Raw genomic sequence first — 116,426 nt, 5'->3', positions numbered from 1 at the left:
CCCCCATAGGCGCCTATGCTTGGATACTTGGTACCTATTTGCTAGAACTGTTTGGGAAGGGTTAGGAGGTGTGGCCTCGTTGGAGGAAGCGTGTCACTAGGGGTGGGCTTTGGGGATTTTTAGGCCACTTCCAGTGTTTTCTCTCTGTCTTCTACTTGAGGATCGGTATGTGAGCTTTCAGGTATTTTTACTGCCATGCTTTTGCTCCACCATCATGGACTCTAACCCTCCAAACTGTAAGCCAAACTAAATGCTTTCTAAAGTCACCGTGGCCATGGTGCTTTGTCACAGCAATGGAAGAGTGACTATATCAGCATGGTTACAAGGCACTGTGTACCAACCCAGGTCTTCACAAACAAAAAAGCACATTCATTGGGCTGGAGAGATGGCTCAGCAGCTAAGAGTACTGACTGGTCTTCCGAAGATCCTGAGTTCAAATCCCAGCAACCACATGGTGGCTCACAACCATCTGTAATGAGACCTGACTCTTGTAGAGTGTCTGAAGATAGCTACAGTGTACTTACACATAATAAATAAATAAATCTTAAAAAAAAAAAAAAAGCACATTCACGCTGCTATAGTAATTCACACCTGAATCCCAGAATTTGGAAGAAGGCAAGAAAATCGTGAGTTCAATGCCAGCCTGGACTACACAGCAAGAGTTCTGAGCCAGAGATTCCTAGCAAGATCTGTCTGAAAGGAAGACATACACATGTAGAGTCACTGGCCTATGTATAGCAGTGTATATGAGTTACATATATAAAGAAATATATATATAGTGAAGGCTGTATATGACTTGGTTGCCAGGTTGCTTACAGAAGGTAGCAGTGCCCATCTGGAATCTCAGCACTTGGCAGGCGAAGGCAGGGGCATCAAGAGTTCAAAGATGCCGGGCGGTGGTGGCACACGCCTGTAATCCCAGCACTAGGGGAGGCAGAGGCAGGTGGATTTCTGAGTTTGAGGCCAGCCTGGTCTACAGAGTGAGTTCCAGGACAGCCAGGGCTATACAGAGAAACCCTGTCTCGAAAAAACCAAATCCAAAAAACCAAAAAAAAAAAAAAAAAAAAAAAAAAAGTGTTCAAAGACTGCCAGGCAGTGGAGGCACATGCCTTTTATCTCAACATTTGGGAAGCAGAAGCAGGTGTATCTGAGTTCAAGGCCAGCCTGATCTACAGAGTAAGTTTCAGGACAGCCAGGGTTATACAGATAAACCCTGTCTCAAAAAGACAAAAAAAAAAAAAAAAAAAGAAAGAAAGAAAGAAAGAAAGAAAGAAAAAAGAAAGAAAAGAAAGAAAAAAGAAAAGAAAAGGGGAGGCTGTAGAGATGCTCAGCAGTTAAGAGCACTGACTGTTCTTCCAGAGGTCCTGAGTTCAAATCCCACATTGAACCCCATGGTGGCTCACAACCATCTGTAATGGGATTCAATGCCCTTTTCTGGTGTGTCTGAAGATAGCTACAGTATACTCATATACGTAAAATAAATAAAACTTTAAAAAGAAAAAAAGAAAAAGAGTTCAAAAGTCATCTTCTGTTACATAGTGAGGCCAGCCTGAGAACCTGTCTCAAAAACAGACAAACAAACTTAAAATGACATAGACTAAGACTCAGAGGGTTTGCATAAACAAAATGTTTGTCAGTTATCAAAGGCTGTTCTGGCCTCCTCGGGGCACAGGTTACATGGAGGGCAGGCAGTGTCTGGGAGATGTTTTGAGACAGAACCGGGTTGGGGCCAGCCTACCATACAGGCTCTCCTCTCTCCTCACTTCCTGGATAAGGATGGATGGCCAGAGGGTGGCTCCTGGCACCCAGAGTTCAGGAATCCTAGGCATGTGGTTCTGGGTCCAGAGACAGGAGGGGAGTCTCCCTCCCAGGGCCAGGCGGTAAGGTGGTACCACAATTTAGGGGTGGGGTGACTGGGGGATCACGCGAAGGCTGACCCTAAATGGCTTCTTTCCCTTAGTTCTGGAGTAGAGCCCCTGTGCAGGAGCCCTTCTGTGCCCCTCCCTGGGGTGGGCTGGGAGCAGGGAGGGGTGAAGGCATAGGTTCAGGTCTTTCCTGTTCTCCCGGCAGTCCAAGTGACCAGCCACTGGAGGCCAGAGGCTGGAGGTGGGGTGAGACAGGACCAGCCCCTAAGCCTGGTGAGGCCTGATCAAGCGCCGTGGCAGTCATGGCGCTCCCGCGGAGGCAGCCTCGCCCTCGGTCCCTGCTTCTCCTGGTACTTACGTGGCTCCCCCAGAGCCCAAGTCTAGGTGAGTGGAACTCCTTCAATGGACGCCCTTAACCAAACCTGAGGTCCTGGGGTTCTGGGAACCCATTTCACCTCCTGGACTGGGAGAAGTCGGGGAAGGGAGGGGGAGCTCCACAGAACTACCTACCCCGCTTATCTCATTCTCACCTTTGTCCTCCACAGCTATAGACCTGATCCCCTACACGCCGCAGATAACAGCCTGGGGCCTGGGAGGGAAGGTCACAGCCACTACGTTCTCCCTCGAGCAGCCCCGGTGCGTCTTTGATGAGTACGTCTCAGCTAATGACACCATCTGGCTAGTGGTGGCTTTTAGCAACGGTGCGTGCTGAGGGACTTGGGGTCTTGGGGTGAGGGCACCACGGGCTGAGAGCAAATACCCGAGGTTCTGGGTGGATGGCTATATTGACTCGTCTCTGGATGTGGGGCTCAGGGCTGTAGACTGGCCAGGGTGGGCAAAACCAGTCGTCTGGGGTCAACAGGGACTGCCTCCTCTTCCTCCTCCTTTTCTCTCTCTCTCTCTCTCTCTCTCTCTCTCTCTCTCTCTCTCTCTCTCTCTCTCTCCTCTCCCTCCCTCCCTCCCTCTCTCTCTCTCTCTCTCTCTCTCCTCTTATGAGGCAGGGTCTCCTGTAGCCCAGAAGGCCTTAAACTTCTGAGCCTGCTGCCTCTGCCTTCCAGTCTTTGGGACGGTTAGCATGCACAGCCATGCCCAGTTCATGTGGTACCGGGTATAGAGGCCAGGGTTTATGCATTGCTAGGCGATACTCTACCGCCCTGAGTGGGTTTTTGTTTTGTTTTTTGTTTTTGAGACAGGGTTTCTCTGTATAGCCCTGACTGTCCTGGAACTCATTCTGTAGACCTCAAACTCAGAAATCCGCCTGCCTCTGCCTCCCAGAGTGCTGGGATTACAGGCGTGCGCCACCGCCGCCCGGCGTTTTTTTTTTTTTTTTTCTTCTTCCACACTGAGTGTTAAATCACAGCTTGTCTTTTGAGACACTGGTCATTTTCAGACAGTGCTTCTCAACCTTCCTAATGCTGACACCCTTTAGTACAGTTCTTGGTGACTCCCCCAACCACAAAACTATTTCATTGCTACTTCATAACTGTAATTTTGCTACCACTATGAATTGCAATGTAAATATCTCATATACAACCCTGGATTATTGGAGCCCCTTCCCCAGTAGGGGGTCGTGACCCACATCTTGAGAACCGCTGCCCTAAGCTAGTCTCATTATATCACCTGGGATAATCAGGCCAAGCCCTCTGCATATCGCTTCCTGGGACGGAAACGGACCTCTGCTCTCTATTCCTTTAAAATACTCGTTTTGCATTTGTTATTTATTGTATGTAGCGGTCCTGACGCAATTCAGAGGACCGCTTGAGGGAGTCAGTTCTCTCCTTCCATCATGTGGGTCCTGGGATCAAACCCAGGTCGTCAGATTTGGCTGAAAGCGCCTTTAACCACGGAGCCATCACACCATTCAGCTTATTAATATACTTAACACAGCCACTGCCCTGGCCCCTTGCTCTTGCTCCATCTGTCCCTTTTTCCTCCAGCCTCCAGGGACTTTGAGAACCCACAGACCGCTGCTAAGATCCCGACCTTCCCACAGCTGCTGACTGACGGCTACTATATGACATTACCCCTGTCCCTGGATCAGCTGCCATGTGAGGACCTGACCGGTGGCAGTGGAGGTGTCGCTGTGCTTCGGGTGGGCAATGACTTCGGCTGTAACCAGCGACCCTATTGCAATGCTCCCCTTCCCGGCCAGGGCCCTTACAGGTGGGTTGTGAGGAGCCCCTGCTCTGGGATTGGGTGTCTTCAGGGAGGGAGGTGGGACTTCCTGGACTAAGATTCAGACCCTGCCCTCTTCTTCTGAATGATGGACAGCTATAGCTCCACCCCCTTCTTAGCTGGAGTTTCCTTTCTTTGCATAGTGAGGCTATCAAAAACACCTTTCATTAAGTTGATCATAGTGTGTCCAGTCAGCGCTCTGGGGACAGAGGTAGAAGGATCATTGAGTTCAAGGCCAGCTGCAGGTACGTAGTGAGTTTGAGACAAGCGACTGCTTAAGACCTTGTTAAAACAAAAGATCGGCTGGCTGGGGTTGTAGCTCAGTTGGAAGGTGTTTAGTCTACGCCTATGAAGCCCTCGGTTCCATCCCAGCACCATACAAACCAAGAGTAGTGTGCAGGCCTGTAATCCCAGCACTCAAGAGGTGAGACAACAGGAAACCCAGGAGTACAGGTTATACTCAGCTGCATATTGAATTCGAGGCTAGCCTGGGCTACATGAGACAATTATCTCAAAAAAAAAAAAAAACAGACAAAAAACAACCAACCAAACAACAGCAACACAACCCAGAGAGTCTTTTTTAGATGTGTTCTAACTAGTCTCAAGCAGATCTGACAGAATTCCCAATCCTTAGTGCAGATGAAGAAAGCAAGGCCTGCTGTGCTAGAATTCAAACAAGGTTCTCCTCAGTGTCCATCACGGCATGACGAGCCCAGGTGCTCTCAGAGACGCCATACCGGGAGCGCAGACTGCAGGGTGAGATCTCCCCAGGCTCCTTATCCCTGCTGGCAACAGCATCTTCCTCACAGCTGTTCTGCCCCGCCCCCTTCCCATCAGCCACTAGTGCTGGCTTCCCTCCATCGGTCAGTTCTCTTCCCAGCGCTCCCACCCCTGAGAGATAGCACAGTGCCAACCAAGTCTTCCCTCCCTGCTCTCCAGGCTCTCAGGGCTCCCAACAGGCCCTGACCACACCCTGAACCCCACCCACCTGTCTTTGCCAGGGCTCATAATTTAAAGCCCACTCTCTTCTCAAAATATCTGGCCTTACAAACTCCATAGACCTGAACTTCTATTGTTTTGCTGGTATTGAGCCCAAGAGTTTGTGCCTTCTAGGCAGGGGCTCTACCAATGAGCCATGCCCCCCCAGCCCCTCCCTGGGGGATTCTAGGCAGGGGCTCTACCACTGAACCACGCCCCCAGTTCCTCCCTGGGGGATTCTAGGCAGGTGCTCTACCACTGAGCCACGCCCCCAGCCCCTCCCTGGGGGATTCTAGGCAGGGGCTCTCCCACTGAGCCACACCCCCAGCTCCTCCCTGGGGGATTCTAGGCAGGGCCTCTCCCTCTGAGCTATATCCTCAACACTTTTACCTTTGATTTTGAGACAAGGTCTCACAAAGTCGCCAGGCAGCCACTGAACTTACAGTTCTCTTCCCACACCCTAAGGAGTACCTAGGATATCAGGCCTGTGCCGCCACGCCCACTTAAGACATCTGAGTCTCACTCTTGTCCCCATTGCTTTCCTGTCTCTTCAGTGTGAAGTTCCTTGTGATGGATGCTGGCGCCCCACCCAAGGCCGAGACGAAGTGGTCCAATCCCATTCATCTCCACCGAGGTACTGCTGGGTGACGGATCTAAGACTGACTCAACTCAGACCCGAGACTCTTGCTGAAGGGTGGGTGGGACCTGGGTCAGCCACATCACAATGGCACCAAACTTTTTTCCTTAGTACTAGGTGTTGGGTCTTATGCACATCAGGGAAGTACTGTACCACACCAATCCATCGCTGTACCCCCTCCCTGGGGGATTCTAGGCAGGGTCTCTACCACTGAGCCACACCCCCAGCCCCTCCCTGGGGGATTCTAGGCAGGGGCTCTACCACTGAGCCACGCCCCCAGCCCCTCCCTGAGGGATTCTAGGCAGGGCCTCTACCACTGAGCCACGCCCCCAGCCCCTCCCTGGGGGATTCTAGGCCCTCCCTCAGGGATTCTAGGCAGGGGCTCTACACAGAACTATAACCCCAGGCCTCTTTTTAAAACTTTACATATTGAGATAGGGGCTATGTTGACCAAGCTAACTTTGAATCTCCCCTGTAGCCCAGGATGACCTGTAATTTGAGATTCCCTGCCCCATCCTCCCAAGTAACAGATTACAGGTTTGCCTGACCTATTCCATCTTGACGGCTATCAAGCCTTGCTTGGGTGCCCAGCCCCAGCCTCATTCAGCCCCAGGTCCCCTCTACCGTGTGCAGGGAGAAGGACCCAAGCATCCCCAGAGGCCATGTTGGGGGTGGCACTTGCATCAGAGTCAGGCTACCAAGGTAATTAGGTAAGGTGACAGATGACTGTCATCCAAAGGCCTTCAATTCCAGGCTGTAGGGAGCAAGATGGTGACAAGGTGAACCCTGATGTCTGCCTGGCGTGTGAGGGCCTGTGGTAGGGGCCTGGAGGGATGGTCTAGACGGTGGGTCCAGTGTAGAAGAAGCAGCAATGGCTGGTCCAGGCGGGTGGACATGGGCAAGGCAGGGTGGCTGGCTCAGGAGGCTCTCTGGGGTCGTGGGGCAGCCAAGCCTTGGAGAACGCTGAGCTTGAATGACAAGCGACCGTCAGCCTTGGGGTGGATAGACAACCTCTGAATGGTTCCTACGTGTGCAGGAAAGGACCCCAGCTCCATTGACACGTGGCCGGGTCGTCGGAGCGGCTGCATGATCGTCATAACGTCCATCCTTTCTACCCTGGCTGGCCTTCTGCTCCTGGCCTTCCTGGCAGCCTCCACCACGCGTTTGTAAGTGATGGCGGGCGACACCCTGCCGCGCCTCTTCCCTGCCTGGATCCCTAGATCCCGAAAGCTTCTCCCGAGAGTACTGCAGTTCTGAGCCGGCTGATGCCACTCTGCCTCTGTCACCTCGGGGGCAGGAGATACTACAGTAGCTTGTCGGAAGACAGGGCTAGGATTCTTCCCCCGGGCTGGGGGGAGGGCGCTTGGGGGGGCTCTGGGGGGGACAGTTTAGGAAGTAAAGTGCTCCCTGCACAGACAAGGACCCGAGCTTGAATCCCCAGCACTCAACACAATCCAGATGTGGTTGTGTGTGTCTGACTCATGCAGCCCTCTCTAGGAGGAATCCCTAGAGTCTGTGGTCAGCCGGTCAATAACGGTTTCAGTTAGCCAGGCAGTGGTGGCACACGCCTTTAATCTCAGCTCTTGGGAGGCAGAGGCAGGCAGATTTCTGAGTTCGAGGCCAGCCTGGTCTGCAGAGTGAGTTTCAGGACAGCCAGGGCTACACAGAGAAACCCTGTCTTGAAAGACAAAAAAAAAAAAAAAAAAAAAAAAAAAAAGTTTTCAATTAAAGATCCTGTCTCAAAAAGGTAAGAAAGGGTTGGCAGGATGGCTCAGTGGGTAGTGGGTAAAGACTCTAGCCACCAAGACTGACGACCTGAGTTTGATGGCAGGGACCCACATGGTGGAAGGAGGGAACTGTCTCCTGCCCATCGTCCTATGTCCTCCCTGCACACACCGTGACAACCTCACACACAGATAATTTTTTTTCCTTAGAAGTAAGGTATAGTGACAGAGGATGACACCCAACTCAACCCCTGGTCTCCACACAGGCACGTGTGTGTGCCCCCCCACGTACACACATATACATATACACACATATACACATATACATACAGATACACACACACACGTACATGTACACACATATACATACAGATACACACACACGTACATGTACACACATACATATACACACATATACATACAAACACACACACGTACATGTACACACATATACATATACACACATATACACATATACATACAAACACACACGTACATATACACACATATACATATACACACATATACACATATACATACAAACATACACGTACATGTACACACATATACATATACACACATATACACATATACATACAAACATACACGTACATGTACACACATATACACATATACATACATACAAACACACACACACACACACACCTGTACCCATACACCTATGCACTACCTATTTCACGTACCAAATAAAAAGGAGGCCAGACCAGGCGGTAGTGGTGCACGCCTGTAATCCCAGCACTCTGGGAGGCAGAGGCAGGCGGATTTCTGAGTTCGAGGCCAGCCTGGTTTACAGAGGGAGTTCCAGGACAGCCACGGCTACACAGAGAAACCCTGTCTCGAAAAACCAAATCCAAATCCAAAAAAAAAAAAAAAAAAAAAGGAGGCCAGGTGAGGGGACAGGCTGAGGTGAGAGTATTCTGGGAAGGGACGCAGCTCTAACATGGCGGCCTCTGGTTAGGGATGTAATGTGCCTTTCCTTTCTCTTTTCTCTCCTGCAGCTCCAGCCTGTGGTGGCCTGAGGAAGCCCCTGAGCAGCTGCGGATTGGCTCCTTCATGGGAAAACGTTACCTGACTCACCACATCCCCCCCAGCGAGGCCGCCACACTGCCGGTGGGCTGCGAGCCTGGCCTGGACCCCCTGCCCAGTCTCAGCCCGTAGCCTGGTCTCTGGGGCTTGGGCCTCGGGTGAGGGGCCAGAGAGCGGGGTACACAGGTCCGGGGATGGGGGTGGGGGTCTTCTATCTGCCTGGCTGTTGTATCGTCTGCTCTGGTTCTGTCCCTCACTCTGTAAGTGCGTTTGCAGATGGTCAGGGTCAGCCTTGAGTTTACCTAACCTCCTTCATGTAAGCCTAGAAGAGGTGGCCGCTTCATCCTCACCTTAGCCAGAGTTCAGAGAACCCGGGAGTAGACAGGCGACACAAGGCTGTGATTCCCGCACTTAGGGGGGGTTGAGGTAGGAGGGTCGAGTGCTCTAGGCTAGTATGGGCTGTATAACAAGGGCCTGCCTCAAACAAATCAAAACAAAACAAAAACACACAACCCAGGAGGCAGCCTTGTTGGGCAGTTAGTAGGTTGGGCCCATCACGATGCGTAGGAGGCTCTGGCCACCTTTTGTCCGACCCAGCAACCAGAGATGGGGTGCAATTGCAGAAATACCACTGTTGTCCCCTCGCTCTTTCAGAGGATGGGTCTCACCAGTGGACCAGTTAGAGAGTGTAATTGGTAGCGATAGTTCGGCTACCTATCCCAGCCCCTGTGCACACGGAGAGATACTTCTGCGCACTTCACTGCCCGTTCAGCATCATTGATTAGGTACCGACCATAAGTACCACATAAGTACGACATAAGTACGACATAAGTACCACATGGTGTCAGACACGGCCTCGGGCAAAGCTGGTTGTGACTTTGGAGGACTCTGCCTTGCTTTGAATCGCAGACTGACACCTGTCCAGACGTGGGATCTGTTGGGGAGATGCCATGCCCTCAAACTGACCTTAGGGTCACATTCAGTGACTGTAGCGGACTCTTTGAGACCCACAATACACACAAAGATCAAAGGAAAAGAGCTCTAGGACGAAGCCAGTGGTTCCTGCCATCACCACGCGGGGGCGCCCTGCGCATGCACTCTGGTTTTCTGCTCCATTTGCATTCCTGTCCTCTCAGGAGTCAGGGAAGAATGTATTTCTGGCTCATCCGGGCCAAGCCCGCAGAGCTACCAAGTTCTCTTTAATGGCGACCTTGTGGCACATTGACTTGCCTGTCCGGACTGTTTAGCCACCCTACCCCATGTCCCACGGGGCTTGTCTGATCAAGCTCTTCCGAAGTTAATGAATGTTCCTACGGCAGGAGTGTTGCTCAGGCTAGCTCCACGACAGGAGCATGTGGTGGTTGGCGCTCTGGCGCTGCCTCTTATGGGTCCCTTGATTGCCGCCAGTTCGTGCTTTTGGGATAACAGAAGCCTGCTCACGTTTCAGGATCGAGCGGCCACAGCGACTCTCCCTCGCGCACAGGCCTCAGCCGCAGATCTTTATCAAGTCAATGAACCTCTGCCTCTGAGTCCTAGTCCCCATCATCCACGCGAACCCCCAGCATCCGGGTGACCCCTGGAGGTGTGGACAGAAGCTGCACCCAGCCAAATGCTCCAGTGGCCAGAGAAACACTGTGAGGGGCAACTTTTGGAATTGGGCCAGATGCGAGCCCAGGGCCCTGTGGACCAGGAGGGGGCTAGCCTCCCCTAGGGTTGGGCGAGAGATCCGCCCCCCTCCCCCCAGCTTGTCCCTGCACCCGGCCCTGTTTCCATGGACCGTTGGTATTTGCTGAGTTAAAAGATGAATAGCTGGCCTGTGAGATGCCATCGAGTCAGCTGATAAGGAGTTGTTCCCACGTGGGAGGAGAGAACCGGCTCTGGCAAGTTGTCTTCTGACTCTGACCTCTCCAAAAATAAGGCTCGCGTGCTCCCCACCCCACCCCGCATCCTCTGCATCCCCTCACCTGCCAATACATGATAAGTAACCGACTTTCACTTTGAAGGTGTGTGAATAAAGTCTCTCAGGGCTCAAGGATCAGCTAGACTCTGAGCCTGGCGCCTTGTGCCTTGCTGTACTTTTGCAGTCTGTGGTAGTTGCCGCCATTACCACACGGGGGCGCAAGTGTGCTTTTGCAATCTCTACAAAGTAGAGACTAGAAAGAAAATGGGAGAAGGCAGGCTAGGTTGTGCATGCAGGGTGGAGGGAGGGATAGGATGGGGGTTAGAGGGAGAGTGGCGGGGGAGAGTGGAAGCAAGGGGGGGGGGGGTGTCAGTTGAGGCCCTGAGGCTGGAGAACTACTGTGATATTTTTAAAAAGTTACTGTGGTTTTTGAGGCCACCACTCTGGAGATGGCTTGGGAAGCTGACCAATCCGGAGTGTGCAAGATCATTCTAACATATACGGTCTGAGGCTCTGCCTCAAAAACACAAAATTAAACGCACACACGCACACACACACACACACACACACACACACACGAGACTGGAGATCTTTATACACCAAAAACCAGGGAGAGTTCTAGCAGATTCCCAGAAAAGGGAGTTCTGGAGGGGACACATCCGTAAGTGCTTGTTTGTGTGTGTGTGTGTTGAGACAGGATACTGATGTGTTAGCTCACTAGGTCTTGAACTCTGCCGGGCGGTGGTGGCACACGCCTGTAATCCCAGCACTCTGGGAGGCAGAGGCAGGCGGATTTCTGAGTTCAAGGCCAGCCTGGTCTACAAAGTGAGTTCCAGGATAGCCAGGGCTATACAGAGAAACCCTGTCTCGAAAAATCCAAAAAAAAAAAAAAAAAAAAAAAAAAACCAAAAAAAAACACAAAAAACAAAAACAAAAACCTAGGTCTTGAACTCTCCATGCTCCCTCCTTAACTTCTAGAGTGACAGATATGCAGGACATGTGCCTGGGGACGTCTCCTCCCCACCCCAATAGAAATAACGCAGCCTTCTTAAAAAAAAAAAAAGGTGTTTCTTAAAAAAGATTTGTTTTGTGTGTGTGAGTGTTTTGCCTGCGTGTAGGTGCATGCATTGCTGCCCACAGAGGTCAGAAGAGGAGGTGCTTCGCTGGAACTGGGTTTACGGACAGTTGTGAGCCACTGTGTGGGTACCGGGAATTGAACCAGCGTCCTCTGCAAGAGCACTCAGTGCTCCTGACCGCTGAGCCGGCGCTGCAGTCCAGAGACTTGTTTTTAGTCATTGTTCAAGTTTCATGAAGGTGATGCTGCCAGGACTCAGACACCACAGTGGGATGACATAGAGGGATGAACTAAATACCAAAGGAAAACATGGGCCTGTCCGAGAGGCTGCAGAGATGGAGGTCCGCAGTACTGGCAGCCCGCGTCAGCCGTGAGAGCGTTGATTTAACAGCAGCCGGCGGGGTGGTACAAGGGTGTTGGTAAATTCCTAATGTCTCATGCGATAGATTCCAGTTTCAGGCCATCTGGAGGCCATTGTCGGAAGCCGCACATTGTCCACCGCCTGCCCTGGGCTATGCTGGTTGAGGTGTCAAAGAATCCGGTGGTGCCATCCACCCTGATGGGACATTTTGCCCCAGAGTTCCACACAACAAGAACACTAGACATCTTGGGATGAGTCTCTAGCACCAACCAGGTTCTAAAGAGGTGTTTGACTTTATTTGGACATAGCGGGACAATGTCTTACTATGTAGCCCTGGCTGGCCTGGAACTCACTATGTAGACCAGGCTAGCTTTCAACTCAGAGATCCCTAAATGCCCTTGCCTCTTGAATGCTGGGATTAAAGGTGTGGATCACTTAATTTTGTTCTCTTCTTGAGACAGGGTCCTGCTATGTAACCCAGGCTGGCTGCCAACCTGTGATTTTCCTGCCTCCACCTCCCAAGTGTTAGGATTACAAGTATTAGCCACCACACCCAGTGGGAAGAACTTTATCTATTTATTATTATTCTACTGTGCTGCTGGGGGCTATACTCGGGGTCCCCCTACATGCTAGGCAAATGCTCTTCCGCTGAGCCACATCCCCAGCCCTTTACTGGGGGGGGGGGGATTCTAGGCAGAGGCTCTAACCACTGAGCAACACCTTCAGTTTCTCACTGGGGGATTGATTCTAGGCAGGTACTTTACTACTGAGCTATGCCCCTAGTGCCAAGAACATTTTATTAACTGCTCCTCAGGGAACCCATATAAGGAAATGCCATGCCACCCACTGGCCCATAAACTCATGGTTCATCAGTCAAAAACAAGTTCTTTGTGAAAAAGGAAAAACATCCAGGATGGGGGTGGGGGAGGCGGGGAGGGGGCGGCGGTGACTGCACCGTGACTCATCTGTCAGCAGAGCAGAGCTGTTAGAACACAGGGTGGGAACAGACCTCAGGCAATTTCCTCCCTCCTTCTCTCCTCGCCCGAAAAGGCCCTTGCTGCTGCGTCCTGGGGAAACACATCCAGCCCCCCAGAACCTACCTGGGGAAATAGAGAACCAACTCCTAAAAGTAGTCCTCTGACCTGCACACACATGCTAGGCATGTGCACAGCCCCGCCCTCCAGCACACACATGATAAAAATGCAATAAAAGCTGTCTTAGGGACTGGAGAGAAAATACCTCAGTGGATGAGAAAACCGGCCGCTCCAAAGGACCCCGATTTGACTCCTAGCACCCGCAGAGTGACTCACATGCATCTCTAACCCCAGTTCCGGGGCCTCTGATGCCTTCTCCTGACCTCCCTCCCTAGGCACCTGGTGCACACACGGTGCGCATGCGTACATTCAGGTAAAACGCACCATTCTCATAGAATGAGATAATAAATCTAAAGCTGCTTTTGAAGACGTGTTTATATTTTTACTGCATTCTGGCATCGGGGAGGTTAAAGAGAGAGATTATTTCAAATTTTAGGTCAGCCTGGGCTGTAGAATAAAACCCCGTTGAAGGAAAGAAGAAAGAAAGAAAGAAAGAAAGAAAGAAAGAAAGAAAGAAAGAAAGAAAGAAAGAAAGAAAGAAAGAAAGAAAGAAAGAAAGAAAGAAAGAAAGAAAGAAAGAAAGAAAGAAAGAAAGGCACATGAATGTGTGCTGTAGAGGTTTAGAGGTCAGAGGTCAGACAGGGTTAGTTAGAAAAGCCAGAGCTCCTGAGCCCCATCCCCGACCCTGCACCTCCCTTCCACAGCCCCCCCACCCCGCTCGTCCCAGCCTATATGTCTCTGAGTCCTGTGGAGAGCCTTGGGAGCAAGACAGGAACCCACGCCATCTCTCTATGCCTCATTTGCTCTGCCCATCTCTCCTGGCCTCAGTTTCCCCTCTGAGAGGTGAACATTCAACCCAGAAGATGCCCGGCGCCCTTTGGTGTCTCATCCTGCACTCTTGGCCTCCCGAAACGCCATTCCTCTTGAGTGACCCAGGCCAGAGGACCCAGGAGAAAGAAAAGAATGCGTTGCCCTGACAACCAGTCTTCTGCTTGCCTCCGGTCCAATCAGGGACCGCGAGGAATGCCCATTAATCACGCCGGCCTCTCCCTTTCCCTCTCCACCCCTCTCCCCCAAGCTCCTCGATGAAAATAAAGCAAGTTCCTCAACGTATTTCACAGAGCCACGGGGCTCGGCCCCCTCAGTCCCTGTGCCTGGAACCCCGCCTGTGTCTCCATTCCTAAGCCATGGAGTCAGCGGAGGAGCCCTTGGGAGGAACGCGGAGGGGACTGTGCTCCAGACGTCTCTGACACCTTTTCCTGAGCCCCGCGCCCCGGACTAGACATGGTTGGAAGTAGCTTAGAAAGTCCAGTGCTAGGAACAGTCACCATGAGCCGCAGTGGGACCGCAAGGGAGGCACGTGACCCAGCATGGCGGACGGACGGGGCACAAAGAGGCTTCCTGGAGGTGGCACCACCCAAGCCGGAGCCGGAGCCGGGGATTTTTAGGGAGGGTTGAAGGAGGAGAGGAGGGGGTGAGGGGTCATTGCTGCTTCTGTGAGGAGCTCAGCCAGCGAGGTGTCCAGAAAGTGAGCCTGGGGTCTGAGGTCAGCTGTTAAGAGCGCCCTCTGCTCTCGCAGAGGGTCTGAGTTCCATCCCCAAACCCACATGTAGTGGCTGACAACTGTAACTCCAGCTCCGTGATAATCCGACGTCTCTGGCCTCCAAGGGCCCCTGCACATAGGCACACATAGACGCCCACAGCCCCCGACACGGACACGGACAGAGTAAAAAGCAAACAAAAATCTTCTTTTTCCCCCTGGCTGTCCCGGAACTCACTCTGTAGACCAGGCTGTCCTCGAACTCAGAAATCTGCCTGCCTCTGTCTCCCAAGTGCCGGGATTAAAGGCATGCGCCACCACTGCCCGGCTAAGATTTATTTATTTGTTTTATGTCTCTATCTCCAGACACCCCAGAAGAGGGCGTCAGATCTCATCACAGATGGTTGTGAGCCACCATGTGGTTGCTGGGAGTTGAACTCGGAGCCTCTAGAAGAGCAGTCGGTGCTCTTAACCGCTGAGCCATCTCTCCAGCTCCAACAAAAATTTGAAAACAAACAAACAAGAGTAATCTAGGTAGGCGAGAGAGCCTGGGACAAGGCCTGAAGCTACCCCAAGTATTTGGGCAAGATGTGAAATCTTCCATGTGTGGTGGGGCTGCTTAGATTAAAGAAGACTAATAGAAGAATTAATAAAAGAGGAAAGCAAGCTGGGCTTGAAGGCTCATGTTCATAATCTCAGCACTTGGGAGGCTGAGGCAAGAGTCTGAGGCTAGCCTGGGCTACAGTGGAAGCTGAATGTTGTTGTCGTGTTGTTTGTTTTAGTCCATCACCTTTTGGGGTAAAGGCATGGTTTAACAGAGAACATCTGGCTAGAATCTACAAATGAAGGGCTAGGGTGTGCTCAGAAGCACAGCTCTTACTTGGAATCCCCCAGTGAGGGGCTGGGGGTGTGGCTCAGTGGTAGAGCCCCTGTCTAGAATCCCCCAGGGAGGGGCTGGGGGCGTGGCTCAGTGGCAGAGTCCCTGAGTTCAGTCCTCAGCTTTGCAAAAAATTAATTAATTAATTAATTAATTAAGCATTTGATAAGAAGCAGAAAGACATAAGTTAAGAAGGTGGGTTGCACTGCTCCTTGGGAATCAGTGTTTCCCAGGGTGCACCCAACCTGGCTGCTCCTAGGGTGCTCCTGGGTGACCAGTCAGACTTAGGCTCCACCCTCTGTCCTCTGGCAACATTTCAGTTTCGAGCCACTCAAGTTTCAGTACAGAGGGCCCCACGACTTCAGAGAAACTTTGAATCACAGAGCCTGTTAATGGTTTGAAAATGAAATGTTCCCAACTCAGTCCGGTGACTCTGTTAGAGAAGTTGTGGGATTTGTAGGAGGTGAGACTTCACCAGAGGAAGCAGTTCCCTGGTGCAAGCTTTGAAGGGAACAACTTGGCCCTACTTCCAGTCCTCTGTAGCTCAATAGCCCAGGCTGACTTCGAACTAGAGTCAATTCTCCTGTCGCAGACTCCTGTGATTTATAGGTGTAAGTATGAGATGACAAAACAGGGCCCCGCTTTAGTGGTTTTCCAAGACAGGGTTTCTCTGTGTAGCCCTGGCTGTCCTGCGACTTGCTCTGTAGACCAGGCTGGGTCTCAGACTCACAGAGATCCACCTATCTCTGCCTCTCAAGTGCTGGGATTAAAAGCATGTGCCACTACCACATTAAATTTTTAAAGAGACTTTTTTTTTTAATGAATGTTGTGTCTGAATGTATCTGTGTGCCACATCATACCTGGTGCCTGCAGAGTCGAGCATTGGATCCCCTGGAATTAGAGATGGTTGTGAACCATCACTTGGGTGCTAGGAATTGAACCTGGATCCTCTATAAAAGCAATAAGTACTCTTAACTGGTGAGCCATCTCTAAATCATCACGCCTTAGGCTAAACTGGAATTTCCCATGTAGTCCAAGAAGGCCTCAACCTGGGAGAGATGAGATTTCAAGTCTGTGCCATCATGCCTAGATTTTTCTTTATTTATTTTGTTGTTGTTGTTGTTTTTTAAGATTTATTTATTTATTTATTGTTATATGTAAGTACACTGTAGCTGTCTTCTGACACACCAGAAGAGGGCATCTGATTTCATTACAAATGGTTGTGAGCCACCATGTGGTTGCTGGGATTTGAACTCAGGACCTTCGGAAGAGCAGTTAGTGTTCTTACCCACTGAGCCATCTCTCCAGCCCCTTGTTGTTGTTGTTTTATAGCTTTTGATTATATTTGGCACACTGGAGAGGGAACCCAAAGTTACTCTCTCATACCCATCAATGGGAGATTCTAGGCAGGGCCTCTACTACTGAGCCACGCCCCCAGCTCCTCCCTGGGGGATTCTAGGCAGGAGTTCTACCACTGAGCCACGCCCCCAGCCCCTCACTGGGGGATTCTAGGCAGGGGCTCTACCACTGAGCCACGCCCCCAGCCCTCACTAGGGAATTCTAGGCAGGGCTCTACCACTGAGCCACGCCCCCAGCCCCTCACTGTGGGTTGTAGGTGTAGATGTTTCCTGCTGAGCCTAATGAGAAAGCACTTTCTAGTTTTGGTGGTGGATGCAGGAAGCTCTCCTGGGCCTGCTCGTCATGAGAGACACACAGTACAACTGGCAGGGTTTGAACCATCTTGTAGTAGAAAGACTCAAGATCTGAGTGAGGTCAGGGAACATTGCCCACTTGACAAAGGCTTCGAGTAAGGGGCACCACATACTTGGTTATTTTTTCTCTCTGGGCCCAACAAAGCCTTTAGCTCTCTCTCTTTGGCAGGTGCGAGGCAAGCTGGGTCAACCCTTGGAGGCACACAGTTCTGCTGTGTACCTCCTGAGACTGCGGGTGTGGCGGTTGCCATGGAGCCTCGTCTTTGTTTGGTCCAGAGTTGGGCAAGTCTTGGGAGTGTAACTATTTAACTTGTATGAGGAGGTAACAAGTGGGGAGCCCCACCTACCTTATGAGTCACCCCCGGAGGTACACAGTAAGAAAGGTCAAAGGGTTAGACTATTCCCTGGGACTTGGTTTGGTAACTCCTTGGCCTCTTTGGGGATCCGGGACCCACTGTCCTCACTGGTTCTCACTGGTGCTTGGTGCTTCTGGGACCCAGAAGGGAAGGTGTCATGGAATTCTGGTCACTTCCCTGATGCTGTAAAATAAAAATGGCAGTCCCAGGCCTGAGTCAAACACACTGAACAGAGAAGTTTCCACATTATCAGTTATTGGACAAATCTATTTGCGAGATCTGAGACCCAGCACCGGGGAGAAACTGAGGGAACTAACCTAGCCTGGCCTTTGCCCTCGGTTTAGTGGAGAGAGTCAGCTACTGTGTTGGAGTCTAATCTGAAATGTCCCCCACAGGCTCATGGCTGAAGTGCGTGGTCCGAGCTGGTGGCACTATTTGGGATAGAGTGGAGGTGGGGTCTAGCTGCAGACATAGGTCACTAGAGGTGGGTCTTCAAAGGTTCTCTGTCCCGAGCCCTTTCTGCTTCCTGGTTCACCATGATGTGAACAACCTTCCTGCATCTTCCCACTGCTAGGAACTGAGGTGCTCCCACCATGCCTGGTGGGGGGAGAGAACAGACTCTAGAGTGAACCCCTTGTGCCTCCATACATGCAATGTGGGTGTGTGCATGTGGACTGTGTGTGCGAGTCTGTACACAGACACAGAGACACATACAGATACATACACAGAGACAGACACACACAGACATACACAGAGACACATACACAGACACACACAGACATGCACATAGAGACACACACAAATACACAGATACACACAGACATAGACACACAGAGACACACGCAGATAAAGACACACAGAGATACACACAGACACACACACAGAGACACATAGAGACACACACAGACACATACACAGACACACAGAGACACACAGATAAGCACACACAGAAATATACACACAGAGGCCGGGCATGGTGGCGCAGGCCTGTAATCCCAGCACTTGGGAGGCAGAGGCAGGCGGATTTCTGAGTTGGAGGCTAGCCTGGTCTACAGAGTGAGTTCCAGGACATCCAGGGCTATACAGAGAAATCCTGTCTCGAAAAAACCAAAAAAAAAAAAAAAAAAAGAAAGAAAGAAAGAAAGAAATACACACACACACACAGACACACAAACACTAAGTAAAAAAAATATGTAAAGGCCAGATACAGCAGTGCACATCTGTAATCCCAGCACTTCTAGGCTTAAATGGGGAATGGGGGAACCGAAGAAACATCCAGAAGTTCATGGTCCAGTTAGCCTGGAGTGTGACACCAAAACAGAAACAAGAAAGATCCGGGTTAACAAGGTGGGAGTTGCTGGGCGGTGGTGGCTCACACCTTTAATCCCAGCACTCTGGGAGGCAGAGGCAGGCGGATTTCTAAGTTCAAGGCCAGCCTGGTCTACAGAGTGAGTTCCAGGACAACCAGAGCTACACAGAGAAACCATGTCTCTAAAAAACCAAATAAAACAAAACAAAACAAAATAAAACAAAACAAACCCAAAAACCCAAGGTGGGAGTTAGGAGCACTACACAAATGCCTTAACACCTTAACATACACATATGCCCCCCCCACACACATTATACTTATGCACGAACAAAGGTAGATAATTAATAGACACAGAAATAAGAAAAGGGCGTCTGTTGCTTTAAGTTCTGGGGTCATCTGTTCTGCTGCTCGGCAACTGATGTTACAATGGCGTCTGCTGAGCTGCCTAGAGTGGATGCCAGCCGGGCAGTGGGCAGAAGCGGGAGATGGGAGCAGGAAAGGAAATAAATGAATTATGTGCCTTGAACCAGACGTGGAATGGAAGCCAGCAGCTCACCAAGTGCTGAGAGAGCGGGCGGGGCTGCTTCCTGGACCCGGGAGGGCGAGAGTCTCTGCTGGAGCTGTCTTCTCCTCTGCATTAGGCATGAGGCTGGCCCTGCCCCGTTCTAGAGAGGAGGGCAAGAACAGGCTTTTGCAAGGAGTGCCTTCCCCATTTTATTTTATTTTATTATTTTATTTTATTTTTGTTGTTTGTTTTGTTGCTGTTGTTTTGATTGTTTGAAAATTACTTATTTATTTTCTTTTACCTGAGTACACTGTACCTGTCTTCAGACACACCAGAAAACAGGGTGTCAGATCCCATTACAGATGGTTGTGAGCCACCAAGTGGTTGCTGGGATTTGAACTCAGGACCTCTGGAAGAGCAGTCAGTGCTCTTATCTGCTAAGCCATCTCTCCAGCCCTTGATGGTTTTTGTTTTTTGGTCCCCACTCCTTAGACACGGTTTCTCTGTGTAGCCCTGGCTACTCTGGGACTCACTTTGTAGACCAGGCTGGCCTTAAACTCACAGAGATCCACCTGCCTCTGCCTCCCAAGTGCTGGGATTAAAGGTGTGCACCACAGCCCATCTTTGTTTTTTAGACAGGGTGTACTGTAGCCCAGGCTGACTAGGAAGCTACTGTGAATTCCTGCTCATTCCCCTGCCTCCACCTGCCGAATGCCAGAATTATCCCTGTGAAGCACTCGCTGTATCTGACTTTCAGTTCTTACGACTTCTTTCAACTTCTGAGGCAGAGAGGGGGAGAGAAAGAGGGAGAGAGAGAGATTTTGTAGGTGTGTGTGATCTGTGAGTGTGTATGTGTGTGTATGAAAGTATGTATATCACAAACAAGTACACACATATATTTGTGATGCCAGGGAAGGAACTCAGAGCCACATACATGCCAGGAAAGAATTCTACCATTGAGCTACATCTAAGCCTCTGTCTGTCTGTCTGTCTGTCTGCACTTCTACTTATCATCTATCTATAACTACATATCTATCTATTAGCCTATTATCCATCATCAACCTATCATTTTGATTTGATTTGCTAGCTGTGGCAGAGTTCTCCTGTAACCCCAGCAATCAGGAAAGAGCACCAAGAGTTCAGGGTCATCCTTGGCTATATCCTGAGTTTGAAGGCAGTTTAGGGACTCTGGCTGAAGAGAGAGATAGACAAGAGAGAGAGAAAGAGACAGAGAGACAGAGAGACAGAGAGGGACAGAGAGACAGAGAGGGACAGAGAGACAGAGAGACAGAAAGACAGAGAGAGACCGAGACAGAGAGAAACAGAGAGAGAAGACAGAGAGACAAAGAGACAGAGAGAGACAGAGAGATACAGAGACAGAGACAGAGAGAATGCCAACAGTAAAGCTTTGCCGCCCAGCCTGGGTGATGTCGGAGGGACACCTTCCTTCTGTGTGCCTTGTCTAGCAGGTGAAGGGACTCCGTCCCTCACAAGGGGACTGTGAGGTGCTCTAGTGGCCAGGACCCAGGACTGCAAGGCAGGACCTTTAGTGGGGCTGACCACACCCGAACAGCCTGCTCCAGACCTGGCCCCTCCCAGCCCAGGCCCTCTTGGAGTGGGTGCAGGTGTCCTGACTTGTCTCCCTTGTCGGTCTGTTCTTTTCGGACCCATCCCTAGTGATGCTGAATCCCCCAGAGCCTATAGCCTCAGCCCCTGAACCTGTCCAACCAGTTTTAGGGGAGGAGGGGGCACCCCAAAGTAGCAGCGTCTGAGCAGCTGCACAGTTGCCGGACCTGAAGGAAGGACAGCAGCCGGACGCTCAGCCCGGCCATGGGGCTCCACCTGACACAGTCCCCTGCTGCTGACGCCCCTGTTGTCGCTGGTGACTTGTGTCCAGCCTGGGACAGGTCTGGGTGAGTGAGGTGGGGTGTGGGGCGTACCCCCACATACGGACCCTCTGTGGGATGGAGCACTTCCTTTGGTGCTTGGGTGCCTCCTGACCCTCTCACTTGGTTGTAGACTGGGTTCAAGACAGGATCTAGCCACTCCACAGCCCCTCCCCACAGGGCATCTCGCCTAAAGATTCCTTAATTTTGGATCTGGTAAGAAGGCTCAGCTGCTAATGACACTTGCTGTCAAGCCGGATGACCAGAATTGGAGCCCCAGGATATGCACACGGTGGGGAACTAACTCCTGAAAATTGTGCTCTGACCTGTGGCATACATAGGTATGTCAACACACACACACACACACACACACACACACACACACACACACACACACAGAGAGAGAGAGAGAGAGAGACAGACAGACAGACAGACAGACAGACAGACAAAGAGGTGGGGGAAATAATTAATTAAGTTATTAATGAGATGTGATGGACAATGTGAATGTGAATTTGTCTTTTTTTGGTTTTTATTTATTTATTTATCTATTTATTTATTTATTTTGGTTTTTTCCCAGACACTACCTGCTGACAACGTGAATTCTTTTTTTTTCTTTTCTTTTTTTAAATTTGTTTATTTATTATATGTGAGAACACTGTAGCTGTCTTCAGACACTCCAGAAAAGAGTGTGAGATCTCATTACAGAGAGATGAGATCGATGGTTGTAAACCACCATGTGGTTGCTGGGACTTGAACTCATGACCTTTGGAAGAGCAGTCAGTGCTCTTAACTACTGAGCCATCTCTCCAGCCCCGACAACGTGTATTCTTAATTCCCCCACTGATCTGGGCTTTGGAGACAGTCTAGTCCTCCCCTTTGGTTGAGGCTGGACAGCGTTACTCAGCCTCTCTTTCTACCCTCCCCAGAGAGCATTAACTACGCCCCCCAGCTCCTCAGCGCCACCCTGGAGGGGAGACTCACACAATCCACCTTCACGCTGGAGCAACCCCTGGGCCAATTTGAGAATGTCAACCTCTCTGACCCAGACCCCATCTGGCTGGTGGTGGCTCATAGTAATGGTGAGCGCGTGTTTGCTTTCTCTCTGTGAACCGGGCAAGCAGGGCTGGGGTGTCGAAGGGGGCGCTGGGAAGTAGGTACCTTGGCGGATGTGGCTAGGAGAGGCTGTCAGGCCTACTAGGATGGGACATGTGGTTCTGCCCACGTGCTGGCTGACCCTCAGTGCCACCCCCAGCCGCCCAGAACTTCACCGCCCCACGGAAGGTAGAAGACAAGCACGCCCCTGCCAACTTTGACCGCAATGGCTACTACCTCACGCTGAGGGCCAGCCGGGTACACTACAAGGACGGCCAGACTGACGGGCAGCTCCGCGTCCTCCGTGTTGGGAATGACAACAACTGCTCCTTGGAGTCCCAGGGCTGTAACTCTCCATTGCCAGGGCCAGGCCCCTACAGGTGAGCCGGGAAGCCAAGGGGGGCGGGGGGGGCAGTGATTGGGGTGGGGATGGGGTTGGGGGGGGGCGGGGGATACCCCCCCACTGGCACAGACAAGAGACCTGGGCAGCTACAGGGTGGTTTGTTGAGGTCAAGTGGGATGGCTGGGTTCCCTAGTCTTTCTCCTCCCTCCCTCCCTCCCTTCCTCCCTCCCTCCCTCCCTCCCTTCCTCCCTCCCTTCCTTATTTATGTTCGCAGTGCTAGGGATGGAACCTGGTCCCTGGAAAGGCTAGTACACTCCCAGCCTCTCACTGGGGGATTTGGGGCAGGTCCTTACATAGTTCTTCTTTTATATTTATTTTTATTATTTTAGATATATGGGTATTTTGCCTACATGTATGTCTGTGTACCACATGTGTGCTATCACAGGAGGTGGTGAGTCTCCATGTGGATGCTAGGAATCGAACGTGGGTCTTTTGCAATAATTCCTAGTGCTCTTAAACACTGAGCCCTCTTTCTTTCTTAAAGAAAGAAAGAAAGAAAGAAAGAAAGAAAGAAAGAGAGAGAGAAAAGGGAAATGATTTATTATATTGTTCGTTCTGCTTGTGTGTGTGTGTGTGTGTGTGTGTGTGTGCGCGCGCGTGTGTGGGTTTGGAACTAGAGTGAGTTGAGCTATCCTACATGTCTGCAATATGTCCTGTTAACTGATGAACATCTCGCCAGCTTCCTGACATCTTTTTAAAGTAGCAATCCCCCAGCTCAACGCCCATGTGCCAAGAGTGGTCCTGACCATGCAAACGGATTATCGGTACTCCAGACCAGGCATTCATAGGTGGAGACTAGGCTTGGTCTCCTGTCTTCCCTCACTAGATGTTTGTATCGAGTGATCTAACACACACACACACACACATACACACACACACACACAGAGGCTTAATGGAAGCAAAGACTAAGCCGGGGCAGTGGTGGCGCACGCCTTTAATCCCAGCACTTGGGAGGCAGAGGCAGGTGGGTTTTTGAGTTCGAGGCCAGCCTGGTCTACAGAGTGAGTTCCAGGACAGCCAGGGCTACACAGAGAAACTCTGTCTTGAAAAAAAAAAAAACAAAACCCAAACAAAAAAACCCCAACCCCCTCAAACCCCCCAAAAAAAGAAAAGAAAGAAAGAAAGAAATTATGAAAGTGAAGGCTACTGTAAAAGAATCACACAGCTTCAATAGGTCACAAAGGACAGGTCTCCAGGCACCAAAGTCTGAGGGTTTCAGGACCATGGGGAGTCCCTGCCATCAATACTCATCTCCCGCTCAGAGTGAAGTTCCTGGCTATGAGTGACAAGGGCCCCGTGGCTGAGACGATGTGGTCCAAGGAGATTTACCTGCAGCAAGGTATGGGGACGTAAGAACTCAGAAATAATGTGTGGGGGTGGGGGTGGGGGTGGGGACATCATGGGGCTGGGGACAGTAGGTCTCCCCCTATAGGTCTCCCCCTCTCAAGAAGCACAGCCTCACCCCGCTCTCTGCAAATATCCCTGCCCTAGTCTGCCCCTCATGGTTCGCAGGTGTCCCAGTTTGAGCGTCGGATGGTTGATCTGGAAGCTGCCCAAAGGCGCCCTCTTGGGTTAAATAGCTTCTTTCCTGTTTGCCTGTGCAGCCCAGACATTCCAAGAAGCTCCAGGGTCCCAGAGCAAGGGCACTGTGGTCATCATTGCCTTCCTATCAATCCTACTGGCCATCCTGCTTGCAGTCTTCCTCGTGCTGGTCCTATCTGCTTGGTGAGTGCACTGGGCTGGGGCTGCCTTGCCTCCCGACAGTAGCCTTGGTCGCTTCTTGCTGCCGCCGTTTGATGAAGTCGGTTCCCCTGAAGGCTGGGCGGGGTTGACTAAAGCCCTTCTCCCTGGTCCCCATCAAAGGCCTGGTTTCCCAGCGGTCGCCGCTTGCCCCCTCGCGGCCATAACTGGAACTGTAAGCAGGTAGTCAGAAAACACTCCCAGCAGCGAGGCGGGGCAGGTAGAGAGGTGAATTTTAGTGGAACCCACTACAGGCTTTTGCTTTGACATTTTAGGCAGAGTTGAAGTACCAGGGGCTGACACAAAACTTCCAGAAGAAAAGACACCCCACGCCTGTAGGGATTTGAAGAGGCATCTCTCTGAGGGTGGGGCAGGCATGTGGGGATGTATTGGGCCAGCAGAGGTGTCAGGCAGATGACCGGGGCTGTGTCTCACTGCTGGGAACCGGCAATGGAGTGTAATCAAGGGAGACTTGGCTATGATAACCTTTCAAACAGTGGTTCACAACGTGTGTGTCGAGGTCCCTTTGAGGGTGGATGACCCTTCCACAGGGGTTACATATCAGATAGCCTACGTATCAGATGTTTACATTAGCAAAATTACAGTTATGATGTAGCAAGGAAAATGATTTTCAGGTTGGGGTCACAATATGAGGAATTGAATTAAAGGGTCTCCGCATTAGGAAGGTTGGGAACCCCTGGTTTAGAGGATCCCTGGGTTTAGGGTGGGACAGGGCATTAAGAGGGTATTCCTGGAGCTATTAAAGTCAAAGCTGGCAGCCCTAACGAACCCGGCTCAACCACCCATCCTAGACAAGCTAATTAGGCAAACAGGTAGCGATGAGAAGCAGAGGCTGGAAAGATGGCTCAGTGGTTAGGAGCATCAGCTACACTTAGCCTGAGTTCAGTTCCCAGCACCCTTCTCTGACCACTCACAACTACCTGTAACTCCAGCGCCACAGGGATCCAATGCCTCTGGCCTCAACACCCATGTGTGCGCGCGCGCGCGCGCGCGCGCGCGCGCGCACACACACACACACACACACACATTTCAAAATAATGGAATAAAAGAAATTAAAAAAACAGTCAAAGGCAGGAAAAGGAGATATATTCAAGTGACCACGTGGGAAAGAGGAACAGAGAGACCCAACGACTCTCTAAGTCTATCTTTAGGATCCTGACAATGCCGTGACGTAAGGTTTAGGTTTAAGTGTTGCTGAGCGGTCCTGGGGGATGTGTGGCCCGGCCATCACTGACCAGCGATCGTTGGCTTCTGCTAGTCCTCTCTGGCTAGCACGAGGCTCCCGCCTTTTTTTCCCCCACCATGAGATTCCTGGGGATTTTCTTGGGATCCATGTTTACTCTCTGGAAGGCCAAGGGAGGGGCATGAGTGTCCCTGGGATGGGGGAGGCTGGGTTGGTAGGGTACTTGTTTTTTTATAAAGGCACCCCAGTACTGCTTAAAACAGATGTGCATGGCACTGCCATTGATCCCTGCACTTAAGAGGTTAGAGACAGGAGGATTGATAATTTAAGGCCATCCCCAGTCACATGAGGAGTTGAAGGGCCGTCTGGGCTAAATAAGACCCTGTCTTTAAAAAAAAAAAATGAATGTCTTCATTCTTTTCAGTACAGTTACTTACACAGGGACAGGGAAAGCCAGACATGATGTCAGAGGCCCTGAATCCCAGCACTGGAGAGGCAGAGTCAGCAGGACCCTATGAAGTTCAAGGCCAGCCTGGTCTACAAAGCAAGTCCCAAGCCAGCCAAGGTTACCCAATGAGACCTTGTCTCAAAAAACCAAAACAAACAGAAAATCTCACAAAAGGACAGAAGGGGCAGCTGATTTGTAATGTTTTTATTTTTGTGTGTTACACTTGATTTATGCATACACCACAGCATTCATGCACCGTAGCATGCATAATACACCACAGTATGCACACACCACGGCATTCATGCACTGCAGCATGCACGCACAGAATGCACACACCACGGCATTCATGCACTGCAGCATGCACGCACCACAGCGTGCATACATCATAGAATGCACACACCACAGCATTCATGCACCGCAGCATGCTTGTGGAAGTCAGAGGACAACTCTTTGGAATTGGTTCTTTCTTTTGACTATGTGGGACCCAGGGATCGAACTCAAGTCCTCAGGGTTGGTAGCAAGCACCTTCACTCACTGAACAATCTCATTGGCCCACATGTGCTCCTTGACATGCCCCCCCCCCATATAATAATAATAACAACAACAACAACAATAGTGATCACAATAACAATACTAATAACTTTAAGATTTATTTATTTATTTATATGAGTACACTGTAAGGTGTACTGATGGTTGTGGGCCATAATGTGGTTGCTGGGAGTTTTGAATTCAGGACCTCTGCTTGCTCTGGTCGGCCCTGCTTGCTCCGGCTTAAAGACTTATTTATCCTTATATCTAAGAACGCTGTTGCTGTCTTCAGACACCCCAGAAGAGGGCATCAGATTTCATTACGGATGGTTGTGAGCCACCATGTGGTAGCTGAGAATTGAACTCGGGACCTCTGGAAGAGAGCTCTTAACCGCTGAGCTATCTCTCCAGCCCAATGACTTTAAAGGATCTTATTTAACCTCTGCTGTGGTTTTCTAGAGCGTCAAACCATTGCACAAGGGATATGGAAACTGAGCTGACCGAACTGTATTCATGAAAGAGAGCTCAGTTATTCCTCTAAACTCCCGCACGCATCAGGTCGGCCCCTGGAACCCACACAGGAGCAGACACAGAGTTAGGGCCCTTCACTGACCCGGCTCTCCCCCTTTCTCTCCCGGAACCTTCCGAAGCTGCTGGAGCTCTTCCGTGTCCAGCCCAGAGGAGCAAGTGCGCATGCGACGATATCACACGCACCACATGGGCAGCCTCCGAGCCGAGCGGAGCTCCTGAGAGTTTCCGAGGGCTTTCTCCAGGGGCCAAGGTGCTGTGCCTGAGCGGGAGTGGGGGTGGCTACCCGGAAGCTTCTGGAACTCCAGGGAAAGGTTTTCAGTTCAAAGCTTGGACTACGCAGTCTTTATCAGAAATAAATGTCCCGAATGCCTTTGCGCTTTATCTCTCATATACCTGGGTTCATCTCCCTCCCTCACCTCTGACGTTCTTTTCAGTGTGTGTGTTTATTTTATGCATACACTGTCCCTGTCTTCAGACACACCAGAAGAGGGCATCAGATCCCATTACAGATGGTTGGGAGCCACCATGCAAAGGCTGGGACTTGAACTCAGCACCTCTGGAAGAGCTCTTAAGCTCTGAGCCATCTCTCCAGCTCTTGTTTTTTCTTTTAATTTAGTGCTTATATGCATACGTGTTTTGTTTGCATGTGTAGTGTGCCCGGTGTTTGAGGAAGCCAGAAGAGGGCGTCAGATTTCCTGGAACTGTGAGCTACTGTGTGGGTTCTGGGAACTGAGATTGGGTCCTCTGCAAGAGCAGCAAGTGCCCTTAACTGGTGAGCCATCTCTCCAGCCCCATCTTATTTATTGAGACAGGCTCTATCAGTGAACCTGGAGTTTACACACTCTCTCAGCTCCCTGCCTACTGAGTGCCAGGATTCCCCTGTCTCTCTAGACCTGGGTTTGCAAACACAGGCTGCTGCTCCTGGCTTTCTACCTAGGCATCAAAATCGGGTCATGATGCTTGCAAGATACCTACTGAGTCATCTCCCAAGCCCTCTGATGGACAGGGTCTCTGTTTCCACCCAGGCTGGCCTTGAACTTGATTTGACTCTTCTGCACCTGCCTCTGGAGGTGCTTGGATTATAGGCATGTGCCCCACTCACCATGCGCACCTTCTTTTGAGACAGGATCTCACCGTGTAGCCCAGGTTGGCCTGAAACTCATAATCTTCCTGCTTTGATGTCCTGCGTGCTGGCATTACATATGTGTGCCCCAGTACTTGGCCACCTGAGCAGTTCTCTTGTCCCAGTACCTCTGGGAGATGCTTTCAAAGTAAGATGTTAAGACTCAGGGTTTGTGGGCAGTGGTGGTGCACACCTTTAATCCCAGCACTTGGGAGGCAGAGGCAGGCGGATCTCTGAGTTCGAGGCCAGCCTTGTCTACAAAGTGAGCTCCAGGATAGCCAGGGCTACACAGAGAAATCCTGTCTCGAAAAAACCAAACCAAACCAAATGAAACGAGAAAACCAAAAAACTCGGGGTTTAAAGCCTGCCAAGCCACCCACGCCATATCTCTGTGTATCAAACAATGGCCTCCCTGGCCCACAGCGAGGCAGGACATGTGAAAGGAGAACACGGACCCAGGGGAGGTGTTCATACCTGTCCTGCTTGGCCAGTGTGATGCCTGGTTCTGTGTCAACCTGACACAGGCTGGAGTTACCACCGAGAAAGGAGCTTCAGTTGGGGAAATGCCTCCATGAGATCTAGCTGTGGGGCATTTTCTCAATTAGTGATCAATGGGGGAGGGCCCCTTGTGGGTGGCGCCATCCCTGGGCTGGTAGTCTTGGGTTCTATAAGAAATCAAGCTGAACAAGCCAGGGGAAGCAAGCCAGTAAGGAACATCCCTCCATGGCCTCTGCATCAGCTCCTGCTTCCTGACCTGCTTGAGTTCCAGTCCTGACTTCCTTTGGTGATGAACAGCAATGTGGAAGTGTAAGCTGAATAAACCCTTTCCTCCCCAACTTGCTTCTTGGTCGTGATGCTTGTGCAGGAATAGAAACCCTGACTAAGACAGCCAGTGTCCTAGCAAAAGACCGTGGGTGAAGATGGAGAGATGGCTCCGTCAGTGAAGAGCTTGCCATGCCAACAGGAGGACCTGAGTTTGATCCCCAGAATTTACGCAAGAGGCTGGGCATGGCAGCGCACGATCCTAATCCTAGAGCTTGGGAGATTGACACTGCAGATCTCCGGGCTCACTAGCCATCGAGTATGTGTACACTGCACGTGGAAGTGAGATACTCACTCGAGCCTTTCATCATTTTTTAAAGATTTATTTATTTATTACATGTAAGTACACTGTAGCTGTCTTCAGACACTCCAGATGAGGGAGTAAGATCTTGTTATGGATGGTTGTGAGCCACCATGTGGTTGCTGGGATTTGAACTCCAGGACCTTCAGAATAGCAGTCAGTGCTCTTAACCACTGAGCCATCTCTCCAGCCCCCTTTCATCATTTTTTGTATTTATTTTAGTGTGCGTGTGTGCGTGCGTGTGTGCACGTGTGTCTGTATGTGTACCATGTGCACAGGTACCTTTGGAGAGGCGAAGAAAGCATCAGATCCCCTGTAGCTGGTGTTATGAGCAGGGTGGGCTGCCTAGTGTGGGTTCTGGGAACCGAATGCAGGTCCTTTGCAAGAGCAGCATATACAGACAAGAAGGCATCCCTTTGTGTTTCTCAAGACTGCAGCAGCTTGCGGGCTGGTGAGATGGCTCAGCGGTTAAGAACACTGACTGCTCTCCCGAAGGTCCTGAGTTCAAATCCCAGCAACCACATGGTGGCTCACAACCATCTGTAATGAGATCTGACCCCTCTTCTGGTGTGTCTGAAGACAGCAACGGTGTACTTACATATAATAAATAAATAAATCTTAAAAAAAAAAAAAGACGTGCCGCTTGCATGAACGGGTGGTGATGAAGAGATGACTCAGTAGCTAAGAGCACTCGCTGCTCTCGAAGAGGATGGGAGTCTAGTTTCTAGCATCCTCTTAAACATCTGCCCCCCGGTTATCTGATGCTCTCTTCTGGCCTCTACAGGTGTCTGCATTCATGTACACATACACAGACACACATATGTGCAATTAAAACTAATGAAATAAAGCTGGATATGGTGGCTCATGCTTTTAATCCCAGCACATGGGAGGCAGAGGCAGGTAGATCTCAGAGTTCGAGGCCAACCTGGTCTACCTAGTGAGTGAGTTCTAGGACAGCCAGAGCTACAAAGAGAAATCTTGTCTCAAAAACCCAAACCAATGGGCTGGAGAGATGGTTCAGTGGTTAAGGGCACTGACTGCTTTTCCAGAGGTCCTGAGTTCAGTTCCCAGCAACTACATAGTGTCTCAGAGCCATCTCTAACTGGATCTGATACCCTCTTCTGGTGTGTCTGAATACAGCTACAGTGTACTCATATTTGTAAAATAAATAAATAAATCTTAAAAAAAAAAAACAAAACCAAAGCCCAAACCCAAACCAAGCCAAAACAAAACCTAATGAAATAAAAATGAAGCAGAAGATGAAGAAGAAGAAGAAGAAGAAGAAGAAGAAGAAGAAGAAGAAGAAGAAGAAGAAGAAGAAGAAGAAGAAGAAGAAGAAGAGAAGTGGTACAGCTTGAAAACTGTGCCTGGTGCAACTCACATTTCCAGACAGCAAAGCCCAGACAGGGATGGGGGATGGGGTGGGGGTGGGGGATGGGGGCGGGACACCTGTATATGAAACTGTAGCTCTCAAAACTAGTATTGACTTTTCCCAGTGCAACACAGATCCCAGCCTTTAACCCAGTTCAGGCCGCACAGGACTTGCCATCACCAGCCCTGCTCCACACCGCAGATGACCAAGACAAGACTCTGCCCTCATGATTTCCCAGACTGCCAAGAGTGGGGAAGCCTGGGACAGTGCGGTCCACGGTGGAGAGAGCCATGGTGGGAGTGAGGCGGCCTTGGTGGATGGAGCAGGCCACCTGTGCCAGGCGCCCAGACAAACGTGACATCAGGTTTCTGCCCAACGGGCAGCTTAGGGACAACGTGACCGGAGGGCAGGGTGGGTGACAGCTGTGCCACAAGGAGGACCTCACCCAGTGAGGCAGGAAGTCAGGCCAGGTATGGCTGGCTGACCCTAAGTAGTTTATGATCCCCAGCAGATAAGATAAGGCACCTTTGTAAAGGAAACTCTCAAATGACCAAATAGTAATTTGGCTGGGAGACAGGAAGCCTTAGAGAACAAACAGGATTCCACCCTGGGCTCTCCATACCCCGCCCTCCCACGTCAGATGGAATCTCACGGAGTCCAGGCTTGACTCCAGCACACTGTGTAGCTAAAGAGAACCTCGAATGGATTCTCCTGTGGCTACCTCTGATGACCTAGCGTTTTCTTTTTTATTTATATTATTTTACGTGTATTCATGTTTTGCCTGTATGTAGATGTTTGTGCAAGTCTAATCCCTTTAGAAATAAGAAGAGAGCATGGGATCTCTTGGAACTGGAGTTACAGATGGTTGGGAGGCACCATGTGGGTGCTGGGAGCCAAGCCTGGGAGTCTGCAAGAGCAGCAAGTACTCAGGCAGGGAGCCCCCTTTCCCCCTCCCTTCCTTCCTTCCTTCCTTCCTTCCTTCCTTCCTTCCTTCCTTCCTTCCCTCCCTTTTTCTGGACAGGGTTTTCTCTATATATCCCTGGCTCTCCTAGGACTCACTTTGTAGATCAGGTTGGCCTTGAACTCAGAAATCCACCTGCTTCTGCCTCCTGAGTGCTGGGACTAAAGATGTGCGCCACCACCGCCCGGCTCTGTTACTGTTTTTGGAGACTGGATTTCCCAGCATACCCTAGACTGATCTACATCCCTAGGCCCTTCACAGTCCTCTCACTCTGGGTGATCCTGGACAGCCCGCTTCCTCACTACCCATGACTCCAGGTAAAAAGCTAAGGTTGAAATTGGTTATGGCAAAACACACACACACACACACACACACACACACACACACACACACGTGTATTTGAGACCAGCTGGGGTTACAGAGATCCTGTCTCCAAAAAGGCCAGGGGAGGGGCACTAGGGCCGGGGACAGGTTGGCAGAGTGTTGTCTGTCACACGTGGAGTCCTGTGGCCCTCAAACAGCACTGGCTAATCCTGGAGTAGTGGTGCGGGCGCTTGTCTGTAATTTGAGGTCAGCCTGGGCTACATGAGACCTGTCTTAAAACCAAACAGAAGTAAAACAGAACAAGTACAATAACAACAAACAAACAAAACAGAAGGGGAAGAAAAGGGCAATGAAGCAGCCATAAACCCCCCTGCTTAGTAGATCTTAATCCCTGCCCTGAGCCAGCAGGTGGCTGCCGGTTCTGGAGAGTGTTTACAGAGAGGGGGGAGGGTGGCCTAGGGCTAGCTGGAACCCTAGGACCCCGAGAATGATGGGTGTACACAGTAGTCATGGGCCAGTGCCAGGGCTCATCTTGATGGTGGAGAAACCTCCAGAGACAGCTGGACGGATACCATCTCGTCCCGCCCTGGGCTGTCCCTAATCAGAAGCCAGACTCTTAGACACACAGTGAGACCAAAATGGTATTTTAATTGCTTAATTTGTTTGAGACAGGAAGGGTCTCATGCAGCCCAGGCTGTCTCCAACTCCTCATGTAGCTCAAGATGATATTGAACTTCTGGTTCTCTTGCCTCTTACCTCTTGAGTGCTGAGATCACAGGGGTGTGACATCACGCCTGGTTTGCTGAGATCACGGGGGTGTGATGTCACGCCTAGTTTACACACTGCTGAGGAGGGGACCCAGGCGTCCTGCTTGGTAGGCAAGCACTTTACACGCTGGGCTCCATCCCAGCCTCTGTTTGTCTCCATTTTCAATTGTATTTAGGTTTTTTTGTTTTGTTTTGTTTTAATGAGTGCTAGGGTTGCAAGCACAAACCACCACGACAGACTTTTTCAAGATTTGGCTTTTGAAGCAAAAGCCCTGATCCTCAGCTGATTCCCAATGTTGCTGCTGTTTCCCAGGTTCTTCTCAGCTGCCCCATGTCAACCCCTGAGCATAGATCTGCCCCAGCATGCACCTGCCCCCATTCTGAGGTCCTCTGGTCCTCCCATCAAATCCCGGACAGGTCCAGACCATGTGTCCCTGACCAGACAGATTGCTTCCTACCACAGAGATACCATCCCCTTCCTTGGGACCTTGCCTGGAGCTGAGTCCAGAGATGACCTCAGCCACACGAGGAGAGCCCAGTACAGTGTGGCTGGCATTGTGTGTGTGTGTGTGTGTGTGTATGTGTGCATGTGATTGAACCTAGGGCCTAATATATACCAGGCAAATATGCTATACTTGAGCCATGCCCCTAGCCTCTCACTGGGTGATTCTAGGCAGGGGCTCTACCACTGAGCCACGCCCCACGCCCCCAGCCCCTCCCTGGGAGATTCTAGGCAGGGGTTCTACCACTGAGCCACGCCCCCAGCCCCTCACTGGGGGGATTCTAGGCAGGGGGTCTACCACTGAGCCACGCCCCCAGCCCCTCCCTGGGGGATTCTAGGCAGGGGCTCTCCCACTGATCCACGCCCCCAGCCCCTCCCTGGGGGATTCTAGGCAGGGGCTCTACCACTGAGCCATGCCCTCGGCCCTCTTTTTTTTTTTTTACTTTTTATTTTGAGACACGGATCTCACTAAGTTTCCCGACTTTGCTTTGAATTGACTTTACAGGCCCGCTTGCTATCCTGCTTGGGCCTCCTGAGTCTCCAGCTGGATGCCAGCCCTACCCGGAGATGCTGATTTTAAATGGAGATTTCCAATGATGCCCAAGGAACCACGTGTTCCCTGACAGATCCTGATAATGGGTAGGTGGGAAGAGCCTGCCTTGTGGCAGCCTTCTGTTCTTGTCTGTTTTTCCGTCCGTAGGATCCCTCCCCACTTTTCCACATTGCACTGTGTCACGTCCCTATTTTTAACCCTGACCATGGGAACTAAAGACACTTCCCAAGAGGATTTTCTGAGCTGGCTTGGACCTGGCTGTTCCAATTCACTCAAATTCACATTAAAAAGGCCGGTTTCTGTCTCACTGAGTCCAGAAGGGGAAAGAAACAGAGTAAGCAGACAAAATGGGTGTTGGATCAGGAAGATAGCTCAGCAGGTAAAGGCTTTTACTGTTGGGCCCGAAGACCTGAATGTAATCCTGAGAACTACATGGTGGGAGTGGAGAATTGACTCCCTCTGACCACCACAGGCATTCCATGGCATGTATGCACACACATACACATGCATGCATATGCACACAAATGCACACAACATACATACACATATGCATGCACACACACGCACATACATGCATATGCACACAAATGCACACAACATGAACATACATACATATGCACACACATGCATTCATGCATGAAGATGCACATAAATGCACATACACAGGCACACACATACACATGCATGCATATGCACATGAATACACACATGTACATGCATGTGCACATGTTCATGCTCACACATGCACATACAAATGCAATAAAAGCTTTATTAACTGATTGTTATTTTGTGTGCACGATGCACATGTCTAAGTGTGTTTTTTACCATGATGTACATGCAGAAGTCAAAGGACACTTGGAGAACTGGTTCTCTCCTTCCACCGTGTGGGTCTGGAGACTAAACCCAGGTCACCAAGCTTCATGGATGCACCGTTACCCACCGGAAGATCTTCCTGGCTTCAGAAGTAACTTATAATCCAGTTTCTAACCAGTGGGCACAGAGAGGGTCCCTTCTGGCCCTGTCCATTCCTCCAGACACCCAATGGGCTCTTTGCAGGGGAGCCAAGTGTGTTAACTACATACCCTGCGGGGTATGTACAGCCCCGCCCACTGGCTCGCACAGGGGTGTATCTGTACCCTTTGATGTTTTTCTTAGATTTTATTGATTTGGTGTGTAATAGACACATGTGTGGAGGTCAGAGGACAACCCGTGGGAGTCAGTTCTCTCCTTCTACCCTGTGGATCCCTGGAATGAGATCATTAGGTCTGGTGGTACGTGTCTTTACCCATGGGGCTGTCTCGCCAGCCCTCACTCCCTTTTTGGCTCTGGACCTGAGGCTCTTCTAAGAATAATGGCTTCTTCAAGAAACCTGTGCGCCCAGGACATGGCGAGTGGAGACTAGGACTGGACGAGCAGTGCGAGGAAGAGGAGGAAGAGGAGGAGGAGGAGGAGGAGGAGGAGGAGGAGGAGGAGGAGTCGCTTGTCCTGGTGTTAGGGGATTGGACACTTCCTGCTCTGACCCCACAGGGTAAAGTCAAGTGGGTTGTTTCCGCCATCGGCACGCAAAGTGGCAGGGAAGGTATTTTGATAGGGAGGTCTCTCTAGACCTGAGGTCTCTCTAGACCTGGGACACACTACTGTGGGTCTCGCAGGAAGCTTGGCCCAGGCTGAGGGGCGCCATCCTTGGGAGTCCTGGGGACTTACAGGGCTACTACAGGCACTTGGTGTGCCAGAGGCAATAGTTTTCCTACTAGGGGAAGTTTGGGCTCTGAGGTCCGGAGGTCACCAGGACGGTGGCTCCTGACTCTCGTACAGCCCTCTGCTTGTACATCCGACATTATGGTCTCTGCACTCACCTCTCGCCCTGATGCAATCTCCAATCCTTCCCAACTCGTGTTGTCTTCTGTTGGTTGTCTGTGGTCTGTCCACCCCCCAGCCGCTTGTCCTCTGAGTCACAAGGACTTCTGCAGGATGGAGGGGTCGTGGGCAGAGTTGATTGAGGAAGGTAGCAGAAGACAGAAGGGGATGCTTGGGCCAACCTTGTCAGCCGGCCTTCATCATTTCAAACCCAACGGGGAAGTCCAGGCAGGCAGTGATGAGGGATTCAGCCTCGATAGTCTGGCCCTGGTCCTTCCTTGCTTCTGGCCTGAGACAGGATGGAATAGTTCACACATGAGCCCGGAAGTTCCTAGGGCAATCCTATGACTAGTACTATTTTATGAATGAAGAAGAGGTGTGGGGTTGTATGCCTGGGAATCGGAAGTAGGTGCGTGGCAGGGTGTGGACCAAGTAGGGGTGTGGGGGTGAGGGACCCATACTGAGCTATGGAGTGAAAGCCTGTCTCAAACAAAGTGCTGAAGGCTGGAGAGATGGTCTAGGTTTAAGAGTACACACTGCTATTGCAGAGGATCTGGGTCCTGTCTACACCAGCCATACTTGGTGGCTCACAACCATCTGTAATTCTAGTTTAAGGAGATCTGATGTCCTCTTTGGGCCTTTGCAGGCCCCTGAATGCATGTGTCCCACACAGGTATACACACTGGGATGGCTGAATGAGAAAGGCCCCCACAGACTCATCTGTTTGAATGCTTGGTCCTCAGTGGAAATGTTTGGGAAGGGTTAGGGGGCGTGGCCTTGTTGATGTGGGTGTGGCCTGGACTAGGTGAGGGGTGGGGTTTGCAGGTTCAAAAACCCACACCAGGCCCAGTGTCTCTCTCATCACCTGCTGACTGTGGATCAGGACGTAAAGTTCTCAGCTGCTACCCACTCCTAGGGTGGTAAAGGACTAACCCCCTAAAACCGTAGCAAGTTCCCAATTAGATTCCTCCTTTTATAAGAGCTGCCTTGGTCATGGGGACGCTTCTCAGCAACAGAGCAGTTACTACGGCACGCGCCTGCACATAATTTTAAAAATAAATTAAATTCCAAAAGAAGAGAGAGAGCTGATTCTGAACACAATGGCGCATGCCTTTAATCCCAGAACTTGAGAGACAGAGGCTAGTGGCTCTCTGTGAGTTCAAAGCCAGCCTGGTTTACACAGAGAGTTCCAGGCTACGCAGGGCTACATAGTGAGGCCCTGCATCAAATATAAAAAGCTGATGGGAGAAGGAGGAGGGAGGAGGAGGGAGGAGGAGGGAGGAGGAGGACTGTGCTGCCTCCAGGGTGCTGGGTCTCTACTGGTGTCAAGAGTATGACAGTGGATGGGCGCCCGGAGGTCTGCACGGCAAGCCTGAGTGCCTCTTTGGATCTCCAAATCAAACCGGAAGACTGTCTCCCCTTGACATGCCGGGGAGAGGGTCTGGCTGCTGGTGGAGGGCAGGACTGAAGGGGTCCTTGGTGGGAGGCTAGGATACTGGCTTTCCCACCTTCCTAGGAAAATCCCCTGCCTGGACGGTTGATCCCCAGCCTTGGGTGGTCTTGTTACTTCTCCCGACTCCACCCTCTCCTTCTACCTTGGAAGAATTAGACAGGGCGTCACCATCCTCTTTCTAGAAGGTTCGGGAGGTTAATGAGGACAAAACACTTATCGCCACTCAGGGGATGGGATTCTGGGAAAAGAGAAACCCAAATCCGGGCTGCATGCCAAGGGTGGGGTGGGGACAGCAGCCCCGTCACTCAGCCCGAGTCCACTGGGTCCCAGGGCAGTTTCTAAGAAAATTAAAGGACAGAATGGAGCGTTCGAGGAAGGGGGGAAGTAGAAGGGGGAGGGTTCTTTTATTTTCTCTAGGTACCTGCACAGCCAGGGCTGTGAGGGAAGTGTCCTAGGCAGGGCCTGGTTCCCGAGGGCTTTGTTAACTGCAACTCCTCTGCCTTGGAGTTACGCTCAGCAGCCAATGGAGAAGCCGCCTCAGAACCCGCCTAGCTCCTCAGTCAATCCACAGCTAGGCCTAAAGTTCTAAAACATTCTAAACGGTTAGTTTTTGTCAAGTTGACGCAAACCTAGGCACATCTAGGGATGGAGACTGCCAACTGAGGAATCACCTCCTCAGGTCAGTTTGGCCTGTGGGCAAGTCCCCTGGAGGCATTTTCTTACTTAAAGCTTGATGTGGGCGTGGCCGGACCACTGTGGGCGGTACCATGCTGCAGCAAGTGGCCATGGGGTATGTAAGAAAGACAGCCAGGGCAAGCAAGCCAGTAATGAGCACCCTCCATAGCTTCCTCTGCCTCAGTGCCTGCCTCCAGGTTCCTGTCTTGACTTTCTACCTCGACTTCCCCCTATGCTGGGCTGAAACCTGTGAGTCAAATAAACCCCCGTCCCTACACTGTTTTGGGTCATGGTATTGATCAAAGCAACAGGACAAGCAAACTAGAACACAACTCTGTCCTAGGTTCAATCAGAGAGGGATACCTTGTACCCACACCTCTGGCGCGGAACAACTGCCTCTAAGCACGTCTTTACTGTCCCAATTTCTGTGAGTGCCCAAAGCCCTGACATTCTCCTCAAACCGTGTGCATTCTTACCAGTGTGGCCTGCACGGAAGATGGACAGCTGCTGGGGAGGGTGGCCAGCCATTGAGCCACGCCCCAGCCCCTCCCTGGAGGATTCTAGGCAGGGGCTCTACCACTGAGCCACGCCCCCAGTCCCTCCCTGCGGGATTCTAGGCAGGAGCTCTACTACTGAGCCACACTCCCAACCCCTCCTTGGGGGGATTCTAGGCAGGGGCTCTACCACTGAGCCACGCCCCCCAGCCCCTCCCTGGGGGATTCTAGGCAGGAGTTCTACTGTTAAATGTGTATAGCTCAGCCTTCATTTTCTCTTTATTTTGAAACAAGTTCTTACTTAGCTGCCCAAACCAATGCTGAACTCATTCCCTAGTCCAAGCAATCCTTAAACTGATTATGCTTCCTTCTCTTTCTGACTTGAAGCTCAGAGAGGCTGAGTAACTTACCTAGAGTCACACAGCAAGCATGGTGGTCAGCTTTAATGCCTTGACACAGTCTATGGTGATCTGGGAAGAACATTTTAATGAGGAATTTTCTACACTGGGTTGGCCTGTAGGCATGCCTATGGCGGGGGTGGGGGGGTGGGGGGAGTCTTAATCAAGTCTGCATGGGGTGGCAAGATTCAGCCACCAGCAGCATCATTCAGGGGGTCCTTAATGGTGCAAGAGGAGAGAAGACTGTCCCCAAGTCTTCCCTGACTCGGTAGGCTGTAACCTATGAGTTGGGGATATCCCCTGGCTGGTTTTTGTCAGGGTCCTTTTTCATACAAAGTAATCGAAACAAGAACAATAGGTAGTTTAACTTTTTTGCTGACGGGATTTAAACTAAGTCTATACCCTGACCCTACATTCTTCATTGTGGACCTGCTTTAAGAATGGTATTTAATGACAATTGTCTACATGAGGTAGTTTGTGTCCAGATCACTGGGGCAGGCAGCACTGGGAACGTCCTGAGTCTGGCATGGCTAACTCGGCCTGCCCCTCCTGGCTGCTCACAGCTGGGAAGCCCAGATTGCTTGACCATCCCTTAGTCTAGAACCTACCATGGCTCCATTTGCTGCTCCTGGAGTTGGGCTGTCCTCCTACGCCACGCACGGGCAGGTTCCAATCTGGCTCCCTCACACCTTTGGGTAGAGTTATCCTTCTACCAACAATGCCCAACTCCCGGCTTTTTCTCTACCACCGTTTTCTTATCCACTGTGCTGGCTTGTCATGTCAACTTGACACAAGCCAGAGTTATGTGAAAGAAGGGACCCTCTGTTGAGGAAATACCTCCATGAAATCCAGCTCTAAGGCATTTTTTTTAAAAATTAATGATCAATGTGGGAGGGCCCAGCCCATTGTGGCTGGTGCCATCCCTGGGCTGGTGGTTCTGGGTTTTATAAGAAAACAGGCTGAGCAAGCCATGAGGAGCAAGCCAGTAAGCAGCACCCCTCCATGGCCTCTGCATCAGCTCCTGCCTTATTTGAGTTCTTGCCCTGACTTCCTTTGTTGCTGAACAGTGATGTGGAAGTGTAAGCTGAATAAACCCTTCCCTCCCCAAGTTGCTTTTGATCATGGTGTTTCATCACAGCAGTAGAGACTACAAGTCAGCTACCTTGTAGGACTTTCCTTCTTCTTTCAATATCCCCAGTCCCATTTATGGGGATCGGCCTCCTCCTCAATGGCTGCCAGTGACACCTCCCGGACACTGTAGGAAGGAAGGGAAAAGTTAGAGGTAGGCAATCTTCCCTTTGCACAGAAGCTACCCAAACCCTCACTGTCTCAGCTCCTTGTAATGGTTTGCATGCAGTGCTCCCACAATCCCCAGCGTTCGGATGCTGGATCCTCGCTCGGCTGCTCTGTTTGTGGGAAGCGTAGGCGTGTGGCCTTGGAGGAAGTGCATCACCGAGGAGCTCTGGTTTTGAGAACTTAAGGACTTAAACCATTTCGAGTTCACACTCTGCCTCCTGCTCGCAGTTTGAGCTGTAAGCTCCCAGCGGCTGCTTCAGCTGCTGCATCACCACAGCGGTCCGCCACCTACTTGCCCTCGCTCTCACTGGCCAGTCCGTCTGTCCTGCCGCTGAGTCATTCCTCTGTTTGTGTTAGAAGGAACTTCTTCGGGTTCCAACCGAGACTGAAGCCAGGGGCCCTCCAGGAGTCTTCCACACCCCCAGCACCATATTGGGACTGCTGGGACATTCAGCCCCTTGGACTGAACAACTACCAGATTCTTGGCCTGTCTGTGGCGAGACAGCCATTTGGGGGCTGCTCAGACCACAGCCTACCGATAAGACACTCCCATAAACCCCGTGCAGATGTTTTCATTCTGCCAGTTCTGTGTCTTTAGAGAACACTGATACACTCACTCAACATTGTGCTTGCCGGCCATACCTGAGGCCTTGTTTCAATCCCCAGTACTGTGTAGAACTGGCTATGGTGGTGCACAGCAGGAAATCCAGCAGTCAGAAGGCAGAGGCAGGAGAATCCAGTGTTCAAGGTCATTCTTGTCTATGTAGTAAGTGCTGGGCTAGCCTGGGCTCCAGAGACCCTTATTTCAAATTAAAACACAAAAAGCAAGCCATGCAGCTGGGCACACACCTTCCATCTCAGCATTAGGGAACAAGAGGCAGGCAGATCTCTATGGGTTGGAGGGCAGCTTGGTCTACATAATGGGCTCCAGACCAGCTGAAGCTACACAGAGAGACCCTGTCTTGAAAGCAAAACTACAAAAACAAGCAAAACTCAAGCCAATGAAACAAAAAGAACAATGTCTGAAGGCTGAAAGGTGAAAATTCATCACCTCCGATTACAAAACAAAACAAAACGAAATGAAACATTGAAATGTTTCCTGAGTGTAACATCCTGTCGGGTTTATCCATTGTTAAATTTAGCACTGCGAAATGCCTCAGGGAGCAAGAAAACAACTTGTAAGCCACATTTTTCTCACTTTGGAATAAGCTCCGAGATTCCCAGGAACCCATGAACCGCGTGAAGAAAGCCAGGCCAGCCACCAACAAGGCACCCTGCTTCAGAAGCTAAGAAAGCTGGGTGTGGTGGTCTAGCCTGCAGCACTCCAGAGGCAGAATCAGGAAGACTGGCCCATATAGCTCAGAGGCTAGCCTGCTCTATGTTATGAATTCCAGGCCTGTGGTGAGGACCCAGGAAGACCCTGCCTCAAAATCATACTTACCACCAAGCCTGAATCTAAATTTAAACCCCGAGAGAGAGACAGAGACAGAGACAGAGACAGAGACAGAGACAGAGGCAGAGGCAGAGACAGAGACAGAGGAGAGAAGGAATGTCCTCTGACCTCCACATGCGCGATGTGGCCAACATGTCCCCACACTAAATAAGCAGATCGTGAATTTTATACTCTATGATTTTGTTGATTATCTTAGCCATTAATGCGGGATCGATCACACATTGTAGCCTGAGAGATCTCTAGACTATTGTAACCCTGTTAAAAGGAAGCCCCAGCCTCATCGAACAAACCCTTTCCCCTCCCCCCTGCCTCGGCGGACCGAGTTCCACTTCCTGTTTTCTGTAAATTTAACTTTGAAAGTGGAATTGTGGGAATGTGGTGACATATGTGTGCCTGCAAGTCCAGCTGTTGGGAGGCTGAGGCAAGAGGATCGAGAGTTTAAGGCCAGCCTGGGCTACGTGAGATGAGGGAAAGAGAGAGGGGGAAAAGGGACGTGGAGGGGGAGAAGGCGACCGGAATAGACGGGAAAGAGACAAAAGGCGTGTCTAGCTCTGAGGTCACGGGTTGTATATGTGAGGGAGATCTTCCTCCGTGGTAGCAAGCAACGTGATAGGATGGGGCAAAGGGTGCAGAGAGAGCGGTCACTTCACAGTGTGGCCATGAACTTATGAATGGATTAAACTGTTCGTGCACCCAATCGGCTTCCACAGGTCCCAACTCTCAAATGCTATTAGTATAGGACTTTTAAAAAGCCCAGCTGCTTTTATCTATCTATGCTGGGTCTGTGTTCCCTAGCAGGTGCTCTACCACTGAGCCACACTGTCACATAACCGGCTTTTCATTTTTTATTTTGAGATAAGGGGTTATCCAGAGTAGCCTTAATTTCATTCTGTAGCCCAGACTGGGAATGTGCAGGGCATGCATGCAAGTGTGTGTGTGTGTGTGTGTGTGTGTGTGTGTGTGAGTGAGAGAGAGAGAGAGAGAGAGAGACAGAGAGAGAGAGAGAGACAGAGAGAGAGAGAGAGACAGAGAGATCTAAGATGTGTTGGGTAAGAGATTTCCCCAGTGGTGCCTTCATGTGGTAAGATGAGGCAAGCTGTGCAGACAGAGGGTTAAGCCTGGAGCCTGGTGTTCCCTAGGTGTCTTAGTTAGGGTTTTACTGCTGTGAACAGACACTATTTTATTTAAATTATTTCACTGGATGCTGTAGCCTGTCGGGTAACTCCCTGACTTGCCAGGAACCTGCTGCCTTCTCCACCCTGCACAGGTCTGACCCTGTCCCTGGCTTTAAAACCCCATGAGGGCTGCAGAGTGCAGCGGCATCTAGTTCTGCACGGGGAGGAAGGGTCTGTGGTCAGTGCTGACAGTGCTGTGCCTTCCCAAGACAGCTCCTGGTGTGATTTCGCTTTTATTTTTGTGTTGGTTCTGGGCCTCAATCCCACCGTCTCGAACATGCAAACAAACGCTCAGCCGCTGGCTACATCCCTGGTCTACTGTACGCGAGCTCCCCGCCACTGAGGCACGCTCTTGGCCCTTTTTTCCCTTTTTATTTTGACAGTATCTCACTACACTGCTCGGGTTGGCTTTGAACTTACAATCCTCCTTCTAAGGAGGTGGAAATAAAAGCCTATCTCACCTTTTCTTCCACCCCCACCCTTGGCTTAGCCTAGCATTTTGCAACTCTGTGTGTGTGTGTGTGTGTGTGTGTGTGCGCGCGCGCGCGCGCGCGCTTTTGTATATCCCCTTATTGATGGACACCTAGGTTACTTTCATATTTTGACTATTTCAAATGGATGTGCACGATTTCCCGTGGGATGCTGACTAGCTTCCTCTTTTGCTATTCGTACACGAAACACACCCACTTTGCCATGTTTAAAACCAGGTATGGCGGCGCACACCTGTAATTCTGACCACTTGCAAAGTGAACGGGGGACAATTAGGTCAAAGCATGCCTGCCTATAGAATGAGTTCTAGGACAGCCCGGGCTACAGGAGACCCTTTCCCCCGGAGAAGCCACCAACGCGCAGGAAGGTTGCCAACTGTCCCACAACCTCAGCAAATCACTTTTCCGTGATCTTATAAGTGACATATACAAACAATAATTCCTTGAGAGTACTTTTGGCTATTTTATTGAGAGAGAGAGAGAGAGAGAGAGAGAGAGAGAGAGAGAGAGAGAGAGAGAGAGAGAGAGAGAGATCCCCAACAGAGATTAAGAAAGTTTAGTGTTTTTGCAGAGGAGCTTGGTTTGGTTTCCAGCACCTATCCCCAGCAGCTCCAGTTTCAGGGGATCTCATGCCCCCTTCTGGCCTCTGTCGGTACTGCATGTCTGCATGTAACAAAATCTGGTGGAGTGGTACTGATGAGGCATGCTTTTAATCCAAGCATTCGGGAGGCAGAGGCAGAGGCAGAGGCAGGTGGATCTCTGTGAGTTTGAAGCCAGCTTGGTTTACAGAGTTCTAAGACAGCCAGGGCTACACAGAGAAACCTTGTCTCAAAAAAAATCTGTATGTATGTCTGTATCGCCAAAGGAATTTTTGCTTGTTTGTTTGTTTTTTGAGACAGGGTTTCTCTGTGTAGCCCTGGCTGTCCTGGAACTCACTCTGTAGACCAGGCTGGCCTCGAATTCAGAAATCCACCTGCCTCTCCTCCCAGAGTGCTGGGATTAAAGGCATGTACCATCACCGCCCAGCTCCCAATGGAATCGTATTTGGGGGTAAAGAAGAATAAACTGATGTCCCTTGTAGTAGAATTCTTGCCCAGGACATTCAAAGACCTAGGCTTGGTCACCAGTGTGGGCAGGGATGGGGGACTGGAATCCAGATCTTGGGCTAGGTGGGTGGTTCAATTGCTAAACTGCTTTGCAAGCAGAAGAATCTAAGTTCAGTTCCCAGGGGTAATGGTGTTGCACTCTGTAAAGAACCTCAGAGGTGGGCAAGAGAAAGAAAGGTGGATCCTGGAATCTCCCTGGCCAGCCGGTCTAGACTACTGGGAAGTTTCCAGCTAATGAGAGACCTTGTCTCTTACAAGGTGGGGCAGGGGAGATGGGTCAGTAGATTCCTGCCCAAGCTTGACAACCTGAGTTTGATCCTTGAGACCCATAAGGTGGAAGGAAAGAACAGATTCTCGCGGGGTGTCCTCTGACCTCCACTTGGGACCATGGCACACAAGCCACACCCTAATCAATCAACCAATAAAAAAAAATAAAAAGATTAAAAGGTAGCCAGAGCCTGGTGTTGGTGGTTCACGCCTTTTATCTCAGCACCTGGGAAGCAGAAATAGGTGGATCTTTGAGTTCGAGGTCAGCCTGGTCTGTTGAGCTCGTTCAGAAAAACCGTCTCAGAAATAAATAAATAAATAAATGGTGGACGGATCTTGAAGAATGATATCGGCGGTTGATCTCTGGCATCTACCTGCACACCTGAACATACAGAAACCACAATACAGGCACGCCCCAAACAATTCTGTTTTCCAGATTTGATGTCCTTAAACTTTTCTAGCTGCCTGGGTCTTTACATCTTTCCAGATCTGTCACAAACACGTCCAAGTTCCTCCCAGCGTGCGTTCATTCATGGATTTTCAAATCTGCTGCACGCCCAGGTCCTTCCCACCCTCGTGAGCCTCTGGGAAGCGCGGGCCCCAAGAGGGATCCTGGCTGTGGAAGAGTCTCAAGGTGCTGCTAGCCGCTACACCTCGGGGAAGGCCACGCCCTCCCTCACTCCAGGTGGCCAATGAGGGATGCTAGCCCCACAGGCCGCGCCCATTCTGGGAAGCCAGGCCGCTGATTGGTCCTGCTACGCAGGGTCTCCCCGCCCCCGCACGAGGGGCGGGGAGGGGTGAATGGAGTAGCGGAGATCCCTTGGCCTCAGCGCTCCCCTCTCTGGCCTCCGCACCCGTCTGCCTGCAGCGCCACTCGCACTGTCCCCCACCCCCACCCCCGGGAGGGGACCCAGGCGTCCGAGCCCCTCCCCGCCAGCCCTCCACGTCGCAATGGCCAAGCGCAGTTCGTTGTCCATCCGAATCGTAGAAGGGAAAAATCTGCCCGCCAAGGACATGTGAGTAGCGGGTTGGGGTAGCTACCCCAACTTTGGTGGGATTCCCCTCTTATATACTTGACCTTTGCCGGGGTCCTTAGGGCTTCCCCACAATGAAAGCAGTGGAGAGGGTGTGGCGTGTGCAGCCACGGAGGGGGGCTGGCTAGGAAAATGGGGACAGTGAGATTTGCTGTGGATGCCTGACAGGGTGGAGGGGCAAGCTAGGGGTGGAGGGCTAGAGACAAGGGAGGGGCTTCTCCACCTGAAAAAAGCAGTAAGCCGGAGTTCACAGGGCGCCAGGAGTTTTAAAGGACTGAAGCTGGCACTGGGGTGGCAGCGCAAGAACTGCCCAGGGTGTGGCTGAAAGGGGCGGAGTGCCCCTCAAAAACCAGAGCTCTGGAGTTTGGGAGTCTATAATAACCGCAAGAGTTGTCCGCCGGATTTGCACGCTATTCATTTGGGCAAGGAATGCAGGTGCGAAAGGGGTGGGGGGGGCTAGGTCAGGGGGACAGGAAGGATACATAGAGGCAGGATTTAGAGGCTCCCTTGACTTAGCCGGGCCTCCCCCTTAAATCAGTCCCTGCAAGGCATTTCTCCTCAGACCATTTTACAGATTAGAAAACCGATGCCAACAGACGCAAACTGCTTTGTCAAAGCAAAGTCGTGAATCCAGGGCTCCTAAAATGCATTACCATTTTTTAATAAAGCTAACTCTAATCCATGACCAGATTTGGAGAACTTTCAGACCCCTTTTTGTCACACTGTGTTTAGTGGGTTCCCGAGATCAACTGCGTGACTCCTACGATGTGTCTCGTGGCTTTCTTAGGTCCTCATTTGCAAAGATTCAGTTTCCCTTTCTGTGAACCAAGTGCCTGAAATCCTGGTGTTGGGGAGACGGAACTATCATAAAACCAGAGAGGCGCGGCAGAGGCTTAGGGTTCAAAGTTTGCTCCGGGAGCCCCGGTGGGTTTCCTGGGGAGTTTCCTGGCTACAGAGAACTGAGAAGCAGGGGAGGTGTGTGTGTGTGTGTGTGTGTGTGTGTGTTTGTGTTTTCATCTCGAGGACCGGAAGGTTCTCCCTGCACTCTTAGCGCCAGGAGCTGGTTCCAGTTCAAGGCCCCCTGGGCCTGAAGAGGCCAGCTCAGCAGTTGCCATGGCAACGGGTAGGGAGGAGGGTGGGCTGGCTTAAGGTGGGTTTCTGTGCATAAAGGGAGGAGGGGCTCCCGTGGAAATTAGGTCTCTAGGGTGGAGGCTGGATGAGCCTAGGGATCTGGGGCGGGGATGGGGTGGGGGTGGGGGGCGGGGGCGGGTACAGCCCTCCAGGCCTTCCCAGTCCCCCTACACCCTCCCCCGCGCCCTCAGCCCCTCCCTCCCTTCCCTGGGCATTGGTAAACCAGGTCATCTTGGCTTCCTCTGGCTGGTGTCTGCTGGGAGGAGCAGCCCCTTCCGTCTGTCACCTCCTCCCCATCCCTGCCAGCAGCTGGCTCTGGCGCCAAGGTCCAGAAGCTCTCGGGCTGTGCCTACCTGGGCCTTGCTGCTCTGGGACTCTGAGAAGAGGTTTCCATGCCCAGGAGAGGGGCCACCGAGGGCTGTGGGGCCTGACTGTGGAATCTCTTTCCTGGCCCTGCCCCACTGGCCTCTTCTTATGGCCCCAGTCACCATTCCAGCAAGCACCGAGTAGCTGAATCTGAGTGCAGGCAGATTCGAACTGAAAATTGCCTATTGAGCCATCCTACTTTTAAATATTAGAGGCCTTCTGACATTCCTTTTAGACACGCCCCCCTGAAAACTCCTATTCATCCTACAGGGCCTTTCTCAAACTTCCTATCTGATGCTTTTCCCTAGTGCCTTTGGAAAGGATTCTGAGGTTCTGTCTTTGCTCTCAAACATTTTGGTCACCTAGGAACCTTCAGAGGTTGCCAGTCCCTGACAACTGTGAGGACAGGCACTGTGACTCACTGCCTTCGCATTCCCTGCACCAACCAGCAGGATGCACACCTCACCATACATCCCAGGCTGGTCACAAACTCGCCATCCTCCTGCCTCTCTCCTTCCCAAGGTATACGACCCGTGAGTGCGAGTGCGCCACCCACCACACTTGCCGACCCCTTTGTATTTATTCTTCCGCAGCGGCCATCGTGAGCAAGGTTCTGATTCTGCCGCGCTCTGCCCACTCATGGCTATCTTCCATTCCTGGGTCCCTAGGTCAGCTGGGCGAAAGCTGAGTCCCTGGGTGACTAGTGCCCCACTGGCTCCTACGACCTGTCTGTGGCCCTGGGGACAAGCCTAGGGCTATTTCGGGGCTTGTCCTCTCCTTCCTCTTCCAGTCTAGAAACTGCCAAGGCCCTAAATATAGAGGCCTACAAGTCGCCAGGCCGGGCCAGTGGCCACTGGCTTGAGGAAGGAATGGTGGGAGACGGGGTGCACTTCCAGAAGTCTCACCAGGGTGGAGAGTATATGAGTAGAGAGCAGGGGTGCTGCTGGGCCCTGCTCTGGACACTGGGGATCTGTCTACTGGACACTCTGTTCCCGCCCTCTGGGCCATTCTCCCAGGCCTTGGTATTCAGCTCCCCCCAGGTTGTGTTCTTGCCTCGGAACGTTTGTTATGATTGGTCCTGCCTAGACACACCATTCGCGCAGGCATCCACCCATTCATTCAGCCAGGCTGAATTCAGCTGGGATGGCAGCGAAGAGGAAGGTTCTCCACCCCCAGGAACCTCTGAGGTAGGAAGGAGTAGACAGGCAGAGGGGACCCTCTGGCAGGTCACACAGGCCACCCGGAAGCTGAGCCCTGCTGCGCATGCCTGTTACCCAGAGTGCTCAGGAAGCGGAGGCAGGGGGATCAAAGGCCTGAGACTAGGCTGGGTTACAGAGTGAGAAGCTGTCTTTAAAAAAAGGAAACAACAGAAAGACCACATGGAGGCTGGAGGTGGCTCCGCGGTTTAGAATGCTTTCTGCTCTTGCAGAAGACCAGGCCGGTTCCCAGCACCCATGTGGGCGTGTACCGCCCCAGGCATCCTATTCTGTGGTCCTCTGGTACTTCCACTCACTTGTGCTCTCTCTCTCTCCTCTCTCTCTCATACACACATAGGAGTTTTAAAAAATCTTTTTATATTTTTTTAGAATTAAGAGAATACAATTAAGGAGATCCACGCCACCGTGGCTGGGCACTGATCTTTGCGGCTTACTCTAAATTCCTTGGAAAAATGAATATGTGTTCTGTGCCTGGGGTACTCTTTGGCGCCTGGAGTCCTCCAACTTTGGGCTATTGTGATGCAAGTTAGGGATGCTGGAGGGGAACTCACTGGAGGAGCTCTGTGTGATCACAGAGATCAAGAGTCAGGAACGCTACCAGTACCTATGACCCTGTGTGTACCAGCCTGCCTGGTCTCAGAGACTCGGGGAAGCTACTCTGTGAGTTGACGTTACACTTCCCACTTTCCCGAAGCCAAACAGTCTGGGCAGATGTTTCCTGTTTTGTTTTTGGGTTTTTTTTTTTTGTTTTGTTTTGTTTTTGTTTTGAGGGGGGGACTTGGGAGACTTTTGTTGCCAGTGGCATCTCCTGCCTCAAAGGTCTCCTTAGAAAATTAGGAAGTTTGAGATTGGGAACAAATCCCCCAGTGAGGGTCTCCGGGAGAGGTGGCTCATCAGTATGATCCTGGTCTAGAATCCCCCAAAAGAGGTGCTGAGGGCGTGGCTAAGCAGCAAGCACCTGTTTAGAATCCCCCAATGAGGTGCCAGGGGCGTGGCTAAGCAGCAAGCACCTGTTTAGAATCCCCCAGTGAGGTGCCAGGGGCGTGGCTAAGCAGCAAGTACCTGTTTAGAATCCCCCAGTGAGGTGTCAGGGGCGTGACTAAGCAGTAAGCACCTGTTTAGAATCCCCCAATGAGGTGCCAGGGGCGTGGCTAAGCAGCAAGCACCTGTTTAGAATCCCCCAATGAGGTGCCAGGGGCGTGGCTAAGCAGTAAGCACCTGTTTAGAATCCCCCAATGAGGTGCCAGGGGCGTGGTTAAGCAGCGTAAGCGCCTGTTTGGAATCTTCCAGTGACAGCCTGGAGGATGTGGCTCAGCCTTAGAGCCCCCCGCCTTCTAACATTCAGGAGGGCCCCGGTATCTGGGGAAAAAAATTGGGAAGTAGAAATTGGAATTCATCTAGCTTCTATCATGTAAATGCCCTTCTTTTTTATGAATGACAAACTCTAGGGATAGCTCTACACACACCCTCTTTTTGCCCACTTCTCTCTCATAACCCATAGAGCCCAAATTCCTAGGATTTGGCATACATATACATAGGTATTCATATACGTCTACGTATATGTATCCAGCCCTCCTTTTTCAGGATTAGTCATTCAGTAAGCATAGCCAAGCCCTGTGCTCAGCTTCAAGAGAAGGTACTTACCCACACATACGTAGCTCACAGCCCTGTAGGTAAGGGCACTCTTGTCAGGCCTGGGGTGCTAAGGATCAATGCGTAGCAGGAGGGATAGCCGGCCCGATCCTAGGGGAGCCCTACTGTCTCCCATGTAGGGGAGGGTTCTTACTGGAGAAGACTGTCCCGTGCAGCAGGGACGGGAGAGTAAAGACTCAGAGGGAAACATTCAGGGAGAGCATTGGTCTGGAGGTTCGAGGTGTTGGCAGATGCCTGGCCTCTTGATGCTGAGGCTGTTCAGGGGGAAGGAGCAGTGGGTGGAGGGCCTCAGCTGGGAGCGTGGACTGGGAAGCCCAGTGAAGGTCCCCCCTTCTCATCCTGCTCACAGGGGTGTGTGTTTTGAAGTCTCTGGGCTGCGGTGCGGCCTGGAAAAGGCACCTAGGTCTGTCTGCACTATCTTGGGATGCCTTCTCGGGCAGAGGGAGGGGCACTGCCTGGGAGATGCTAGGCCCCCCCTCCCCCTCTCCCCCCCCCCCCCCCCCCCCCGCTATAAGCCCAGTGAGGAGCCAAGCTTCCAAGGCCAAAGCTGCCCTAAACTTTGCCCTGGGAGTTTTCTTACAAGCCTCGCCCCCAGCAAGCTTCCCTACTTAGCACCCATAGTCTCCCAAGCCTCGCCCAAATCCTGCCTTTTCACAAAGCCCCGCCCCTCACCCCCGCCCCACAGTAGTTCTGTATTCCTTGGGCTTGTCCTACAGATCTCCAGCAAGGGTCCTTCGTAGTGCTACGTACCCCGGCCCCAACCTCAGGCCTCTCTAAACCTGTTTCAGTCCCACTGAAGTCGCAACTCCAGCAAATTTTCCATCCTAGACTCCGCCTCCGTGTCCCTAGCCCCGCCCCCAAGACCTCTCCTTTCTCCTTAAGTTTCTCCCGCATCCCAGCCTGGTCCCCACCAGGTAGCTAGCTAACCAGCCCTGTCTCTTGCCGGTCTGTCTTGCAGCACGGGCAGCAGCGACCCCTACTGCATCGTGAAGGTGGACAATGAGCCCATCATCAGGTACGCCTCCCTTCCTGAAGCCAGGGCGCTGGCTGGCCTCCTGCATCCTGCCACCTGCTCCTTCAGGGTTTGGATGAGGGCTGGGACTCCCTAATCCCTTTGGGACTCTCATACTTTTTCAGTGAGAAAGACCCACCTAAAACTCGTCCTGTCAATTACAGACCTCAGGTTATCCTTATCTACCCCTCTGCTGGCAAGCAACTGTCACCTTCCCCGGGTCCATCTTTGTAAACTTTACCACCCAAAGAGACATAGGGATGAGCAGTTCCAGAACTATCCACCAGTCTCTCCGCGAACCCTTTATCAGCCCTTTGGGATTCATTTCAGCGGCTACTGTACCATTAAACCCCATTTACAGATGGGGAAGTTAAGGCTTAGACTAAGTCACTTGCCCAGGGTCTCTCATGCCTAAGAAGCTGACAAACCCAGATTGAAGTCAAGTCTGGCTGACACCAGAACTTTGTTGTGTTCTGACTTGGGGCCCCTCTCTCTGAGAGACTCTCAGAGAGATTATCCCCTAATAAATCTGTTCTTCAAGCCCAGAAGGGCCACTTCCTCTAGCTGCACTTTCTGTCAACTTCCTAATTTCTTCCTCCTCCTCTTCCTCCTCCTCCTCTTCCTCCTCCTCCTTTTCCTCCTCCTCCTCTCCTCCTCCTCCTCCTCCTCCTCCTCCTCCTCCTCCTCCTCCTCCTCCTCCTCCTCCTCATTCTGAGACAGAGTTTCTCTGTGTAACAGCCCTGTCTGTCCTAGAACTCGCTTTGTAGACCAGGCCGGTCTCAAATTCAGAGATCCACCTATGTCTGCCTCTCTAGTGCTGGGATCAAAGGCGTGTGCCCCCACTGCCCAACCTAATTTTTTTTTACATTCATTTATTTATTTAGAGATGTGGGAAGAGAGCGTGGGCACGGCTGGTAGGTGGAAGTCTGAGAACAGTCTGCTGGAGTTGGTTCTCTCCCTCTACCCTCTGGGTCCCAGGCTGTCGGGCTGGGCACCGGATAAGCTACCTCACCAGCTCCAACCCACGGACTGCTGTTTGCTGTCCTGTCCTGCCCCTTACGTAGACCATACTCTCTAAAGGTCATGACCAGAGCTACTGGGCTGTGCAGCACACATGGACTGGGCAGCCATTGCTGACCCCTGCCTCGCCGCTATACCACGACCTTGAGCTGTTGTCAACCATGGGGTTCGTTTCCCCAAATGTACAGCAATAGCTCATGGACACCGGGTGAGCGGGAGGCCAGCAGCGCAGGCCGCAAGATGGCAAGGGTCCGCTCTATGCTGAGACAATGCGATGGCCGGTGCCAGACGCAAAGGGGGTGGGGGTGCTTGAGCGGGTCTTGATGCGCTTCTCCTATAGGACAGCCACCGTGTGGAAGACACTGTGCCCCTTCTGGGGTGAAGAGTACCAGGTACATTTACCCCCCACGTTCCACACGGTGGCCTTCTATGTCCTGGATGAGGATGCCCTTAGGTAAGAACACCCTGCACTGCAGCTGGGCCAGGATGTGACCCTCGCTGTGACTTTGCATCCTCTTTGTAGGCGGGGATATTGAGAGGGGTTGGGGAGAGGTGGTACTGAGCTTGCACATTGACCCAGTGCACACACACGTAGGCACATGTGGGCCTGGGTGTGTATTGTGACATGAGCTATGATGTGGGCACCCAGAAGGCATGGGTTTGGTGTGTTGTAGATCTTACATGCAGAAGTGTGTCATGTACCGTGAGAGTGTCGACAGCCTGCACAGGCGTTCTGGGTGATGGCTTCTTAGAGGACAGGGGGTGGGGGGGGGGACCCGGAGCTGTAAGGGCTGAGTTTGCTGGGCTCCAGGCAAATTGCTTTCATAGCTCAGCTCTGCCTCTGTCTCCACCCCTAGCCGGGACGATGTGATTGGGAAGGTCTGCCTCACAAGGGACACGCTAGCCTCTCACCCAAAGGGTAAGCTGTTCCACTTCCCCGCTCATCTACTTAGCACCTGGCACTTCCGCCACTCAGTGCAGCTGTTTTCCATGGGGTCCCTCCCCATGGGTCCCAGACCCCAGGGAATCGGCCTGATGCTGGTTCAGGCTGCCGGGTCACTTGGATTGTTTCCGGAATGCACACTGAAACACAGAGGTTTCAGCCCTGCCCAGGTCTCCCTGTGTAACCTCACACAGGTCTCACCCTCTCCGGACTTTTCAGATGGTCCAGCCTAGGAGCTCATGGGTCCTTTGGGCTCTGCCAGACGAGCCTCTGACTCGTGCCATGGCTTCCTGGAGCACACACCTGTTCCTGTCTGTGAGGCTGGGGTGGGGCTGAGGGGGTGGCAGGCTCTGCTGACTCACGAAACCTCCTGACACGGCCAGGCCAGCGGCTTCTCTTGTGACAGCCTTGAGCCGTCCAGGTGCCCTTGGTACATTTCCCTGCAGTGGGTCCCTGGTAGTTCCCACCCCAGGTCCTCAAATTATCATTCCGGTGGCCAGGAGGGAGCCACTGTTCTCACGTTTCAAGGTGGGGAAACTGAGGATAGAGTGGAGAGTCCACAACCAGTGGGGGTCAGGAGCATGTAATCAAAGCCAGGTCCATACTGAAGGCCTAAGAGCTGTGTTTGTGCATGCCTGTAATATTGGCTTTGGGGAGGTGGAGGCAGGAGGATCAGGAGTGTGAGGTTATCCTCAGCGACATAGTGTGAATGAGGCCAGCCTGGGCTACATGAGACTCTGCTTTATAATAATAATAGTAATAATAAAAAGGGCTGGAGACATGGCTCAGTGGTTAAGACCATAGTCTGCTCTTCCAGAGGCCCTGAGTTCAAATCCCAGCGACCACATAGTGGCTCACAACCATCTGTAATGAGATCTGGCGCCCTCTTCTGGTATGTGTCTGAAGACAGCTACAGTGTACTCATATAAAATAATAAAATAAAATAAAATAAAATTTTGAAAAAAAAATAGAGGACTAGGGAGGTGACTCAGCAAGGAAGAGCACTTGTCTCAAAAGCAAGAGGACCCGAGTTCAAATCACCAGGACTCGAGTACAAACCAGGCATGACTGCTTGTGCCTATAAGGCCAGCATTGTCAGGAAAAGGCAGGAAGACCCTGAGAGTTCCCTGGCAGCTCAGTCCAGCTCAGATGGGCATAAACAAATCAATAAACACAGTCAATAAACAAATAGTTCAGCATTTCCAACTGCTGCTCAGCCCCTGCGCCTCAGTTTCCCCATCTGTCACTGGGAATATCCAGAGGCCTTCAAGGGGGTGATGGGGAAGCTATGGGGGGAGGGGGCAGGTGGGTCGGCGGGTGAAGGGTGTGTGGGGGCGGGGCCCATCCTTGACTGACACGAAGTCCTGCAGGATTCATTGGTTGGACCCACCTGACGGAGGTGGACCCGAACGAGGAGGTGCAGGGTGAGATCCACCTGCGCCTGGAGGTGGTGCCAGGGGTCCGAGCCAGCCGGCTGCGCTGCTCCGTGCTTGAGGCCAGGTGAGATGGGCTGGGGGAGGGGCTGGGGGAGGCCCCGCCTCCTCCTCGTCCTCCTCCTCTCAAGATGGCCTGGCGGTCCAGATGTTGAGATGTTGCCTGAGTGACTCTTACAGGGCTTAGCTTTCAGGGACAGGATGATCTTTCCTTCCGATCTGAATTTTCTTGTTTTGTTGAGACACTTTTTCTGTGAAATTGCCCTGACTGCCCTGGAACTTGCTCTGTAGACCAGGCTGGGCTCAAACTCATTGATCCGTCTGCCTCTGCCTCTTAAAGTGCAGGGATTAAAGGCGTGCGCCACTACCTCTGGGCTCTGAATTCTCGCTCTCTCTTTCTCTCTCTCTGTCTCTCTGTCTCTCTCTCCCCCTCTCTCTTTTGAGACAAGGGTTAGCCTTGTAGCATTGATGACCATGAACCAGGATCCTCCTATCTCCACTTACCTGTTCTGAGCCATGGGTGCGAACCACGACATCCAGTCTGTGCTGGGCTAGGGCTCAAACCCAGGGCAAGAACTCTGCCAACCGAGTCACAGCTCTCCTGTCTTTTATTATGATGCAGGGTCTTGCTCTGTGGCCCAGGCTGGCCTCGAACTCATGACCCTCCTGCCACACCCTCCTGAGTGCTGGGATTGTAGGGGCCCCACCTTGCTCAGCCTAAAATGATGCTCAAAAGGGGAACTTTAGGTCCCCCAAAATAGGGGATCAGCGGCTCCAGCTGTCCTGGAACTCTCTCTGTAGATCAGACCGGCCTCAAACTCACAGAGATCTTCCTGCCTTTGCCTCCCAGAGTGTTAGGATTGAAGGCGTGTGACAGCAGTGCAAGGGTATTATGTGCACACTTGAACTGTGGTCAGATACCAATGTCCTTCTTCTAGATCTGGCCTTCCTTAGCCAGCCCCAGGATATAACCTCCCCTGTGTGTGTTCATATGTGCATATGAGTGTGGTATGTGTGGCGTGTCTGTGCATGTGTATGATGTGTACTGTGGTGTATATGTGTGCTGTGTCTGTGTGTGTACACATGCACTGTGGGTAGGTATTTGTGTGTCTGTGTGTGTATATATTTGTGTTTACTGTGGTGTGTGTGTGCGCGCTGTGGGTATGTGTTTGTGTGTCTGTGTTGTGTATAGTCTCTCATGGGGGTGGAAGGGGAAAGTTCTTGGTATGTCCAGACAGGGTGTGGGGGTGGGATAATGGCTCGGATGGCTCTGTGGGCCTGAGTCACCTGTGACAGGACTAACCCCCAGCCTTGGGGTATTTTTAACTGTTGTCCCTGTCCCCATTCCTGTCTGGGCCTGGCTGTGACTCACAGACACCACATGAGAGGCGCCTTCCCTTCTGGCTACAGCCTCCTCCCTGTCGTGTGTGTGTGTGTGTGTGTGTGTGTGTGTGTGTGTGTGTGTGGTGTGTCTCTCACGGAGGCAAAAGGGAATAATAACATGTTCAGACAGGGTTTCGGGTGGGGTAGCAAAGTCCCTCCAGTCCACCCCTGGGCCAGTGGGCAGCCTCCAGCCAGCCAGTTCCACAAAAGAAACCGAATATGCTGGAGACAGTCAGCCCATTTAGGAGAACGTGGCCTCTCTGCTCAGTGGAGCGATACCGGCCGCCCTGAGGCTGGACCCATGAGGAACGGCTGAGCCACAGCCTGTCCGCCCCCATTCTTCCTCTCATCCAGGGTCCCCTCCCATCTGTCTCCCCCCACCCTCCTCAGCCATGCTGGCACCGGGCTGCCTCTGGCACGGTGTCTGTACACACGTGCTCATGGTTGCATACAGTACCAAACTTCAGGACCTTGGGGCCACCACTTAAGCATGCATTGCCACTCCTCAGGATGGACAGCACAGAAACATGTGCCCCTGCACCGCCCCACCTCCCTACCGCCCCCCCCACCCCCGCCTCTGCTCCAAGGACTACAGCCAAGCCACACGAGCCTCCTCGATGCCCAACTCTACTCTTTGAGACAGTCTTGCTATGCATCTCATACTGACAGTATGCTGTTCGGGCTAGCCTCAAACTCACGATCCTCCTGCCTCAGCTTCCCGAGTGTTGTATGACTGATAGTTCCCAGCTGTTCCCGCCTTCTCTTCTGTTGAACAAGTCAGGCACAAGGGTATCTCTGCAGCTGTTCGCTCAGGAGACCTAGCCTTTTGTAGCCTTCGTGGTCAGTGGCAAGGGGGCTGTGAGGGGTCGCCGTGGGGGAGGGGAGAATTGCCAGGCAGCCAGCCAGTATGATGTCCAGCGGCCGTGGATGAGCCTAGCCTGCCCAGCCTGCTGTGTTCACCCCATCCTGCACACAAGCTGCAGGAGCAGTGAGCCCTGTCCCCATTTCACTCCCAGGGACTTAGCACCAAAAGACCGGAATGGCGCATCCGACCCTTTTGTCCGTGTGCACTACAATGGCCGGACCCAGGAGACCTCGGTGAGGAAACTGGAGGGGATGGAGTGGAGGACGTGGAAACTCGGGAACAGCTTCTGAATCTTGATTTTCTGATCTCTATGAACATCATCCTGAAGAGGGTGACACCCTGCAGGAGCTTGTCCAGAGCTGGGTTCTCAATGCAACCTCTATTTGGTTGTGTGGCCTTAGATGAGTTGCTTGTTCACTCTGGACCTCAGTTCCCCCTTGGTGAAATGTGCTATCGCTGATCAAGTATTTCTTCAATACAGGAGATTGAATCCTGTACTTGGAACATGCTAGGCAGGGGCTCTACCACTGAGCCACGCCCCCAGCCCCTCCCTGGGGGATTCTAGGCAGGGGCTCTACCACTGAGCCACGTCCCCAGCCCCTCCCTGGGGGATTCTAGGCAGGGGCTCTACCACTGAGCCACGCCCCCAGCCCCTCCCTGGGGGATTCTAGGCAGGGGCTCTACCACTGAGCCACACCCCCAGCCCCTCCCTGGGGGATTCTAGGCAGGGGCTCTACCACTGAGCCACGCCCCCAGCCCCTCCCTGGGGGATTCTAGGCAGGGGCTCTACCACTGAGGCCCATTTCTCATACTTATTTGTAGGTAGGTTGCCTTTAGGGACACCCTTTACCCACTCAAAAACTCATCTCACCTTAGCAGCGGGACTTAGGCACCACCCCAATCATTATTTTCCTTACCCATAAGTTTAAGGCATTTTTTTTTAAGAGTCTCACTAAGTGGCGCAAGCTGGCCCTGAACTTTTAGTCTTCTGGCCTTCTAGGTCGCTGGAGTGACAGGCCTGCTCCACCACTGCTGGTTGGATCTGGAAGCATTTACCAGTACAGAGCCAGGGCGGTGCCATACTCTGGCACCGGCTAGCCCGATGAACTGAGTCCACTATCCCTTTCGGAGCAGGTGGTGAAGAAATCCTGCTACCCACGCTGGAATGAGACTTTTGATTTTGAGCTGGAAAAAGGAGCCTCGGAAGCACTGCTGGTGGAGGTCTGGGACTGGGATCTTGTTAGCAGGAATGACTTTCTAGGCAAAGTGAGTATCAACCCCATCCCCATCCCTACCTTCCCAGGTTGCCCCCACCACCTGCCCAGGCCACGCCCACTACCTGCCCAGGCCACACCCACCACATGCCAGGCCACACCCACTACCTGCCAAGGCCACACCCACCAACTGCCCAGGCCACACCCATCACATGTCCAGTTTACACCCCCCACCTACCTACCCAGGCTACCCCCACCAACTGCCCAGGCTACCCCCACCACATGCCCAGGCCACACCCACCACCTCAGCATCTGGTGTCCATTCCTGCTGTGTCGCTCACCTTCTCAGACTGTAAAGTTAGGATTGCTCCCACTTGGCTGCTCTGGTTCTCTGGGACGTGGTCAAGGTGCCCCTCTGCCCTAGGAGAACAATGCTTGAAGCCAAACCTCGCAGCACAAGCCTAACCCTCCCAGATATTTGGGAGGCTGAGGCGAGATCCCCTTTTCAAGGCCCACCTGGACTACACAGTGAATTCATGGCCAGCCTGGGCTACTTAGCCATACCTTGTCTCAAAATAAAAAGTAAGCCACACATCGCAGCTCTCCCAGCACTTGGGAGTCTGAGGCCGGAGGATTGCTGCAGATTTGAAGCTACCATGGATTACACAGTGAGATTCTGTCTCAACAAATGAAATTGTGCTGGGCAGTGGTGGCGCACGCCTTTAATCCCAGCACTTGGGAGGCAGAGGCAGAGGCAGAGGCAGAGGCAGAGGCAGGCAGATTTCTGAGTTTGAGGCCAGCCTGGTCTACAGAGTGAGTTCCAGGACAGCCAGGGCTACACAGAGAAACCTGTCTCGAAAAAGCCAAACCAACCAATCAGCCAACCAACCAACCAACCAAACAACAACAACGACAAAAAAAAAAAAAAAAAAAAAAAAAAAAAACCAAAAAAACAAATAAAATTGCAAGCCAGGCCTGGTGACCCATGTCTGCAGTTCCAGCACTTGAGACGTTGGATCAGGATGATCCTGGAATACCTAAGACCCTATTTCAGAAGAAAAAAATAAGCCAGGTGTGGTCGTGCACTCCTTTAATCCCAACACTCAGGAGGCAGAGGCAGGTGGATCTTTGTGAGTCTGAAGCCAGCCTGGTGTACATACTGGGTTCCAGACTAACCAGTGCTACATATTGAGAGCCTGCCTGGGAAAAAAAAAACAAAACAAAACAACATTTCTTTTTATAAGAGAAAAAAATGAACGAGGCTCTTGTAGTCTTCAGGGTTCTCTAGAGTAACAGAACCTATAGAATGAATCTATAGAGAGAGCTCGAGAAAGAAAAGGGGGGTTTATCGGAACGACTTCAGGCTGTGGTCCTGCTTGTCCAGCAACGGCTGCCTATGAATGGGAGGTCCAAGCATCCAGGAGTTGCTCAGTCCACGGAGACAGCTGGTCTTCAGTGTACGCTGGAGTCCCGAATAAGTGGGCTCTAATACCCGCGAGGCAAGGGCAAGCAGGCAGAAAGCAAAAGGATCCTCTGTCAGCGATCCAAATTAGTAGGGCTTCCCTGCAGACGGTGCTGACACACACCTTTAGTCCCAGCACTTGAGAGGCAGAGGCAGGCAGATCTCTGAAGCTCAGGGCCAGCCTGGTTCCAGGACAGCCAGGGCTAGGAAACTCTGTCTTGGACCACTCTCCACCCCATTCCCCAAAAAGTAGATCATCCCACATCAAATTAAGCAGAAACCCTCACAGATGTGCCCTCTATTTTGGGGTTTCAGTTAATTCCAGATGTAGTCAAGTTGACAACCAAGAACAGTCATTGCATTTATTGCTGCCTTGTAGCCTGGCTCAGTGGTAGAGCCCCTGCCTAGAATCCTCCAGGGAGGGGCTGGGGGCGTGGCTCAGTGGTAGAACCCCTGCCTAGAATCCCCCAGGGAGGGGCTGGGGGCGTGGGTCAGTGGTAGAGCCCCTGCCTAGAATCCCCCAGGGAGGGCTGGGGGCGTGGGTCAGTGGTAGAGCCCCTGCCTAGAATCCCCCAGGGAGGAGAGAGGGGTAAGGCTTGGGGTTGGCTTAACATCTGGGAGACCCTGGGTTCTATCCCCAGCTTCAGAAAAAACTGAAGAAGAAAGCTCAGTGCCTTGAGTGGTCCAGCCTCCTCTGCCCTTTTCCAGGTGATGGTCAATGTTCAGAGACTGTGTTCAGCCCAGCAGGAAGAGGGCTGGTTCCGGCTGCAGCCTGATCAGTCCAAAAGCCATCGAGGCAAGTAAGTGCTACCAGTGGGCCCTGGGGTGTGTGCAGAGAAAGAAAGGTCAGGGGTCAGGGGTTCACAGGTCAACTGTCCCTCAGTCTTTAGCCACAATGACAGCGGCTTTCTCAGCCAGGTGGGATCTTCCTGCTCCCTTTTTATATTCTTGTCCTCTGAGCTAAAAGTTATGCCCGGATCCCCTGGTTTTGTATGTTCCGGCACTTTCTAGAACATGTCCTCGGCTCCTTTCCCTTTAAAGGGCTTCCTTGGAGATCTCTAGTCCCTAGAGACAGTGCCTCGGAGCCATGACTCTGAACCCTCTTTTCCCAAGAGTCTCCAAAAATAGAGGTGCCATAGGAAAGGAGGGGCAAGGTTGGCGATATACCAGTTAAGAGGGCCTGCCCTGTAGGCACAAGGTCACGGGTTTGATGGTACTTAACACCTCGTGCTGTCAAGATGGCTCGGCAGGTCATGTGGACTCTCCCTAGCTATGCACTGTGGTACGGGCGTGCAAGCATGGGACACCTGGCGCCAAGCAGAGTGACCACACCTGTAAACCCCGTTTTAAAAATTGGAGGCTAGTTGGATTGATAAAGCCAGACACTATCTCAAAATTAAATTTCAGATTTTCGAGATAGGGTCTCATGTAGCCCAGGCTACCCTTCCCGCAGTCACAGTAAGAAACCTTAGTGGCCACATTTACTGCGGCGTGTGACCTGACTTACTCGAGCCTGGATTTCTCTGTTAGTTTAACAGTTCGCTTCCAGGGTAAAGCCCACGGGTGAAATGGCCGAGTCCCAGAGTTGGAATATGAGACCTTGGTAGGCACAGGCGGAATCCCAGAGTCCCCTGGAGTCAGGCGGCACGATGGAACTAGCTTTGGAAAGCGCGGGTAGTTCTTTGGGTAATAGGGCGAGAAGGGTCTTCCAGACAGGGACACGGAAAGACCAAGCGGGCGTGGAGTAGCAAGGGATTGCTAATCTCCAAGGGGAAAAGCCTGAGCCTTTGTGAGTGCCCGTGGTCCGGGCAAACTAGCTCCCCGGTGGAGACATCACAGGCTGCCCATTCCAGGGGCAACCTGGGCTCCTTGCAGTTGGAGGTGCGGCTGCGGGATGAGACAGTGCTGCCGTCAGCCTGCTACCAACCTCTCGTCCAACTGTTGTGTCAGGACGTGAAGCTGGGCACTCAGGTGAGGAGCCCCTGGGGAGCTGGGAGCACCCACGCTTAAATGAACGCACCTGGCCCGAGCCCATTCCACAGAGCAATAAACTGACTCCCGGGGCTGGGAGGGCACTAACCAATGTCCAGAGGGCCCCACTCTCTGCCCAGACAATCTTCCCATGATGCTCTGGGGACTTAACCCTGGGGGGGTGGGGCGGGGTTTAGGTTCCCTGAGGGTTTGAGCGCTACCTCTTTCTGCAGGGCCCAGGACGCCTGATTCCTATCATTGAGGAGACCACCAGTGCTGAGTGTCGCCAGGAAGTGGCCACCACCCTGCTCAAGCTCTTCCTGGGGCAGGGGCTGGCCAAGGACTTTCTGGACCTGCTCTTTCAGCTGGAGCTGCGCCGCACCAGTGAGGCCTGAGAGGACTTATCCCAGGCGGGGTGGAAGAGGCCCTCTTTAGCACATTAGTGGCCCCTCTAAAGGAGACAAGACTGCAACCCCCCTAAAAAGAATAGTCCAGGCGGGGCAGGTGGGAAATGATGAGAAAACCATTTTCTGAGGGGTTAAAGACGCCCGCCATCCTCCGAGGTCCCAGCTCCCTGCCCACTAGAACTTCTGCTTGCAGGTGAGGCCAACACCCTCTTCCGGAGCAATTCTCTGGCCTCCAAGTCCATGGAGTCTTTTCTGAAGGTAAGGTCGCACGGTCATCTTGCAGACAGAGACCCTCTCGTCCTGTCTGTGGTCCTTGATGGCCAGATATTTTCCTCACCCATTTATTAATTCGTCTATGCATGCATTTATTCACGCATGCATGTAGACACACATTCAGTAGAGAAGTCACCGTAATTGTGCATTTGGCCCAGATCTGAGTCAATCCTCCAGGCAGATGGTACACAAGGGTGGTTAACGAGTGTGGTTTATGGTGGCCCTCAGGTGGCAGGGATGCGCTATCTGCATGGCATCCTGGGCCCCATCATTGACAGAGTGTTCGAGGAGAAGAAGTACGTGGAGCTGGACCCCAGCAAAGTGGAAGTTAAGGATGTAGGGTGAGGCCGGGGTAATCGCTGGGTGCACCACTGTGCCCAATCAGGTCCTGTGTAAAGGTGTTTATGGTTCCTTGTGTCTGGGTTCACACGTCCTTTCTCTTTGTGTCCGATGTCAGATGGGACCCCCCCCCCCCCCAGCTGTCACGCGTTCGCAAGTGCTGACCTTGACCGTCCTTTGGTTAATCCCCTGCAGGTGTTCTGGGCTGCACCGCCCACAGACTGAGGCTGAAGTGTTAGAGCAGAGCGCACAGACGCTGCGTGCCCACTTGGGGGCGCTGCTGAGCGCCATATGTCGCTCGGTTCGCGCGTGCCCAGCGATGGTCCGCGCCACTTTTCGGCAGCTGTTCCGGCGCGTGCGCGAGCGCTTCCCGAGCGCCCAGCACCAGGTGCGCCCCACCCCCACCCCCTGTCGGCAGAGGTGATGGCCGGGACCGAAAGGAAATCCCACGGGACGGATATGCTTCTTGACCAGGCTCTGTTCTCTGCACCCTTCCAGAACGTACCATTCATCGCGGTCACCAGCTTCCTGTGCCTGCGCTTCTTCTCTCCCGCCATCCTGGCGCCCAAGCTCTTCCACCTGCGAGAGCGGCATGCAGATGCTCGCACCAGCCGCACGCTACTTCTGCTGGCCAAGGTGTGGGCCCGCAGGCTGGGACGGGAGGGCAAGGCAGGTTAGGTTGCAAAGGGTTAGGGTTAGGGTTAGGCTCCGCAGTGTCGCACCAATTGGCACTAGGAAGGTCGTGCAGATCCTCAATGGCACCGCGCCTCACAGTTTAAAAGCATTCTCACGATCACTTCTTGAGAACCCCATCTACACAGAAAGCAGACACAGAAAGCCCAAAGCCTGCCTTGTGAACTGGAATCTTCCCAGTTCTGATCTTATTCCCAGACGTGCATCTATCTATCAACCCAGCATCGCAACAGTCTGGTAGTAGGATGAAACTTTCAGGGCCAGCAAGAGGGCTCAGTAGGTAAGGGTGCTTGCTGCCAAGCCTGGTGAGCTGAGTTCCATCCTTGGAGCCCGCATGATGGAAGAAGAGAACCAGTTCCCCACAAATCACCATCCGAGTTCCACACATGCCCAGGCAAGCCCTAACATACACACAACGATAATATAATTAAACAGGCAAAAGCCGAAATGTTGATCCCAAATTACCAAGTGTCCAAAGACTCAAGTGCCACGATCCATACATCCTAGCTCCCCTATGGGACTGTGTAAGGCCTTCCATCTTTAGGAAGATGTTGTCTCCCCAAAGCTCCATTGTTCTTACTGTCACCCCTAGGCAGTCCAGAACATAGGCAATATGGACACACCGGGCTCCAGGGCCAAAGAGTCGTGGATGGAACCACTACAGCCTACTGTGCGCCAGGGCGTGGTGCAGCTGAAGGACTTCATTACGAAGCTGGTGGACATAGAAGAAAAGGAAGGCAAGGACTTCACCACCTATCGCGCCCAAGGCTTGCGTGCAAGTTTGTTACTTGACCCCGTCCACCGAGACTAAGCCCTCTTCCCACCCGGCCGCCTTTTCGTTGTTTTGTTTTAGACAGGGTCTCCTGTAACCCAGAGCTAGCCACAAACTCACTGCCAAGGAAAACCTTAAATCCAAGTGAATCCCCTGGCCTCCACCTCCCAAGGGCTGAGATTATAGGCATGTGCCACCCAGCCCGGGTTTATGTGGTGCTGGGAATCTAACTCAGGGTCTGTCCAAGCTAAGCAAACATTACACGAACCAAGCTTCTTCCCCAGCCCTTCTCCAACACGCCCACGCCCACCGCTAGTCCCAGCATCCGGATTGTCTTAGCTCCTCCCAGAGTTTGACTCCCTTTGGTTTTAGCTCCTCCCCTAATCGCCGCCCCGCCCCTGCCCCGCCTCTTTAATAGTCAGACTTTCCTGGCTGTTTTCTTCCCCCGCCTTCAGAGCTGGACCTGCAGCGCGCATTAAACGCGTTAGCACCACCGCCTGTGAAGGAGGGACCACTGTTTATCCACAGGACCAAAGGCAAAGGCCCTCTGGCGTCTTCCTCGTTCAAGAAACTCTATTTCTCCCTTACCACGGAAGCCCTCAGCTTCGCCAAGACATCCAGCTCCAAGGTGAGTGAGCGAGCAGCGAGGCTCTCTAGGTTGGTGCTTGCTTGTAAGCCCAGCAATTGGGAGGTGGATGCAGGAAGCCCAAGATGTCCAAGACCAGCCTCAGCTGCGTAGACAGTTCGAAGCCAGTCTGGGCGACGGGAGACCCTGTCTTAAAACAAAATGGCAAAAGGACTATTGCTTATTGGGCAGAATGCTTGCAGGGTAGGGTACTTTAGCACTCTGGCTGTTCTGCAAACCTTCCTGGATACAAACCCTTCAAACAGGTTTAGCCTCAACACCTGGCATTTGATGTGAGTCTGATGCTCGGTAACCCGCCCATTCCAGGGCATTAGGTGCGTCCTTCCCAGGGGCTTAGCATTTGTTCTTAACGCTGGCTGGGATCCCTTCACAGAGCAGGCCACTAGGAACGAGAGAGGAGTTGTTCAGATCCCTCACTGTAAGCTCTAATGCCACCGGCCAGGGATGTGGAGGCCAGATAAGAAATTAGAGCGACAATTAAATAAGTAAGTAAGTAAATAAATAAATAAAATAAAATAAAATAAAATAAAGTAGCCCGGTGGTTATGGCGCACGCCTTTAATCCCAGCACTTGGGAGGCAGAGGCAGGTGGATTTCTGAGTTCGAGGTCTACAGAGTGAGTTCCAGGACAGCCAGGGCTATACAGAGAAACCCTGTCTCGAAAAAACAAACAAACAAAAAATAAAAAATAATAATAAAAAGAAAGTAGAGCGACATGGCCGGGTCCCCTCAGCCTCTTTTTTTCTGACTGCCCCAGAAAAGCACCTTCATCAAGCTGGCCAGCATCCGGGCTGCGGAGAAGGTCGAGGAAAAGAGCTTCGGCAGCTCCCACGTCATGCAGGTCATCTACACAGATGATGTTGGCCGGGCTCAGACTGTCTACCTGCAGTGCAAGGTGTGGCCTGTGGAGGGTGCTCTGGGGAGGAGGCTGTAGGAGTGTCCTGGGCTTGGAATGTGGACTTAGTCTTCCTCTCCCCTTCACCCCCTGTCGGCTACATTAGGTACTGCAGGCTGTGTGTATATATTGTCCTAGGGTCTCATGCCCAGATGCATGGTCCCTGTTTGCCACTGGGCCTCCATATGTAGGTATGTGTGTGGCTAGATGAATAGATGAATAGACAGCTAGGTCCCTTAGTGACTCAGAGCTTGCTTTTTCCTTTTCTGGTATATATATATATATATATATATATATATATATATATATATATATATAAGATATAATATAACTTATTATTTATAATAATATATACAAAATATAATTAATATATATTTTAAGACTCTCACTGTAGGTCAGGCTAGCCTGAAACTCGATGCCTTAGTTTCCAAAAGTAAATATTGAATAATGTCAAGTGATGTGCTTTTGACATGATTCAAACAAGAGAGCCCCTGCCTAGAATCCCCCAGTGAGGGGCTGGGCGCCTAGCTTAGTGGTAGAGCCCCTGTCTAGAATCCTCCAGTGAGAGACTGGGGGCGTAGTTCAGTGGTAGAGCCCCTGTCTAGAATCCCCCAGTGAGAGGCTGGGGGCGTGGCTCAGTGGTAGAGCCCCTGTCTAGAATCCCCCAGTAAGGGGCTGGGGGCGTGGCTCAGTGGTAGAGCCCCTGCCTAGAATCCCCCAGGGAGAGGCTGGGGGCGTGGTTCAGTGGTAGAGCCCCTGTCTAGAATCCCCCAGTAAGGGGCTGGGGGCGTGGCTCAGTGGTAGAGCCCCTGCCTAGAAACCTCAGTTGAAGGGCCGAAGGTGTATGTCTAATGTTTCTATTGCTGTGATAAAGACTGTGACCAAAAGCAACTTGGTGAGGAAAGGTTACAGGTTGCAGGTTGCAGTCAGACAGCCAAAGAATCCAGGCAGGATCCCAGGACAGGAACCCGAGGGTTGGAACTGAAGCAGAGCCGGTGGAGGACTGCTACTTGTAGGCTTGCTCCCCGTGACTCGCTCAGCCTGATTTCTTACACACCCTGGGACCAGCCCCTAACACCACGTGCAGTGGTTGGGCCCACACCAGTCGTCAGTCAAAAATGCCCCACGGGCTTCCTTACTGGTTAATGTGATGGAGACAGTTGGTTATTTGATTCCCCTCTTCCCAGACTACCCTAGCTTCTATGTACCAAGTCCAGAGTCTGTGAGGGGCTGGGGGCGTGGCTCAGGAGAGGGTACCTGCGTGTGGGGAGGAAGGGGTAGACGCTGAGCGCTGTCCGCAGTGTGTGAACGAGCTGAACCAGTGGCTGTCTGCACTGCGGAAAGTGAGCACCAACAACACGGGCCTCCTGGGATCGTATCACCCTGGCATCTTCCGCGGGGACAAGTGGAGCTGCTGTCACCAGAAGGACAAGACAGGTGGGAGTGCTGGTCCGGGTCCCCTTCCCCTGTAACTGTCCCAAGCAGGTCATAGGCTGGGAGGGGGTGGTCTCGGGGCTCATCTATGCAACGCTGCCCAAGGACACCAGGCCTGCAGATGCTCCTGGCACAGAAAGATCTGTGACCGCGTGGTCTGGTAAGTGCCATGCAAAGTATGTGATATATATAAGAGAATTCATTGGATAGTCTCGCAGAGCCTAAAAACTTAGTAGACTCTCTCTTTTTTAAAGATTTATATTTATTTTTTATTTTTAGTTTTATTTTTAAAATTTTTTTGGCTTTTTTTTTTTTTTTGGCTTTGGTTTTTTTTCTGAGATAGGGTTTCTCTGGGTAGCCCTGGCTGTCCTGGAGCTCACTCTGTAGATCAGGCTGGCCTCGAACTCAGAAATCCGCCTGCCTCTGCCTCCCAGAGTGCTGCGATTAAAGGTGTGCGCCACCACCACCCGCTATATTTATTTTTAATAAAGATTTATTTCATGTATATGTATGTGTATTTGTGTGAATACTGTGTGTGTGTATGTGTGTGTGTGTGTGTGTATGTGTGTGTGTGTGTGAGGAGGTGCCTGGAGAGGTCAGAAGAGTTTGTCGGATCCCCTGGAACTAGTTATAGACAGTTGTGAGATGCCATGTGGTGTCTGGGAATCAAACCCCGGTCTGCTGGAGAAGCAGCCAGCGCTCTTAACTGCTGAGCCAGCTTTCTTGTATCATGGTCACGTGACACTGTCCATCAGTTCTAGGACTTTCAAGACCTTCCCCACTCATAGAGCTAACTAAAGCTCAGAGCCCTCAGCCCTGCAGCCCTCAGCCCGCAGAGCCCGGCCTGGGATAAGCTGTCCGCCCAACTGCACTGCACCTGCCCTGCCCTGGCTTTGCACTGCTGGCTCTTCGGGGCCATCGAAGCAGTTCCCTCTGAGAGCTGATGTGGGCCTCGCTGTGGTCCGTGAGACAACCTGAGATCTCGATTCACTAGGAAGAAGCTGAGACTGGAATGTGTGTACACGTGTGTGCATGCATACATGTGTGTGTGTGTGTCTGCATATGGAACTCAGGCCCACTAACATGTTAGGTAAACATGCTACCACTGAGCCACATCCACCCCCTTACTCAGGGATTCCCAGGGCAACAGCTCAACTGCTAAGCCACGCCCACCATCTACAACTGAGGCTTACAGTGGGCAGGTAAATGGGCAAAGGTGTCAGACCCAGCAATTAGCAGGACCAGTTCATTCCAATGCAGGAAGCTCGGGCCTATCCTACCATGATCAGAGTTCAGAACAACCTCCAGACAGACCTTCTGGAATGCTCCCAGCACCCCCTGATCTGAATGCCTCAGGACACCCACTTTGGATAGTATATCTTCTGTGGTCCAGCAGTTGAAGGTGTGATGATCTGCCGTGAGCAGAAGTGTCGCTAGCGACAGGCAGAGTCAGAATCATCTCACCAGCCTCTAGTGGACCCTCCGTGAATCCTCGCCGGACACCAGTGTCCGGTATAGCCTTTTCTGCATTACTGGGAAGCTGGGCACGGTATTTCCATTGTAACTCTGCCCTCTCTCCGCCTCCAGATCAGGGATGTGACAAGACCCACTCTCGGGTGGCCCTGCAGGAATGGAATGACCCACTGGACCATGACCTTGAGGCTCAGCTCATCTACAGACACCTGCTAGGCATGGAGGCTGCTCTTCGGTGAGGAGGCTCGAAGGGAGGCAGGCTTGTGAGCCAGCCTGGGGGTTGCTAAGTCACGGCTGGCCTTTCTTTTTTTTTCTTTTTTTCTTTCTTTTCTTTTCTTTTTTTTTCTCGAGACAGGGTTTCTTTGTGTAGCCCTGGCTGTCCTGAACTCAGAAATCCGCCTGCCTCTGCCTCCCAAGTGCTGGGATTAAAGGCGTGCGCCACCACCGCCGTGCTACCGCTGGACTTTCTTGTCTTGTCTTGTCTTGTTTTGCTTTGCTTGTTTGCCTCTGATTCGGTGTTTGTTTTTCTGCCTTAGACAGATTTACTTCTGTCCAAGTGTGGTGTGTGCACCTTTGATTCTAGCACTTGGGAGGCTGAGGCAGAGGGTTTCTATCGAGAGGTTTTAGTTGGAGGTCAACCTAGGCAAGTTCTAGGCCAGCCAAGATTGCACAGTGAGACCTTGTCTCAAAACAAACAAACAAAAAATACTTATATATATATATATTTATTTTCATGTGTGTATGCCTCCATATGCAATATGCGCACAGGTGCCTATGGAGACCAAAAAAAGGGCATCAGATCCCCTGGGGCTGGAGCTAAAGGTGATTGTGAGCCACCTGATGTGAGTGGGGGCAGGGTGGGGCATGACAGAACTCAGTCCCCTAGAAGAGCCTTGTGCACCCTTAGCCTCTCTCCAGCTATCTCTCCGCCTTTGTTTCTAGTTTGGTTGAATCTCATTATTTTAATTATGTGTGTATATGTGCGCCTGTGTGTGAGGATGTGCACATGAGTGCAGGTGCCTGCAGACACCAGAGATGCTGGGTGCCCCTGGAGCTGGAGTTGCAAGTGCTGGGGTAAGACTCAGGTGCTCTGGAGAAGAAGCACATGCTCTGAACCACTGAGACGGCTGTCTCTCCAGCATCCTCCTGTCTCTCCAGCATCCTCCTGTCTCTCCAGCCTCCTCCTGTCTCTCCAGCATCCTCCTGTCTCTCCAGCATCCTCCTGTCTCTCCAGCATCCTCCTGTCTCTCCAGCATCCTCCTGTCTCTCCAGTATCCTCCTTTTTTTTTTTTTTAACTTTTTTATTTTCGTGTCAAGGTCTCTGATCAGTCTCGAGCTCACTGCTTTGATAAGATTGGCTTCCCAGAATCCCCGCCTATCTTTGCCTCCCCAGCTCTGGGAATACTACAAGCAAGCACTACCATGCCTGGCTTTTACATGAAAACTGGGCTCAAACGAGAATTCTTATGCTTGCAAAGCAAACGTTTACCAACTGAGCTATCTGTCTGCTTGGTCCTCGGGGTCTTCCAATGTATCCCAGTATTGTGATCCTCCTGTCTCAGTTTCTCAAGTAGTTGAAATGACAGGCCCGAGTGGCCACACCCAGCTTGTCCATCTCTCTTTTATTTATTTTGTTTTGTGTGTATCTAATGTGTATATGGGGCCCTGTGCTTCTACATCATACATGTGGGGTTAGAGGAAACTTCATGGAGTCAGTTCTGTTCTTTGGCTTTCATGTGAGTCTCAGGGATGGAACTCAGGTCCTGGCCCTACATCCTTTCTCTTTTTTTTGGATTTGGTTTTTTTGAGACAGGGTTTCTCTGTGTAGCCCTGGCAGTCCTGAAACTCACTCTGTAGATCAGGCTGGCCTCGAACTCAGAAATCTGCCTGCCTCTACCTCCCAAGTGCTGGGATTAAAGGCATATGCTACCACCACCTGGCTCCAGGATACTTTCTAAAACAAGTTTGCCAGACAGGACACCTGGGCCCATTAGCTCTGAATCACTGGCTGGGGCCAGGCTGGGGGTGCTCTAAGGCCACCTCAGTTCCCTAGGGCATTCTCCCGGGCTCCAGAAAGGCATTGCTTGTCTGCACTGCATCCTGGACCCAGGCAAGTCATTCAGAAGCCATCCTTGTAACTCAGTGATCTTCCAGGGTTTTGGACTTCTCTCTAAAACCTGAACAGGAGAGATGGCTCACCAGTTTTGAACACTGACCTGATATCTCACAATTGTCAATGTCTCCAGTTCCAGGAGGGTCAGACACCTTCTTTGGGCTTCTTTGCGAACCAGGCATGCATGTGTGTGCTGCACAAACCAGGCATGCATGTGTGTGCTGCACAAGCCAGGCATGCATGTGTGTGCTACACAAACCAGGCGTGCATGTGTGTGCTGCACAAGCCAGGCATGCATGTGTGTGCTACACAAACCAGGCGTGCATGTGTGTGCTGCACAAACCAGGCGTGCATATGTGTGCTGCACAAACAGGTGTATATGTGTGTGCTGCACAAACCAGGCGTGCATATGTATGCTACACAAACCAGGTGTGCATGTGTGTGCTGCACAAGCCAGGCATGCATGTGTGTGCTATACAAACCAGGCATGCATGTGTGTGCTGCACAAACATGCACATGTATACAGAGAACACTTTACATATAAAGTAATAAGTTTTTTATAAAAACCGGGCCATGATAGTGCAGCACGCCTTTAATCCCAGCACTCAGGAGGCAGAGGCAAGGGAATCTCCGAGTTCCAGATCAGCCTGGTCTACAGAGTGAGTTCCAGGACAGTCAGGGCTACACAGAGAAACCCTGTTCCAAAAATAAAAACAAACAGAACCTTTGAGTTAGGCACAGCGCTCATGACTGTAATCCCAGCATTCTGGAGGTGGAGGCAGGAGGATAAGACGTTAAGGTTTTTTTCTGTTACATAGTGAGTTTAAGACCTGTCTAGGCTACACAAGAACCAATTTTGGAAACCCAAACAGCTAAATGTGATGGGATTTCTTTTCTTTTCCTACTTTTGTTTGTTTATTTATATATATTTATGAATGTATATAAATGCTCTATCTGCATGAACTCCGGATGCCTGAAGAGGGCATTGGATCCCATTACAGATGTGGTTGCTGGGAACTGAACTCAAGATGAGCAGCCAGTGTTCTTAACCGCTGAGCCATCTCTCTAGCCACACCCACTTTTAATTAATTAATTAAAATAGGCTCTGTGTAGTCCTGGCTCTCCTAGAACCTGCTCTGAAGACCAGGTTGGCCTGGAACTCAAAGATCTGCTCTTCCTCATGAGTACTGGGATTAAAAGCATACATCACCATGCCGGATTGTGGTGGTGAATGCTTTTAATCCCAGCACTGGAAAGGCAGAGGGAGTTTATGTTCTACACAGGGAGACCCTGTATCAAAAACAAACGAAACCCATAAAAACTAAAAACAAAAGAGAAACTTTGAAATAACAAGGCCAGTAGGACAATGGAAGAGGGCCTGCCCAGCCAAATAAGACCAGGCTTTCCCATTCCAGCCCTACCCCTAACTTCCCCCCATAACTGGAATTTGGAGTCCTTCAGACCCCATCTGGCTCATTTCCCATAGGCCCAGAGTGACACAGCTTGGCTCCATTCGCCATTGGCCTTCTGACCAGGCATGGTGCTCCTTCCTGGACCCCAGCACTAGGGAGGCTGAGGCAGAGTGATTGCAATTTCAAGGTCAGGCTTGGCTGTATGGTGAGAACAGCGTTCAAAGTACTGGTGGAGAGAAGCTTTGGCCTCTCCATGTTTGAACGGTGAGCTACAGAGGAACGTGGCTGGAACCGGAAAAATGGAAGCCAGCCTGTTTGATTCCTTGTGGACTGAAAGCACCTGTTTGTACCCCTAAGAGCCACTCAGGGAGCCCAGGTGACATCTCTGCCTTCCCAGCAAGGTAGTTGTGGCTGGTGGCCCTCACTCTGCCCTCCTCTGCAGGGAAAAGCAGCAGCTCCTGCGCGGGGCAACAGAAGCTGGCATCTCACCCACAGGCTGTGATGGAGGTAGGTCACTCCCATCTGGTACTCGGGGTTTGGTGTTTCAGCTGCCTCCAGGGACACATGGGTAGGGGTTCTCAGACCCTTGAAGCCACATCTGCTCTCCCTATGACACATCTCTCTCCAGCTCCCAAGGACTCACTGACCCAGCTGCTTCGAGTGCTGCAGGACCTTCGACAAGCCCACAGCTCCAGCCTGGCCAGCCCACCACCCAGAGAGCCTCATCACCTTCTAGAGCTACAGACGTGAGGTGACCATGGAGCCCTGTCAGGTGTTTGGAGATCCTTGATATGCTCAGGATCCTTGTCAACTGTTCTGGGCAGAGCTGTGACCCAACATGGTCTTCTCCATGTCTGTGGGGGACAACTGTGGCACCTGCTTCTTTGGGAGACCCGACTGCTCCTGTAGTCCTCATGGCCTGGATCCTTTACCCAGGAGATCATGCTGTCCACCTCACACTGCTTTGCCACTGTCTGCCTCCTAGGTCGGATGTCACAGTGGTCTGCTACCATTAATAAACACAATGTGACTGCCACAATGATGAGGTGTTGAGAAAGACCGAATCCAAGAGACCCTGTCTGGGGATGGGGGTTTGACCGAGGATAGGGGCTAGCTGCTTGGCCTCGCTGCAGGTCTGTCCCTCAGTTTTGGTCCTGGGGCCAGGCCTGTTTAAACCCACAGTTCCTTTCCTATCTCCTCTCCACACCCCTCCATTCTCTAAGCTGTGGAGGCTGATGGATCTTCGAGTCGGAAGCAGACACCACACCAAGGTCCTCTGTTCAGGGCACACCTAGAGGCTGCACGGCAGGGCTGGGTCACAGCGGCCCCTTCCATCTCCCGTGGGTTATCAGGCCAAGTTTCCAGCCCCTCTGCTCAGGGTCCGAGAGGGGCGTGAGGGCTGTGCTGCTGGGCAGCTGGATTGGCCATGGGGTTTTGGGGTGGAAGTGGGTGGAGCTCCTGCTATTTCTGTGCCTTCCCTCACAAGACCCGGGCCACGCGTTGCACTGCTGTCATGCATGGCCTGTCAGCTAGTGCTTTCAGGTACAGGGTGGGCAGGGCATCCGTGCCTTTGAAAACGAGAACCCCAGGAGGTATTCATCTAGACCTTCCTAACTCTGCAACTCTTTAATACAGTTCCTTGTGTTGAGGCCCCAACCATCACATTTTTTTCCTTGCTACTTCATAACTAATTTTGCTAATGTTATCCATCATAAGGTAAATATCTGTGTTTTCTGATGATCTCATGCCACCTTTGTAAAAGGGTTGTGGGACTCCATGAAGGGGTCTCGACCCACTGGTTGAGAATTGTTCATCTACACAGACTCAGCCGATGTCTTTCCTCCGGGATGTCTCTAAATGGCCAGCTTCTCCACAGTATCAGCCCCTGGCCACAGTTCTGCTTCTGCCACAGAGGAAAGAGTAGGGAGCATTCAGCTCCCAAGTCAGCTGGTGTATTGTTAGTATTTTTATTTTTTGGAAGAATTAAGACAGGGTTTGTCATAGACCCAGGATAGCCTTAAACTTGTTTTATAGCCAAGAATGACCATGAACTCCAGATCTCTCTTCCTCTACCTCCCATGTGCTGGAATTACAGGTGTGAGCCATGCAGAGTGTATGCACAGCTGGGAACTAAACACAGGGCTCCGTGTGTGCTCAGTGAACACCTTTATTTTGAGACAGTGTCTCATATGGTCCGGGCTGTCCTCAAACTCAACTGTAGAGTTGAGGATGAACTTGAACTGATCCTTCTGGCTCCATTCCCCAAGGCGTTGGCATTACAGGCTCAACCAAACGGCCACACCTGAATTCAAATGGTACGCTCAAACCACATTCAGGCTGGCGGTGCAGTTCAGTGGTAGGGCAACTGCCTGGCATATGTAAGTTTCTGGGTTCCATCCGCAGTTCATCCAACACAAACACACACTCAGAGGCCGGGCACGATGACGCAGACCTATATTCCCAGCATTCGGAAAGTTGAGGTAGGAGGGTTTCAAGTTTGAGGTTATTATGGACTATGTAGTGAGACCCTGTTTCAGTAAAAACAAAACAAAAAATAAAACAATAATTAAAAAAAAAACAAAAAGAAAAAGAAAACCAGCCCATAAGGTGAGTATCTCCTATGCATGAGGACCTGGGTGCCTGGGTGTTGTATAAATTGGGCAGGAGGGTGCTCTGCATGAGCTACCACCCCAGTTCCTTAGTGGGAACTGAGCCACGCCCCCAGCCCCTCCCTGGGGGATTCTAGGCAGGGGCTCTACCACTGCCAGCCCCCTCCCCCCACCCCCCAGACAGGGTTTCTCTGTGTAGCCCTGGCTGTCCTGGAATTCACACTGTAGACCACGCTGGCCTGGAATTCAGAAATCTGCCTGCCTCTGCCTCCCAAGTGCTGTGATTAAAGGCATGCGCCACCACAGCCTGGCTGACTGCCAGTCCCTTCCGGAGGGATTCTAGGCAGGTTGTAACACTGAGTTAGATCCAACGGGTTGTTTGGAAATAAAGAATACATTTCTGGTTTGGAGGGGGCTGTACTCAACAAACACAGAAGACAAGGAAGTTGTTATCCTAACTGCCATTCCTCACCCTACTGAGGTCTTAGCCTCTTGACCTGACTGACCTCCCTCAAAGTGACATTTTCTCATCCTATAGCTCAAGTGGGACACAGTGGTGGTGGCCAAACTCCAGGCGGAACCTTAATACGAAACTAGGGTCTGAGAAGTACTAATCTATCCCACCGAGGAATTATCTATGGGCTCTCAGAACTTTAGTACAAAAGTCCTGACCTGAGAGCCGTGCAGATAGGCCAGGCTCCCCGGCCCTGCGCTGCCAGTCATGATGAGAGCTGGGGAAGGTAGAGAGGATGTTTGTTCAGTGTGGTGAGGGGAGAAGGGACAGATAGAGGGGTCCGGTGACTTCCGAAGCAGCCACCACCATCATCAGTTGTGCCTGCCTAGAAGAGTCCCCTTGCATCTTGGTGACTGTGGGTCTTCCCTCATAGGACAGATAAAGGTCATTTGTATACAATTCTTCTCTAACTGCACTTGCCCTTTGGGGGTCTCAGGGAGGTGACTGAGTATAAAGGATGTGGAAGGCTAACAGTTGGGGCCCTATCTCTGTGGCTATAGGGAAGCCATCACCCATGCTAGACTCCCTTGGGGGTCCTCCATACTTCTGTCCATAATCCCTCCCTGTAAGAATGGGAACCTCACTGACTCTCCACGGAGAGCTTTGGTGGAATTGTTCTTTGGTTTATCACTGGGACCTGAGGAGAGGGGGTAGATGTGAAGCCCTCTCGGGAGGAATTCTGGCAACGCTCCCAAGTCTATATTGTGGGCGCTGGGTCCGCTTTCGGTTGAGGTGAGGGAAGCACTGGGAGGGACTAAGGGTATCATAATTACGTGGTGCTGGTCTGCCTTCTCCTTGTCTCAGCTTTGGTTTGCAGGGTAGCCCGGAGAAATCCTACTGCTTGAAGAGTTAAGCTTGGGCCTGTGCGCTAACTAGGACTCCTGATGACCTCATGGGGTGATCTGCCCTCAAGGATCTGCTGTTGCTAGATTAAGTAGCTGCAAGCTTTGGACTGTGACTGGGGAACCTTGGGCTGTGGCGACGGTGGCTTCTGCCTCCTCCTCCTCCTCCCCCTTCTCTTCTTCCTCCTCCCCCTTCTCCTCCTCCTCCTCCCCCTTCTCCTCCTCCTCCCAGTTGGAGACATCAGAGCTGAGCAAGGTGCCTGCATTATCTTTGTACCTTCGGCCTTGAAGGTGGATGAGCTGGCGTAGGTATCACTAGTTCTACACTTCAGGAGTAATATGCCCATATCCAGAGGCAAAGGGGAGTGTGACCCAGCCTGCGAAGGGCCCCAGAGCCTTCTGGGACCTGACATCATCGGATTCCCTGGATTCCTGCGACACTTCCATCACCCGGGCTACACAGCGATGCTTCAGCATTCAGATAGATGCTAATGGCTAGGGTGGTTCATGCCCATGGCTCCAATGCTTGGGAGGCTGAGTCTGTATTAGTTACTGTTCTTGTGGTCATGTCTAAAAACTGGACAGAAGTCCTGGTGCTGGCAGCGCACGCCTTTAATGCCAGCACTCTTGGAGACAGAAGCAAGCAGTTTTCTGAGTTCGAGGCCAGCCTGGTCTACAGAGCAAGTTTCAGGACAGCCAGGGTTGCACAGAGAAACATTCGTCTCGAAAAACAAACAAAACCAAGACAACGACAGCAAAAACAGAAGCATCTTAAGGGTACAGTTCATCACAATGCAGATGTCTTGGCAACAGGATTCCCAGGCAGCTGCGGTGTGGCATCTGCAGTCAGGAAGCTGGAGTCTGACTCCTCAGCCTCTAGGATGATGCCACACACATCTGTCTTCCTCAGTCAAACCTAACTTCCACCATGTGGGTTCTGGGGACTGAATTTAGGTCATCAGGTTTGGTCACACTCCCCCTTGCCCACTGGGCTGTCTTGCTGGCCCCTCCTAGAGGTTTGTTTCTACGATGATTGATTCTAAACTTCATCCGAATGACAAGATGAGTCAACAGGGAGGCTGGAGAAATGGCTCGGCAGGTAAGAACCTTACTGCTCCTGCAGGGGACTGGAGTTCAGTTCCCAGCACCCACTTGGGTGGGGGGCTCACAATCACCTATTACTCCACCTCCAGGGTACCCAACCCTCTTCTGGACTTCAAAGGCACCTACATATATGTGCCTATACATACACGCACATAAAAATCTTTAAAAATAGGAAAAATAAAACGTTGCTACAGAGACCGCTGAAAAGTGGCGAGGTGCAAAGCTTTCATCGTGTTTTTAGTTACCTGTGTGCTCAAGAGAGGATGCACTGGCACCCCAAGCTCCTCTCCAACCTTTACACACCTTCCTGCTCCCCTGGTCCTCATCTACAAGGCAAAACACTCAACATTGAAGCCACAGACAAGGAGACAGGGTTTCTCTGTCCTGGAACTCACTCTGTACACCAGGCTGGCCTCGAACTCAGAAATCCGCCTGCTTCTGCCTCCCAAATGCTGGGATTAAAGGTGTGCACAACCACTGCCCCCCCACTCAGACAAGGTTTCTAAACTGACGCATGCGCACAGCTCGCGGTCGCCCTCGGCCTTGCTGCGCCTGCGTAAGGTCATCACAGGGGGCGGGGATGGAGGCCAGATGCTTACTCTGATTGGCTGCGGCTGAGTAACCCGGAAGTGGTCGCGTTTCGGGGCTCTGTGGGCGGAAGGTGGCTGCGGCTTGGTGCCTGAGAGCGAGAGCGCGGCGCTAGGATGAACGCCCCTCCGGCCTTCGAGTCGTTCTTGCTCTTCGAGGGCGAGAAGAAGTAAGTGGAGGCCGGCTGCGGCGGGGACGGTTGTATAGGAGCCTGCCGGCCGTCAGCTCCGGTGGAGCGCAGCGCTGCTCCTGCCTGGGGAAACTGAGGCGGGCTTTGCTTTCAGCATTCTGTTCTGCTCAGTGCGTGTCTGCCCAACTTCAGGCAGTGGTGCAAAGCATTGGCGAGTGCGTGCATTTTGCAGTGGGAAGACGGAGGCTCTGGATCATTGAGTGACTGGGTCCAGACTCTTGGCTCATGATGACAGCTGGGAAGGGACAGAGACACAGCTCCTTCCACTCCTCAGCAGCCTGAGGATTTCCCCAAGATTTTCAGGGATCCCGACTTAGGCCAACCCCGGGTACGTGACTCCACGCTAAAGAGAATTTCAGGACTCTTCGGTTTATTGAGACAGCATTGGCGGTTTTTAATTAAAGATATTTTGCAGACCAGACTGGCCTCAAACTCAGAGATCAAGCTGCCTCTACCTGGGATTAAGGCCTGAGCCACCGGCTTGGTCTTCATGTAACTGTCTTAATAGTAGCTGGATACACTCTTTTGTTGACTCAAAGTTTGCTAAGAACCCCTCTCTCTTGTGTGTGCTCCTTCTTGGAAGTCAACTTCGTCTCTATCTCAGGGGGAAAAAGGTATGGAGGTGTTGTGCCAGGAAGCGTCCGTGAACCCCAAAACACCACCCAGGAGCCGTTTCCGATGTAATAGCATTAGGGTCTCTTTATCACAAGTTTGGGCTTGGGCGCTCCTCCCACCCAACCCTGACACAGCAGCACAGGAAGGCAGAGCAGCCTTGAACCCAGGGCGAGGTTTTCTAGGGAATGGGAGCGAGAGGGTATCGAGCCTGCAAGTATCTAACTGAATGTCTGTTATAAGCTGACAGGTGGGTGCTTTGAAGGAAGACCATGAACAATCACAAAACAGTCTAAAAGTACATCTAAAACAATCTAACTTTTTTTTTTTAAGATGGAGGCAGGTCCCAAGATGGAGTAGGTTTGGCCTCTCAGAGGTATACCCCAGTGGTAGATTGCTTACCTAGCATGCACGGGGTTCATTTCATCCCTGTATCAATCAGCCAGTCAATAAACAATGAAGTTCTTCAAGGAGATTCTCTGAGTTTGTTTGTACAGTGTATACTGCAGACCTGTGGCTGATACTTCTCATTCCTAAGAGAGACGTCTATGCAGGGTTTTGTGCCTGACATTTGATAGCGACTTCAGCCTTCCTTGGGGGGCATATTCTCAGCTGAGAGCCCGGTTGTTGTCTCATGGGAAAGAGCATTTGGGGGTCTGGAAATGGTTCTGGTTGTCCCAAGTGGGTTGCTGTTAGCAGCCCTTGGTGTAGTAGACAGCCACCCAGGAAAGGATGATTGGGTCTGAAGTGCCATGTTCCAGGCTGGCCACATGGCTCCGGTCCAGGCACCCACAGGCGAGCCTGATGACTTGAGTTCAATCCCCAGGATCACTATGGTACAAGGAGGACTGACAATTACAGGCTGTCCTCTTACCTCATACAGGCATGGGCAAAGTAAAGATGTGTGTACGAAGTTTGGAAAGTTCTGCTTTAGAAAAGAAGGAGCAATCCTTAGCTCGGTGGTGGATTGTAATTCACCTTTAGAAACTTTAGTCCCAGCACTTGGGAGGTAGAGGCAGGGGGATCAAGGCCAGCCTGATCTACAGATCAAGTACCAGGACACCCAGAGCTACACAGAGAAATGCTGTCTCAAAAAAAGAAACAAAACCCAACATAAACAAAGCCTGCTAAGTGCATGCTTGATGGGATATAAATTGAAGGCCACCACAGAGGGGAGGTGGTTCCTTGCTTGCTTTTATTTTTTGGTCATGCTGAGGACTTGTGTGTAGATCCCCAGAAGTCGTATAAGAACTGTGCCAAGTTCTAATTCCAGTGTTCCTCCAGGGACACGGGAAGTGGAGACAGGAGGTCAGCCAGCATTGTATGTCCAGTGGCCAATGAGACCCTACCTTAAGCAAAGAGAAAGGCCAGGATGACGGCTGAGGGTTTTCTCCATCCTCCTGCCTCAGTTTCCCAAGTTGCTGGGATAACTGGTCTGAACTACCAGGCAGGCCTACCTTGTTTATTGTTTCAACGGTGGGAGTGGTGGTGATGAGACCCAGAGACTTATACATGGGAGGTAAATGGTCAGCCATTGAAGCATACTGGCGCCCTCCCAAGGTCCTTTACGGGTGAGCAGACTGAAACAGGCCTCCAAAGGCTAGACCTGTAGCTCAGTGGTCCAGGGCTTGGCTTAGCACGCTTGAAAGAAACCCAAGGCGCAATTCCCAGTAGCACTGGGGATAGCGGGGCTTGCAGAAAGACAGACCTAGGCCTGCCTTGATTGTTAGAGGGCTTAGGGGGTTAAGTGTCTTCTCGTCCCTCCTCCCTCTCCCCCTCCCCCTCCAAGTCAAGGTTTTTCTGTGTAGCCCAGGCTGGCCTCAAACCTGCCTCTGCCTTGGTTCTTGTCTTTTAAGTAAGACTTTAGTCAAGAGCTAGTTAAAGGGAACTGTTCATCAGTGGGAAAGGGCCAGGAACCTTAGTGTCTGAGGTGGTAGAACAGCCCAACTGCAGTTTCAAGAACATTTGACCACAAATGGGGGCATTGTGACCCTCAGGGCACATGGCTGGCTCAGGGCCAGTATCACAAGGCTGGGTGTGGGCTTGAGCTATTGCCGCTGTCTCTTTCTAGAATCACCATCAACAAGGACACCAAGGTTCCCAACGCCTGCTTGTTCACCATCAACAAGGAAGACCACACTCTGGGGAACATCATTAAATCGTAAGTCTGCCCCAGGCCGGGGTGCTCTGTCAGTGTCAGCAGGGCCAAGCACGGTCCTGTGATGGTGTGTTCCGTTCTCCCCTCTGCGACAGGAAATCAGCTCACATGCTTTTCCCAGCCTGGTCTCACAGGTCTGTTCACAGGAGGCTGTTTCTGTGGCTTTCTGACACAGGGTCTCGTGTAGCGGAGGCTGGCCTCAGACTCACTGTATCACCGAGGATGACCTGATGATGGACTTGATCCTCCTCGCCGCTGCCTTCCAAGTGCTAGGATCCCAGCTGCGTGTTGGCTGGCCTATTTATGTAATGTCAGACTGTGCAGGGAGCCCCGGCAGTTGCCTCTTGGTCTTTTGGTTCAGATTAAATCAGGGAGCTCTAGCAAGGCAGGATTTCATTTTAATGGGCATTAAGAGACAGCATTAAGAGTTCGAGGCCAGCCTGGTCTACAGAGTGAGTTCCAGGACAGCCAGGGCTATACAGAGAAACTCTGTCTCTAAAGGCCAAAAAACAAAACAAAAACAAAACAAAGAGGCAACATTAATACCCGTAGGTGCTGGTACTGTGGCACACACCTTAATACCAGCACTCGGGGCAGAGGCCGAGGCAGCAGATCTCTGACTTTGAGTCCAGCCTCATCTACTTAATAAGCTCCAACACAGCCAAGACCCTAGCTCAAAAAACAAAACAAACAAACAAAAAGGCCAGAAGAGGCATGTGCATTTGATGGTAACTTGTGATGCCTGCAACTCTTCCTTAGCCTCCAACTTTTCTCTGAGATAGGATCTCTCTCTCTCTCTCTCTCTCTCTCTCTCTCTCTCTGTGTAGCCCTGGCTGTCCTTGAACTCATTGTGTAGATCAGGCTAGACTCAAAAGTCTGCCCTGAGTGCTGGGATTAAAGGCGTGCACCACCACAGCCTGACTAGCCTCCACATTTTTAAAACTTTTTTTCTTTGAGTGATTGCTCTCTATGGCATTGAATTCCCTGGAACAGGAATCACACGTGGCTCCCATGGGCCATGGGTGCGGAGATTGAACTTGGGTCAAAATTACTGCAAGAGCAGTAAATATTTTTGGGGGGGAGGGTAGTTTTTGAGACAGGGTTTCTCTGTATAGCCCTGGCTGTCCTGGAACTTGCTCTGTTGGCCAGGCTGGCCTTGAACTCTGCCTGCGTCTGCCTCCTAAGTGCTGGGATTAAAGGTGTGCGCCACCACTGCCCCAAGAGCAGTCAATTTAAAAAAAGGAAAAAAATCTTAATGGTTTGCCTCTGTATGTCCTACTGTTGTAATTCAGGAGACCCTCCAGGGTCTCAGCTCAGGTGTGTAACCCCACAGACCATAGTTTGACCAAAAATCGCTGTGAAAGCATGAGGTTTATTAATTGATTGAAGATTGATCTATGCATGTGGGCTGCTCCTCACAGGGAAGGCAACCCCGATAAAGTACACGCTTTTTATACTTTACAGAGGGTAGTCCAGCCACAGGCTGGGCAGTTGGGACTCTGATTGGTGGGGTACAAGACAAAGGATCTCTTTAGGCATTGGTCAGTTTAAGGGGGCGTTTTTTGGCCAAGTCAGTTAACTTCTTTTGTCTCACTCTGTACCTGGCCATGGAAAGTCCTTGAAAGAGAGCTAGGTTGGTAAGTTCCTTAAGGGGGGAAGAACTGGGTGGTCCGGGAAAGTGTGTGTGTGTGTATGGAACTTATTAAGAGGAGGGGTAGGGATATTTTTTTAAGAAGTTAATGTTTTGGCTAGTCCCACCTAAACCTGTTTACTCTGACCACCCAGCCTCATGTCTATTTCCCCAAACCCTTGTTTTATAGCTATGTATAAAACTTACTCTATTTCCTTCACTACTACATGTGCCTGTTACCCATGAAGGTCAGAAGGCACTAGACCCTCCAGAGCTGGAGGGTCAGATGTTGTTGGCTGCCATGTGAGTGCTAGGAACCTTTTTTTTTGTTTTTTTGTTTTGGTTTTTTGGAGTTTGGTTTTTTTCGAGACAGGGTTTCTCTGTGTAGCCCTGGCTGTCCTAGAACTCACTCTGTAGACCAGGCTGGCCTCGAACTCAGAAATCCACCTGCCTTTGCCTCCTAGAGTGCTGGGATTACAGGTGTGCACCACCACTGCTGGCTACACTAGGAACTTTTTAACCAAGCCATCTCTCTAGCTCAGTCCACAGCTCAAGTCTTTATTATATGTCTGACCAGCCAAAAGAGGGTGTCGAGCCCTGCAGCCGCAGTCACAGGCAGTACTGCCTAGGAGAGTAATCAGCGCTCCATGACTGTGCCTTCTCCAGCCCAGGCTGCAACTCGTGTGTGGATGGCTTTTCTGCACATACGGCTAAGCACCATATGGTGTCCTAAGATGCCTTAAGGGGGTGTCGGATCCCCTGGGACTGGGGTTAGATGTGAGCCACCCACTATGTGGGTCCTAACTGCTGAGCTGAGCCATCTCCAGCCCCTAATTCTACAACTCTTCAGATATGTTTGGCAGTTGTACCTGCTTACTGTACCTATGGATGGGGCCTTACACGGTTTAGCTTAGGAGCGGCCTGCAGCCACTGTCATGGGTTCTCAATTGCTGTGGTGAAAGACACCATCACAAACTGGTTCCCAGTCAGGGTTTTTCACCCTTATAGGCATAAGGCTCCCACATGGTCTCGGGTCCTTTAACTTGTTTTTTCCCACTCTGGTGCTGGGAGGGCACCTCAGGCCTCATGAACGGCAGGCAAGCTCTCTCCACTGAGCCCCAGCCCCAGCTGTGGTTTTTCTTTCTTTAAAAATTTATTTTTATTCATGAGCACACTGTAGCTGTCTTCAGACACACCAGAAGAGGGCATTGGATACTATCGTAGATGGCTGTGAGCCACCATGTGGTTGCTGGGAATTGAACTCAGGACCTTTGGAAGAATGATCAGTGCTCTTAACCACTGAGCCATCTCCCCACATCCCCCCCTCTGCCCCCCAAGCTGTGTTTTAAAAGCCAGGCTCATTTAGCTGCCTAGGCTGACCTTGAATTTACAGTCCTGAGGAGCCAGGAGAAGGCCTGCACCACACTCACCTATTCACAGTGCGGGTGGGGCTGTTCTGGTTAGCAAGCCAGCCAGGTTTGACCGCCCTCACTGTGAACTCTGCCTTTCTCAGCCAGCTGCTGAAGGACCCGCAGGTGCTGTTCGCTGGCTACAAAGTCCCGCATCCCCTGGAGCACAAGATCATCATCCGTGTGCAGACCACCCCAGACTACAGTCCCCAGGAGGCTTTCACCAACGCCATCACAGACCTCATCAGCGAGCTCTCCCTCCTGGAGGAGCGCTTCCGGGTGAGGAGCGTGGGGGTCGGGAGGCTCAGCTGCTGCCGTGGCTGTGAGTTGTGTTGTGTGATTTAGTGGTAGAGCTGCCCCAGCACACTTAGAATCCCTGATGAGGGCTGGGGTGTAGCTTAGTGGTCCAAAGTTTACCAAGCACAGCCAAGGCCTTGGACAATCCCTAGCACTGAAACCAGAAAAGAAAAGGCCAACCCTCCCTCTGCCCAGGCTCCTATCCAGCAGCCTAGCTGTTCTTCCCAGGGTAGGTCTAGGGCCTCCGCTGCGCATGTCCCTGTTGCCTCCATTTCGCCCCCAGCTGTCAGCAGGCAGAGGGCAGGGTGGGTGCAGGGAACCTTTGGAGCCTGGGCTGCCCCTTGCTGTGTTCTCTCAGTGCTGCATTTGCAAGGACTGTGACACCACGGCCTTGGTGCCGCACCATCTGGGTAGACTGGGGTCTTTGCAGCGTAGTCACTGCCTTTGTCGTCCTCAGGTGGCCATCAAGGACAAGCAAGAAGGAATTGAGTAGCAGCTGAAAGAAGCGTTGCTTAGTGGCTGTAAGGCTGACGTGTACACCCTCAGGGCCCTTCCAGTCCACCGCGATGGCGACAGCCACTTTGAGCTCTCTAGCTGCGCATGGGACACTGCCCCATTCTGTACATAGACTGTTATTTTCCTAATAAAGCAGATCAGAAGAGGGGGTGTGCAGTGTGTGACTGGCAGACTGGATGGCTGTCACTCAGACCCACACAGGATGGGCAGAACCTGGGGCTGCTGGGCCTGCCCGAGTTAACTGAGGTAGGAGCTCCGGGGAGCCTGTGTGGCTACACTCACTTCCCACTGGCCTCTACTCCATAATAGAGAATTTAATAAAAAATACTCACTGGTACAAACCCCTCCCACCAACCCAAGCTAAAAGCCATGTCCGACACACTGCCTCGTGCAGGCCAGCTAGCGTCTCCTCCAGATGCACACAATGTTGGAGTCTGTCAGAGCAGTGAGGTAGGTAAAGGCTGCGTTGGCCACGACTGTGTTTACCATGGTCTTGGTCACTGGTTGGCCCAGTGCTGTTGGCTGAGGCCACTTCAGGATCTGAGGAGGGAAAAAGAAGTCGCCAGGCTCCTGCTTACCCAACAGTAGCCCCTATGGGACCCCAGGACCTGCAGGCGCCAACATCACCACAATACCTGTGTTGGGGGCTGCGGAGTTGTTGCTAGCGGAGGCGGCTGCTTCAGCAGGGGTTCAACGTCATAGATCCACACACTGCCTTCCTCATCCCCACATAGCACAAGGTTTTTGTCTGCCAGTACAAGTGGGAGCCTCAGACGGGGCGGGGCAGGGTAGGGCGGGGCGGGGTGGAGGGAGGGCAACGGAGTGGGCACGCTCACCGGGACAGGTGCTGAGTGAGAAGTAGGCCAGGCCCGTGGGTGACCACTGCAGCCGGGCCAGGATGACTACGGGCAACACTGACTGGCTGCCCCGGCCTGCCCACGTCTGGCTCCAGCTCCACAGGTAGATGGTGCCCTGTCCACTCCCTTTGGAGGCTGCAGGGAGGGGAGATAGAGTCAGGCATGACCGCTTGCCCAAGCCAGCTGTCCCTACAACCTCCCTGCTCACCCTTAGACGAGGCCCCAGCCCGCCAGGGTGTGTCCCAGCTGGGCTCACTCACCCACCACATCTTCATTCACAAATGCCAGTCCATCCACTCTTTGTCCAGACACCTTGGAGTCCTCAGAGAAGACGAAGTCCACCTCACACCCCCTGTAGAAGACATCAGCCTTACCCAGGCACTAACAGCCCCACCTCACTCAAGAAGCTGCACGGTCCTGCTTGGGGCTTGGGCCCAGAGAGCTTTAGCTTTGTATATTTTTTCCCCCCAAGATGGCATCTCTCTGTGCAGCCCTGGCTGTCCTGGAACTCAGAAATCTGCCTGCCTCTGCCTCCCAAGTACTGGGATTAAAGGTGTGCGCCACCACTGCCCGGCCAGAAGTACTTTCAGTGCCTCTCTCCCTCAGACCAAGGACAGTGAACAGCTGTGTGAAGGGAGCGGCTCACTGGTGTTGGTTATTCACGTCAACTCAAGCTCTCCCTGCTGTGGATTCCCTCTGTAATACCTCAAGGCACAAACGTTACCCCCCCCCCCCTTCCCCAACAGCTGTTCTCCAACTGCTCCTGGGCCATTGCAGCCCCTCAAGGCAGGAAAGTGGCCAGGCCCCACTGTACAAGAAAAAATATCCCACCAATACCCAACCACCCTGGAAACACCCCATCCCCCAGCCCTATATAAACCCTGTGGTCTGCCCAGTTCTCTGCTGCTGGCCTGAGCAGGGGCAGCCACCCTCCTCGGGTTGTCCTCCCAGCTAATCTCGTGTGGGGTTTGTTGTGGGGTGTGACTTTGTGGCATTCCTTGGCTCCTGGACACCTCTTGGAGCAGAGCTCTCACACTCTGACTGGGGAACCATCCTGAACTGGAGCACTGCTGTTACACCTGCACAGGGGAAAGGTTCCCAGCAACTGGAGCTTTTCCCCCTCAGAGTCGCACCACTACAGTCAGTGCCGTGACTCGGAGGGCTCTCCTGGTGCCTGTGCACCCCTTTGTGGTCTGAGCCGCACTGGGACCCTGTCCCTCATCTCCAGTCCATCAGCAAGGCTCACCTTCCAGCCTGCTGCGAGCTCGGCATCCGTCCCAGACACCTGTGGCAATTAGGGAAGTTTCCCCTTTGGTCAGTGCAAACGGCCCAGCATCTGAGGATGTGACCACTGAGTGCCCAGCAACCATTATGTGGCACTCTTGCAAGTGGAGGATCCCCAGCCCCGGTCTTTAAGGCCATGGCTGGCCCCTTCTCCCTGACCGTCCTACAATATGCCAATCTGGATCCCAGGACCCCAGATGGAAAACAACCCCTTATGAGCTGCTACTTCTCAGTTTCCAAGATCCTAGGGTTAATCTTAAATGTCTTCAGAAAGGACACGACTCCATAGTCTTGGTGGCCTTCAAGGTGTCACCCCCGAGAGATATGGAGAGAGAATCTCTTATAAGCAACACCCATCAATAAAAAAGCCTCTGGCCAATGAACTGAGGTAAGAAAGAGGTAGGGTAACACTGGCAGGAGGAGAGAGGATTCTGGGAAATAGAGGTATGGGAGATTTGCCCAGGAACACTGAAGAGACAGTTGTAAACCAGCCACATAGAGGAACTCAGGAGAGAATAAAGGGAGATTGCTTGGGACACCAAGGAGATGGCACGTAACCAGCAGCAGCCAAACTCAGGAGAGAATGGGGAGACTCGCCCTGAACTTCATGACGCGTGAAGCTGTGGAGAGGAAACTAACCATTTGGAAGACAGAGTAATTTAATGGGTTAAATAAGTTACAAGTTAGTTGGGAATGACCCAGAGCTTGTGGCCTAGGCATTTATTAATAGTCTCAGAATTATCCTTGCAGGGGTGGAAAAAGGGGGAAAAATGGTTTTATTTTTTTCGGAGATGAAAAAGTCTGAAAATAAGAATACGCGATGATGGCTCAGCCCTCTCAGCCAGCCAAAGCCCAAGCCCAGGCTCCCTGAAGCCCAGAGCCTGAGAACCTCCAACCTCCACGCCCTGCTCAACGGTGGTCAGGAGGATCTCTGGGCCCGGGCTTATCTGAACCCTCATAAACCCCAGGACCATGTCCAAGAAGGGCACTGTGGCTGGGCAGTGGTGGCACATGCCTTTAGTTCCAGCACTTGGGAGGCAGAGGCAGGTGGATTCCTGAGTTCGAGGCCAGCCTGGTCTACAGAGTGAGTTCCAGGACAGCCAGGGCTACACAGAGAAACCCTGTCTAGAAAAAACCAAATCCAAAAAAAAAAAAAAAAAAAGAGCAATCGATCTCCTTCCTTCTGGACACCAGGGTTCTGATCAAGTTCTGGGGGCCCGTCCCTCTCCTCGCTCCTCTATTGTCGGAGTCACGGGACAGCCTTAGCAGACCAACAAGGCCCGCTACTTTACTAAGCTGTGTGCTTACACCTAACCTCCTTACCCATCCCTTCCTAGTGGGGCCAACCTGTCCCGTCCCCTTTCTGGGAAGGGATCTCCTAGCCAAAATGGGCACCTGCTTCTTCTGCTTCCCCCTTCTGCTTGACCTCAGGTTTGCCAGCCGTTCCCCTCCCTCTTCCCCCCAAACTCCACACTGACACACCTTTCCCCTTACCTCCTCTCAGGGAGAACCCTAAGCACGGGGCGCCCAGAACTCCTCTACAGCCAGACATCACCACCTCTCATTCAATTACAAAACCCACCAAATATAAACCCCAGCTCAATATCCATTTCCTCTCCATAGCTGCAGGGGACGCCGGCCTCTTATCTCTGACCTGTGGGAAGCAGTCTTCTGCATCCCTCTTCCTTTTAATGCCCCGTACGCACACCACAAACCCAACGGAAGTTAGCCCTCTCACTTCTCAACTCGACAGTCCTTCCCCTCCACCTCCAAGTACCCAATCTCTACAGTCTCCTCTTCACCACCCCTCAGACGTCCCACTTCTCTGTCCTAGACCTCAAGGATGCCTTGTTCTAGTCCTCCGGACCCCACAGTCACAAAATATCTTTGTCTTTAACCCAGGCACTCAGAATTTCTACCCAACTCTCTCAGATCATTTTACTCCCGGGTTTCCGGAACAGCCCATATCTATTTGGCCACGTTTCGGATTCTGACCTATTCTCTGTCACTTCCCAAACCCAAGCTTATGCAGTCTGTAGAGGATCTTTTCCTTTGTAGTCCATTCCTGCAAATTAGCCAGGCAGCCACCTCAACCCGGGCCCTTATTTCTGCCCAGCCCTAGATATAGGGTCTCACCCTCTAAAGTCCAGCTGCTCGCTCCTCAAGTCACTTAAATTCTCTCCTCCTTAGGACTAGCTGGCTACCCTAAGTCCAGAGGATACACTCTTGGACGCCTCCTTTCTTCTTTCCGACTGCCCCCTACATAAGGCAGCCCTGGGACCCTTACACGAGCCCATCCGGGTGCCCACTACCAAGCCATTGCAGAAGCTTCAACAGGTCCTCCTCCAGGACCCCGCCTTACATCTTTCTAACGTGCACCTTTCTCTCTCTGTTACTGAGAAGGAGGGGTATGCCCTCGGGGCCCTGTGTCACCAACTTGGACTTTCCTTTGTGATCATGGCATACTTACTGAAAAAAAAAATTAGACCTGCTATCCAAGGATGGGCGCCTTGTCTGCACGCTCTGGCTGCAGCTGAACTTCTTACATGTGAATCAAAGAAATTAGCCTGTGGGTCACCTCACTGTCTTCTCCCCTCACCGCCCGTCCACCTCCTGACATACAAGGCTCTGCAAACACTACCCGCTCCAGAGTTCTCTCTCTTGAGGTAGCGTTGGTAGAGAACACAACACTTACCTTGCAGCCATGCCCACCTCTTACCACGTCAAATCTTCTCCCCCGCCCCATCCCATACTCCCCATCTCATTCCTGCATTGAGACCCTCAAAGAATGATTGCCTCATCCTATACACATAGCACACGAGGGATCGCTACCGAGGCCACCTATACATTGGACACAGATGGCAAAGAAGTGTGAAAAGCCAAGTTAGGCCACTGTTTTGGACGCCATAGTGGCTGACGCACAGGCCTTCCTGCACGAACCACAGACCAACGGCTGAGTGAATGCTTTTACTCACACTTTCCAACTAGCCAAGGGGCACTCCCTCAGCCTGTCTACAGACTCAAGGATGCTTGTCATGTTCTGTCATACGCAGCTAACTGGAAGGGGCACAGACTGCTAACAGCTAAAGGAGGGGCCCATAACCAATTCAGACCAGATTATGGCCTGCTAGAGGCCTTCCATCTTCCCACGCCTGTAGGAACTGTTCACTGTGGATCACACCAGGAGAACAATTCCGATATCTCCAAGGAAATAACTGAGCTGGGAAGGCGGCTAGAGCCACCCCTCTCGGAAGCCTGGGTCCTCGTGCACATTTTCACCGTCATCCGCAGATACTCAACACATCCATCCAATCTTCCACCCTCATAGCCAGGCTTTGTCTCACTTTATCAAAACCGATTTACAGAAGAATCTGTCTTTTCTAAAAACTATAACTGCTTCTTGTAAAATCTGCCAAACTCATAATCCCACCTATGGGCTTCAAAGGTTTCCTTTCCCCACACATCAAGCCTTTGGGTTCCTGCTTGGGTCAGACTAGCAACCTGACCTCACCCACATGCCCAGAGTTAGACATTTCAGATACCTTTTGGTCCTGGAAGACACACTCTCAGGATGTGAAGGCTTCCCCATAATAAAAGATCACAGTGCCCTGGATCAGAGGTCCAACCTCCCTAATCATATATGGCCCTAAATCTACCTCTCAAACTTAGCTAAGGCCTTTAACATCCTGAGTTGTTTCCATATCCCCCACCATCCTTAGTCTTCAGGCAAGGTCAAACAAACCAATCACTCTCTCAAAAACATTCTTAATCAAACTTCATACAGATTGGTGGTACTGGGTGAAGAACCCTTGCCAATCCGTCTAGGATTCTGGCGTCATGGCGCGATAACCGAGCCGTCCCCTTGCTTGCACCCCTGGAGCGGCAGGCCTTACTACCTCCCAGCTATTGACCACAGATTCTCCTCTCAGTTCATCCAGGATCAGCTGGTGGCTCAGACCATCCTTACCCTCCACGGCCAAACAGACTCACCGGCTACCGTAATGTTACAGTGAGTGACGATTAGATTTACTAACAGCAGAGCGGTGGTCTTTGTCTCTTCCTCAGGAAGGAATCTGGTTTCTATGTCAGTGAGTCATGGATATCTAATAACATAAGAAACAGCTTGATGCCCCTGGCCGATGGTTCACTGACAGTCCAGTTCGGAACTGGATTCTACCCTTCTTCACTCCTTTCCCCTCCTTTTCTTAATCCTACTAATTGCGCCCTGCCTCATAAACTTCTTGCCTAGATTTCTTCAACAACAGATACAAAAGATTTCTAATCAGACTTTTCAGGCTGGAGAGATGGCTCAGTGGTTAAGAGCACTGACTGACTGACTGCTCTTCCAATTACCAGAAACTACAGGGTGGATCACAGCATCTGTAGGGAGGTTCTGATGCCCTCTTCTGGTGTGCCTGAAGACAGCTACAGTATACTCACATACATAAAAATAAATAAATAAAAATCTAAAAAGTAAAAATGTAAGTAAGACTTTTCATTAGTTGCTATTATAGGATTACTAGCCTCAAGCCACAGAGCCAGAGACCTGCAACACAGGATTAACCCTGATGTGAAAATCAAACTTTTCCCAAGGACCTTGATGCCCCTAATCAGCAATCAGCAAGATGTAGTCTAATGAAACCCCCACTCCCACCCATGACTGTTTATCAATACTAAATAAAAACGGGGAATGTTGACTATTCAGGCCTTTCCCTGTTGTATACTTTGTAAACTTTGAAAGCCTTCAAGTCAGAAAAGGAGCCTTCAAGTCACCTGAGGGGATCCAGGGGCCAGGCCCTGCCCCCAGACGTCCCTTAAGGTCCTTTTAATGATTAAACCCTCCAATTCCAGGCCACCCCAGGAAGCTGCACATGTGGCCCCCCTCCACCACTCCCCGAAACCCCATATAACCCCTGTATTCTTCCCAGTTCTATGCTGCTTCTGGCTGGAGCGGAGGCCGCCATCCTCCTGGGTTTTCCACCTCCCATTAAATCTCTTGTGTGAGCTTTGTGATGTGGTATGACTTTGTGATATTTCCTGGCTCTCAGGACTGCCAGGATACCTTCCCCAGCAGATCGGGAACAATTTCCCTTGAGCTGGGGAAACCACCCCCCTGTAGAGCATGACTGTCACACTTTTGCTGAGGAAACATCTCCAGCAGCAGCACAGCTGTTACACTTGCTCTGAGGAAGCTTTCCCAGAAGCTAGAGCAGAATTTCTTTAGGGAGAGCCTTGCTCTTCCGAGCTGCAACACTTACAACTGGCAAGATCGCTATGCAAGCTTGGTGCCCTGAATTTGGCCTCCAGAACTCATGTACACACACACACACACACACACACACACACACACACACACACACACACACACTCAGCATGTACACACACACTCAGGTCAAACAACAAAACCAAAACCCGACTACATAGTGAGCTCCAGGCCAGCCAGGGTTACAGTGAGACCTTGGGCGTGGTCCCACCTGGGAAGACATGGGCCTGCCACTGCATCCTGGCATCTGCCCAGAAGGCCCACTTGGGCTAGGGCAGCATCGGAGAGGATGGAGCTGGTGAGACCAAGGCATGGAGAGCGCACAGAGCCTGGAGAGGAGCGGTAACCCAACTAAACAGAAGCAAGCCAAACCCCAGGGAGGATGACAGGCAGGGAAACCCATGCCCACCAAGCGGCTGCCCAACTCCTACCGGCCCTTTGGAAGCAGTTATTCTTGTCGGCGCCCTGAAACCCTTTGGGGTCTGCTCCTTATCCTCAGAATGCTACTGATCCAGGCTAGGCAGGAATATGTGATAGGAGCACACCAGGGAATGGCGAGGGGGCTCCGAAGGGAATGGTGCCTGCGGCCAAGCTTGATGACCAGAATTTGATCCCTGGGATCCACATCCCAGGAAAGAGAAAACCAACTCAATCCAGCCAAAACAAAGGATGGAGGTCTAGGGCTTTCCCTATATAAACGCAGTGCGGACTGTTAGACTTTGAGCCTTGATCGGATTCTTTTGTCTTGGCTTCATCCTTCTCAGGTAACCCACTTCATCCACGGCTGCTGGACAGCTACAGGAATGAACACCTCATACTGCCGGTTTGAGACTGGTCTCAAAGAAAGAATGCCAATGTGGACAGACTTGTGGGGGCAGGGAGTATCCCTGGATGGTTTTGTTCTTCCTAACATAGCCATATTGAATACAATTTGCTAAATGAGTGCTAGGTAGGCCTTTAATCCCAGCACTGTGAGGCAGAGGCAGGTGAATCTCTGAGTTTGAGGCCAGTCTGGTCTGAGTTCCAGGACAGTCAAGGCCACATAGAGAATCCTTGTCTTTCTTGTCTTGGAAAACCAAACACTTGCTAAATGAGGGCAGTGAGATAGCTCAGGCTAGCCCTGATGCACAGTGCTTGTAGGCTGAGCTGGGTCCCCTGGAACAAGATGGAAAAACAGACTCAACTCCACGGGCAAACGGAGGCACGAATGCCACACACGCCATGCACACACACGAAAGGTAAAGTAAGGTAACTGGAGATTGCTCAGACCCGGGAAGCAGACTCTTCTCAGGCTTCTCCGATTGCTGGCTCTCTGAATCAGGGACAGTTAATATTCAAAATGCCCCTCTGTGACAGGCAGCACAAATTCTGTTGATACCACAGCCCACAAACCTCAGTGCCCACGGCCCCAGAGCCTCACTCCTCGGGGACATTTCCACCTGCCGAGCCAAGGTGGTCCCCTAGCTTTCTCCAGTCTCGGCCTCACACTGCCGTCCTCTCTGGCCACTCTAGGTTCTCTGCAGAGCAGTTCTCTCAGAACTCAGCTCTCAGTTACCAGGCTGCTCAGTACTACACCCTTAGTACTCCCTCCTGGGGCCTTACTTGGTTTTCTGCCATGATTTCATGATTCTCATGAAGCTGAGGCTGACCCTGAGCTTCTGATGTTCTGAGCCTCTCAAGAGCTGAGGTAACAGCATGTGCCAATCTACCTGGCTGAGCTGGGAGCGTTATGCGTCGCCCAGCCCTCTACAGACTGAGCTACAGGCTCAGTTCTCATATTTAATACCAAGGCCCCAGCCCCCACCCGTGAGCAGGACCACCATGCTGAGCTGTCTCGGGCTTTCTACACGGACAGCTCAGCCCCTAGAGTTCATCCCCAGAGCTTCTTCCCTGGGCACGTCCTATCTCCACTGCTCTCACTGAGCTCTGGGGTACATATACGTCACTCGCCCCTTCCTCACAGACATGAACATCACGCCAGGGCCAGGAGGGTCACACGCTGAGTGACAGGACTAGGGCTCACGTGACTGACTGCAGGGTGAAGAGAACACCCTTGAACACAGCCTCTGGGGCAGCTCTGTGGTGTGCCCGGGGTCCACGTGCCACCACCACAGTCAGCCCTGGGGCCCAGTCTGTGGGCATCCCCGCATCCTCACCTCTGCTTCTGGGGCTGGTCTAGCCGCACATCCCAGCAGCAGCAGCCTCCCTCGCAGCCAGCCAGCAGGAAGTCATCTGGGCAGGTGGCAACAGGACAGAGGCGCAAGGGGACGGAACTGCAGTTGAGCGTGAGGAGCTGGCTGCCGACGTGTAAGGAAAACAGAGTCACGGACCACGACCCTGCCCCCAGCAGTCCTCTCCTCGGCAGTTCTCCCCGCAGCAGTCCTCCCTGCACCAGGCCAGTCCACAGCCTCACCTAGCCTGGAACTTGTAATCCTGGTTGGGCACCCCAATGTCCCAGAGGATGATCCGTTTGTCGTACGAGGCAGCTGGGGAGGGGTGGAGGAGAGAGGCAGCCCTGAGAAAATGCCATCTCCTTTTGCAGATTGTGATTGTGGGTCCCCCAAACAGCTCATCAGAGGCAGAAAAGGCAGACTGTGGCTCGGATAAGAACTCCTGGGCCCACAATCCCCACAGTCCTGCCTGAACCTAGTGTGCACAGCTTGGTAGCCATCTTTGTAGCACATCTGTCTCCTCTGTTGAGCTCACCATACCCAAGGGGCAGGGTTAAGTCCCCTGGTCGCAGGCAGAGACCCAGAGGAGCCCAAGTTGCTAGGAAACGTCAAGGCCACATAGTATGCTAGAAATAAAGCTGGAATGGAGATCCTGATTGGTCAAGAAGCTACCTCCCTTCTGAGTAATGCTATCTGGGCCTAGCAACCTACCACCTCCCAAGAGACCCTAAGGCTGCCAGAGCAGAAAAGGCTATCCTGCTGAGAAAGCCCAGAGGAGAAGGTCTTACTGAAGAGGTGTGTCTCATGGGTGGGGCTGAAGCAGAGGGTGGCAATGGCCTTCTTATGGGCCCGGATGACGCTACAGCAGAAGCCTGCGCGCACGTGGAGCAGCCGGACCATGCCCCGCAGGCCTGCAGCTGCCAGCATGTTCCAGCGCTTCTTGTGGCCCGCCTGGGTGACCACCGTCAGGGCTGTCCAGGCCACCGAGAAGAACTCCTGAGGGTGGAAGGAAGGAAGGAAATCGGCTATGAGCAGGGAACAGATGGCAATCTGCCCAGAGGGCTGGTCTAGGGTAGGAGGCGTGGGACAAAGAAAAGTTTCGGGGGGGCGAGCTGGGGGACCTGAGGCCCCGGGTGCCATCCCCACCAAAATAATTAAAGTCACGGGAAACAGACGGCTTAACAGTGCCCTCCCAGCCTTGGGGCTTGTGTCCCAGGGCCGGGCAGTCTTCAGGAAGGGGACCCTGGCACTCACCTCGCCTGGTACCTTGTATTTATGGAGCACGAGGCCCGTCTGGCAGTCTATCACGCAAACAGCCTCTCCGCCACATGTCGCCACGGTCTGGGACGTGGCCCCGGAGTGTCCTATTTTATGGGATCAGCTACATAAACATCTTGTTTTATAAAGCTCCTCCCTGCTGTCCTTATCCTTGGCTTTCTCACCTCTCAATTATTGTTATTATTATTTTGTGTGTGTGTGCATGTGTGTGTGTGTGTGTGTGTGTGTGTGTGTAGCACAGGGAACAGAATCCAGGCCTTCACACGTGACAGGCGAGGGAGGCTTCTACCACTATACTACATCCATGGCCTCCTTTTTTACCTTAAAAACAACCCAGTTGTTATGTACCTGTGTCATGCCGGGGTATGTCCATGTGAGTAAGGATGCCCATAGAAGCTGTAAGAGGGCATCAAATCCCCCGGAGCTGACGTTACTGGCAGCCGTGAACTGCCCATGGCAGACGCCAGCAACCAAACTTCAGCCCTCTACAAGAGCAGTGAGCACTTGACCAGGGAGCCAGCTCTCCAGCTCTTCCTCTCTATCTTGAGATCCATCTCATTGTTTCCTGGGTATCTTTCCACCTCTCGTCTCGTCTCGGGCTGACCACCACCCTGTGATCCGAACCTCCCACTGCCCACTGGCCCAGCCCGCACGCACGCACGCACGCACCCTCCTCCCGGGCTGGCTCAAAGGCACAGGCCCACAGCTGGGTCTCCAGGTCCTTGGGGCTGTTGTTTCTGCTATGACACTGCAGGAAGTGCAGGGGTTCCAGGTGGAGGGCAGCCTGTGGGGGTACAGGTGGTCAAGGGTGCCCCCTGGCCTGCTCCCTCTGGCAGGCTCCCCCCCCCCCAGCCCCCGCCACCTGGGGAAGCTTACCTGGCCGCCATCAGTGCCATCAGCGTCCACAGGACTGCCCTCAGTCTGGGCTGGTGGGAAGGCACACGCTCGCTTGTTGGGAGGGAGGCTGACTGGGTCATTACCTGGTCGTTTTGAAGCCACCTTTCTGGCCTGTGGAAGGAAGGGGACTTTAACCATGTGACCATCCCCCAAGGTCCCTCCCCTGACTACACACTGAACTAACTATACACCCTCTCAGAGGCATGGAAAGCAAGAACTGAGCCTCGGGGGGGACCTTGCTCCCTGTTAGGGCTGAGCACTTGAAATGTTCTCCAAGAGCCTAAAGGCTGGGTTACCAGACTATGGGGCTAGGTATACAGTGGAAGTGAACGCCGGGACTCTGGTTCCCCTCTTTCTCTCTTTGGTTCTTGGCTGCCACAAGATTCACAACCCATCCCCCTAAGAGATCCCAATATGTACAGCCTTAGAACCAAGAACTATGGACTGAAACTGTGAACCCAAACCAACCATTCTTCCTTGTAACCTTATACACATCAGGTATTTTGTCATAGCGAGGAAAGGCTGACTGTTGTACTTGGGCATCACCTGAGTTTCCGCAGAGGGCCTTCTGTGTTCTAGTGCAGGGAGTCCCAGGGCCCTCCCAGCCACGTGGATGGAAACGCTCACCCTGAGCTTGGCAGCGCCTGCAGCCTGGGGATGCTCCACTGGTATCTTAGTGTCTTGTACCTGGGCCCCACCCGAGGCTACCAGTTCCTCAGCGATCATCCGCACCTGGGGGAGCGAGGCCAGGCCATCAGTAGGCTGAGCACAGTCTCGGGTGCCCTTACTCCTGCCCAAATCCCTGGCCACAGGGAGCTTGTGCCTCTTGAGGTAGGAAATGGCCCCCTCAGGCACGAGCGCTACCATCTCTGACCCAGCCAACTCGCCACAGTGCCCCAATCCTTCACAATTAGGGACTTCTCCAGGACAACTGAGGAGAGAGAGTCAGGAAAACCAAAGCCCTGTCACAACACCCCCAAGCCTGGCCTCCGTGACATACCCGCCATTGCGTGAACTCGATGAGAGACTCGGGGCCGTAACGCACATCCCTGACCGCAGACTTCATGAACTCAGCCTGCACTTTGTCAGCTTCCTCTTCAGGGCTCACAGTGGCTCTGAACTTCTGCCAGTGAGCTGTGACCTGCGTAAGAAGGACCAGAACAGGCCCCACCCAGCCTGGGTCTTCTGGTTGTATACAGCACCGCCAGCCACCCTATCCCCTTCCTGACCACCGCCTATACCACCTTGTAGATACTCCTCAGTATCTACTATCTACATTGCTACCAGCATAAACTGAACTGGTTCAACTGGGCATGGTGATGGTTCCAACACTCGGGAGGCTGAGGCAGAAGAGTCCTAGGCCATCTGGGCTACATAAGCAAGACCCTATGTTAAAAAAACAGCTCGCTGCAGAGTCTAGCTTCCCTGGTGTCCTGCTGCGCTTGCTGTATACCTTGGAGACAGGGTCTCCAAACACAGGAAGGAAAAAAAAACTCAGACTTTCTTACACAGCTCCAAAAATCTTCTGTCCCCCTCAATATCCAACTGACATGACCAAGGCCCCAGACCAGCCCTGTCGTCCTTACCCTGTTGGTCAGTTCCCGATCCAGGCTCTCCACCTGTGAGCAGGTGGAGGCCGTGTCCTTGCCATTGATCATACGAAGCTTGGGCAGGAGGAAGGAGACTTTGAGGCTGTCGCTCACCTAACGGAAGGAGAGACAACAGAAAGCCAGGAGTAACAGACAGACTCATGCCTGCAATCGCAACATTTGGGGAGGGTGCGGTAGGGGCGTTTCAAGTTTGATGTTGGTCTGGGTTACAGGGAAAAGTTCTTTGCCTCAAACAAGCCAACCAACCAAAACCCAAACGGGGCACGTATGGAGCTGAGCGGGCAGACTGCTCGCTTAGAAAGCACAAAGGCCCGAGTTTGACCCCCAGGACTGCATAAACCAGGCTTTGTAGAACATGGTCAGAACTCAGGAGGTCGGAGGCAGGAGGATCAGACGCTCAAGGCTACTTGTGGGATCACAGTTAATTTGAAACCAGCCCATGCTACAGGAGACCCAATCTGCCCCCCATAGGCTCCTGGTCCTGAGCTTCCAACTGGCAGAACCCTCCTCTCTCTCACCGTCAGGAAGGGGTTGCCTTCCAGACTGAGCTCCTCAAGTTCCGGGAACTGGTGCAAGGCCGTGACATCCCCTAGTTGGTTGTTGGTGCAGCGAAGGATGCGCAGGTGGGACAGGCCCAGGTTAGGAGGCAACGTCTCCAGCAAGTTGTTAGAGAGGTCAAGTTCCCTCAGCTTCTTCAGGCGCCCCAGGAGATTGGGATCCAAATGTTCAGAGAGCAGCTCCAGCCCGGACAGACTGAGGTGAGGGCAGAGATCAGGAGAGCTCAGGGGGTGGGCCAGACCCTCCCACTAACCACCCCACCAGTCCCAGAAGGATTTCCACCAAGAGAGATCTTGTGCAAGCATGGGCTTGCTTATTTATTTATTTAGACTTGGCTCGCCTGAACTATGTAGAGTAGCTTGGCCTCAATACTCAAGAGATCTGAGCCTCCACAATTCATTGTATAGTCCAGGAAAGCCTTGAACTTACTCTTCTGCCTCTCCCCAAGTGCTGGGACGACATGTGCCACCCATCCCTGGGGAGCCAGTCAGAGGTTGACAGGGAGGGAACCCTACAGAGACTCAGGCTTTGTGCCTGTCTAGTAAGGAATGTATCAACCGAGCTATGGCAACAGTTTTAGCCTCCTGGCTTTCTAAGTTACATTTCTATTGATTACAGAGTGTGTGTATCTGTGCATGGTCTGTGTGTATGAACCCGCACAGTCCAAGTGTGAGTAAGGAAGTCAGGTTTTTAGGAAGCTGGTTCTCTCCATTGTCTGGCTTCAAGGGACTGTGAACTCAGGCTTGGTGACAGGCACCTTTACCTGCAGGATCATTTCTGGGCCCCCTCTTCCCTCCCTTAAAGAATACTTTGGTGCTGGGCATGGTTGCACCAGCCTTTAATCCCAGCACTTGAGAGGCAGAGGCAGGCGGATCTATGTGAGTTCGAGGTCAGCCTGGTCTTCAATGCCAGTTTCAGGACAACTTGGGTGTTTACACAGAGACACTCTGTCTCGAAATAAAAAAAAAAAAGGAGTTGTTCTTTTTCTTTTTGAGACAGGGTCTCATATCGTAGCCCAGGCTAGCTTCCAACGTATGACCTTAGTCTGGTGCCGGGCCTTCGAATACCAGATCACATAACGACTTTAGAACCTAAGGCTTCCAAGTTCCTTCTTGATTGTTTTTACTAGTTCCTGCTAGCTCGTTCAGTGCTACCCAGGATCCCTCAATATCCTTCAATATCTCAACAGTCTTTCTACTCTCTGCAAGACTAAGGGCGTTCGTTCACTCAGGTTTATCTGACGCCGGGCTGGAGCTGCCAATCTCCCACATCTCCGTTAGGCGCGAGATAGAGATCCAACTGGGGCTTGAATCCCGGATAACAGAATAACCCGAATAGGAGGAGGAGGAGAGGGAGGGGTCTGAGTCTTGCATACCGCCCACCAAACCACCCGGGCGGGTAAAGAACCCCACGCCCCGCATCCGCTTCAACCCCGCTTGCTCTTACTTCAAACTCTGAATCTTCCCCAGCTTGTCCGTCTTGGGTCGCCCACGTTGCAGCAGCAGTTGCGGCGTGAGAGGAGCCATGGGTGGCCGAGGGCTCAACCGAACCCGCGCTCACATGAAATGCGGTCGCTAAGACCTGCTGCCGGGGAGCCCAGGAGGTGGCGCACAACAAATTCTTTGAGAGTCCAGGATGACCGGAAGGAAGCAGAACGCTAGCCGCACGCCCCACCTCCTGCTTCTGTGATGACTACAACTCCCAGCGACCCCCGCGCCTCGCGCCTGCGCTCTTAGCTGCTCGGAGAACGCTATGGCGGCGGCAGCGGCTGAAGTTCCTCATTTGCAGGAGTGCGGCTGTAAGGGCATCCGGACCTGTCTTATCTGCGAGAGACAACGCCAGAGGGACCCGTCCTGGCATCTCTCCCCTCAGGTACGGGCTAGGAAAAGAGTCATAGAAAATCTATTCATCTTAATGGGAAACTGAGGCCCAGCTTGCCTGTGAAACAGCCAAGGATCTAAGCCTCGCGGAAGGGGAGTTGCTTGGAGAGCTTATATCTTCAATATTCACAAAAACCAAAAGGTGGACGCTTCCCAAGTGCCATCAGCTGATGAATGGAAGAGTGGGGAAATGCTGGTGTACGCCGAGATCTCTGCATTTGAAAGGCAGAGAGGCAGGAGAGTCGGAAGTTGAAGCCAACCTCAGCCACACAGCAGATTTTAAGAGTTACCTTGGAAGTAGGGAAGCGATGTAACACATCATCTTTGTGACTTTGCTGGTGGTGGGGGGCAGTGGCAAATAACTTGGACTTAATACCTGGGGTCTGGTTGTGAGTGAACTTCCGCAGCACAAGGGAGACCGCATGGAAATGGTAGGGAGTGCTGAATACCAGGCCGTCTCTATTGGATATTCTTCGGAAAGCCAGGGAAGAAAGAGACTTAAGACAGCACAGGCTTTGATTTGGGGGAAGTTTTTTTTGGGAAAACAAACCTGTAAGAATCAGCTTCACAGCCGGGCAGTGGTGGTGCATGCCTTCAGTCTCAGCACTCAGGATGCACAGGCAGGCGGATCTACACAGTGAGTTCAGGAAAGGCCGTCTTGAAAAACAAAAACAAATCTGTCTTACAAGCTAGTAATAGGGTCAGGAGGCCGGTAGGCCAGGAAGTATGTTAAAACGTTTCCCTTTTAGCTCTCTGTTGACCATGGCTAACACCTTCCATCAAAATGGGCAATGGATGAATGAATGAATGAATGAATGAAAAATAACCTCAGAGCATTTGCATGGCCCTGGCAGCCCTGTAGCAAGTTGCTGGGATGCATATCCAGGGGAATGCTTGAGTAGAGGCCTGGGATAGGAACTGTGGGGGGTGGGGGAGTGGGGGGGTGAGGGAGGTGGGCTGAGGTGACACTTAAGAGATCAAAGGGACCTGAGCACAGAAGCCACAGTGTGCTCAACGCACAGGCAGGATATGAAAAGAACTTTAAATTCAAGTCTTAGAAGGATACTTTAGAGGAAGCTGGGAAGCCAATGGGTGTGTGTGTGTGTGTGTGTGTGTGTGTGTATGTATGTGTATGTGTATGTGTATGTGTGTGTTGGTGCTAAAATGCCTAACATCTTGTGGAAAAATGGTATGAAGTGCCTCATCAGCAGACAGAGTATGTGATCTAGTATGTTCCTGGGTCTACACTGCAAGAGAAAGTTTTTTGTTTTGTTTTCTTTAGTTAGAGCCCTCCCCGCCCCCCAGCTCCATATGCTAAGATTGCAGGCATATGTCACCGTGTCCGGATCGTAGCAGCATTCGAGTGACCAAACACCCAGGTGTTTATTATAGAAGAGTGGGCAATGGTGGTGATGACCCGTGGGCCTTCACAGCAAGTTTAAAACCAGACTGAGCTAAATAAAAGAACAACGGAAAGAAAGAGGCAAACAATCAACTAATAAGAGAATTTAAAAAATCTTGGATAACCATTACAGTAGATATAACCTTAGAAAGGAAGGAAATTCTGATGTGAGTTCCATATGGATTCACCTTAAAGACATGATGTTAAAAGAAAGAAGCCAGTCACTAGCTGGAGGCATGGGTTGGAGGTAGAGCACCTGCCTAGCATCATCTTTAGTGGGGCTGGAGAGATGGCTCAACAGTTAAGAGCACATACTGCTCTTGCAGAAGACCTAAGTTTGCCTCCCAAAACACAAGTCAGGTGGATAGCATCTGCCAGCCCCAGGGGAATCTGGCGCCCTCTTCTGGCCTTGGAGGGCACATGTGCATTGCACACATAAAGATGTAATTACAAAAAAACAAAACAAAACAAAACAAAAAAAAACAATTGTCCTAGTGAGGGGCTTGGGATGGACCTCGGTGGTAGAGTGTTTGCCTAACATACTAGGCCCTGGGTCTCAGGGATCTCATGTAGCCCAAGCTGGCCTTAAGCTCACTATAGTGAAAGATGACCATGAGCTATTGATGGTCCTGCCCCTACCTCCTGAACACCAGGATTCTGGACCTCTACCATCACACAGGTTTCTTGTGGTGCTGGGGATGGAACCGATGGCTTCCTGCATGCCGGGCAGGCACCATATCATCTGAGCTACACCCTCAGGTTTGTGATGCCCCTACCCCTCTTTAAATAACATATTTAACTTTATTTTGTGCACATTGGTGTTTTGCCTGCACGTCTGACTGTCTGTGTGAGGGTGTTGGATCTCCTGGAACTGAAGGTAGGACGGTTGTGAGCTCTCCTGGCTATCTGGAAGAGCAGCCGGTGCTCTTAATCACTGAGCCGTCTCTCCAGTCCCTAAGATGGCGGCATTTCTATTACCACCGAACCTCACTGTCTCAGAGGAGGCAGGGCAGGGCTGAGGCAGACACATATCTGTGGCCACCCAGTCCACAGCCTTAGGGTTAGCCCTACTTCTCAGACTCCTGAGGCAGGCTCCTTTCCTTTTATCCTCTCACTCTTGAGGGGTCAGGTGATACCCACAGTGCCAAAGGAGTAGTGCCCATATCCCCCGGCCTCAGAGGTCCTCAGAGAACAGAGACACAAATGAGAGAAGGAGAATCCCAGGCTTACTTCAGAGGGCTGCAGGCCTGAGGCTGGGCTCAGTCCATCAGCCCCGCAGCTCCGGACTCCTCTCCAAGTTGCTTAAGTTCCAAGAACAACATTGGAATCCCAGAGGCCAGAGGCTCCTGGGGTCCGGGCACATGTGGCTATTGTGGGTCTCGGCTGGTTCCAGGGTGCTGCTTTTTTTTTGTTTGTTTGTTTTTTTGGATTTGGTTATCAAGACAGGGTTTCTCTGTATAGCCCTGGCTGTCCTAGAACTCACTCTGTAGACCAGGCTGGCCTCGAACTCAGAGATCTGCCTGCCTCTGCCTCCCAGAGAGCTGGGATTACAGGCGTGCGCCACCACCGCCCGGCTTCCAGGGTGCTTCTGTTTGGAGTGTATGCGTGTACAGCAGAGGACAGAGGATAACCTCAGATGCCCTCCTTGGTTTTTTGAGAGAGAGGCTCTCACTGGCCTAGAATTTTCCAAGAGGCCAGGCTAGCCTGCCCTTAATCTGACCTTTGCCTCCCAAGCTCTGGGATCACAGGTATCCATGACTACACCTCGCTCATTCCATTTGGGTTTCAGGGGGATGGGGGTCTTTGTGCTTCTTGCAGAGTTATTGTGTCACTACCTTACCCACTCTGTCCCGTCTCTGTCCTTTATAGAAAAAATGCCGTTTCCTCTACTGCCCGGACACAGGCTGGGCCCTGGGGGCAGAGGGCTCTGGCTTTGAGGGTTGGGCATTCCCCTTCCCAGGAGTGACACTGGTCCAGGACTTTGTGACTCCAGAGGAAGAAGCTGAGCTGGTGTGTCTGATGGACCGTGACCCCTGGAAGCTCTCGCAGTCCGGGAGGAGGAAGCAGGTACGGTGGCCTGGGCTCCTTTGCCAGCAGCCCCTGGCTATCTCCTGTAGCCACACCCTAGGGATCTGTGGTCTCGGGATGTGGACTTTCTCATCAAGCATGGCTGCCACCGTCTTGGTAAGGGGATGCCAAGTTCTAGAGAGGACCTCCATCCTGCATGGCTGCTGGAGGCTGCCGGGCTCCACCTGTTTTCATTGCAACTCTCATCCCTCCGGGCCTGTCGGGACTCCTGGGGTGCCCGCCTGTCTCTCCCTCGCTCTCACCACAATGTAGTCGGTCCTTGTAGTAGTTTCAGAGGCGCCTCTCACCCTTTGTTCCTGGCATCATAGTGTTGGCTTAGAGTTCCTGCGACATCAGCCAGTTGGGAGGTCCCTTCAAGCCTCGCCCCGTGCTGGGACAGCCCCCGTCACCCACTCTGCCCCTGGTCCTCCGGACAGAGGAGCCATGCGGCTTCCATGGGTACCTTGTTCCTTTCTCCCCTCTCCCACACCCCCAACCTCTGTCTCCGCCCCACCTTCTCCCCCATGAAGCCCCTCCCCCACCAGGATCTCAGACCCCAAGCTGGTCTATGAAGGTGAACTGCTAATCCTCCTGCCTCCACTTCTCGAATGCTAGGATTGTAGGCACTACTACGTTGGCATTTTTTTCCCTTTCCCTTCAAGACCAGGTCTCACTCTGGTCTGGCTGGCCTTGAACTCCGTGCAGTCCTCCTACCTCAGCCTCCTGGGTCCTGGGATTGCATGCCCACAGCAGCCACGCCCAGTTTAAGCTGAGCCACCTCTCCTTCCTGTCTCCACTCCAGGACTATGGCCCTAAAGTCAATTTTCGGAAGCAGAAGCTGAAGATGGCGGGCTTCCGGGGCCTCCCCTGCTTTAGCCAGAAGGTAGTCCGGAGAATGGGCCGTTACCCGGGGCTGGAGGACTTCCGGCCTGTGGAACAGTGTAATCTGGACTACAGCCCCGAGCGGGGCTCTGCCATCGACCCCCACCTGGACGACGCCTGGCTGTGGGGGGAGCGGCTGGTGAGCCTCAACCTCCTGTCGGCCACAGTGGTGTCCATGTCTCCAGAGGCCCCTGGCAGCCTGCCCCTCTGCTCAGCCCCCTCCGTCGGACCTGGTGCTTTTGAGGACAGCATCGTGGCCCCTAGCAGGTCTGTCCCCTGCCAGGAGGTGGAGGTGGCCATCTCGGTACCCCGCCGCTCCCTGCTGGTGCTTACAGGGGCCGCTCGGCACCAGTGGACACATGCCATCCACCGCAGACACATCACGGCCCGCCGTGTGTGCGCCACCTTCAGGGAGCTGTCCAACGAGTTCCTGCCCGGAGGGAAGCAGCAAGAACTGGGCCAAGAACTGCTACAGGCTGCGCTCTCGTTCCAGGGGAGGCCGGTGTGAATGCCTCCTGGGGTGCAGGAGCTATCCCCGGCCTGGCTCAAAGCTTGACTCCAGCATAACCACCGGAGGAGCTAACACAGGTCTCCCCATGACTCAGAAGATTCATAGGTTTTTCAAGACAAGGTCTCCTGTAGCCCAGGCTAGCCTCCAATTAATTGTGTAGCTAAGGATGACCTTGGACTCTTGACTTTTCTACCTCCTCTTCCCAAGCTCTGGAATTATGGACGTGCACTGCCAGACCTGGCCTTATTTTCCTTTTGTTTCTCTTTTTGAGACAGGGTCTCTGGCCTAGACTGGCTTCAAACTCTGTATACAGCCAAGGGTGACTTTGAACTCCTGACCCTCAGCCTCTACCTCTTGAATGCCTGGATGGCCAGTCTGCACCACCACATTCAGCGTTCTTAGGTGCTGGGGGGGTGGGGCAGCAAGCATTCTACCAGCTGAGCCACACCCCTCCTCTGTTGGGGTGTTCTGAGACAGGGGCTCATGTGGACTAGACGAACTCACTGTGTAGCCTGACTTTGAACTCCCTGTCCTCCTGCCTCAGCCTCCCCATCTGTCTTAGTCTGGGTTTCTATTCCTGCACAAACATCATGACCAAGAAGCAAGTTGGGGAGGAAAGGGTTTATTCAGCTTACACTTCCATACTGCTGTTCATCACTAAAGGAAGTCAGGACTGGAACTCAAGCAGGTCAGGAAGCAGGAGCTGATGCAGAGGCCATGGAGGGATGTTCCTTACTGGCTTGCTTCCCCTGCTCTCTTATAGAACCCAAGAATACCAGCCCAGGGATGGCCCCACCACAAGGGGCCCTCCCTGTTGATCACTAATTGAGAAAATGCCTCACAGTTGGATCTCATGGAGGCACTTCCCCAACTGAAACTCCTTTCTCTGTGATAACTCCAGCCTGTGTCAAGTTGGCACACAAAACCAGCTAGTACACCATCGCTGAGGTGACAGCGGACTGCTTAGGTTTTATGAGGCGGCATCTGACCCTTGACGTCAGGAACATCATGTTCCCTGGCTGGAGCCGGCTCTGCTGGGCCTGGACGGTGGGCCCAGCAGGTTACTGTCCCTCAGGTTATCTAGTCCATCATAGTGTGGAGGGAGTCAGTCTTTGAAAGCTTTAGTACTTAGGACAGGCAAGATGGCTCAGTGGCTAACGGTGCGGCCACCAAGCCTGTCGCCCCGTCTCTGGAATCCACATGGTGAAAGGAGCGTCCCCCAATCTCCACACATGTTGCTCCTCTGATAAAATTCATAATAAAAGAAAACCCCTGGTCTCATGTGAAATGACTATTTCTCCTTTCCCCATCTCTGTGTGAGGTAGTTGTAGTTATTTGTTTTAAGACAGTGTCTCACTGTGTAACTTTGGCTGTCATGGAACTTGCTTTATAGACCTGGCCGTTCCTTAGCTCGCAAAGATCTCTCTACCTCTACCGCTAAGTAATTGCTGGGATTAGAGATACACACCAATCCACCATGACAGCTCTTTCCTTATTTGTTTATTTATTTGAGATAAGCTCTTCATTTCTAGCACAGGCTGGCCTCAACTTTGACCAGGCAGGTCCCCAGGATTGAATTTAATTTTTAAAATTACATTGACTTATTTAGTTATGGAAGCAGGGCACAGCTCCATGTATGGAGGATAGAAAGTGGCACAGGCCACGACGGATGGTGGAGCTGTGTAGCTAGCCTGCATGTCAGCCCTGCACCCCCAGGAAAGGGTCGCAGCCTCGGGTTTTGTGATACCAACTTTTGGGAGGCATGTGCTACTGTGTGCATTTGCTGTGTGCGTGCATTGCTGTGTATGTGCGTCTGGGAACCAGAGGTCAGCAGCTGCCATTTGGGTGTACACGGTGTCCGTGAGAAGACTGGAGAACCATTGGAGTCCAGTTTCCGCTTTCCTCATGTTGGTTCTGGGGATTGGACTTTACTAGCCTTGGCAGCAAAGACCTTTACCCCCAGAGCCACGTCACTAGCCCCTCAGCTGTCATCTTCGTCAGTATCGGCGTCAGCATTGTTGCCGTCGGCATCCTTTAGAAGCCATGCATTTTGTAAGACAGGGTCTCTAATTTGCCTGCAACTCTCCGAGTAGGCTGGGCTGGCTGGCATCAAACACAGGAACCTATCTGCTCATCTTCAGCCCTAGAATGACACTTGTCCCCATACCCAGCTCTGAGGGCTCAGGTATGCATGCCTTCAGGGCCAGCACCTGCTGACTGAGCAAGACCATAGCGATGACTTTGAAATTTTGGTTTCTCTAAAAAACACAAATCTAAAAATCTGTTCTTGTTTTAGTCCCAGATGTGGGATATGGGGCTGCTTCAGATTGTCTGCAGCAGATGACTATGATTTGGCTCGTGCTCTAGCAGGGATGTGATTTAGCTAGGTAGTTACTGCGATTGTGTGACATTTGGGATTCTGGGGACTTTTCAGAGGGGCGGCTGACATGCTGTGTTAAGTAGTTGTGTGCAAAGAAGAAACAAGAAATTAGTTGGGTTGGAGAGATGGCTCAGAGGTTAAGAGCACTGAATGTTCCTCCAGAGGTCCTGAGTTCAGTTACCAGCAACCACAGGGTGGCTCACAACCATCTGTAATGAGATCTGGTGCCCTCTTCTGGTGTGTAAGCAGAACACTATACCTAGTGAATAAATCTTGGAGGAGGAGGAGGAAGAAGTAGTTAGATATCCTAATGGCAAAGATCAAACTTGCCCAAAGGAACTTGGTACCCCAGTTATCAGGAAGTAGTAAGGATAACATTACCCCCTTTCAGACCCCTGACTTTATTCAGGGATCTCTTTCCTTTCTTAAATAGTGTTAAGGGGTTGAAAGGGTGGAAGAAAGAAGAACCCACAGAGTAACTGAAGACCAGCCACACTCCCCAGCCTCTGTTTTATTTTGGAAATTATCATCTTTTACATGTGTGGTCTGTGCTATATGTCAGGAACACCATGTGTGCAATACCCACAGAGCCCACAAGAGGGCACTGGATCCCCTGGACCTGGAGTTAGAGACAATTGTGAGTCTGTCTCCTGGTGGCTGCTTGGAATCAAACCTGGCCCCTCTCAAAGATCAGCCAGTGCTCTTCACTAAAGAGCTGACTCCCCAACACCAACAGCTCTGTTCTTTCTGACCTCTCTCAGAGCTAGCTGAGAGTTAGAGACTCCAGGAAGTCTGTACCAAGGTCTAAGTTCCCAGCCAGGCCTGCCAAGCCCTGAAAAGACCCTGTGTGAGGCAGCTTGGTTCCCTACTGATTCACTGAGCCTAGGGCCCATCAGAGTGAGTGATAGGCTTCCAGACTACCATCACTGCTGCTCCTGCATCCTCTTATGCAGAGTATAATGAGGGGGCTGGGGGTGTGGCTCAATGGTAGAGCCCCTGCCTAGAATCCCCCAGGGAATGGCTGGGGGCGTGGCTCAGTGGTAGAGCCCCTGCCTAGAATCCCCACGAGAGGGGGCTGAGGGAGTGGCTCAGTGGTAGAGCACCTGCCTAGAATCCCCCCAGGGAGGGGGCTGGGGGCATGGCTCAGTGGTAGAGCCCCTGCCTAGAATCCCCCAGGGAGGGGTTGGGGGTGTGGCTCAGTGGTAGAGCCCCTGCCTAGAATCCCCCCAGGGAGGGGGCTGGGGTCGTGGCTCAGTGGTAGAGCCCCTGCCTAGAATCCCCCAGGGAGGGGCTGGGGGCGTGGCTCAGTGGTAGAGCCCCTGCCTAGAATCCCCCAGGGGTGAGCAGTAGTAGATTGCTCATCCCTGGAAGGTACCGCAGTTGCTTCCCACTTGCTCAGTGACCCTGACCTTGGTTCCCAGCCTCTTGCTTCAGAATTCTGTTACCCATTGTGTCCAGTTGAGTGCCACCGACTCCAGGGCAGCCACCGAAATACATCCTGCCACCCAGCAGTCCGCCTTGCTCCACACTCCCTCCGCCCCCAACCCAGAAAGCTCCAACTCTTTGGCTGCTACACATACATATGCCTAGTACATAGACTGACAAAGTATTTCCACAGGCCACAGGATGGCTAAAAAGGAGCTGGGCTGAGTATATAGCCAGCCAGCAAGGACACAGTTTGCCAGCCTTGAGCAGGTCAGGATGTAAAATGGAATCAGTTGTTTCTGGGTTTATGTCACTCAGGCTGGCTTTGAACTCACCATGTAGCCCAGGTTAGCCTGGAAGTCACAGTCTTCCTGCTTGTGCCCCACAAGTGTCGGGATCCTATGTACCTATGTGTGTACCCCCTGGTAGCAAGTCCGTATTCTGAACAGGAAGCCACAAGGAGCTGCCCACCAAGCATCAGAATTGGCCACCCGGTCCACAGGACCAGAAGCCTTACTGAAGGGACACACGGATGGCGGCTTAGGGTACACACATGCTGTCAGCTGCTCCCTGTGGTGGCCGACGGGGACCAGCCTTTCTGAAGCATGTAGGGTCCCCGCTGCCTCGGGACCACCCATGACCCGACATGCAGCCTCATGCCTGGTGTGAACAGCCATGTGGAAGGCGTGATGTGGAAATTGGCAATGCTTAGCCCCAGGTTAGCCTGCAATGTATGATCCTCCTGCCTTGGGAAGGATCTCTACAACACAGTCGCCAGCCTGACTGTCTACAGCAGGTGTTTCCTAAGGCCAGCTGTGCCATTGCCAGAAGGGCACCTACTCAAAGAGCTTCCAGCAATGAAAGCTTTGGGAGAAAGTTCCCCTCCCCACCATGGTACAGCTCTGTAAGACAGACACTCTCAGTCTTTAGTGAAATAACTTGTGCACTTCATTCCTTGTGGATAGGGTCTGATACACATTTTGGGATGGGCTGGGGTCTAGAAGCAGATGCTTTCTATTGGCTTGGTCTGAGAGGTTAGGGCTGTTTCCTCTGCATGTGGAGGGTGAGGGGCAGTGGATCATGCCAGGAAACTTGGTAAGGTTGAGTGGGTTGCGAAACCCCAGCACCCATCTGAGGATGGTAGGCATTTCCCTGCTCCCTACCAGACCCCTCGCCTGGAACACATGACCACTCGCCACCCATAAGAATGTGACCAATGCTCTCCCAGTGCTCTTCATCTATTTCATTTCTTTTAATTCCCCCGGGTATTTTGTCGCCTGTGTGGCTATGTTCACTGTAGGAGGTGCCACCCCTGGGCTTTGGGTTGCATAACAAATCAAGCTGAGAAGCCACGTGGAAAAAGTTAGTAAGCAGGGCTCCCTCATGGCCTCTGCTTCAGTTCCTGCCTCCAGTTTCCTGCACTGAGATCCTGCCCTGGCTTCCCTTAGTGATAGATTGTGACTGGGAAATGGAAGTCAAATAAATCCTTTCCTCCCCAAGTTGTTGTTGGTCAGTATTTTATCACAGTTATGGAAACCTAAGGAAGATAACGCACAAAGGTTACTCTGCCCAGCAAGATTTCCTTGTGGTTGGTCTTCTCTTATCCTTGAGCAAGAGTTTGTGGACACATCACAGATTCACCATCTTGTATGATCTTGACTATCTGTCACCACTGAGAAGAGATCTGTTCCATCTAGTCTGATGCCATTTCACACTCAGGAAGAAAGTGCCAGGTGTCAAGGAGCCAGTGCCAGTATTCTCCAGCCAGTTTTAAATAGCCAAGGTGTATAGCAGGAAAAGCTCTTATGTCAGGCCTACCTGGAGTCTGTCCCTGGATTAGATTCTGTCTGTCCTGTGGCTGATGTCCTAGCATCTCAAATGCTGCTCAGCCTCTTTCTCTAGATGATGCGTTCTCTCATAATGTTAATGGACATCAGTTAGAAAGTTCACAAGAGAACAAATGACAGTGGCAACAATTATTTCATTTCTTTTAATTCCCTTGTGTGTTTTGTCACCTGTGTGTCTCTGTCCAATGTGAATGCAGTGCTCTTAGAGGAGAGAAAAGGGCATGGGATCCCCTGAACTGAATTACGCCGGGTGGTGAGCCTTCATGTGGATTCTGGGCACTGAATCTGGGTCCTTGTAAGAGCAGCCAGTGCTCCAAACCCCTGAGCCATTTCTCTAGCCCCAAGAGCAAACAGAGAAAACTTCAGGTGCCCTCCTTACATATCCAGTACCTTTCAATTTTTAATAGGCCCTGCCTGAGTGCACACTGGTAGGACATGCTAGGTTACCTCGCTCAGGGATTCATGGTACATTTGGAACTCCTTACACATTTACTGCTAGAGACTGTCAAGACTTTTTAATGTAAATATTGCATCTTATATACATAATAGCAAAAATATTACCTTGTCCAGGAGAATAGATATACAGAGGACAACCAGAATGGCAGTTTTGTCTCTGAATGGCATTGATGAAGAATAGCAGAAATATTCAGAAATCTTCTGTCGCCTTAGATGTTTCCCAACCTACTTCAATAAGACTTCTTAAATGCTTTAACCTCCCTTCTAGGCCATCATGCACTAAAGGTAGTGGAAAGCAAAAGTTAATATGGCAAAGGGAAATGTGGACCTGTTTTTAAAAAGTTCTTTGGGGCGATTCCAATCTTCAGTGTCAGGATATCAATAGTTGAATTCACAGGAATCAACCGAGGTAGCTCATGGCACAGCCTCATGGTTTCTTCTGGACTTATTCAGAGGCTCTGCCAATCAGCCTGAGTCCTTGGAAGCAGCAAGAAGCCTCTGTAATATCCCTAGAAGTTCTTTGGTGTGCTTTTCTCTATGAAGTCATAACAAAAGACGGTCATCGAAGGAGGCAAGGTGAACCAACGCCACAGCGTTGTCCACTGTCTGCTGGTTATAGTTATACCCTTTCCAAACATCAGGTGTTCTGTCAAGCATCCACTCTAGCAAAACTTCACAGGCCCTTTGTCCAGGCAGCTTCCAGAAAAGCATCATGGGTCTGTTCTCAGCAAAGCATCCTCCCTCCCATGTCTGCCTCAGCAAAAACATCTTCTCATACTACAGTGTCCAGAAAAAATATCTCACGACAAAACTGAGTCTTCAAAGAAACCAGAAGTTTGCACTTCATGCTTCCCTGGCCATCTTGTATGTTGGGAGCCCAGGTATAATGAAGATTTTTACATATTCACCAAATTTCAATCACTGGTTTCTTAGCATTACTTACACAGAACTCTAAAAACTTGTGCAAACCATATAAAGTTCAGACACACAGCTGACGCCATTGCTAGTCACAAAGACCTAGGTTATTAAAGCAGTTTCTTAGAAAGTGATCATTTCAAATACCTCAACAACAGGGAGTTAAATAAACCTTGATGGGATAATTCCTAAGTAGCCAAAGGCTTTGAAAAATCTGTTAACAATGTAAGCAATGAATTAATTCTCTGTCTCTGTCTCTGTCTCTGTCTCTGTCTCTGTCTCTCCCTCCCTCTCTCTCTCTCTGTGTGTGTGTGTGTGTGTGTGTGTGTGTGTGCCTGCACATGTAGATACGCTTGTGCCAGAGGGCAGCTTCAGGTGCCATCTCTCAGGTGCTATTTTGTAATTTTGAAATTTGCCATTCCTCAGTTGGCCTAAGATTCACCCCCCCACCCCACTTACCCACCTATTTATCATCTATTCTCCCATCTATCCACCCACCCATCTCTCCACCCATCTATATATCTATCATATCTTGAACTTTTGGAGTTCAAACTATATTTAAACTATAGTACTATAATTTTTAGTTTGCAATGATGGCAAATTTGTTAATGAAATTTTATAGTTTTCTGTTTTTATACAGACTCTTCAATATCCTTGATATTGGATGTCTTCAATCTTAGACTAGTCCAGGTGCAGGAAAGGACAGGACTGGCAGGTCAGAAGACAATTTACATTATTGCCAGCAGTCACATAGATGTAGTTGAAAGTTGAGAGAGTTAAAAAACAAGATTGCAAATATATCGAATAAAAAAAAAAAGAATGGGGAGCATTAGCACAGACTTCAGAGACAGAAAATACTTCAGAATGAGGGCGTGGTCCCTAGATGTTTATACCTAAATGATCATATTTCCTCTCCCTGCCACTGGTTCTATCATGGTCCACTGAGCTATTGAAGTAAATGGGCCTAAGCTTGGGGAAGAAAGAAAGAAAGAAAAGAAAAGAAAAGAAAAGAAAAGAAAAGAAAAGAAAAGAAAAGAAAAGAAAAGAAAAGAAAGAAAGAAAGAAAGAAAGCAGACAGCAGATCTTCGCTGCTGTGAGCACTGCCACATGGGCATCTTTATCCCGATGGTCATGGGGTCATGCTCTGGCATCTGAAGGCATTTGTGTCATGCTCCAGTATGGACCAGCAGTGTGACACAGTGACAGAGGGGTAGTTCCTCTACTGTCCTCAGCCTCAGTATTCTTATGCAGAAAAATGAGGTTGCTACCTGTACTGGCTAGTTTTGTGTCAACCAGACACAAGCTGGAGTTATAATAGAGAAATGAGCTTCAGGTGAGGTCCTGCCTCCATGAGATCCAGCTGTGGGGCATTTTCTCAATTAGTGATGAAGGGGAGAGGGCCCATTGTGGGTGGAGCCATCCCTGGGCTGGGAGTCTTGGGTTCGATAAGAGAGTAGGCTGAGCAAGCCAGGGGAAGCACACCAGTAAGAAACATCCCTCCAAGGCCTCTGCATCAGCTCCTGCTCCCTGACCTGCTTGAGTTCCAGTCCTGACTTCCTTCAGTGATGAACAACAGTGTGGAAATGTAAGCTGAATAAACCCTCCCCCCCCCCACACACCAACTTGCATCTTGGTCATCATGTTTTGTGCAGGAATAGAAACCATGACCAAGACCCTACCCTTAGCTCCTGAGTGGAGCACGTGGAAGGGTCAGTGAGTTAAGCACATAGCCATATAAGCCAGTTTCCTCAGCGATGACAGGCCATGGAATATGTTCCTCTACTGAGTTATTCCCTGGTTTAAATTGGGGGCAAGGGGATACAAGTGATAGCAGGATCAGTGGTGGATGACATGTTTCTATTTTCACGCTCCAAAAAGAAACTAGTGGGTGCTGGAGAGTAACAATGTACTCACACACAAAGCAAAGAAACAAAGAAACAAACAAACAAACTTTTTTTTTTTAAAGTACTACTTTATTTTGAGGAACAGAAATTTTCTGTCCTCTCAACAAACTCTTTTTTTAATGGATATAAACTTTACCTTTTGTAAAGACAAACAAATACATCAGGAATGTTGATGCTACCCTACAATTTTTGCCCTCTGATACCCTATTTGAACTTTTTTTTTATTTTTTCTTCAGATTTATTTCACTTATATGAGTACTCTGTAGCTATGTTCAGATTCACCAGAAGAGAGCTCTAATCTCTTTACAGATGGCTGTGAGACACCTTCTGGTTGCTGGAAATTGAACTCAGGACCCCTGGAAGAGCAGCCAGTGCTCTTAACCGCCGAGCCATCTCTCCAGCTCCCTATTTGAACGCTTAAGGGACTTTCAAGTGACTAGCTCCCTGGTTCTCACTGTATAAAGGCTGCATGAATCCAATTTGCAGTTTTAGGTCCTAACTCTACTCTAAGTCACGGATTGGTTTGGTCTTTTGTGATGTCATTCTGGAGGAAAAACTACAGTTGTCAGCATCTGTCTTAGAGATTGGGTTTTTGAGAGTGAAGTTCAAGTCAGTATAGAAGAATCAGACAGGCATCATGCTAAGTCAAAGGTGCCAGGCATAAAAATCCCATGCAGTGTCTGATCTTACTGACTGGCAGGTCCCAGAGTGAGTCCACCTATGAATACAGGCATGCACTGGAGAGCCAGTGACTGGCAGAGGGGAGAATAGGGAGGTATCTGCAGAGTTTTGTTGTAGCGAGTAGGTTTTTGGCTTTCCCAATTTATGCTCCTGGGTGGTCACATGCGTGCAGGAGTCCAGGAGCTTTCTGGGATCCACAGAGAAAAGGCAGACACACACATTAGTTCCTTTTTAAACTGCCTCAATGCTCAGCATGCTAGATCAGGATCCTGTTGGAAGGAAAGATCACAGATGGATAGATGGGCAGGGAAACTGATGGATTCACTAAGCAGCATCTGGCAATCTCTCAAATGGCCTTGTCATAGACTGCAGACTGACAGATTGTTGGCCAAGGTGTGTATGTACCCATTACTCTGCAAAACTATAGCTAAAAGCAGTGGGTGAAGTGACTGTATGGTGTACTTATAAAAAGCAATCTACGCCATGGCCTGTTACGTGACAGCAATGACAGTCTCCCCACCCCCATGGAGATCCCCAAGCAGTGGTCTGTCTAGGTTTCTCAGTCAGCTGTTGCAGAACCGCTCTGCAGCCTTGTGGCTAGCCTGTTGATACTGGCTGTCGCTGGCTCTAATCCCCTAGCTCTCTCAAATGAAAACTCCAGGGGCTTGTAATTTACCAGCCAGAGTTACATTAGTAAATCCTCAAACCCTCAAATGCCCACTCAAAACTAAATTGATACTGATATAAGTTGTATACCTAGATTGGACAAAAGTATCCTAAATTATTTAATCATCTATGCAAGAAATCTCCAGGTCCTTATGGCTCCTAGGACCACGTGGTTCTGGCTCATGATCTCTCCTACAGATTCCATCTTGTCTCTCCCATCTCAGTCTCTCTCTCTTCTTAAAAAATGCTCAACTTCATTAGTCATTAGGGAAATGCAAATCAAAACAACCCTGATATTTCACCTTACACCAGTCAGAATGGCTAAGATTAAAAACTCAGGAGATAGCAGGTGTTGGCGAGGATGTGGAGAAAGAGGAACACTCCTCCACTGCTGGTGGGGTTGCAAATTGGTACAACCACTCTGGAAATCAGTCTAGCGGTTCCTCAGAAAACTGGACATGACACTTCTGGAGGACCCTGCTATACCACTCCTGGGCATATACCCAGAGGATTCCCCAGCAGATAATAAGGACACATGCTCCACACTATGTTCATAGCAGTCCTATTTATAATAGCCAGAACCTGGAAAGAACCCAGGTATCCCTCAACAGAAGAATGGATGCAAAAAATGTGGTATATATACACAATGGAGTACTATTCAGCCATTAGAAACAATGAATTTATGAAATTCTTAGACAAATGGATGGAGCTGGAGAACATCATACTAAGTGAGGTAACCCAGACTCAAAAGGTGAATCATGGTATGCACTCACTAATAAGTGGATATTAGCCTAGAAAATTGGAATACCCAAAACATAATCCACACATCAAATGATGTACGAGAAGAACAGAGGAGTAGCCTGGTTCTGGAAAGACTCAGTATGGCAGTATAGGGCAAAACCAGAACAGGGAAGTGGGAAGGGGTAGATGGGAGAATAGGGGGAGGGAAGAGGGCTTATGGGACTTTTGTGGCGTGGTGGGCCAGAAAAGGGGAAATCATTTGAAATGTAAAGAAAAAATATATCGAATAAAAAAATACCTTTGAAAAAAAAACCCAAAACATGGTGCAGTGTGTCCGCACAGCTTTGGGCTCAGGGAGGGTGAGAATGGTGAGCACCATTCCAGGTAAACTGACTTTCTCCTCTGCATGGTTCCACTGTCCAGTTTGACCGGGAAGAAGCCCAGAAAGTAGAGACCTCTCTCCATGAGCCGTGATGTGGCTCATCTAGTATCTGTGTCCCCAACTGTTAGGGGCACTGCTGAGCCCAAGACCTCAAGGTCACAGTCACATAGTTTATACTGTTCACCACTGTTGGTATTTGCCCATTTTATGTAACATCAGTGGCTTGTTTTTCTTGATTCCAGGGTGACCTGCGAGGGTTCTCTTCCTGTGATTGACCTGTTTGTCTCAGGGATGCAGTCCATAGGTGATTATACCACTTGGGAAATGAACTCTATCATTTAAGATGAGTAAACTGATCATTTTTTA

The 116,426-nt window shown here is 51.6% G+C and overlaps 6 protein-coding genes and 1 non-coding gene across 9 annotated transcripts; 5 read left to right on the top strand and 2 right to left on the bottom strand.

Moving 5' to 3' along the window:
- Window positions 1–1,955: 1,955 nt before the first annotated feature.
- Upk3b (uroplakin 3B) lies at window positions 1,956–10,501 on the top strand. The gene is made up of 7 exons (XM_052168373.1): window positions 1,956–2,249; window positions 2,411–2,566; window positions 3,803–4,028; window positions 5,573–5,652; window positions 6,692–6,821; window positions 8,399–8,584; window positions 9,874–10,501. The coding sequence occupies exons 1-6, from the start codon at window positions 2,168–2,170 to the stop codon at window positions 8,556–8,558; spliced, it is 834 nt and encodes a 277-aa protein (XP_052024333.1). The 5' UTR covers window positions 1,956–2,167; the 3' UTR covers window positions 8,559–8,584; window positions 9,874–10,501.
- A 1,209-nt stretch (window positions 10,502–11,710) lies between these two features.
- Window positions 11,711–27,206, top strand: LOC127672495 (uroplakin-3b-like protein 1). Its single transcript, XM_052167634.1, has 7 exons — window positions 11,711–11,820; window positions 21,007–21,068; window positions 21,968–22,120; window positions 22,294–22,513; window positions 23,799–23,875; window positions 24,141–24,261; window positions 27,107–27,206. The coding sequence occupies exons 1-7, from the start codon at window positions 11,711–11,713 to the stop codon at window positions 27,204–27,206; spliced, it is 843 nt and encodes a 280-aa protein (XP_052023594.1).
- Window positions 27,207–45,160: 17,954 nt separating this feature from the next.
- Window positions 45,161–72,573, top strand: Rasa4b (RAS p21 protein activator 4B). 2 transcript variants are annotated; one of them, XM_052167816.1, is made up of 21 exons: window positions 45,164–45,390; window positions 50,734–50,790; window positions 52,148–52,261; window positions 52,665–52,726; window positions 54,121–54,250; window positions 56,583–56,664; window positions 57,566–57,697; window positions 59,816–59,907; window positions 60,961–61,078; window positions 61,312–61,462; window positions 61,679–61,743; window positions 61,987–62,099; window positions 62,293–62,485; window positions 62,596–62,733; window positions 63,383–63,527; window positions 64,018–64,190; window positions 64,965–65,102; window positions 66,404–66,539; window positions 68,124–68,244; window positions 71,977–72,041; window positions 72,163–72,573. In XM_052167816.1, the coding sequence occupies exons 1-21, from the start codon at window positions 45,326–45,328 to the stop codon at window positions 72,282–72,284; spliced, it is 2,412 nt and encodes an 803-aa protein (XP_052023776.1). In that variant the 5' UTR covers window positions 45,164–45,325; the 3' UTR covers window positions 72,285–72,573. The 2 variants fall into 2 exon arrangements, 1 of the variants encoding a protein (XP_052023776.1); XR_007974991.1 differs by lacking the exon at window positions 66,404–66,539 and having other exon boundaries at window positions 45,161–45,390; window positions 72,163–72,196.
- LOC127673426 (U12 minor spliceosomal RNA) lies at window positions 57,206–57,365 on the bottom strand. The gene has a single exon (XR_007975162.1). It is a non-coding gene; the product is annotated as a U12 minor spliceosomal RNA (small nuclear RNA).
- A 4,656-nt stretch (window positions 72,574–77,229) lies between the features above and the next one.
- Window positions 77,230–84,148, top strand: Polr2j (RNA polymerase II subunit J). Its single transcript, XM_052167572.1, has 4 exons — window positions 77,230–77,360; window positions 80,065–80,154; window positions 83,295–83,469; window positions 83,945–84,148. The coding sequence occupies exons 1-4, from the start codon at window positions 77,308–77,310 to the stop codon at window positions 83,978–83,980; spliced, it is 354 nt and encodes a 117-aa protein (XP_052023532.1). The 5' UTR covers window positions 77,230–77,307; the 3' UTR covers window positions 83,981–84,148.
- A 149-nt stretch (window positions 84,149–84,297) lies between these two features.
- Lrwd1 (leucine rich repeats and WD repeat domain containing 1) lies at window positions 84,298–99,550 on the bottom strand. The gene is made up of 15 exons (XM_052167568.1): window positions 99,368–99,550; window positions 97,882–98,116; window positions 97,340–97,456; window positions 96,754–96,894; window positions 96,381–96,485; window positions 95,733–95,864; window positions 95,526–95,640; window positions 94,833–94,942; window positions 94,367–94,574; window positions 93,821–93,893; window positions 93,564–93,704; window positions 85,121–85,212; window positions 84,840–84,995; window positions 84,639–84,751; window positions 84,298–84,543 (listed from the first exon to the last, which is right to left on the bottom strand). The coding sequence occupies exons 1-15, from the start codon at window positions 99,445–99,447 to the stop codon at window positions 84,403–84,405; spliced, it is 1,959 nt and encodes a 652-aa protein (XP_052023528.1). The 5' UTR covers window positions 99,448–99,550; the 3' UTR covers window positions 84,298–84,402.
- Window positions 99,551–99,631: 81 nt separating this feature from the next.
- Alkbh4 (alkB homolog 4, lysine demethylase) lies at window positions 99,632–105,951 on the top strand. 2 transcript variants are annotated; one of them, XM_052167571.1, is made up of 4 exons: window positions 100,216–100,232; window positions 101,883–101,962; window positions 103,073–103,270; window positions 104,073–105,951. In XM_052167571.1, the coding sequence occupies exons 3-4, from the start codon at window positions 103,223–103,225 to the stop codon at window positions 104,658–104,660; spliced, it is 636 nt and encodes a 211-aa protein (XP_052023531.1). In that variant the 5' UTR covers window positions 100,216–100,232; window positions 101,883–101,962; window positions 103,073–103,222; the 3' UTR covers window positions 104,661–105,951. The 2 variants fall into 2 exon arrangements, with proteins under 2 accessions (XP_052023530.1, XP_052023531.1); XM_052167570.1 differs by lacking the exons at window positions 100,216–100,232; window positions 101,883–101,962 and adding an exon at window positions 99,632–99,793.
- The last annotated feature ends 10,475 nt before the right edge of the window (window positions 105,952–116,426 follow it).

Source organism: Apodemus sylvaticus, chromosome 22 (genome assembly GCF_947179515.1).
Source record: "Apodemus sylvaticus chromosome 22, mApoSyl1.1, whole genome shotgun sequence".
In the NCBI taxonomy this organism is placed as follows: domain Eukaryota; kingdom Metazoa; phylum Chordata; class Mammalia; order Rodentia; family Muridae; genus Apodemus; species Apodemus sylvaticus.
The sequence above is the reverse complement of the archived record's forward strand: the minus strand, read 5'-3'. Positions and strand labels throughout refer to the sequence as shown.

Bases quoted from the DNA above. Each gene is read 5' to 3' on its own strand.
- Upk3b (XM_052168373.1), top strand. From the start codon at position 2,168: ATGGCGCTCCCGCGGAGGCAGCCTCGCCCTCGGTCCCTGCTTCTCCTG. The intron at 2,250-2,410 runs GTGAGTGGAACT...TGTCCTCCACAG, and splicing joins CCCCCAGAGCCCAAGTCTAG to CTATAGACCTGATCCCCTAC. The intron at 6,822-8,398 runs GTAAGTGATGGC...TCTCTCCTGCAG, and splicing joins GCAGCCTCCACCACGCGTTT to CTCCAGCCTGTGGTGGCCTG.
- LOC127672495 (XM_052167634.1), top strand. From the start codon at position 11,711: ATGGGCCTGTCCGAGAGGCTGCAGAGATGGAGGTCCGCAGTACTGGCA. The intron at 21,069-21,967 runs GTGAGTGAGGTG...TACCCTCCCCAG, and splicing joins CCAGCCTGGGACAGGTCTGG to AGAGCATTAACTACGCCCCC. The intron at 22,121-22,293 runs GTGAGCGCGTGT...TGCCACCCCCAG, and splicing joins GGTGGTGGCTCATAGTAATG to CCGCCCAGAACTTCACCGCC.
- Rasa4b (XM_052167816.1), top strand. From the start codon at position 45,326: ATGGCCAAGCGCAGTTCGTTGTCCATCCGAATCGTAGAAGGGAAAAAT. The intron at 63,528-64,017 runs GCAAGGACTTCA...CCCCGCCTTCAG, and splicing joins GGACATAGAAGAAAAGGAAG to AGCTGGACCTGCAGCGCGCA. The intron at 72,042-72,162 runs GTAGGTCACTCC...ATCTCTCTCCAG, and splicing joins ACCCACAGGCTGTGATGGAG to CTCCCAAGGACTCACTGACC.
- Polr2j (XM_052167572.1), top strand. From the start codon at position 77,308: ATGAACGCCCCTCCGGCCTTCGAGTCGTTCTTGCTCTTCGAGGGCGAG. The intron at 77,361-80,064 runs GTAAGTGGAGGC...GTCTCTTTCTAG, and splicing joins CTCTTCGAGGGCGAGAAGAA to AATCACCATCAACAAGGACA. The intron at 80,155-83,294 runs GTAAGTCTGCCC...TGCCTTTCTCAG, and splicing joins CTGGGGAACATCATTAAATC to CCAGCTGCTGAAGGACCCGC.
- Lrwd1 (XM_052167568.1), bottom strand. From the start codon at position 99,447: ATGGCTCCTCTCACGCCGCAACTGCTGCTGCAACGTGGGCGACCCAAG. The intron at 96,895-97,339 runs GTAAGGACGACA...CTTCTTACGCAG, and splicing joins ATCGGGAACTGACCAACAGG to GTCACAGCTCACTGGCAGAA. The intron at 93,705-93,820 runs GTGAGGCTGTGG...ACACGTCGGCAG, and splicing joins GATTACAAGTTCCAGGCTAG to CCAGCTCCTCACGCTCAACT.
- Alkbh4 (XM_052167570.1), top strand. From the start codon at position 99,674: ATGGCGGCGGCAGCGGCTGAAGTTCCTCATTTGCAGGAGTGCGGCTGT. The intron at 99,794-103,072 runs GTACGGGCTAGG...TGTCCTTTATAG, and splicing joins CCTGGCATCTCTCCCCTCAG to AAAAAATGCCGTTTCCTCTA. The intron at 103,271-104,072 runs GTACGGTGGCCT...TCTCCACTCCAG, and splicing joins AGTCCGGGAGGAGGAAGCAG to GACTATGGCCCTAAAGTCAA.